Here is a 144,179-nt window from a genome sequence, read left to right on the forward strand (position 1 = left end):
GGATTGCAAAAATATTGTTAAAATTGAAATTAATTTTAAATAGATTGTTCTAAATTTTAAAAATTTCCTATTGAAAAATAAAAATAAATTTAGTTATTATACCAATAAAAATTACTACGGATAAAATTCATATTGTGAATTTTTAATTATTTATTGGATAAATTCCTTCACTATGTCAGCTCATGAATCTTTGAAATTTATAAAATATACAATAAATTTGGGAAGAACTATCAAGTAAAACCAACAATAAACTCAAAACATTAATATGAGATTATATAACCATGATTACTTTTATTTTATTTTATTTACACCATGATTACTTAAGGGCTGTTTGGTTACTTGAGTCTGGAGATTTCAAATATCCATGGTGGAATCATGGTTCATATAATTAAATGTTTGGATAACTTGATTCTGTGGAATGAAATATCCAAATTCATCCTGAAAAACTGTTTGATTATCTTGAATTTGTAGAACCAAATTTGTAGATTCATTTTGAAAAGCTGTTTGGTTATTTGAATCCATAAATCTGACTTTATATTCTTATCCTGACTTATATGAGTTATATCACAGAAGAACTTGTTGGCTTTTGTATTGATTCTTATTATAATTTTTTGTCATTTGAGTCACAAAGGATTGAGTTTTTGCAACAGTATTGAAGGCAATATTTCACAGTACTGTCATTTGAACTTAGTGTTTTACCATGAGCTCACTTGATCAAATAAATCTGCATTTACTTGAGTCTTGAGCTGTGTATTACAAACTCCCATTTTGGTGGGATTTATTTTGTGTTGGCATTCAATGGGTTGTTAATAAGTTGGTCTGGACCACCTATTTCAATCTCCAATCAGTGACATAAGTTGAATCGCCTTTCCTAGCTATATATTTTCTTTTACTTTATTAATAATATTCAAATTCAGAAACTGATTTCCCCCCCTCTCAATTGAATAGCCTATAGCTTGGCTAACAACTCTGCTTGATAATTGATCTAAGAAATCTTTTGTCCAAGGTGTTGTTTTTTGTTAATCGTAGTGGGTGGGTTCCACTATAATTTGCGTCATAGGTGGCAGCAAATGTAGTCTAAGATGACTACCCCTCTATTTAGTTGAGTCTAAGTTGGACTCTAATACCCTAATTAAGGAATTAAGGTTGAAGGAAAATATTATAAATAAAATGATGGATTACCAGACAGTGTACCATTGATATTAAATACTCTCATATGCTCTGCAAAATTTCCAAGCTAATCCTAAACCTCCATCACTATGGTTTGTCGATTTGAAAGCGTGGAAATAACCTATAAAGTACATAAGCTGAAAGAATAGAAAGGGAACACAAATCGGCACCTCCAGTGTTTAGATATATTGTGAACATCACTAAGGTAAAGAATCTGAAACTCTTCCTTTTATGATTTCGATTAACATTTTTGACAAAGAATTATGACTCGTCGTCCCATTGGTTATACGTCGACTAGAAAAGTAATCGATTCCCTCCCCTCCCTATAATACGAAACTTCAGCCAACATATAGAGCCTTTTGAAGTTTGCTTTTCGGTAATATGTGGTGGGTTCTTGAATTAATCTTACATGAAACTGTCTTTTAATGAAAATAAATAATAAATCAACAAGAACAACAGCAAGTCTTTGTCTTAATTAAATGAAGTCAGTTTAATGGATAAATGTCCGATTGGATTCTCACATCCTACATGCATTGTAATAAAGAGAAATGTAACTGGATAAAACCTATTATAAAGAGAACTAAAAACTGCATAACCAAAATTACCATAATTTTTAGATGTTTTGTGGTAGCTCAACACTCGATATAACCTCTAATAAAGAAAACTATAACTGCATCACCAAAATTACCATAATTCTCCAGAAGTTTCCTTTTTTCCAATGACATCACCTCATACCCAGAAATATATAAACATCAAAAGACATATTCTCCAAGTAGAAAATAACAAAGGATAAAACTGCACTGTTCAGCTAAACAAGTTTCGAGGTAAGCTAGATCCATTGCAACCGAGAACACGGTCCTTCAGCATTATGAGCTTCTCTTCATCGTTGTAATTCAATAACTTCTCGGCATTAGTCTTGTTATTAGGTAAATAACTTTTTGCAGCCATTCTCTGATGGACATCAAGACCAAAAAACAATGAACGATTTTTGACACTACTAGTGGTCATCTTGTATGTGCACAAAAATAAGATGGAGTCGAGAACTATTGAGAGATGTCAATAGCTTCAAGACTCAAAACTCCTAAAAGCAATAGACAAGTCGACGAATTTGAAGGTTAATAGCACCTCTTACTGTTATGTATTTTTAAATATAATCTAGAAAACTCAGTTGGAATCTAGCTCAACCAACATCACAGATGGGGTTCAGAACTATTAAGAGATGTCAATAGCTCCAACGATCATGTATGTTGATGTATCTTAAAAAGTAAAGATATCTTCAAGGATACAACTGAACCATCTAAAAAAAAAAGCAAAAGAACATTTAGAACTCATCAACACAACTAAGAGCAAATTCAAATCAAACAGATCATAGATTTTTCAATCAATTCCAAACATCCAAAATCATATAAGATCAATGGTGGTTTGAATCCACTCCATAAGCAATATACTTAATTCCCACCATATCTCAAAACCAAAGAACTTGCAAGACAACCCCTGAGGAAGATTTCACCAAATACATATTCCTAAGAAACTGGCCCCAAATGGCAGGGACTAATAAGAGACAATCCCCATAATAGAGGGGTTATCTCTATTGCCTAATTAAGAGAAAAAGAGACAAATAATGAAATAGGCAGGGAACTTCCATTAACACCAGTTGTTCAAATAGATACATCCTCTAATTTTTCTGGTTCCTTTGATAACATAGTGGAAACTTGTACTGCTAGCAGATCAGAGGAGTTTAACAGACAAGAACCATATTGGATTTACATATTTATAATCACTTGTAGTCAAAACAAAGAATCTATATGTAGCCAAGCATTCCAGGCCATCAGCTTTTAGAGTATGTGTTCAGAAAAAGAACCAAACTGATTTAATTAAATGCATTAAAAAATATATATACACAAACAAATCACAAAATATGATACTGTAAAGCCCAAGCTCAAGCTCGCATATCTTATTGTGATAGTCGAAGATTGAAGAAAGAAGCAAAAGGGTCAAAACTAAAATCTTTAAGACTCGTCTTTTGACCTTTTAGGGCTTAACAACCAAACTATATTGGAAAGGAGTTTTGGTAGTTGATATTCTTTGTTCCCAATAAATCATCAAGAAGAAGAAGAACGAGAGCAAGGTTACGAAAGGCAGAAAGAAGAAGCACAGATTGTCCCGGGATTTGTTTTATGAAAAATATTCATTTTGAACCTGTGATGCGCTCAAAGAAAAAATTCGTTTTGTCGCTCCAAAACCCTACCGTGCGAAGAAGACATCAGCGGAAGTAGAAGAAAAATGAAATATAAGATGAAGAACAAGATCCTACCTTCGAGCAGAGACTGTTAGTTGACATAACCTTAAGGCAGGACTCTTAAGAAAAAGATGAAGAAGAAGAAGGAAAACCCAATTGATGTTATTTTCGTTCAAATCACCCTAGAGCTCCTCGTTCGAAGTCTCTGTCATTCCGTCGAAGTTTGTAGAGTTCAGTCAAGGCAAGTTTCATGAATGCGCATTGTTAGCGGTTTTATAGTGACGGTGCATACCTATAAATCTACAAATTTACAGTTTTGGTTAAAAGGTGAATCTCTAGATTTCATGAATCCAGAGATTCAGAGCAACCAAACAGGTATAAATCTCTCATTCATGTAACCATTTTATCTAAATATAAGAAACATTTTGAAATGTCTTTGCCAATTTGATATTTTGGGGGTGTGTGGACTTTTCCCTATTCACATATTTTTGGGTGTTCTTGAAATTTTCCCAAATACATAATGATTATGGCATTCTAACATGAAGTAAAATGTATGGTACATGTTGGGTGAGGAGATGCTTCGCTCACCGTGGATGAATTGAAACTGGCTTGCCTACCCATCATGGATTTATAGTGAAATTCGAATTTTTCCTTCAAAATTGGCGTCTCCAACAAGATGCTAAACTTTGAAAGTGAATTGAAACCAATAGTACCATAATTTATTGGATTCCAATCTAACATTTCCCATTAGCCAACCTTAGTATTACTACTACATAGGAAAGAAGCACGTAAAGAGATTAAATGGTTGAAATGCGAAACACAGCCAACTTAAGGAAGTCCCTTTCCAGCTCCTCCACCAAATCCAGCTCCCGCGCCACCACCTAGTCCACCACCTGCACCCCCACCGCCACCTCCGCCAAACCCTCCACCACCTCCAGCACCTCCTCCGAGTCCAGCTCCACCGCCTGCACCTCCACCAGCTCCACCTCCGAATCCAGCTCCAGCACCACCGCCAACTCCACCACCACCTCCTCCACCAAACCCTCCACCGCCACCACCACCAAGTCCACCACCACTCCCTATACCAGCTCCCCCACCAAACCCAGCTCCTCCTCCAGCACCCGCACCTCCACCCAAACCACCACCTCCCCCACCACCAAAACCACCCCCACCCCCACCACCAAGCCCACCATGGTGATGAAACAAATTCTTCTCCTCCTCAAATTTGCTCACAAGCTTCCTACCATGACTGGTGTAAACAAGAACACCAAGAAGAAAAAGAAGAACAAACCTCCCAGTCATCCTTCCTCTGCTGTCTCAACCCACTGATAGCAACAGAACTGTGAGTTTGTAATGAGAAATGGCGAATCGAAGGAGGGATTAAATAGAATTCCCTGAGAGATGGAAAGTAAACTGGAGAACTGGACAGTTGAGAAGACCTTAATGCCAATCTACCCTTTTCTTCATCTTCAGCCCTCGTTGGAAAAACAATGGGACCGTGTAGTTAATACACCCCAACTGCCCTCGCTCTCTCTCTCTCTACCCATCTTTTCATCTTCAACTCCTGGGTTTGGTTAGGATCTGCAAACCCAGTTCAGATCTACTATTTAAGTATTTACAATAATAGAAACTCTTAGCTGTTCGCATCAAGGTTTTCCACCTCCACTTGCTTTCTAGGGTTTTAGAATGTGACCAGAAGATCATGCATGGCTGGTGCTAATGTGAACGTATTAATGTCATATACTAATCTTTTCTACATCATAGGTGGCAACAACTTGCAAGAGAGACAAATTGAATGAGTGGTTGTCAGAAAAGTAAGTCTTAAACTCTTGAATCCTATGAGCATCGTTTTGTTTATCTTCTCTCCATTCTATTATCATAATTTGCTTCTTGCATCTACTTCCCAAATTTATCATGAACTTTGCAAGAAATGACATTTATTAAATTGGTTTGAATTTTAAGTAGTTTTGATTTTTATTCGTGGAGGGAAAACCTCTGCTGATTGCCTAAGTAGAAAATTTGGGTTTTCAAAAAACGATAAGTGATGATGATGTTAGGGTTAGGGTTAGGGTTTAAGCACAAAATTGCTTAAAGCATTATTACCTGAGTATCTAGATTTGAACACCTAGATTGTTGCTTCCAGATAGTATTTATAGACCAAAACTAGGTTCTACGGTTAGTTGGACTCTGTGAGCTCAACATCACCCAGAACGCAGGATTAGACTCTATGACCCTGTGTTCTCCCACTTCTCATTGGTCTCGAAGGGTTATACTCTCTATAGAGCAGATCATCTCTACGTAGTCGAGCTGTTCACACATCCTTAATTCCACCCTCACAGAGGTTCTATCCATGGTACCTCTCACTCACTTTGTGTTGTGATACAGTCATTACTACCACCTCCACTACTCTCACCTTTGCCCATGAAGAACTAGTGCTAACGATTTAACGCTGCTTTTATGATCTAAACCACGGATCCTACTTTTATGATCCTCTTTTCCTCTCACCTTACTATGTAATGTGATATAGTCATCAACTCATCACTGTCGTCTCTTCCCACAGGAAAAACCATAGGTGGCTGATCCAAACTCGTGCTAATGATTTAATGCTGCTTTTATTAGATTTATCTAAAATGCCATTTACTTGATGCAATTTCCTTGGTACGGCTGAGGAATTGTATTCTCATAAATGCTTGTTAGACTGTGTGGTCTCGTTTATTTGGTAAGTTTGACTTTTAAGTGATTTATCAAATAAAAAGTTTTCTACGTCCTTCTCGACTAATAAATTTGGAACCTCTCCCTCTAGGTGCAGTGCTCGATCAAAAATTTTGTTTCACAGCTTATCTGACAATAAGTGGCCAAGAATGCCTGTGTCATACGGGTGTAAGACATAAGTTAGAATAAAAGAAATCCAAATCCATAAATTTAAGGCTAAAGAAAATTTATTTTAAAAGAAAGCATATAAAAACCTTCTTCGAATTGATGTTCATTGAAGCTCAGTGTGATTATTCTCACAATTATGGGCCAAATGGATTGAGTTAGGAGGGTAAAAGATTGAGGTTACCTTTCACTTTTTCACTGGATATTTAATAGGGGTGCCTACCTATGCATCTTAATATGGTGGTGGATCAAAAACGGGTTTTCCCTTGCAAATGTATGATAGAGCAGTATGAGGGGAGCTCGATCATCTATTATTACAGATAAAGGATCTCATATGATCATAGTTGCATGTAGACAATTCATGATGTCAATTGAATAAATTTCCCTCATAGCATTGCCATACCAGAGTCCAAACAGTATAATATGTCAAATCATTACCGTACCATATTTTTTCGATACAAAAGGTTTTAATTTTTCATACAATATCTGTGTTGTATGGTTTGTTTATGTTATTTTATATGTATCATTTGTACTATTTATTAAACGGTACAACTATATAAAAAAAATTGTTTATCATATTTATTTGGTACGATATAAGCACTATCAATTTGTTTTCAATAAATAGCGTATAATATGAATTGAAACCTTATAAACAACCTTCAAATTGTATTTCAATTAATTTAATGCATTTTTGTTGATAAAATACAAGTAAATTGTGTACAGATTTTTTTTCTTTTACGGAGAGAATTTTATCATAACCATGTTTGCCTACTCAACTCTCTCAATATGTTGTAGAAGAGCGACAGGGTCGTAGGTTCTTTAGAACCTAATCCTGTATTATTGTTTGTATTTTATTTATTTCTATTAATATAAAGTCTCCTTTTCTCCAAAAAAAAAAAAAAAAAAAAAAAAATTGTATGCTTTCCCAAGTGAAAACTGATTTATGTTATCATACCCTTTAGATAAAAGGCTTATTCAATATTATTATCATTATTTTTATTTATTTTTGGTAACTTTTGACATAAGAACATAGAGAGGAAATAATGGCATATATTCACTTGAGGTTGTTTCACGCATCTTCACTAGCCAAGTGGTTTGTGGAAGGCTGGCTAGGCTAGTCGATGATGTTAGAGCCGTATTGAGTTCATTTGGGCATATTAAATTCAATCACATCCGTAGAGACATGAATATTGCCATTGATCATTGGATTGGATCGAAGATGCCACTGGATAGGTGCTGCTGCTTAGTATTCTTTCTAGATTCCCCACCAGAGTTAGAGGAGATCCTTCTGGATGAGATTGTTTTAGCCTAGGTCTTTAATCCCATTTTCGTACCCAAAAGAAAAAGGGAGAATTTCTTTGATGTATAAATTTTAAAATAATTACTTGACAAGATGTTTTTAAAAAAGTTCTACGCTAAGGCTGCCTATTTCTCTCGCTCAACAAATATTTTGACTTAAATTAGTAAAATTATCATTCTAGTAAAGATTATTATTATTATTTTTACGCGTGGATCTTCTTAGTAGAGCCTAAACTAATGTTGAATCCACTTATTACAATATATTACACTATTGGGTAGCAAACTACTCGGCTTTGAATTTGAAATTCAAAATCGTGCAAGGAAGGAAAATCAAGGAGCTGATGCTCTCTCACAAATGCCCCAGCTTTGCGCTCTTGCAACAATTGTTCCCTCAGCTATCTTTTTGGGGGCTCTTCAAATAGAGACACTGAATTCTATAGAATTAAAACACACACTGGAAGGAATTCGTCTCAATTCTGAGGACTTTTGTGATTATGAAGAGCAAAATGGACTTATACTATATAAGCATAGACTTCTTCTACCAGCAACCTCTATCCTATGCCACCAATTCCTTAAGGAATGCCATGACTCACTTGCACGAGGTCATGCTGGATATATGAGAACACTAAAATGCCTGAAAACTAACATCTAGTGGTCAAGGATAGGCAGAGAAGTTCGGCAATATGTCGCCGAATGCCAAACATGTCACAATTCAAATCTCCTACACAATCTCCAGCAGGACTGCTTCAACCACTCCTGTGCCAGACCGGGTTTGGGAACACGTCTCCATGGATTTTATTGTTGGACTTCCTCCCTCTCAGGTCAAACCGCCGTCATGGTTGTAATTGATCGTTTGTCAAAATATGGTCATTTCAGCTCACTTCCAACTAGGGGTGTAAACGGATCGAATAGTGGTAATACCATATCCACATTCTATTATATTCGGACGGATTCGGATGATATCCTATCGGTTATTGGACGAATGATAGTCGGATAATTATTTTATCAAGTACATTCTTCTAGATTGGTATGAATACAAACTGAACACAAGCTTTCGACTAACTATTGACATCTCTAGCACTTTATTTGTGAGGGCTAAGTCTGAAATTTTAAGAATTTAGCAACTTTGGTAGTTATTTTAGTGGAAAATCTAAAAAAATAGTCACATATCTCAAGTAAAAATTTTTTTTAAAAAAATGAGAAAATAAATTCAAGTAACTTAATCAGATAATTTAATTGGACGGATAATAATCAGTAAGAAAGGGGTATACCATACCCGCATCTTATTAGTAATTGGACGGATGGATGCAAATGCGAATTCGGAGGCGGATTTTGATTATCCATTTACACCCCTATTTCTGACTAGATTTACAAGTATGCAAGTCGCTAAAGCATTCACTTCCGATGTGGTTGGCCATCATGGCATACCCTGCTCAATAGTTGTAATATCCAGCCCTATTCTAACCTTGACCCTGACCCGGATCCACTGTTGTATTTAGGTCCCAAGACCCGAAGCGGTGGAAAGAGATTTATGGACCATTCTGATTGATGATCATGATTCGGAGACTGAGCCCATGGACATTGACAATGATACCCCTTGCTTAAATGCATTGTCAGTGTTTAAGGAAAGTCTGCGCATCGAAGAATATTAATATAGTTGATGTACCAAATGACCTCCTGTGCACAATCCGAAGGTATTCCCCGAAACTAGACTCCTTGATTGAATTGTGGAAGAAAACCTCACTCAATTTGACCTTGTATAGCCTTTCAAATCCCTACTTGAAGTTGTTGTTCTAAACCTTAGTTTTCTGCTGGAAATATTTTGGTCGATCCTTTTGGTCAATACCATCGACCAAGGACCATCGACCAAAATATCCCAGTCTGCCAAGTTAATGATTCCATGGAATATTCCTTTTCTATTTATTATAACCTCGAGCCTTGAGCCCTTTTGCAATCATTTGCTCACCTGGAAATGTGGGGAGAGCTTCCCAAAGCAGTTCCTTGGCTAGTGTGAAGGGCACCTCATCAAAAACTCTTTGTTTATCATTGATTCTTGTCTTCATCTTCCACACTAAGGTATGAAATCATCATTCCACTTTCTACCCTACCATTTTCTACTCTTTTCTATTGCCACCTTGCTGATGAGACATTGGGAATGGTGCTGCAACCTTGCAACCACCACTCCAAGTGTCTACTCATGTTCAATCCATGATTTTATTAACTATTCATTGATGCTATGCTTCTATCTCATGCCTAGCATATGTATTCTATGATTTATCTATTAGCATCATGCCATTTGGTACCAAACTGAGTTATAGAATGTATTATGTTCATGTTTAACAGTGCTATATGATTCCAATCGAATTTCTATTAGTTCCTCTAACTATTACATGCCATTCCTCATCAATGCAATCAATTCTAACTCATGGCATGATGTTTATCACTTTAACTTGATAGCTCAAATTGGGGCTTTTTGTTTAGACCATTGGATTGGGTAAATTTCTTGATTTAAGTGTCCTACTACTATTGTTAAGTATGTCTCCAAGTTTCAGATTGATCCGAACACCGGAAAACTCATTTCGGATGAAAATCCCCAAAATCCACATTTCTGTCTCGAAGAAAATTTTGGTCGATCCTTTTGGTCGATACCATCGACCAAAGACCATCGACCAAAATGTTGGCAGACAGCAACCTTGGCCAATTTTGATCCAATTAACATCCGATCTTCCCGACTTCTTTTCTAACTTATTATTGATGTTTGTTTAGGGTCTTAAAAATTCTATTGGACTATTTTTGGTATTCTCAATTCATCATCAATTCATCCAAGGTAAGGATGGTTATCTCTATAAACATATAAGTCATCAAATATTGAATTATGCTTTATTTAAAGAATGAAATCTTTTAATTTTCTTTCAATCATTATAAGACTGTTACCTATGTGTTAGAACAATAGCATTTAAATCTTTATACCCTTGTTGTGTTACTTTATCATTTTGGTTTGCTTATGTTTATAATGATTCGTTTCAATATCATGATTCGATTACTATTATGGATATACATTGGATGCATGAGAAATGATGAGATTGGATATGTGATTGCTTACGTATGACTTGGGATTGGGGGGTGTCCTACTGACACTTCTGTCCTTAGGACATCGGAGGGAATAGTATGGGATGTTCTCCGATGGTGCCTATCGACACTCTCCCGGGTTATTGGATGACATACATAGGACTGTCTAGTTGGGTGGCTAGGTTTATCCTTGTCGTGTCAGACCCGAATCGGAAGGGCATTGAGACCGAACAACCCGTGGTAGTGTATGGTTGGATGGGCGCTCTAGGCCGGTAACCAATCCGGTAGGGGACATAAACCATGCTACGGATACCTGAAAGGGGCCATTTATTGGTAGAGTTGCATATGGATAGACTTGGGCTCACGGGCGCTCAAGACCGGTAACCAATCCGTGAGAGGACGTGAGAGCTTCCCGTTTACTATATGTGGATGACCAATAGGGTTGATGAGTCCGAAATCCGGGATTTCGCTGACTCTAGTGTGAAGGATATCGGAAAGGATCGCCGGGGGCGAGGAATGGACGTATCTGAATCTAACTTGATCGACTGAGTAGATGACTTCATTGGGCTAGGCTTTACTGTGACATGCGCCAGTACTTGACCAAATGGTGATGTGAGAGAGCGGTGACCGATCCCCTTACCACGGTTTTTTGACGACTTTACCGATCTTCCCCGGGCATTCCCAAGATATGGAAATGGGAGAGTGACTGACGACCCAGAGAAGTACGGTGCTATGACTTAAAGCATGTCTAACCTAGAGACCAGCATACATAGAGTTAGACTCATATTTGCATCATATGTTCCATATCGCACTGCATTATTATATGTTCTAAATGTGTATGATTTCTAAATATAGAATAACTTCCTTGCTGAGTTCTTCGAACTCATTCCTTTTTGTGCAAATGTTTTAGATTATATTCCAGGTACCGAAGACTACTATGGCACCTCCTTTGAGGCGGACTATGATTCCACATACTACCCTCCGGGTAGTGGCGTCCGTGAGGATCCTTATATTGGAGCTGAGGAGGATTACTATCCTCACCAGGGTTAGCCCCACAGTTGTGCGGGAGCAGCATCGTTGGGTTTACTTCATCCGTACTATTGAGGAGACTACCATTAGTATAGAAGAAACCCTAGCATAGTGCCCCATTCCCCTAGTGTATTTATGGAACCTTTGGTCTTGTAACTAACTTATCTTTGAGATTATCTTTTGACACTTGGACATGTAATTGACGTTATTACACTTCTTTTCCGATGCTCTGAGAGAGTGGTTATCATACCTTCTCTCACCCTTATGATTATGCTTATACTTTAATGTTATTGTCTTCCACACTTTGATTTATTTAATCTTATCTTATTCATGATACTTAGTATTAACTGTTTTTACCATTGATTATTACTGTTCATGATTATGTTACCATGTATGTGGGAGGCATGGACCTCAAATCATTGATCCTTGGACTGTGGATCACATCCCGGGTATCCAAATGGGGTACCGGCTGGGTGGATGTGACAATAGTTACTGACAGAGATTATATCTTCCTCAGCAATTTCTAGAAGGAACTCCATCATCTCCAAGGCACTACATTGACATATAGTACCGCCTACCACCCTTAAACTGACGGCCAAACTGAGGTACTTAATAGAACTCTTGAGATGTATCTCTGCCAATTTGTTTCCGATGCACTGCAGTGATGTAACAAGCACTTAGGATGGGTAGAGCTCTGGTACAACACTGCTCATCACTCCGCCATCAATACAACACCTTACCAAGCACTATACGGCAGACCACCACCCAGTGTTGAGGATGAATTGTAGAGTCGAGAAGCTATCTTAGTCACTTTGAAGGCCAATTTAAATCGAGCTCAGACTCGCATGAAATCCCAGGCTGATCAACATCGAAGGGATAAGGATTACCGGGTGGGAGATTGGGGTTTTGTATGCTTGCGACTATATGGCCAATCCTCTGTTGCACATCGCTTGAATTCTAAGCTTGGCCGACACTACTATGGTCCTTACCAAATCACAACAAAAATTGGGAAGGTTGCATATAAGGTAGCATTACCCGAAGGCTAGCATATACACCCTATGTTCCATGTTTTGATCCTTAAACCCTGCACAGGTGATCCTCCACCATTTGCTTCTAAGCCTCCCTTGCCACCTAAGAAGCTCCAACCTATCTCAATTCTCCAAACATGACAAGTGCTCACTGCTGGAAAATCTTTCACACAATTGTTGGTTTAGTGGGAAGGTCTTCCTTTAGAAGATGCCACCTAGGTTGACCATCTAGCTTTTCAACAACACTTTTCTAATTTCAACCTTGAGTACAAGGTTGTTTTTGATGGGGAAAGGAATGTTGCACATCAGCACCCTATCGAGCCACCTGTCCTTGTCCTTGTTCCACCACGCAGGGGCGGAGCCAGGATTGAATATGGGAGGGGGGGGGCGAATAATGAGTCTAGATCATCTCTCTATCGGACAAGCACTAATGTCTTTTCACCATACATATTATGTGGGCCAATGTGGGACCCATTGTGAGTGCCACCTCTGAATTATTTTATTATATTTAGACATGGGATCCACATTAAAATTTAGGTAAATTAATAAGAGGACTAAAATATAGATAACACAATTATAAATTATAACTAATATGAGAGTCATACCAAAAAAAAAAAAAAAACTAATATGAGAAAAATAGTCAATTTCCATAAATCAAATAAAAAAATTTCAATGATTTTGATTAACTGTTATAAAATAAAGGAGATATTGAAACAAAGAAGAAAGACAAGATGAGTTCAACTCATCTATTGAGTTATTCATTACATATTTATAATTAAACTAGCATATTCTCTGATATGGAAATATCAGAGTCTACAAATAAATACAATATATGATTCTCGTACACAAAAAGATATTCTTGATATGGAATAATAGATTGCCGCCCCAAGATAGAAGGCACATAGAATGGAAATATTGATTACCAATATTGTGTAATGAGATAGCTGTAATCATCAATTAATATAGGAATGTGAATCACTAAGATCGCATCTTGAGGTAGTTGAAATCTTCAATTGGAAGTATAAGGGGTAATGGACATTCATAAATAAATATTATTTATAACACTCCCCCTTGGATGTCCATTAATAGGTAATGTACCTTGTTAAAACCTTACTAATAAAAAATCATGTGGGAAAAAATCTTAGTGAAGGAAAAAAAAATATATATATATCTAAATACTATGTATTGGTAGCTGCCTCATTAAAAACCTTACCAGGAAAATCCGGTGGGACAAAACCTTGATGAAGGGAAAAAGAGTACAACATGTATTTTACTCCCCCTGATGATAATATCATTGAGTATCTTTGAATACACACATTCCAATATCATATACCAACTTTTCAAAATTTGAAGTATGCATTTTCTCAGTAGATAAATCTACCAAATTATCACTTGAACGAATTTGTTGAACATCGATTTCACCATTTCATTAAAGACCATGAATAAAGAAGAATTTTGGTGAAATATGCTTCATTCTATCTCCTTCGATGTTTCCTCCTTTTAGTTGAGCTATGTACGCAGCATTATCTTCATATAATATTGTTAAAACCCATTCTTCTAGTAGAAGACCTCATGTTTCTTGAACGTGTTGTATTATTGATCTTAACCAAATATATTGCAGATTTACTTCATGAATCACTATTATCTCTACATGATTTGAAGAAGTGACTGCTATAGTTTTTGAATGCTATAAAATAGCTAACATTCAATTGAAAATAAATAACATGTTTGAGATATAGTTTTATGTAGATCAGATAAATATCCTGCATCTAAAAAACTAGTAAGTTGATATCCACATTCTTAAAATAACATCATATCAATAATTCATCGAATGTACTGAAATATATATATATATTTAATAGCATTCCAGTGTCTTTGTATTAGAGAAGAGATAAATCTTGCTAATACACTTATAGAAAATGCTATATCCGATTGTGTACTATTAGCAAAATACATTGGTGCCCCAATTGCCCTTAGATATGGTGCTTCAAAACCAATAAGTTCTTCATTGTTTTCATGGGGTTGAAATGAATATTTTCTTTATGTTAAGTGATCTCACAACCATTGGGGTATTCAATGGATGTGCTATATTCATGTATCATTGCTTCAAAACCTTTTTTATAGAAGTTGATTGATGAATGAATATTCTATTCATCAAATTACCAATTTGCATGTTTAAACAAAACTGTCTTTCCAATATTGTTCATTTCAACTTTCTTCCAATAATCTATTGCTTTTAAAAGTCTTTCAGGAATTCCAATGATATTTAAGTCATCATCATATACACTTATTAAAATCAGATCCATATCCTTTAATAAAGATATAATAATAAATTGGATTATTTTTATAATTTTCATTTAATAAATATCCACTAAGGAAATTATATCATATATGCTATGATTATCTCTGAAGTCTTATTGAACAAACTTCCCAGGAAATTTTATGTGCTTCAGACATTTTGAATCCTTCAGGGATTTTCATATAAATTTCACACTCGAGTGAGTCATATAAATAGGCTGTAATAATATCCAATAGACGCATGTCAAAATTTTCATATACTGCTAGACTAATAAGATATTTGAAGATGATTGCATCCATTACAAGAGAACATGTTTCCATATAATCAATGTCAGGCCTTTGTAAAAATTCTTGTGCCATAATTCATGCTTTATATATATAGATTGCAAACATGGGAAGGTCAATTGTCATTTACCTTGGAATAGAAAGCATAGCGGTATATAGTCTATCGTCTTTGTTCTCAAAATACAATTATTTTAAGCGCATTTGAGCGAAGTCGTGTTGATAAAATATTATAAAATAGAGAAGATATATTAAAGACAAGGAAGAAAATGAAGACAATAAGAATCCAACTCCCTTAATTGAATTGTGTGCATCACATATTATAGTAAAAATAACGTCTTTTCTAATATGAAAGTATCAATCTACTAGGAAATACAATATACGATTTTTGCACAGAATAAGATGTTTTTGATATGGAAGGATAGATTGTTGTGATCTTCAGTTAATATAGAAATGTAGATCACCAAGACTGCACACTAAGGTGATTGAGATCTTCATTTAGAAGTTACATATTTTAGTATTATCTCATTGGGGGTGATAGACATTCACAATTAATATTATTTATAATAGTACAATATTTATATTGATATAGTTGTACACTTGTACCGTTTAACAAATAGTACGGTAATGGTATATTGTATAAAATAATACAAACAAATTAACCATTCCATATAAATACCATACCAAATGTCAAAATGATTTTGTACTGAATAAATCAGTACAATAATGGCTTCATGTATTGTAGTATATGGAATTCAGTATGGTAATGATATATATGAGGTAAATTTGTTCGAAAAGTACCATACAGTTCTATACTGAATTGACATCCTTAATTGCCTATTGTCAACTATCATGTTGGATTTTTTATCCGCGAGAGAATTGTACTCCCCTTACACTCATCTATTATATGTTTAGGAGGGGATTCCAACTTCTAGTATATATTGTTAGTACACATAGGTTTGAATTGTGACCATGATCGTGGATATAATTACCGAGAAGGCGAGAACCTTCAACAAACATTAATTGGGGGACATAGTTTTATTTGCTTTCCTCTGCTTCTTGGTCAAGTAATATCTCCTAGTTAAAAAATAAAAAATAAAACAAAATCCCTCACCCAAAAATTTATTTGTTGATAAGGACTTAAAAGTCTTTTTACTTGGTATAGGACATAAAAGTCAAACCTAGCTTCCAAATAAACCAAGCCTCACCCTCTGAAAAAACATTTAGGAAAATACCAATTCCTTAGCCGTACCAAGGAAATGGAATCAAATGACATTTAGGATATTGTGGTAGATTCCTTGCTTAGGTAGGCGCTTTTGCTCGGGCTCCCGAAAGTATGGCCTCTTACCCAATTCGAAGCTTTTGAGACTTTGTAAATCAGATGTTACTGCTTGTAGGAGCTCTTCTTCTCAATAGATTTGCTTTTTTTGAAAAAGACTGACATTTAGGATAAATTGAGATGAACACAGCTGGAGTAACAACTGGGCAGGGATAGGCCAGCAAGGAAGGACACGCTGGAGCTGAAGATGACCACAACTCTGGGTTTCCATGTTGCTGTCAGAGGTTGCGAAGGAAGCCATCGTACATGGAGGATTATGCTCATCTTTGAGGAATATGGAATATGTGTTGTTGCCTTGTTTGCTGCTGTTTGTTGCCATTTGTTTTTTTTTGCCATGTTTAAAGGGTTGTTAAGAATTGTATAAAGGTGATATGAGAAACCCTAAGAGACAATGAAAGCTGATGTTTCCTCAGTCCCTTGTTTCCCTTCTCTCTAAGGCTCTCTTTTCTCACCTTCATCCCCATTCTGTGTTTCAATTTCTGAAAGTCACAACATAATTAAACCTAATAAAAGCAGCATTATATCATTAGCACGAGTTTGGATCACACCCACCATGGCCTTTTTTTTTTTTTTTTTAGTTTATATAATAAAAACAGCATTAAACATTAGTTTTTTTTTTTTTGGGCGGTGCCTAAGTGCCAGCGCAACATAAAGTAGGATCCATAGTTTATATAATAAAAACATCATTAAATCATTAGCATGGCTTATTTTTAAGGGAATAAGTAACCTTACTGCCAGTGCACCAATAGTGGTATTTATTTGTCTTTTCTTTTCCTGCAATCACTATTATCACACTGACGTTCACCTAGAGAGACTCCACACCCTTTGGCCCCTGTATTTGTTAGTTTTTTAAAGAAATAAGAAAATATTTGGTCCCTGACTCTAGATCCTAAGAGAATTCAAACTCTGACATTTTATTTGGAGATAATGATTTTTTATGAAATGAACCAACACTACGAATTCAAAATCTAAATTTTAAATTAAGCAATCGGAGAATTTCCTTTCGTCAATAAAAATAAAAAAAAAATTCAAAATTGAAATGCAGTTAATAAGATGTAATTTCTGGGAAAGTTCATAATAAATTAGGTGTAGGGAAGTAGATGAAAGGAGCAAATAAGGAGAATGGATAAACAAAACGATGCTCATGGTATTCAATGAGTATGAAACTACTTTTTTGATCATCACACTCACGTTGCCTCTCTTGCAAGTTGAAACAACTGAAAGCCACATACGATATAGAAAGGAATAGTATTTGACATTAATATCATAATATGTTTGCATCAGCACCAGCCATGCATGATCTCCTGGTCATTATCAAACCCTAGAAAGCAATTGGAAGCAAGAATTTAAGTTCAGTTGTGGGGAAAGCAAATGGGAATGGAAAACCTTAGAGTTTCTATTATTGTAATGCTTAAACTGTAGATCTGAACTGGGTTTGCAGAGCTTGACCAAACCCAAAAGTTGAAGATGAAGAGATGGAGAGAGAGAGGGGGGGGGGGGGGGGCAGTTGGCGCGTATTAACTACACGGGTTGAAGATGAACAGATGGGTAGGGTAGGATTGGCATTAAGGTCTTCTCAACTGTCCACTTCTCCCGTTTACTTTCCAGCTCTCAGAGAATTCTATTTAATCCCTCCTTCGATCCCCCGCTTCTCATTACAAACTCACAGTTCTGTTGTAATCATTGAGTTGAGATTGAGAAGGAAGGATGACTGGTAAGCTTGTTCTCCTTTTTCTTCTTGGTGTTCTTGTTTGTACCAGTCATGGTAGGAAGCTTGTGAACAAATTTGAGGAGGAGAAGAACTTGTTTCATCACCATCACGGTGGGCTTGGTGGTGGGGGTGGGGGTGGTTTTGGTGGTGGGGGAGGTGGTGGTTTGGGTGGAGGTGCTGGCGCTGGAGGTGGAGCTGGGCTTGGTGGTGGAGCTGGTTTAGGGAGTGGAGGTGGACTTGGTGGTGGTGGCGGTGGAGGGTTTGGTGGTGGAGGTGGTGGAGGAATTGGTGGTGGTGCTGGAGCTGGATTCGGAGGTGGAGCTGGTGGAGGTGCAGGAGGTGGAGCTGGACTCGGAGGAGGCGCCGGAGGCGGAGGAGGGTTTGGCGGTGGTGGCGGTGGTGGACTTGGTGGTGGCGCAGGAGCTGGATTTGGTGGTGGAGCTGGTGGAGGAGCTGGAGGTGGACTTCCTTAAGCAAAACCAAGTCTTGCTGTGTTTAGCATTACAACCATTTTAACTGTTTACGTACTTTCTTTCCTATGTAGTGGAAATTCTGATGTTGTCCTCAATGTAGTTTGTGTGTCTTCCCGTCGTTTAATGTATTTCTGATGAACTCCAAATCTCATGTTTGTGTTGATCTAATGGAAAGAAAATTTTCCTTCGTTGTTTAATATATTTCTGAACTCCAAATCTCATGTTTGTGTTGTGTTGATCTAATGCGAAGAAAAATTTCCAATTGATAATTTCAATTTTGGTGTCCCTCCTAGGGAAGAAAACTTTGCACTTAATGCACTTGCAAAGTTGGTGCAACTAGTCAAGGGTCCTACTTTTACTTCAATTATTTCCTTTTTCTCTCATCTCCTTGTTAGCATTATATAGGGGTATCAAATTAACCCACAATCAAACTGATAAAACCAGTTCGGTCTAATATTATTCAATCCAAAGAGAATCAAATCCTTATTGGGTTGTCTTCGATCTGGTTTTATCTGTATTTGGGTTCAAAATTTGGTCTGGGCCAAATAAGATGGACAAGCAATCCAATGATCGGTAAGATCCGATTCATTAGCCAAAACCAATGAAAATCGAATGTCCTATAAAACCCCAAGAGCCAAAAAAATGCTAGAACTTCTCTTTTTTCCATTTCCTTTGTTTTTCGGGCCGCAGGCCCCCAAAATGGCCAGCTCCCGCCCCTTGTTGTCCCGTTTTCCCGCCGGCGTGCGCAACAAAGGAAGTGGGTAGGTTTTCGAAATCAAAGACCCAAGTACTGCAATAAATATATCGAAGTGGGTTCTATAGTGTCACTACTCAAAAAAAGAGAGTTCTTTAGTGTTCATGTTGAGCCACTAATCTTTATTGCATTTGTGATATTTTTGTGCTGTTAGGTTCTTGGTTCAGAAAGTGGCTTAAAGCTCTGCCAAGGATACGGCAAGATCATCAGGTTCAATCCTGTCTACTACATGGTGACCTTTCCAGGGCATCTTTCATTGTTCGTAAGTTGTCAAACCCACATTTTGAGTTATATATATATCATTTAGGGTTGCAAGTTGCAATATGTTCAGATTGGGCTGGCGTTTTAGAACCCTGACCTTGAGCCTATAGGGTTTGGCTGGGTTGAGTCAGGCTGAGTAAGACATTTAATCCTGGCTCTGCCCTGACCATTGTTATAAAATAATAAAAAAACATATCATTAATCTATATTATTGTCTATTACATGTTATAATAATCTACAAGATGGTAGGGTTCAGCTAGACTGGCTCTATTAGCTTGGATCAAGATCCCTGCTGCACCATAGAGGTGCATCTTTTATCCATAATAAATCTTGAGAGATGCAACAATACACATTGTATGGAAGGAAAAGTAAATTACAAAACATAACAAAGGTGCCACCAAAGGAAATATCAATTGTCAAGATTGTGAACTGAAGTGGCTTAAATCTTTTGAAATAATAGAAAGTGGATATCACGCCATCTGTAGAGGGTTTGTAAGATATAGTATGAGAATATGCTATCTATAGAGGATCATGCTAAGGAGGTGAGGATCTTGATAGACTATGCCATCTATAGAGGATTGTGTTGAGATGACGAGGATCTTGGTTGATACACCCCCTTCAAGTGGAAGATTTAGAACTCCGAATCTTCAACTTCTCCCGAATGAAGACAAAACATGAAGTGAGTACTATTCCTTTGTTCAAGATATCAGTGAGTTGGTCTTTCGTAGAAATAAACCGGACTGTAATTTCCTTCTTGGCAACTTTATCACATACAAAATAGAAGTCTATTTCTACATGCTTGGTCCAAGCATGAAATACCAGATTCACATACAGATAAGTTGCTCCAATGTTATCACACCATAAAATGGATGTTGTAGAGATGCCAATTTTGAGTTCATTGAGTATAGACTGTAACCAAGTCAATTCTAAGCAAGCATTTTGAATGACATTATATTCAGCCTCAGTGGATGAGCGAGCTACTATGCATTGCTTCTTTCAAGTCCAAGAAATGAGATTTGGGCTGAGAAAACATATTCTCCTGTAGATTTCTGATCATCACTACCATCAGCCCAATCAACATCACTGAATGTTCACAATGTTATATCCATAGATTTTTCAATGAATAAACCATGGGAGTAGTGCCCTTAGATAACGTAATATCCATTTGACCAAGGACCAATGGTTATCAGTTGGAACATGCATACATTGACAGACCTTGTTCACAGAGTAGACAATATCTAGGTGAGTGAAAGTAACATATTGGAGACCTAAATCAAATATTTAATCTTAACCGAATGAATCTTGAACTCAAACCTTGTTCTAATTTGGGGCAGCCAAGGTCCACCAGCACTCCCAAAACTAGCTCCTCGGAGAAGTGATTTTCTTTTTTAAAACTAATGAATTAAAATATTTTTAACAAAATAAGTTTATCTTAAATTTAAGGGCATTTTGATCAACAAATTTTAACTCTAACAGCTTTGGACTAGGGAGAACGTGTAATTTCCAAAGTTTGATGCATGAAAACAGAATTACATCATTCCTCTAGGGAAGATATGTGTACCTCAATCAACATTACTAAAAAATATTTGAATATAGGGATATCCCCGGTTTGATTTATACAATAAAACCGTCCTTTGAATTACTATTGCCCCCGGCCCCTTCCTTATAACGGTGTTAGGTAGCCTTAAGTTTAAATATGTAATGTCTAATTTGCCCTTCATTAAAATTAAGAAATCAAAAGACGATGCTACCCCATTTATAAAAACCGTTAATGACAATTTTACCCTAAACTTCATTTATTTTGAATTAATGAAATGGGAAAAATCCAAATCCTATTTGGTTTCCCCCATTCACTCATTTTCATTTATTTTGAATTAAAGAAATGGGCAAAATCCAAATCCAATTTGGTTTCCGCCTTCCTTGCTTCATTTATTTTGATTGTGAGAAATCCAATCGTTTGGTTTCCCACCTTCCTAACTTCATTTATTTTGTATTTTAGGTGATCTTCAACTTCCGTTGGTTGTTGCTTTCCTTCCTCTTCGGTTTCTATTTGAGTTTTATTCAATCATTATTTCTTTATTTGGTGCTTATTTTTTTGAGAATAAAGGGTTTACTTATTTTTTCTCCCGTTAATTAGGGTCTCCCTTGACAAGGGTATGTAAGGATTAGTATGGTTTTTGGGGTTTTTGAGAAATATAAAGATGCCACATCATCGGGATTTGGCTTCGGTGGGGGCTGTATTGTAGCGTTTGTTGGTTGGTATTTTGAGTACGGGGTGCATTAGTAATAATCAGTCGGGGTCATGTATTTCCTTTGAATATATCTTTAGGTGATTCATGCCCAAACACATAAACCCATAGATTTGTCAAATTGGCCTTGAAAATGGAAGCAAATTTTTTTTTTTTTTGGGTGAATAACTGAATTCATTTAAAAAAAAAGCCCCTGGGATACAAAGTAACAATAACATCAAAATGCAAATGCCAAAGAACAACGGAGGGGGGGGGGTGAGGGAAAGACTGATGATATCATGGATGTAATGACTGATCATCCAAGGTGGAGTCTTTGATTTGTTGTTTATCAGGCTAACAATAGCTTCATTGTCACTTTCAATAATTACTTTCTTTAGATTATGGGAGATAGCTAGCTTCATTCCTTCTCTAATTGCAGCAGCTTCCATTTGTATGGCTTGTGAATTTCCTCCTTTACAGTAGAAGTTGAAGAGAGAGTGACCCAAGTGATCACGAGCAATACCACCAAGTCCAACTTGGAAGTTGTTGGAACCCTTTTTGATTGTAGCTCCATGAACATTGATTTTAATGAAATGCAAAGGAGGTGCTCTTCATTTGATGCTTTTGAACTCTTTTTTTGATCTGCTATGCTGATGAAGAGCTAAATGCTCTGCAGCTATTGATCGAGTAGATCTCCACATATGATATGGATTGCTAGGCTGGTCTAGAGTGAACAACATTATTGAGAGCTAGCCAAATGTGCCATAGCATAAGTAAGTGTTGTATGAGTTCTTCCATTTCTGAACTGTTTCTTCTTGCTGATTTTAACCAATGAGAAATCTAATCTATAAGGTTTGTGGATCGATTCCACCAACAAATTTTGAGCTTTGACCATACTTGTTTGGAAAAGTGACAATGAAGGAAGATATGGTTTATAGTTGCTCTTTCTTGTGAACAGAGTGAGCAAATTTCGTTGATTCTACACCTTCTTTTAGATAAAAGAAGCAGGTGTGGCGAGCTTTCCATGCAGCAGTTTCCAAACAAAGTGAATAACTTTGGGGGGGGGGGCGAGGGGTGGGAGGTGCCATAAGACAAGCCATGGTATTGAAGTACTTTGATTATGATTTTTCGAAAAAAAAATCTATAAGCTGAAGTTGTGAAAATGCCAGTTGATGTTTTCTCCAACATAATTTTGTCTTGACAATTTGATAGTGATAATGGGATGCTAAGAATTTTTTCTGCCAAATCATTTGGCCATTAATCTCTAACCTTGATCTCATTCCATTTAGCTACTTCAGTATCTATAAAGAAAGATACTAAGTTTGGGGACTCACCTTGAAGTGGCAGTGAAGCTTGAAGAGCAGGAGTATCCGGGATCCATCTATCCATCAATGGATTGACACTATTGCCATTGCCTACCATATTAATAATGCCAGGTAGCATCAAGTCTTTTGATTTGATAATGGATTTCCATCCCCATGAAGCATTAATAGGGGTAGTGGCTTGCAGAAAGTTGCAATTTCTGAAGTATTTTTCCTTCATTAATTTGTACCAAATTGACTGCTTACCAATGGTAAGTTCCCAAGCTCTTTTAGCTATAAGAGCAAGATTCCACATTTTCATGTTTTTTATGTTAAGACCTCCCAATCTCTTAGGTTTACAAATTGTTTTCCAGTTGATGGAGTGAAAGTGGGATTTTTCTCCATTTGACCAAAAGAAATTTCTATTGGAAGAGTCCAACTCATTGAGGGTTTTCTGGGTAAGATGAAGCATGACATATAATGAAAGGGAAGAGCTTGTGTGATTGATTGAATAAGAACAGTTTTTCTAGTTGAGCTTAAGAACAATTGGATTTCTCTATCTCAGGTTAGTTCTTATTGATTCCTCCCAACTAGCTCTTAATTAGTTCACAACACTAAATAACCAAACAATTAATGAACTACGATTCTATAGATGTTCCTTTTTCTCAACTCCGATTTGGGAGTTGAACCTTTTTGCATAAAAAGCAAGGCAAGCAAAGACCTCTTGCTTTAAGCGGGCTCCCAATCCAAGGAGACGATTCCATTCCACGATGGAATCGGAATTAATGCAACCATTAATAGAATTATGTTGATATTTTAGCTCAGGAGGCTCTTTACTAAAGAGTCAAAATGGCGGCATTTTTGCATCTTACTATAGCTTGTGTTATGTCCTACTACTTGTAATGGGATCTATTACCCTGGGGAGCTCACCAAGGCTGCACCTCACATTAGATTTAGGCCCCAAACCTCATGGCCGGCATGGGTATTTGAGGTGTTGTGTGTAGTCCATCCCTGTGAACCATTAGATGCGTTGAAATCATCTTTCCTCAGGATAGTATATAGAACAGAGTCGGGATTTTTTTTTATCCCAATAGGTAGAGGATTGAGTTCATGTTTCTTTACCACACATTTAAGAGAAGTGCCTAACTCTAAGTATTTATGGTCCACTTTATTGATACTCAAAGGTGGGTCCTCTTTCCTAAATGTGTGATAAAGGGGCATGGAAGACACACATTCTTCTACCTCGATGAATAAAGGATCCCAACTTCATAGCACTACCCATCCTACCTGTGGAATCCCCAACTCTAAAAACTATTAAGATGAGAAACCCCCTACTTGTACAATGGTGAAAATGGGAAAGTAGAACATGACGGAAGTTAAGGTCCACATAGATAATGTGTCCAAACTCTTTACTCTAAGCTTACAAATGAGTCCAAATAAGGGTAGAGGAATGTATTATCCTCACATTCTCCACCATACATTCAGAAGCCGAGGCCCACCTCCAAATATTGACAAAGTGAGTTAGAGGTGGACTCCCTTCTTAAACGAACATAGTATAAAGATGTAAAGAAAATATAATCCTTTACTCAGGAGTCAAGATCCTTTCCACCCATCCACCCACACACACATGAATGTGGAACCAACATTGCTCTTGCTTGACACATGAAGATCTTATGAGTGTGGGTCCCACTCTTATGTGAGTGTAGGTGGGTAGGTGGAGGGACAAGCTAGGTGGAAAGGATATTCACTATTTACCCAGTCAAAACTCCTTAGGGCGCGTTTGGTAATGGGCCAAGTAATAGTTTTTGGCATTCTTTCGCTCCTAGAAAGCCAAAAAAATGTTTAGTAAAATGGTTATCCTTTCATTTTTAGGAAACAAATAGGTCCAATTTTCGTGTTTAAGAAGGTTTTTTGCAAAAAAACTTTGATTTGCTTAGTTGTTTTCAAAAACAAAAAGCCTGTCTCAAAATGGTGCACAAAGAGGGACACTCGACCCAAATTTCATTCACACACAACTTTTAACTCCTTTTTGACTTCATGGGTGAGTCTCTCTTCCTGTAAGTCATGTTACAAATTAAGAAAGCATACCTAAAATCGTTCTCAAGAACAAGATTTACCAAACATCAATTGTCACTACCCCAATTCCTAAAGCTTGGTGGGGCCCACATTATGGACATTCAACTGGGCACATGACAATTCCTCTCTTTATCAACCTGTTTAAAACCATTAAAAACAATACCAAACTAAATACCTCCAAGGACTAAGATAGATAACCTATTTGACAATTTTGTCTCATATAATATGTATACAGTCCAAAGTTCTCTTCTGATTTTATTCAAATTTTCAAAGCACCTAGTAAAAATACACTCGGAAAATCATTCACAATCTCAGGGTTCTATCCGTTCATTCAAATTTTCAATAGCACCTAGTTAAATATATACAATCTCAAAGGAAATATATACATTCACAATCTAGTTAAGCAAACATCAGTTGCAACAAAAAGAAAAAGGTTTTCCATCTTCTACTTTAAAGGCGTTGTTGGGTGGTAACACCCTTGCCCTTATCATGTATTTGGGGACCTATCAACATTTACAATAATAAGCTTTGCGACCCAATAAGCAATATAGACAACCATGTAAGTAAGTCAGGCAATTCCTTACGCATCAATTATCACATCAAAGACATATAGTATTATGCATTCCAATTTTTTTTTTCACACATTTTTATCTTTGTTCTTTGGCATTATAGTTTTGAGCCTAAGCAAATTGAGAGGATGCACATTTCTTTTCACCACTAAAATGGCTCTATCTCTTCACCACCGAAGTGGCTTCTATCCCTTTACCACCGAAGTAGCTTCTAGGCATAAGGCCTTATACAGACTTAATCTTTCCCCTTTTCATTCTTGCTTCATGGCCTCCCATTTGGATACACTAATTACCAGGACTTTCAAAAGCCATTAAATTTTTTTTTATTCTTATTATTTTATCCATTTTCTTTTCTCTGTTTACATTCAATTTGAGTCTTGCATTACATTATCCTATCCATTTCAATGTACCATTTGCATTTCAATTATCACTTAGCCTTATCTAAATAAGACTTGATACAATTTATATAATCCCATCATTTAAATAAGAAAACATGCATGATAATTTTGAATTTAACAAACATAAACATCATTTCAAATTCCTAATTAACATTTCAAGAATACTATTATCATTTCAATTCAAGCATTTCAATCAAGTTCTTAAGCTGTCATTCAATTCCATGCAATTTTATTCTATTCACAAAGCAATATATCATGCACTTCCCATTGATTGCATAAGTGAATAAATGAGATAGATTTTATATCAACATGTGAGTGCTACTTGTCTACTAAGTGGAATCATCCACTTATAACATACATAGGTTAGTCAATATCACTTACTTGTTCTTGTTCTATGTTTTTCTCTTGATCTTGGCTCAGTTAAAAATATGTCTTCTCTCTTGTATTTCAAATAATCCTTGTTATTTCAGTTCATGCGGAAACTAAGGTTTCCCCTTTACTTTCTCTCTCTATCCTCTCCTTGTTCAGAATGACAGAAACTTTCCAAGGGTGGTTGCCCCTTCTGAGATTGAGAATTATTTTCTCATTATAGAGTGATTCATTGCTACCAACAACCCTTCTCTCTCTCTTCTCTTTAAATTTCTCCACTTTCTCTCTCTTCATAAATTCTCTTCTCTTGCTGTTGTCCCTTTCTTCTTTCTCTCTTTCTCCTTTCTTGCTTCCACGCACAAAGTAGTATTTCCACTTTCTACTCTCTCCTCTCTTCTCTTTCTCTTCTCTCTCCTCTCCACTTCTCCTCTTTATGTTCTCTCTCTTCTCTCTCCACTCCACTTCTCTCTGTACTCTCTCTCTACTCTCCATTCCACTTCCACGCACAAAACCACAAGCAAGACCAATTTCTATTCTCTCTCTCTCTCCTTATCTCTTTCACTTCCAGCTAGTCTCTATCAACTCTCTCTTTCTACTCTTAATTCCTCTTCTCTCTTTCTATATTCTCTCTATCACTATAAGAAAAGGGTTCAACGGTGGCACTTTGGGTAAGGATATAGCGGCATTTTTAAAAAACACCATTGTATGTTAACATATATAGGCGTGCTGTTGTATGTTAATGACATAGCGGTGTTTTTATAAAGTGCCATTGTAAATAAAATTTTTGTGGCGTTTATATATCAAGCGCCGTTATATGTTCAATGTAATATGTCACTTTTCTCGTTAAATGTTAATAATATAGCGCCATTTTTGTAAAGTGTTGGCGCATATCAAATTTTTGCGTCTTTTTTTATAAAGCGCCATTGTATGTTCAATGTAATATATCATGTTTCTTGTTAAATGTTTATAATAAAGAGGTGTTTTTATGAAGTGTTGGCGTATATCAAATTTTTGCAGCTTTTTTTATAAAGCGCCATTGTATGTCCAATGTAATGTTAAATGTTAATAATATAGTGGGTTAATAATATAGCGGCATTTTTATAAAGTGTTGTCGTATATCAATTTGTTGCGGCATTTTTTTATAAAGTGCCATTGTATATTCAATTTTTAGTGGCATTTTTTATTAAACACTGTCGAATGTCAATTTTTAGCGACATTTATTCATGTAGTGGCAGTTTGATAAAATGCTGTGAATTTACCCAAAATTTCTCCCACCAAAATAAACCCGCCCTTTTTTGGTTACCAAAACAAAACTGAGCTATTTTTGGTTTGGAAGACGAAGGGGGTTTTTCTTCTCTTTGTTACAAATCTCATCTTAGTCATCTCTCTCACTCTATCTAGGGTTTATGCGCTCTGCCTCTGCTTGCTATAGAGCTATCCTCCATTTTGTTCAAAGCTGCTCGACTCTCCACCTTCCGTCAAGTTGTTAGGATATTCTCAGTTGATCTTCTCTTATTGGCGATTGATTGATCGTTATTCATTAGGTGTGATCTGCGGAGTTGTTTTTAGAAAAAAGTCGCCTTTTGTTGGCTTGGTCTTGTGATCGACAAGGTCTTTCCAATTTTTGTGGTTGTGTTATTTGATCTTCTCTGGATATTTAGCTTCTGTAGCAGTTCTATTGAAGAATCTGTTCTGTAAACGGTTCAAATCATTCTCCTTCAACGAGGTCTTCCAATTTCTGCAGTTGTGTTATTTGATCTTGCTCATACTGTCGAATAAATTAGAGCAGGTGAGGTTCTGGTAGAATGAAAACGGTTTATGTATATGCTTCATTTGATCTTCATGTTAATTGTCATTAATCTTGGTGGTGGTAACTTGTCCATTTTACCGGACAATCAAGAGATTAAGAATGCAATTTTCTCATTGGGTTCTCATAAAGCACTAGGAATGGATGGATTTAAAGCTTTTTTCTTTCAGAAGTTCTGAAACGTCATATGTGAGGATGTCTTAAGGTTTGTCAACTCTTTCTTCTTGGATGAGGTTCTCCCCGATGGGGTTAATCACACTCTACTCTGCTTCATCCCGAAAAAGGAAAATGCCAAATCAATCTCTGATTTTTGTCCCATCAGTTTGTGCAATGTTTTCTATAAAATTATTGCTAAAATCCTAGCAAAAACACTGAAATCCTTTCTCCCTGAAATCATTTCACCAAACCAAGGTGCGTTTGTGGCACAAAGACAAATCACAGATAATATCATTGTGGCCCATGAGATATTTCATTTCATGCAAAAAACCCGATGCAAAAAAGGGTTCATTGCTTTGAAATTAGATATGTCAAAAACCTATGATAAGGCTAATTGGGGCATCTTAATCAAGTTGTTTCATTTCCTTGGGTTTGATAACAAATGGTGTAGATTAATTGACATTTTAATCTCATCTCCCACTTTCTCGATTAAGATGAATGGATCCCGTTACTCATGGTTTTTAGGATCTAGAGGTCTTAGACAAGGGTGTCCCCTTAGTCCATACCTCTTTCTTTTAATCATGGAAGTCTTGTCTTGGCTCCTTGAGAAATATAAATCCATAAACCTAATCAATGGTATTAAAATAGGGAGAGGGGCACCAGATATTACTCATTTGTTTTTTGCAAATGATACATTCTTGTTCTATAAAGCAGACACTATAGAAGTGATGGCCTTGAAGGCAATAATGGAACTTTTCTCGGATTTGACAGGACATGAGATTAACCTTGATAAAAGTGGAGTGCACTTCAACCGAAATATGCCTAGAGATGACAGAAATGCGATACTATCTATTTTATGGGTACCATAATTAAGAGGCGAAACAACATATCTGGGAACAAAATTGATGGCTAGGAAAGGAAAAGCAAAAACTTTGTAATATGTGTTCGAGCGTATGACCAAGAAGATGGCTTGCTAGAAGGCAACAAATCTCTCATTCGCAGGAAGAGGAGTGCTGATGCAAGCAGCACTGCAATCTATGGCGCAATACCAAATGTAATGTTTGAAATTCCCAAAGACACTATGTACAAAGATAGATGCCATCTGTCAAAGATTTTGGAATGGTCAGCTAAACAAGAAGAAACAACTGAACTTAATTGCTTGGGGGCAAATACTGCCAGCCAAAAGCCTTGGGAGGTATGGGGTTTAAGAGGATGGAGGACTACAATTCAACATTGTTACTAAAACAAGGATGGAGGATACTAGCTCAACATGATGTGTTGTGGATTTGTATCCTAAAAGCAAGATATTTCAGAAATCAATCTCTTTTTTACCCTAAAGTTAGTGCAAAGAAAGGATCATGGATCTGGAATAGCCTTATGACTATAATTCCTCAATTAAAAAAGATAGTGAAGTGAGAGATCGAAATAGGAACACAAACCTCTTTCTGGTTTGATCCATGGTTACCAATACAAGTGCCAGATCCAACATCCACACAAGATTTCTCCATGTGGCCACATCAAGCAATGGTCGTAGAAGTCTTCAACAATACCCAAAGCATCAACAAGGAGATATTTCTAACTCATCCTAACATTATCTCTTTTATTTCAACACCAATAACCTTGTCAAACCGTGACGACTCATGGTCCTCTTTGCTTTTTGCTTTTTGCTTTTTGCTTTCTCCAAAATGGAGAATTCACAGTTAAAAAAACCTTTTATGAGATAATCAAAAGGCGCTTCTTTTATTTTGGGAACCTTTCTTTTGAGTGGTGGAAATTCTACTGGGAATTACCTATACACCCAAATTTTAAGGTTTTTTTTTTCCTTTTCTAGCGGTTATTGCATGACAATCTACCAATCAGATAAAAAAAATAGCCCAGTGGTCTAACTGTTCATCTGAGTGTGCTCTCTGTGAAGCTGCGAGTGAAACCAACTGGCATGTTTTTATATCATGTGATTGGGCCAAAAGAATACATGATGTTGGACCATTGGGCTTACGAACTGAAAATTGGAGAGACTTGTCAATTTTGAGTTGGTGTCAAAACCTAGAATCCCTTTTGGATAAATCCAAATCCAAATGGTTTCTTCCCGTTTTTATTATCTCTTGTTATTTTATTTGGTAGGAAAGAAATCTGAAAGCTTTTCAACAAAAAACACCTAACCCCCTTAAGGTGTTAAAAAGCCTTAACCACTGGATTGGAAATCTTAAACTACATGAAAATGAAACTACAATTCATAATTCTCCAACACCAAATGCAGATAATAATCTAATATTTCAGAAAATAAATTTGTGCAATGTCATCCCAATAACTAATAATATGTCTTAATATGTGCATGAGTAATTAACCAGCACCTAGGAAAGGCAAGATGGAGCATTGGGATGCATAGGAATGGACATATATAGTCCATCGATTTTGGAACCGTGCAGATACCGGACACTCTAGAAGCAATCCTTTTTGGAATACAATAGGGGATGGATAAGGTAGCAACACAAGGGTTTGGGATATAGGAAATATGGAGCAACTCTAAAGAATTGCCAAATCTGTTACCAAAACCAAATTTTAGAACTTGGCCTTTATACCATATAGCTATGTTAATGAAGGTTGCTAAGACAACCAAACATGTAACCTTTGACAATTTCCCATCCCCAATGCTCCAATTTTGGTTTGAAAAGTTAGCTTTATCTGATTCCAAACTAATGGGAATAGGTAATGCAACTCAAACTTATGGCTGTAAGTGTTTTTAGTTTTTATGAAGCTCTTTTTTCTTATAAAAAAAATGTTAATTTTCATTGAAACTTGTACTTTTTTGTGCTCATTTTTTACCTTATTTTGCTTCATTCCAATTCATGTTTATGTTTTTTTTGAATTTTGAATCTCTTCTGCCTCTTCAGGTTGCTAGTACTTTGACATTGTATTGCTCTGCTTTGAGATCAGTACATATGCCTGTTGTACACCTAAGTTTTTACTTTGAAATTATAGTGACTATTTAAAAGCATAGCTAAGAAGGCATAGAGAGCTCAGCTTTTAATCCCATTGGGACTGTATATCCCCAATCGTAGGAAGAGAGTGCTAGAGGTTCTGAGCGTTTCCCCTTGCTTGATTCCATTGATTTTCAGCTCTTTGTAAAGAGAATATCATCAGAATTAAGAAAACCTTGTCAACAAGAGATTTTAGAAGCAGAAATAGTTCTGACTTCTTAGGGGTTAACATAATCCAAGAATTACAGTTCCTGATCACCATCAGATCTATAGGATCCGGTTCCTAGTTGTAGTTTAAGCATGTATGTCGTGGAATCCTTTTTATCCATTCCCTCAGCATTCCCTGTTGCAATGGTTTTTGTTCTCTGGTTTTTCTTGTAATAGTAGATGGAAAAAAAGGATCTCAAAGAAGGAATGTGGGTGCTTGATCTTCAGCAGGACCTTTCTCTAGCTTTGATGATGATTCTAGTGCTGTTATTTTTGTTTTGCTACCACGCATTCACCTGCTCTGATAAATGAGAGCCTTTTAAGCTATTGCAAGGTTGTTTGGCTAGAATTTGCCTCTCCTGATTGGATTCCTAGCTTCCCAATTCAGTCTTTCAAAAAGCACTAGCTATTGAATCCAACCACACCTTATTTTTCTATCATCCGAACTTTCTACACGATCTTTTGTCCCAAATCCCAATACCCAAATCAGAAAGCTATTTCATTTTCAAGAAAGCCTGGTTCAGATAGCCAGTTTTGCTAGCTACTGATCCTCAATTTGGTAATCTCTTTTCTCCGATCCCTTTGTCTCCAAATTTGCTGCCCTTACCAGATGCTTTCGATTTTGAAGTAAACGAGTCTTTTGTAACATTAACCAGATCATTGACTCCAAAATCTTTAATTATGAGATGTTTTGTTACCTACTGAATCCATATCTTTTTGTCATAAGCTAGGAGGATCCCATCCTTTTATCTTCTCTAAGATGAACAAGAAAAACATTTACGAACCAAGACCAAGAAAGAAATTTCCTTTCCATCTTTATCAAGCTTCAAATTCATTAATTCATGCCTCATTATTGCCTCTTTTTTTTCATTCTTTTCTTTCCATCTCTTTTCTTAGCTCCTTTTGACTTCCTTACAGTTGTGGGTTATTGTGGAAGAGTAGAAGTTAGAACTGAATTTAAAATACTCATAAAAATGGAATGATGAAGGTGACATTGGGAACTAGAGTCAGAAAAGGGAAAAGGACGGACAAGGAGAGGCAACCAATCTATCATTCTTTCATCCATCCATCCATTCATTAATTCATGACTGAGGTTGGTGCCCTGTTTCAGAGATCAGAAAAGGGTTTGGAATTTTGGATTGAATAGTCTCTCTCAAGCTTAGCTCATTACTACCCAGAATTAAAAATTGCAGAGGTATGGTTTACGGCTTCGTGGATTTATATTTCTAGTATCTATCATACCAGGTGAAGTCTATCTACCAGAACCTCATTTTTGCTGGGCGGAATTAGATTTGAGTGTTATCTTGTTCTGATGAACTCACACCAAATAAGACCCAAGAACAGGTCAAACACAAAGAGATCAAAGAAACTCACTTCAATCTTTGCTGAAGGGGAAAGTTGAGTACCCCTCCCAAATCTTTTCCTTCAAAGCTCATTAAAGGTGACATACTGAAGGAAATTGAACCACTTGAAACCGAGTTGGTACAACTATAAATACATTTGTGAGTTCATTCCTTCAGGAGTCCAAAGGAAGGCCTTACTGTAGTGGTCCTTGGGTTGTCTACTTTCCATATTATCTGGTCCTTGTCAAGCACTGTCTTTATGCGACAGCAGAAAAGCTTCAGTAAAAGACCTAAACTACTGTTTGTAGGCCTTCCAACATGTTTCACTTGTTCTATGCATAAACACATATAAAGGAACCTTGAATAATTTTAACTATTGAGATAAGTTAAACTTATCTTCTTTAGTACAGAAGCAAAGCAGGATAAAGTCAGATTTAATTGTAGAAAGGGTGGGGTTAGGGGTTGGGGTAAATAACACCAACTCTTATATAAATCATATGATATGCTGGAATATATATATTTCCTATGTTTGCTTGCTGCCTGGAGGTAATGTCATGGCATTATCACTATTAGAACTATCAGCTTTTTAGTCTCTCTCTCTTTTTTTTTTTTTTTGCAGTCATTTCCTTTACCACTGGGTGGATAGAAATCAAATCCTATGTAACTGTGGATGATCATGTTCTTTTGTTATTGATTATTGTTTAATAAAGCTCTCTCTCAAATTTTTAGAACATAATGATCATCACCATTCAAGAAATATTGTTGAATGTTTGTTTTGACTCGATGGGAATTTAGTACTTTTAAGTAATATGAACAATAAAATATTATCTCAACTCCACAACTTGTCAAAGGAAACACAAATTCGAATGCACCTGGCTCCTTAGAAACGAAGTCAATTAAGGCACTTCAATTGGAACATTTTTTCTGAGATCCTCATTTTCAGTTGGGGCATTGTTTGCTTCTTGAACTAAATCTTTGACCACTGGGTTGTCTTCTTGTTCAAGATGTTCACCAATGATTTGCAAATAAGTGTTATTTACTTGAAGTTGCCTAAGTAAAGATATCTTGTATGGATTTGATTTCCAATAACACCAACTCTAATATTAAAAGTAAAAGTAAAAGAAGAAAAGAAGAAAACTTCTTATTATAAAACCATCAGGGATCTATCCTTGCTCTTTGGATGTCACAGCTCACATTTCTTGACTAAAAGAACTAATTCTTATTGACTATTGATTTTTACTCAATACTGTTTGAAGTCATACTTGATGCAAAACCTGAGTTATGCATATCTATTTCCACTATTCATTGAAAGTTATTTTGAATGTCTCAAATTCTTTTTACTTCTTTCAATTCAAATCCAACAATTTTTTTATGATGGAGTATTCAGATAAATATGATTATATCATGCCCATTGATTTTCTTGTAGTTTATCATGTACTAAAGCTACTATAGGCTTGAACGATCAGTCGAAAGGATTTTAAACATAATGTCTTTTTATTGTTAACACTTATATAGTTGGCTTAACACTTATATCTATTTGTTCTTAATTATTCCCAAAAAATAGAGCTGTAAAATTTTCAATTTTATGATTGAAAAATAGGGCTGTAAAATTGGTTTTCCATGTATGTTTCATATATTCCCTTCATGGCTATGGTGTATTAGAACGAAGTTTAATTGATCTTTTGATATGTTATTCAGATGAGTTGATCTACCATTTAATGGATAGAAGTTGGATTCGAAAATCACGGGATCGTGGATTCCGTGCAAACGATACATATGAAGGTGGTGTAAATGGATTCCTTGATTTTGCGTTTTCTAAAGTAACCTTAGGAGAGAAGATTCCATGCCCATGTGTAAACTGCACCAACCACCGACTAGGAACACAAAATGAAGTGTTTGAGCACTTGATAGTTGATGGAATTATGGCTGTTACATGTTTTGGAGTTCCCATGGGGAAGTTAGATCTTCATTTACCACAACAACAGTGAATAATGTGATTAGTGAAGTAGATCAAGGCATTTTTAACATGAATGGCATACTTCATGATGCATTTCCTAGTCAAACTCTTACAGAACATGGTGTTAATACCACAAACGAACACATGGATGGAGTAAGACATGAATCAGAAAAATGGGAGAGATTGGTAGAATTAGTAGAGATGGCATTGTATCAAGACTGCAAGGAGTTCATGAGATTGTTATTCACTGTTGCACTATACCATATAAAGTGTTTATGCGGTTCGAGTGACAAGTCTTTCTCTATGTTGTTGGATTTATTGAATAAAGCATTACCACAACACAATACTTTGCCAAAATCTTTATATGAAACAAAGAAGATGGTTAAGGACTTGGGACTCAGTTACAGTAAGATTGATGCATGTCCTAATGATTGCATATTATATTGGAAAAATGCATCTAATGAACAATCCTGTCTTAAGTGTGGTACATCTAGGTATGAAGGTAAGAAGAATGCTCCGACACAAGTATTATGTCACTTTTTTTTAATACCAAGACTTCAAAGGTTGTATAGGTCATCTATAACTTCATCTGAAATGAGATGGCATAAAGATTAGCATACAGATGATGGGAAAATATGTCATCCTGCAGAAGGAGAAGCGTACGTGGAAGAATTTTGATAGATAACATCAATCTTTCAATGTTGATTTGCAAAATATAAGGTTAGGGCTTGAAAATGATGGATTTAATCAAAATAGTATGAATCGTTCACATAGCACTTGGCCAGTTGTTTTGGTGCCTTATAATCTACCACCATCGAAGTGTATGAAATAACCTTAATTCATATTAACATTATTGATTCCAGGGCCAAATCAACCTGGAAACAATATGATGTTTTTATAGCCTTTGATAGATGAATCGAAGTTATTGTGGGATGGTGTTGACACATATGATTCGTTGAAGAAAGAATCATTTAAGTTACGTGCATGCCTCTTATGGATGATCAATGACTTTCCAGCATATGTTAATCTTTCAGGTTGGAGCACAAAGGGAGCATTGGCATGCCCTTGTTACAACAAGGACACTAGTTCAACATGACTAACACATAGTCGCAAGCATTGCTACTTATGACATCATCGATTCCTCAAGGAAAATCATAAATTTCGATGGGATAAGAGAGACTTTAATAGTCATGTTGAGTTTGGGCAAGCACCACAGCTCCTTTCAGACACTGCTTTACTAGGTCAAATGGAAGGTGTGGAATTCCCGCCATTTGGGAAAGAACTTGATAAGAATAGTGGTAGTAAACGGAAGAAAGTTGTCGGCATAAGTCACATATGACAGCGTTTATAAAAAATGCCAGCAAATAAACTTAACTCTTATCTCTAAGGCAACGTTTCGAAAACGCTGAAAAAGCACTAAAACGACGTTTCTTGAAAATGCCAGCAATGGAATGGCACTTTGCTTTCCACCAACGATGTTTAGTAAATGCCATAAATATAATATATCACGACCTTTTGTATAAATGCCGGCATTTTAGAAAACTATAACAACGTCTCCTAAACAACGGTAAATGTGCCATTGTAAGTCACCATCACCGGCGTTTGCTTTTAGTGCCACTATTGCAATACAGCAACACTTTTGCTGGCATTTTTGAAGGGCCGGGAAAAGTTTACAGCGGTATTTTTAAGCTTATGGCGGCGTTTCTAAAACCCCACCATAGGCCCGTTTTCATGTAAATATATTCCTTCTCTTTCTCTCACATCTTTTCAATTTTTCTCTTATGTATACGCGGAGAACTGCCCACTGATTTCTATATTTTCACTTCTCTTTCTTTACCTTATCAAAATTTCCTATATAAAATAATAATATAAAAGAATGCACCACTTGTCACTTCCTCTCTTTTTTATAAACCTCACATGTATGTGATAGAAAACACTTTATTGCCTCCCATGTGAGGAGGTGGGAGAGAGAGGGAGAGGTGTCATCTCCTCCTTATCTCTTTCTTAACTTTTTCTATTTTGTGTAATAATGATAATATAATATAGGGTAATTTTCATTTGGACCCCCTGAGGTTTGGTCTATGTCATTTTTAGTCCAAAAAAATCGAGACTTTGCATCTGCCTCCCCTGTACTATAAAAAAAATCAATAGAAAGACAAATTAATACTTTTATGACTAATTTGCCCTTTTATTTTTTATTTAAGTAGAATTTTAACTAGATGGATGAAGAGATTCTTCCTTCACCCATCTTGTTCATTGATTGAATTGAACAAACGGCATTGCAAACGGTTTGACAAATAACATGTTGGAAAACATACACCCATCGAGAGTGCTTGGCTAGAGGTGGGGTATGATTTTGGAGAAGAGATTGACATTGCTATAGCAGGTTGAGTCTGGATTCTTCCACGATCTGACGAGCAACGGAAGCGACGATCAGATAACAGAGGCGCCCCTAGTTTTGCAAAGTCAAAATTAACATCAATTCACCCCAAATTTGTTGGAGATTGTCCCAAACCACCGATGATCCTACTCTATATCAAGTGTTGCAGAGCCGATCGGCCATAGAGAGCTCGAAGGTGATTACAATGCATAGAACCCCATCAGATTCGTATCTGGGCCAAGAAGTAGCCCCCAGTTTCCCCATTCTGAATTATACAAATCAGTGACGCTGCACCGAAATTGGTAGTGAGAGAGATTCATAACTCAACGTGCCCTTGGATAAGTGAGACAAAGAGCGAGCCAATGAGGCTTTTTAAATAGTGATCGAGAGAGAGAGAAGAAGAATGCTCTCTTCCTTGAGGACTCTCGATCATCCATGCCGTTTTTCTTTTTTTGCTTGTCTATTATCGTTGCGATAATCAAAAGAGCAAAAACAAAGATTTGAGCCTTTTCAATTGCAACCAAAACAAACTTTAGATATTTAGTTCCTCCACTGGGGTTTTACCTCTTGCTATCTCCCATTGAACAAAGAACTTGAATGATGAAGGAAGCAATCCACGGCCTCTCTCTCGTAAAATTAGAAATCCCTTGAGATAATTTAGTAGATAATGTTTGATTCTTCTCCACTAATTACAATGCATAGAACCCCATCTTTAAAAGAATCATTCGTTGCTTCCGTTCATTACTCGGTCGTATAGTCACCGTTGTTGCTCGTCAAATCGTGGGAGAATCCAGACTCAACATGCTACAGCGCGATCTCTTCTCCAAAATCATACCCCATCTCGCCAAGCACTCTCAATGGGTGTATGTTTTCCAACATGTTATTTCCCAAACCATTTCTGTCTGCAAGGCCGTTTGCTTTCAATCAATGAAGAAGATGGGTGGAGGGGAATCTCTTCATCCATCTTGCTAAAATTCTACTTAAATAAAAAGTAAAAAATAAAAAGGGCAAATTAGTCATAAAAGTATTAATTTGTCCTTATATTGACTTTTTCTATAGTACAAGGGAGGCAGATGTAAAGTCTCAATTTTTTTGGACTAAAACTGACATAGACCAAACCTCAGGGGGTCTAGATGAAAATTACCCTATAATATACCATAACTTATTTATATATATATAACTAAATAATTAGTGGGCTTTTTTATGGGCTTGTGGGCCCACTCTATTTCCTTACACAGAGCCCACATAAGGATGCAAATATTAATACCTCCAATTTTAGAAAATTATGCTGATCATTTTCTTACTTCCAGTTCAATCTAATTCCACCGTTGTGGGACCCACAATTGATGTCGGATTTGACCAAAATATTAATTTGAATCCAGTTCCATTTAAGCTATCATTTAATTACATTCTAACAATTTGGTTGAACCATCAAGCCATCCCTTTTGACACATGATCCAACCACCATGATCCTTTAATAATCTTGAAGATTGAAACATTCAAACAAAATGGTAAAATAATAATATAAAAAGATGTGGGGATCACATAAATTTGTTCCACAAGCATTCTCAGCATACAAATTTTATTAAATGGTCAAAATTATTCTTAGACCATCATTCGTTGATAAAAATGTTGAAAAATAATTTTCACAAAGAACGCTATTCTCAAAAAATGTTGTTGTCAAACGGGCAATTAAAAACCAACAAATGGAGTTGGTAACTTACCTACTTTCTATTTTTGTCTCAGTGATTCTGAAGACTTTTGAACGGAAGGCAATAAGAACAAGAAGTAGCTCCGATAGATAATGTATCCAAACTCTTTACTTTACTCTAGATAATGTATCCAAACTCTTTACTTTTACTTTAGATAACGTATCCAAACTCTTTACTCTAAACTTACACACGAGTCCAAATAAGGGTAGAGGAATGTGTTTCCCTCACATTCTCCACCATAAATTTAGAAGCCGAGACCCACCTCCAAATATTGACAAAGTGAGTTAGAGGTGGACCCCCTTCTTAAACGATCATAGTATAAAGATGTAAAGGAAATACAATCACTTACATGGGAGTCGAGATCCTTTCACCCATCCGCCTACACACACATGAATGTGGAACCAACATGGCTCCTGCCTGACATAGGCAAATCTTATGAGTGTGGGTGGGTAGGTGGAGGGACAAGCTGGGTGGAAAGGATCTCCACTATTTACCCGATCAAAACTCCTTAGATAATGGGCCAAGTAATAGTTTTTGGTGTTCTTTTGCTCTTAGAAAGCCAAAATACTTTTAGTAAAATGGTTATCCTTTCATTTTTAGGAAACAAACATGTCCAATTTTCGTGTCTAAGAAGGGTTTTTGCAAAACTACTTTGATTTGTTTCGTTGTTTTCAAAAACAAAAAGCCTATCTCAAAATTGCGCACAAAGAGGAACATTTGACCCAAATTTCATTCACACACAACTTCAAACTCCTTTCTGACTTCATGGGTGAGTCTCTCTTCCTATAAGTCACGATATAAATCAAGAGAACATAGCTAAAATCGTTCTTAAGAACAAAATTTACCAACCATCAATTTGTTCCACAGACATTCTCAGTACAAATTTTACTAAATGGTCAAAATTGTTGTCAGACTATCATTCGTTGATAAAAATATTGAACAATAATTTTCACAAAGAACAACATTCTCAGAAAATAACTGTTGTGACCTTCAGAAATTGAGATATAGAAAGGGAAGATTGAGAAAAGAAGAGAGCCTTAGAGAGAGGGGAAAACAGGGATTGAGGAAATAACATTTTTCATTACCTTTTAGGGTTCCTCTTACCAACTTTATACAGCTCCTTACCACCATTGGACGTAGGGATCAAAATTGATCCGACAATCATTGCAATGAAACCAAACACAAAACCAAACAGTGAAATAACTAACCAAACACAAAAAGCAAAAGCAAATGAGTAACAAACAACAGGGGTTTGTTCAACAGAACAGATATTCCCTTATTCTCAATGAGCATAACTCTCCAGGTACGCTGGCTTCTTTCCCCTTCTATCAGACCGACGTGGAAGCTCAAAATTATGGTCCTCTTCAGCTCCAACTTGTCTTTGTGTGCTGACCTGTCCTTGTCAAGATGGCACTCCCACTGTGTTCATATCATTGCCGCCCCCTAATGCAGCAACCTTGCCCTCAAGGTTGAAATTTGGGAAGCACCTTTGCAATTCTCTGAGGTCTACCCAGGATGTATCTTCAAGAGGCATGTCTTCCCATTGCACTAACACTTTGGTAACATCATAACCACGGCGAAGAACATTACAGCTTTGTATAATGGCCAAGGGCTTCGGCTCCATTGAAGAGGGAAAGGGTGCTGACTGAGATTCAGGGTTGCTCCAAAGTGCTGTTTTATTAAGGACACATGAAAAATAGGGTGGATATGAGACTTAGCTTGAAAAGCTAGACGATAGGAAACCTTTCCTATCCGCTCTTCCACCTAAAATGGCCCCAAAAAAACGTTTGGACAACTTCTAATTAAGTCGCTGCGCTATTGAGCCTTGCCTATATCGCTGTAATTTGACATATACCCAGTACCCTACTGAGAATTCTCTGTCAATTCGCTTCGTGTCCGCATAAGTCTTCATTCTAGCTTGGGCACAAGCTAGATTATTCTTTAGTGCTACCAATGCTTGATCGCGGCTGAGAAGTTCTTCTTCAACTCCTGCATTGGAAGTTTTCTGAGACAAATAACGCACCAAGGTAGGAGGAGGTCGCCCATAGACTATTTGAAATGGAGTAGTTCCTGCTGCAGTGTGGTAAGACGTGTTATACCAATACTCCGCCCATGCCAAGTACTTAGTCCACTGCTTCAGTTTGTCAAATACAAAACTTCAAAGATACATCTCAAGACACCTGTTGAGTACTTCGGTCTACCCATCTGATTGAGGGTGATATGCAGTACTGAAGGCCAAAGCCGTGCTCTGTAACTTGTGCAATCTCTCCAAAAATTGCTAAGGAAGAGAGGGTCTCTGTCCGAGATAATTACCTTTGGTATGCTATGCAATTTAACAATATCAACAATGAAAATTTCCGCAACCTTGAGACTGGTCACTCCATGAGGAAGGGGACTAAAGTGAGCATATTTTGAAAGTCTATCCACCACTACCATGATTGCCTCTTTCCCATTTGAACTTGGTAGCCCCGTGATGAAATCCATAGAGATTTCCTCCCAAATTTGTTGAGGAATTGGTAAGGGTTGAAGTAACCTGCTTGGCCGAGTATGGAGATACTTGGTTTGCTGGCATATGTTGCATTGTTCAACATATTTCTTGACTTCCTTGCGCATTCCCGTCCATGTGAGATTTGCCCCTATGCGCTTAAGTATTCTCAAATATCCTGAGTGCCCACAAACTTGACTGCTATGGAACTCATCCAGGAATACTAATCGCTGCTTGTGAAATAGCAAGCCATTATCATGTCGATAGCCTGGAAATTTTTGAGGATCACTCTCCAATTCCTTAAGTATTCTTTGCAGCTCTAATGAATTTGCCACCTCCGTTTGCAAGTTGGTAAGAAATTCTGGTGTAGGAGTGGTGATGGAAACCGACATGGTTGCCAAAATTACCTCCGGGCTTCGAGATAGAGCATTAGCTGCTTGATTCTCCTTCCCAGGTTTGTAGATTATATCAAAATCAAATCCTAGCAATTTTGCCAGCCATTCTTGCTGATCCGGGGTTTGAATTACCTATGATGTCAATTCCTTTAAACTTCTTTGATCTGTCAAGACATAACACTTTCTTCCCCAGAGGTACTGCCGCCATCGAGCAATAGCCATGGTGATTGCAAGCATTTCCCGATTATAAGTGGAGGTTGCTTGAGCCCTAGGTGATAATTTTCTATTGAAGTAGGCGATAGGATGACCTTCTTGCGACAATACAGCTCCCACCCCTGTCCCTGATGCATCTGTTTACACCATGAAAGGTTTACCAAAATCAGGTAATGCCAACACCGGTGCTCGAGTTAAGCGTTGTTGTAACGCATGGAATGCTTTTTTTGCATCTTCACTCCATTGAAACTCTCCTTTTTTGAGCAAATTTGAGAGTGGTGTTGCAACCTGTGCATACCCCTTCACGAACCTCCTGTAATAGACGGTTAGCCCTAGGAAACCTCGGACCTCCTTGATGTTTCTTGGAATGGGCCACTCTAAGACTGCTTGTATTTTATGCTGGTCCACTTCCAGCCCTCGGCCTGATACAACATGGCCTAGATACTCCACTTCCTTTTGCCCAAAAAAACATTTACCTTTCTTTGCATAAAGGTAATGGGCCTTGAGAAAGTCCAACACAATTTTTAGGTGCTCCAGATGCGAAGCCCAAGTAGGGCTATAAATTAGTAGGTCATCAAAAAACACCAATATAAATTTCCTTAAATGGGCCTTGAAGACTGAATTCATCATGGCTTGGAATGTACTAGGAGCATTAGTGAGCCCAAAAGGCATCACCAAGAACTCATAATGCCCTTCATGCGTCCTAAAGGCTGTCTTTGGCACATCCTCAACCTGTACCCGAACTTGGTGATATCTGGACGGTAGATCAAGCTTTGAAAAAAAAGGGGCCCCATGCAACTCATCAAAGAGTTCATCAATTGTGGGTATAGGGAAACGATCCTTGATCGTAATGGCATTTAGGGCCCTATAATCCACACAAAATCTCCATGTTCCGTCCCGTTTTTTAACAAGTAGCACGGGAGATGAAAATGGACTCACACTTGGACGAATTACACCACTAGCCAACATCGACTCAACTTGTCTTTCAATTTCCCCTTTTTGAAAATGTGGATAGCAATAGGGGCTCACATTCACCCGGTTGGATCCGGGAATGAGATGGATCGCATGATCCTGCTCTCGCCGAGGGGGAAGGCCGATGGGTTCTTCAAATATGGGTTTATACTGCTCTAGTAAAAAAAGCAATCCTGGGTCCTCAACATTTTTTGGGCCACTGATGTTCCAATTCAGGTCTAATTTGTAAAGACACACGTAGGCTTGGGCCTCAGTCACTCTTTTTACTACATGAAAGTCTACTTGGGCTGGCCCATGTTGGGCTTCACCAACCCATGTGACTTCTTGGCCCTTAGTCCCAAATTGTAATGTGAGCCTACCATAGTCAAATATTATTGGCCCAAGAGTTGAAAGCCATTGCACACCCAGTATTACATCGGCCCCAAAAACAGGTAAAGTGTATGCATCAATATATATAGAGTAATTTTGTACCTTTAGATGCAGATTCCGAATCAAGCCTTCACAGAGAAGCTTATTGCCATCTCCGACCAAGACCTTCACAGAATTCGCCGGCTCCACCGTTAACCCAAGATGTTGAGCTATTTTTCCTTGAACAAAATTATGTGTACTCCCTCCGTCCACCAGCACTTGTACTAATCGACCATTGATGCTTCCTGTGAATCTCAAGGTTGTAGTTGAATGTGTTCCCACTAGAGATTGGTATGATAGCTCTGTTGTAATTACTTCCTCTACGCTTGGGTCCATCAATTCTTCTACAGTTGCCGACAAGCTTCCCTCGTCTGGTGGATCCCCTTCCCCGAACTCCAGCAATAACAATTGCCGATGCTTGCATTTATGACCTGGAGTGTATTTCTCTTCACAATTGAAACACAAGCCCTTCTCTCTCCTCTGTTGCATTTCTATGGGCGTCAGACGTTTAACTGGAGGTGATGTCGGTGACGCTAATGTCAGCGGCTTGTTGAATGGCGTTGGAAGTAAGGGTGGTCGGGATGATATGGGAAGAGCACGAATGGGGCCTCGCCTCTGCTCCAGAAGTTTGCTCTCAATTAGACGAGCCATACCTACTGCCGTTGCCATATCCGTCGGACGAGATGCTAATACTTCATGGCGAATCTCCGATTTGAGTCCTGAGATAAAGAAACTGATTAAGAACGAAGGGGGTAATCCAAAGATTTGGTTGGCTAATGCTTCAAATTGAGCCTGGTAATCATTCACCGTCATCGTCTACATCAACTTGGCGATGGATCCTTGCGGGTCATCGAAAGGCGATGGTCCAAACCGAGAAACTAGTGCTCTAGAAAATGCATCCCAGGTAGGAATCATCCCAGCCTTCTTGATGCACCGAAACGACTGGAGTGCCTCTCCATCCATGTGAAATTGTGTAACCAGCAATTTCTGGTCATTCCTTGTAGAATGGTATTCAAAAAAACCTTCAGCCTTGAACAACCATCCATCGGGGTCAGTACCGTCAAACCGAGGGAACTCCACCTTCACCGATCGTGCCTGAATGTTGCCGAATGTGACCGAGGAAGATGAGGTTGGATCCTGGGCAGTGGACGCCACCGGAGTTACAGCCACAAGAGTTGCAGCAGGAGAAAGAGATGGTGGTTGGGGTTGCCGCATGTAGTTATCCAACCTACCGGCAAGTGCTGCAAGCTCCAACGCAACTGCTGTAAGAGCATGTAGTTGCAGCAGGAGAAAGAGATGGTGGTTGGGGTTGCCGCATGTAGTTATCCAACCTACCGGCAAGTGCTGCAAGCTCCAACGCAACTGCTGTAAGAGCATTCTTCTGTTCGTCCATTGAAGTTTTCTACTCTCCTACAGATCTCTGTATCTCTGTTAAAGTTTCTCCCTGAGTGGCTGTGGTGCTGTTCAAACCCTTAACCGCCTCATCTAATTGTCTCAGGCGAGTATTTTCCGCCATTCTCGAGATCTGGTAGGTCGGACCAATTATAGAACCTCGGTTCCACACCACCTAGAAAACCGGCTTACCAAGTGGGGGTTTGCCAAGGTTTATCAGCCCACATCAGTGCTTGTAAGGCACCGATGTGGGACTAACCGTAACATTACCCCACCCTTACAAGACGACGTCCTCGTCGGCCCACTCTAGGTAGCTCCACTCCGGCGGTGGGGTTTTTTATCTACTCCGGGCAGCCCTTCTCCTAGGTCGCCCCTCTTGAGTAAGCCATCCAGTAGGTCGGACCAATTGTTGTGACCTTCAGAAATTGAGATATAGAAAGGGAAGATTGAGAAAAGAAGAGAGCCTTAGAGAGAGGGGAAAACAGGGAATTGAGGAAATAACATTTTTCATTACCTTTTAGGGTTCCTCTTACCAACTTTATACAGCTCCTTGCCACCGTTAGACGTAGGGATCGAAATTGATCCGAGAATCATTGCAATGAAACCAAACACAAAATCAAACAGTGAAATAACTAACCAAACACAAAAAGCAAAAGCAAATGAGTAACAAACAGCAGGGGTTTGTTCAGCAACAGATATTCCCTTATTCTCAATGAGCATAACTCTCCAGGTACGCTGGCTTCTTTCTCCTTCTATCAGACCGACGTGGAAGCTCAGAATTATGGTCCTCTTCCGCTCCAACTTGTCTTTGTGTGCTGACCTGTCCTTGTCCAGATGGCACTCCCACTGTGTTCATATCAATAACATTATCAAAAAACACTTAGAAACCAACAAAAATGGAGTTGGTAACGTACGTACTTTCTATTTTTGACTTGTTAACCTTAAGGTGATAAGAACAAGAAGACTTCACCAAAAAAAGAATATAAGAAGAAGAAGCCGCCCCACTTTTACTATTAAAAACAATTAATGGTGTAGGTCAATTCAAGCAACATTATGATAAAAGATTAAATATCAAGGCCCAAACATTTACACCAGGAAAATTATTAAGACCCAAACTAGAATATAAGGCAGCCAAAGCATTTTGGATGAATTAAGCCAAAACTCCTAAACCAATAGATCTAAAGAATAGTCAAGCAATGGCTCTGCAACTTCATGCTTCGGGCTCACTCTCGCCTATTTCAATATGTTGTCTTCGATATGTTAAACCAAGAGTTCTGTGCATTGTCAAACCAAATTTGTCAATCAGATGCGTTAATGGCATCCATTCCCAACCAGAAGCCATTGATAAACCATCAGCAGTAGTCTACCAACCTACCATTTGGAACTATGATTTCGTTGAGTCTTTACGCAGTAATTATGAGGTAATTATTTTCTTTGCAAGAATCTTTTTCAGGGGCTAAAACGGGTTCACATCCCTGCTTTTCGATGTCAACCACCGCTAGTCATGTATAGAATTTTTCGAGCTTTTCAAAATGACTGGCTATGGACCTCAACTGTTTGGCAATCTTGATTTGCTATTTTGGGTACATAAGCATTTTGGTCTTTTTCGTTGAAGTAGAGTTTTTATCAATATTTATATATAGTCTCCCAACATCATTGAAGTAGGGTTGTTTATGTTATTGATAGTGAACCCCCTCTCTCTCGGGTATGGATATAACCTCTGGGTGAACCAATTATGTCTTCTTTGTGTGTTGTTGTACAGAAAAAAGAACTCGATAAATTATCTTTACTAGCTCATATATTTATAAATCATAGTTTGTTAATGATTCTATACTTACATGGAAGTTTAACCCATTTGTATAGGATGACATATTCAAAACAAGGGCCAAGGAACTTGCAGAAGATGTCAGGGTTCTGCTCAACAAAGAGACTGAACCAAAAGCTCAGTTCAAGCAAATTGATGTCTTGCAAAGGTTAGGTTTGGAACATCTTTTCCATGAAGAGATTCACCAGATCTTGCAATCAGTTTACAGTGATAGCAATACCGATAAGTTTAACATTAAGGATGATTTATCTGCAATTGCACTCCATTTTAGGCTCCTCAGGCAACATGGATATCTGGTCTCTGAAGGTAGCAGTTGGCTATGGTAGCACTGAGGTTTTAATTTTAATGCTTTAAATGTATGGGAAACTAAAGAGATTGATCTTATGGTTGCAGATGTGTTCAGTGGCTTCTTGGATGGGAATGGAAAATTCAAGGAGTCACTCCGTGCTGACATTACAGGAATACTAAGCTTGTATGAATCCTCATCTCTCAGTGTAGAAGGTGAGAGTATCTTAGATGAGGCTAGAGACTTTACTAGAAGATATCTTGAAGACATAATGGGATACAAAGACTCAAGTGTTGAGGCCCATCAGGTAGTGAAGCATTCCTTGGAAGTTCCTCTACACTGGAGGATGCTTAGGCCAGAGACAAGGTGGTATATTGACGCATACCAGGAAGAAGAAGATATGAACCCTAAAATTCTTGAATTGGCCAAGCTGGACTTTAACATGGTGCAAGCACTGCATCAAAGAGATCTTAGACATGCATCGAGGTTTGGCTTAGTAAAAGATTTTGAAAATTTGTGTTATGTGTGGTTTGAATTCTTGGACCAGGTTCAATGATTGCCCCCACTCCAACGTCTTCATTGGCAACCTTAACAGAAATCAGGTCAAATCTATAATAGTACAAGAAGGCTTGAACCAGCAAGTCTAAGCGTACACCCAACCCAATGGATCAACCCAACTTTGAGGAGTACTTATTTGTTTTGCTATCTTATATAATAGAGGACTGGGATTTTGAGGTTTTTTGAGTTAAGGTATTCTAGGGAGAGCTCTCGATTTGGCCTTCCGTATTCTTAAGAGTTCTTCATTTTTTTAATTTTTTTTTCATTATATGGGCAGACCTTGATGCTATAGTCGGTGGACTATAGTTGTACCCTGAGGTCAAGGTATTAAATAGCTCTTAGCAAAAATTGCTAGTAAGGTTTCAGCAAGAAAATTGCACCCCTTGTAGACTTTGTTTGTTTGGAAGTCTTCAACGCCGGGTTTGCCTTTTTGGGGCAGGCCTCGGTGCGGTGGTCAGTGGACCATAGTTGTAGCCTAAGGTCAAGCACCAAAATCGCATTGCAACAAAAATTATTAGAGTTAAGGCTGCGTAGGAAAACTCTCGTGGGGGAGAGGGAAGCATCGGGTTCACCCTAAGATGAATTGTTTGTTTCATTTTAACACATCACATTTTCTTTGTTTTGAAACTGCGGATTTTTTTATGTATATTGATGTGGGGTTATTATATATAACATGAGGAAAAGTTAAATCTTGACCTCTTGAATAAGAGGCATTAGTCATTTGTCAATTGAACCAACTCTTATGGTCTGTAACCATAAAATGCTTTCTATTGTTATGAACCTCCTTATGCCTCTTTGACCTATATTTTGTTTGTTTATGTTCCTAGTTGTTTCTATTAAAATCTTCTCTAACTCATTTTGTCACCTTGAAAATGTAAGAATCCTTTGTCAATTTGTATCTCTTCAATAGTACCATGAAATTTACTAATTAAATAATTTGACTTGCTATTTAGGTGGTGGCGAAATATTGGTTTAGCAGCAAGATTGAGCTTTGCAAGAGATCGGCTTGTGGAGAGTTTTTTTTGGAGTCTTGGGCTTACGTGTGAGCCTCAATATGAACGTTGTAGAAACTGGCTTACAAAAGTCATGAAATTTGTTATGATAATAGATGACATTTATGATGTCCATGGCTCTATCGAGGAACTCCAGCTTTTTACCGATGCTGTTGAAAGGTTATTGTTAGCATCTCTTACATTTGTTTATCTTTCATTTGAGTTCAGATTTTGTATCTCCACGAGTAGAGAATTGTGTTTTCTTCAGATCTCTTCATTGCACATTTAGGAGGGCCCATCTTTGAGCGTATGGTCCACAATATTAATGTTTAGAAATGGGTCCCCACCTAAATGTGTAGCGAAAAGGTATGCAAGGGGAGCAAAATCATTTCACACAATGGGTAGAGGATCCCAACACAAACCAATTGTTATACTAGTTTTGGAGTTTCCTTTCATTGATATACATTTTTGGAATCAAGCTGATGAGGAACTCTTATAAGGTCTATGACAGGAATAGAGGAACCAATTCTGTAGAGGGTACCACTATCTTGGCATCTTCTCCACTACACATTTAAGAGGGGATCCACATCCACTACTGAACACTAACAAATTAAACCCTTCTCACCCCCTTAAATGTATGGTGAACAAGATTTGACGGCTTCAACTAGACTTGAAATAGATGATGTGGGATTATTAAAGCTCATATACTAATATCTTATTGTGGTCAGCTCTCCATGGTTTGCCATGACCTAAGTTGGAGAAATTATTTCTTTTTATTTTATTTTATTTTGTCTTCTTAAATACACAAGTTATAAAATGGATTGGGCATCTTTGCCAGGTTATTCTAAGGAAAGTTTTGCATTTTGAAGCTAATTACTAAAGGAATTATCATTTCAAGATTAAGTTGTTCTTTGCTTTATTAGGTGATTAATCACTATAATATGACCATAAAATAAAATAAATAAATAAAAATTCTATATGAATTGCAATGAAATTTTGCCTATTTATGTTCTTACAGATGGGATGTGGAGGCAATGAAAGAACTTCCAAGCTACATGAAGATTGCTTTCTTAGCTCTATTCAATACCACTAATGAGATGGCCTATGACATTCTTTGTGAACAGGGTTGGGATATCTTACCATACTTGCAGAAAACGGTATTATATCGTTCTTCCAAGAACTATATTTCATTATCTACCTATAGAACTTGAAACAGGTATACAAAAACTTGTAATTTCTTTATCTTTTTTTCATTTGATCTCAGTGGGCAGATTTCATCAAGGCAATGTTTGTTGAGGCAAAGTGGTATCAAACGAGAACAACCCCATCAACTAAAGATTACTTGAAGAATGGATGGGTTTCATCTTCAGGAACTATATTTCTTGTCCATGCCTTTTTTGCAACAGGAGAAGAGATCAATGAGGAAATACTTGAATGCCTGAAGAGCAACCCAGATCTAATATTTGGCCCCTCCATGATCTTTCGGCTCTCCAATGATCTCGCGACTTCATTAGTATAAATCTCTTCAATATCTTCACTGTAGTGATATTTTTATAAGACAAAATCAACATAATCTAAGGATCTATTTTGGGTTCATTTTGCAGGCTGAACTAGAGAGAGGTGATGTTTCATCATCAATCCATTGTTACATGCATGAACATAAAGTTTCCGAACAAATTGCTCGAGAATACATTAAAGAAAAGATCATGGAGACATGGAAATTGATGAACAAATGCATCACCAACTCTCCTTTCTCTAGAAAATTTGTGCAGATTTGTCTAAATCTCGCTCGAACATCACTTTGTGTATACCAATATGGAGATGGACTTGGTTCTGAGAGCTACAAAAGCAAGGATCATGTATTGTCCTTGATAGTCAAGCCCATTGAGATTGGGAGCACTGTGACTCACTAAAAGCTTGTTTATGGTTTATTTTCAGTTTCATAAGAGCCAAGATTATGTAACAGCTGCTCCTATTTCAATTACCCATACTTAGCTGATGAATAACTTTTCCAACAAAAGTAATGTGTTCAATGCCAATAAGCAAGAGTTTTAACTAGGGGCTTGTTTAGCTATAGAATTCTAGATTTTGGTCCTTAGACCTGAGAGGTCCTTAGCATTGCAGTCAGATGCTGTGCGTTTTAATGGTTAAGTGATGCCTCCTTGATCATGTATTTGATTAAAACTCTAGATAAGTCAGCTCTTGGTTCACAAAGCATTGCAGTCAGATTAGGATTTGATGTTGTATTATTTTTAATATAATAAAATAATATATGTTCCATTTTATTGGATTTGTAAGTACGGAAAATTTTCCTTAATTTATTTTAGGAAAGTGTTTTTTATATAGTCCCACATTGGAAACCGAGGTGTCGGAATCCAAGTTAATTAATAGGTACCACCTATTAACTTTGATTTATAATAATGAGACACGCCAATGCGTGTGCAGTGTTTGAGCGAGGACGGTGTACCATCTGGGAGCGCTCGCGTACACGCGGCGTGGGCTATGGGCGTTTATGGCGCACGCACTTAGCACTTCGAGCAAGATTAGATCTGAACCGTGTATTTTGATCAACGGTAGATCTAGGGCGATGGAAGTAGATCCATAAATATCCTTTTGAGTTCAATATGGACCGTTAGATCATGCGACCAAACGATCCGACGGCTCATATTTGAACGTCAGCATTCGTATCCCTATAGAGAGGTGCACACATACGAACAGAGTCATGAACTATTCAGAAGAGGCACCTCAATGCCTATAAATACCTTCTAGCTTCACAACAGCAGTATATACGAAAATTTCTCTGTTCTTGAGTTTTGTCTATGCTTAGCAAAACTTGGGAGATTCAACTCAAAGTTGGGCTTCTTTGTATCCTGGGAGACGGTTCGCAGTACCTCCTAGCACCTTGATGTGAGGGTGAATTACGTCTTAAGGAAAGTGATGTTGTAACGCGCCTAGAAGTTCCAACTTCCATACTGTGATCTCTTGTTCATTTCTTTTACAATCTTAAGACGTGATTCCTTTTTTGAGATGGCACAATCACTAAAGCAACTTGCAATGGACATCATCAAGTTGGATCATTTTGATGAGACTAACTTCAAGCGCTAGCAGAAGAAGATGCATTTCCTGTTGAGTCAATTAAGTGTGGTGTATGTACTGACGACACCCAAGCCAGAAGAGAAGGAGAATGAAATAGTCACAGAGACGCGAAATAGGCAGAAGTGGGAGACTGATGACTACTGCTGCAAAGGTCAGATTTGCAATTCTTTGTCTGACACTCTATTCGACATGCACCATGAGAAGCAGTCTGCAAAAGAGATATGAGATGCTTTGCAGAACACCTATCTAGTGGAAGATACGACGAGCAAGAAGTTCCTTGCAAGTAAGTTTTTCCGATACACCATGGTAGATAATAGAAAAGTGATGGAACAATTTTTTGAAACAAAACAAATTCTCAATCAATTCTCCCAACATGGTATGAAAATGGATGAAAGCATTGTTGTTTTAGCCATTTTAGATAAGTTGCCTCCCTCCTGGAAAGATTATAAGAAAAGTCTGAAACACAAGAAGGAAGATGTCACTCTTGCAGAACTAGAGAGTGATATGCAAATTGAAAGAAGAGGATAGAACCCGTGATGGTACTGATACCTCTAAAGTTCTTGTAGTGGAGGAAGGCAAAGACCCTAAAGAGAAGAAAGATTCTGACAAAGGTAAAATGAAGAGGAAGGGGAGCTCGAGTTCTAATTCCAACAAGAAGCAGAAGTTTGATCCGAAGAAAAAGGGTCCCTGTTATCACTGTGGCAAAATGGGTCATATCAAGAAGGAATGTGAACTTCTAAAAAAGAAATCAGATAAATCAGACGACAAGAACAACCATAAGGAGAACCTAGTGGCTATGATTTTTGAAGCTAATGATCTTGGTGTTGATACTTCCTGGTGGATCGACTCTGGTGCTACCAGACATGTCTGTAATGACAGAAGTTTCTTTTCTGAGTATAAGTCAGAAGAAGATGGGAGTATTCTCTATATGGGAAATGCTTCCACCGCTACAATGAAAGGAAAAGGGAAAGTGCAACTTGAGTTCACTTCTGGAAAAACCCTCACTCTAACAGATGTTTACCATGCCCCAGAAGTTAGGAAGAACCTTGTGTCTGCAAGTCTTTTAAGTAAATTTGGGTTCAAACTTGTATTTGAGTCAGATAAATTTATTCTGACCAAAGGTGGTTTCTTTGTGAGGAAAGGATATGTGTATGAGGGTATGTTTAAGTTAAACATTGTTCCTGTTTCAATGAATAATATGAATAATTCTGCTTACATGCTTGGTTCATTTCTTTATGGCATGGTCGATTAGGACATGTGAATTTTCATAAAATGAATGATATGATTAAACTAGACTTACTTCCTAAAGTTAACCATGATGTAGATAATTGCAAAACATGCATGCTGACTAAGATTACTAGAAAGCATTTTCTTAATGTGAATAGAGATTCTAACATTCTAGATTTGGTACATAGTGACGTTTGTGATCTCCACAATTCCCTTACTCGAGGAGGAAAGAAATACTTTGTAACATTTATTGATGATTGTTCCAAATTTTGTTATGTATATATCTTGAATGCCAAAGATGTAGTTTTGAAATATTTTAAAATATTTAAAAGTGAGTCTGAGAATTTTTGTAAGACAACCATCAAATGTCTTAGGAGTGATAGGGGTGGGGAATACTATGACCCTGAATACTTTGATACTATGAGCATAGTACATGAGGTTATAACACCTTATTCTCTTCAGCAAAATGGCGTGGCAGAAAAGAAAAATAGGACTTTAATGGAAATGATGAATGCTATGATGTCCTATTCTAGTTTAAGTAGTGGTTTTTGGGGTGAAGCGTTATTAACAACCTGTCATATACTAAACAGAGTTCCTTTCAAGAAGAGCCCAAAGACCCCATATGAACTTTGGAAGAAACGAAAACCAAATTTGGTGTACCTTAGGATTTGGTGCTATAGAGCTATTGTGAAAATTCCATAACCAAAAAGGAAGAAACTAGGTGAAAGAGGTGTTGAGTGCATTTTCTTAGGATAGCAAAGCATATCGGTTCATGGTTATTGAACCTAATGACTCAATAGAGTTGAACACTATTATTGAGTCAAGAGATGCCATTTTTTATGAAACCAGATTCCCTTTCATCCCTAGGACCACAAGTTCTTTAACTGTGAGAGATATAAATGAAGAGTCTCAAACACCTAGTGTAGAACCAAGGAGTAGCAAAAGGAAAAGGACTGGAAAGTCTTTTGGCCTAGATTTCTTTATATCTAGTTGAAGGTACTAGAGAAACTTAGAGTAATCAAACCTTATTATATTTAAATGTAGAGAAAGATCCTAAACATATGAGGAAGCTATGAAGTCTCAGGAAAGATGCCATAAATGATGAAATGGACTCCATCATGGGAAATAACACTTGGAAATTAGTTGATTTACCCCCTGGCTCTAAAACAATAGTGTGTAAGTGGATTTTCAAAAGAAAATTAAGGATTGATGGAACCATTGATAAATTTAAGGCAATGGTAGTGGCAAAAGGTTTCACAAAAAAGGAAGGCATAGATTATTTTGATACTTATGCTCTAGTGGCTAGGATTGCTACTATTCGAGTTTTAGTTGCATTGGCATCTATATATAAATTTGTCATTTACCAAATGGATGTCAAAACAACATTTCTAAATGGTGAATTAGATGAAGAAATTTATATGCAACAACCTGAAAGGTTTGTTGTGAAGGGATAGGAGCACAAAGCCTGTAAGTTAGTGAAATCATTATATGGACTCAAACAAGCACCGAAACAGTGGCATGAGAAGTTTGACAAAGTAATTCTGTCAAATGGGTTTAAAATACATGAGTCCGACAAATGTGTGTATAGCAAGTTTTCTAGAGGAAAAGGTGTGATAATTTGCTTATATGTTGATGACATGCTTATATTTGGTACTGATTTAGAACAAGTAGAAATTACTAAAAAGTATTTGTTTGCTAGTTTCAATATGAAAGACATGGGTGAAGCTAATGTCATTTGGGCATTAGAATAATCAAACATGGTGATGGGTTAATGCTGACACAATCTCATTACATTGAGAAAGTGTTGAAGAAATTCAACCATTTAGATTGTTCACCTGTTAGTACACCTTTTGACTCTAGTGTCAAATTAGTACCAAATGATGGAAGATTGTGTCTCAAACAGACTATGCTAGTGCTATTGGTTGTCTAATGTATGCAATGACCAGTACAAGACCAGACATAGCATATGCTGTAGGAAAACTTAGTAGGTACACTAGTAACCCTAGTAACCTACACTAGAAAGTTGTCTTTAGGATTTTTAGATACCTAAAGGGAACAACTAGTTATGGCTTAAGATACACTGGGTATCCGACTATTCTTGAAGGGTTCACAGATGCTAGTTGGATAACAGACAGTGAAGACCACTCATCCACAAGTGGTTGGGTATTCACTCTTAGCAATATCTTGGGGTTCAAAGAAGCAAACATGTATTGTTGATTCTACTATGGCAACAAAGTTCGTGGCATTAGCTTCTGGTAGTAAAGAAGCAGAATGGCTAGGAATTTATTGATAGAAATTCCAATATAGCCAAAACCCATGACACCAATATCGCTTCATTGCGATAGTGAAGCAACCTTGGCTAGAGCATATAGCCAGATTTACAATGGAAAGTCAAGACATATTGAACTTAGACACGGTTTTGTGAGGCACTTGATAGTTGATGGAGTAATTACCATCGATTTTGTAAGATCGAGTCAAAATTTGGCAAATCCATTAACAAAAGGTCTTATAAAGAATTTGGTCAAAAATACTGCAAGAGGATGGGTCTTAAGCCCATTTCCTAAGATCACCAACAGAGGAAACTCGTCTCAATACATGAGATATCAAATTTGAGTTCAATAAGTAAAGTACTTTGTATGGAGTGGTCTGCAAGCATTAATTATATGCCATCCCATAGAGGAGTGCTTGGTTCCTGTAATATAGATGGAGGATGAGCTATATGCTCTTAATAGATCTAGAACAGTTCTTGTTGAGGTGTTTATTACAGGACACTTGTGATAGATCTACCTAAGTGAGTGCATGAAGTGAGGCCATGAGGCCACTTCAGTTGAGTTTGTGCTTAGACTCTAAGGCACTCATGATACCGGGATAGAGACACATGGCCTTATTAGTGTCCGCTTATTGGAGAATATTTGGAGAAGAATTCAAGTGTGTGAGATACGTCTAGCTTGTCATCATAGAATTATCAGTTCAAAGACTTGTCTACTGTATACTTCTGATTAGCCTTGATGGATTTCACTAAGTGGAGGTTCAAGTCTGAGTACACCTACCATTTAAGCATTGGTTCCCATTTGTTGTTGTGTACTTATTTTCATTATATTGAAAATAGTGGGAGAATGTTGTATTATTTTAATATAATAAAATAATATATGTTTCATTTTATTGGATTTGTAAGAGCGGAAAACTTTCCTTAATTTATTTTAGGAAAGTGTTTTTTATATAGTCCACATTGGAAACCAAGGTGTCGGAATCCAAGTTAATTAATAGGTACTACCTATTAAATTTTGATTTATAATAATGAGACATGCCAATGCGTGTGCAGTGTATGAGCGAGGACGTATACCATCCGAGCGCGCACGCGCAGTGTGGGCTGTGGGCTGTTAAGGCGTGTATTTTGATCAATGACAGATCTAGGGCGATGGAAGTAGATCCATAAATATCCTTTTGATGGTTCAATATGGACTGTTAGATCGTGCAGCCGAACGATCCCACGGCTCATATTTGAACGTCAGTATTCGTATCCCTACAGAGAGGTGCACCCATACAAACAGAGTCATGAACTGTTCAGAAGAGGCACCTCAATGCCTATAAATACCTTCTAGCTTTACAACAGCAGTATATACGAAAATTTCTCTGTTCTTGAGTTTTGTCTGTGCTTAGCAAAACTTGGGAGATTCAACTCAAAGTTGGACTTCTTTGTATCCTAGGAGACGGTTCGTAGTACCTCATAGCACCTTGATGTGAGGGCAAATTACGTCTTAAGGAAAGCGACGTTGTTACACGCCTAGAAGTTCCAACTTCCATACTATGATCTCTTGTTCATTTCTTTTACATTTGAAGCTCTATACTCGATGCTTTCAACATACTTTTAGTACTTGATATTAACCAAAAACAAACATACATAATTATATTGAGAAATACAAAAGATACTCAACCTCGATCACCATCTCCCTCACAGTTCATATTAAGAAGCCAATGTAGTAAGTGGGCAACTGTCAAAAGTACAAGCTACAGTGGCCGAATAGTTACGGTGGATGGTGAAGGTATCATAAACCAACCCATCTCTACTCTTCTTGTATTCAAAGAGCAGAGTTGTATGGTTGAAGGCTGTAAGCTTAACAAATCCCCAATCATAGTCCTTATAAACACTCCATACAGTGTTAACTGGTGAAAATTCATCAAGACCCTGGCCTCCACCCCCTGCAACTACATGAATGGTCCCATTCAAGGTGCCCTCATAGAAATTCGACCCCGGCATTGTGCACACGCTCTCATACACCGGACATGTTCTTTCATAGTTATGGATATGGCCATACATTGCCAAATCTACCTTATATTTCTGCCAAAGCTGTTGAAGGCTATCCCTTCCCATTGGTTCATCAGAGGTCCCTTCTAAGGCATATGGCAAACCTGAAGAGTAACCCAACACTCGGTGTGCAAGAAAGATTAGCCATGGCTGCCTTTGCCTATCAGCAGATGCTAGGCAATTCTCTAGGAACTGATATTGTGGGGTGCCTGGTCTCCAGTCATGTTCAGTATCAGCTATGCAGAAGTGGAACATACCAAAATCAGTTGAGTACCTGAGACAGGAAAGATAAAATTTCAGGGTAACACTCCATTACAGCACCTTAAATTTACATTCATAGGCAGATATGTGCACATAGATACCAGAAGTTATCCTTGTTGGTTGTAGGAACAGTGAACATGGTCTCTGTTACTACACCACATTCTCCTCCAGAGTCGGTTCCGGTATAGAAAGACCCTGAATTGGGATAGTCACGCTCATGGTTTCCACTGTAATGAGAGATCATCTAGTGTTATTCAATATGTATATTAAAAAGAATGCACAGATTGAAAAAAGTAATGGAACTGAACAGGATCACAGACCTTGATATCATATATGGTTTGGTTGATGCAATGGGCTCAATTTGCGCGGTGAATTGATCCCATTCTGAAAGGTACCCATTCGCATATGTTATATCTCCGTTGTGGAAGACTATATCATAATTGTTTAGGTCATTAAGAAGCTGCTTTGTGGTGTTAAGAGCACCAGGTTGGGGGCCATATTCATTGGAACCATCAGCCTCAGCCTGAAAAGAGGAAAGCAAGAGTAGATTAGTCTCTATGCAACTAGAAACTACAAAATGTTGTATGCATATCAAGTGTGACCTTGTAATGCAATGGAATGCTGATTCTACTATGGATTTAGAGCATTTTTCGTCTACAGATTGATATTGTATCTGTTTCTCTGTAAAAATGTGAGGTTATCAATTACTACTTATGCTGAGTTTGCCAAAGATGATTCTAACCTTTCCCATATCACCGAAAATTATCACACGCTGTAGTGAATCTTGGCCAGGAAAAGGAGATCCTTTGAAGCTGTAAATTGGACTCCATACATATGAACCATTGAGCACTTTATGTCCAAGCCTGTATGTGTACCTGCATCATTCATGTTTCAACATTTCTTGTGAGCTACAGTGTAAGATTATAAGATATACACATCTAGTGGCAGTTTTTCTGAATAACAAATTGTAGATTGATCTAGGAGTTTTAAGGAGGGAATGCACACAGATTGGTGTGGAGAAAAGCTAAATAATTTACATTGCATTAGGCCACAACTCCTTCAAAAAGCTTGTATGTATGAAACCAGGATCACGCCATCCCACAGTAGTTGCTGGTGGACCTGAACATGGAAACAAGAAAATCTTTAGACATCATAGCTTGTGAGAAGAGCATAAAGACTTGGATGGTTGAAGCTATACTTCTTTGGCTGTAAGCCAATACTTATTTTTGATCATATATTTGGATTGATCATGAGTATGACTTTCAAGGCAGAAGTCATAAACAGGATTCATTTACAACCTTGTATCACAATTATGCAGGGCTTATTTAGCAAATCTTATGAACAGACTAGTACAAGACTTATCAAGCAAACCCGGTTCAGACAAGCAGACTCCCCCGTAAAAGGGGGGGGGGGGGGGGGGGGAGACAATTTTTGCTGAGAGGCTGTTTCGATACTTATCAAGAAGAGTAGGAGAGAAATTACACACCACACAAGCTTTCGCGAGTGAAGGTCAAGGTCGCAGCTGGGGAGCGCATTTGAGTTTCTCCTTGTCGACCCCATTCCACGAAAGGCTCTGCTTCATTGAGTCCATATCCACTTGTCCAAGTTACAGTCATCTGAGTATCATCAATAGAAGAGCATGAATCACCAGTAGATAACTAAATCACCATTAGTTTCATATTGAGTTTATGATAAGAAAGTGCTGGCTTACTTCATTCCATGTCTGTCCTTGTGCTAAGCGTGGGTAAAGAGGTGCCTTTGGGTATGCGAAAGCTACTTTGTTTGACACTGCAATCAGCATTGGCTATTGTTTCAAGAAGACAAACCTAACATGGTTAGTCTATCAAATAATATAACACCAGATAGGCTAGAAACACACTCAATACGAAAGAAGGTAAGCTAGATCAATAACACAACAGAACTGGAACATATAAAGATTAGTATCTAAAACAAATTCATAGGTAAGATAAAAACATATGGTTTAGGTCATTTGATTTATCAGAAATTAAGAATGGATTGAATTTTGAGATCACTGAGTGTTTTGAGTCATACACTGGAAATTCCACCAGAAAATAGTCCAAAAGCGAAATCTGCTCTCTGGTTGATGAGTAGAAATGACACAGTTCCTTTTCCTGTTTTGGTGTAGTCTGCAGAGGAGTAATTTGCATATTTGTACTGCAGAAGAACAAAAGAATTTCATAAGTTCTTCAAATTTTAAGCAATGGGTAGCTTTGCATTGGAACCATACTTTAAGAACAAGATTAAGCCAAGGCAAGGAAAGAAAAGAAAACCTTAATGGGAGCTGAACACAGAAGAGGTGCAAGTTTCCCATATGGTGGAGGACATGTGGAACCACTGCAAATTTCAGTAGCAGGAACTTTCTATCAGTTCATGAACATTAAAATTTTAATCTATGTGACACAGAAAATGAGTTCTTCTGCATCATTAAAAAACCTTGACATTTCCAAGGAAAGCTAGATTCAATATTGAAGATGTATCTTGTATGACTTACTTTAAAGAACTTGCAGGAGAAAACACTGCAATCCAATCACTATTTGATGCATTTTGAGAGCTGAATGTTACAGTCACCCATTCACTACTTTCACCCTGAAAAGAAAAGAAAAAAAATAAAATAAAATCCAGCACTAGTCTCTAAGATCTTCATTAAAATTATCAAATCAACTGAGAAGAGATTATAGTTAAAAGCTGCAGTCAAGAAAGGTTACCTGTAATCCAAGGAGAGTAGGTGATGCTGTTACATTAGCAGATTTCTCAAAAGCAATTCTTGCTTTATGAATTGCAACTTTTGCAAGAGGTTGACTGTTTTCACTTGGTTTTGCTAATCCACAGATCACCAGACCCAACAAAGTTACCAGAAAAAACACTTCTCTGATCCTCCTCATAGTGCCCATCTTCTGCAATCAATCAAACCATTGGAGTCAAGGGTCGAACCACATGGCCGAACCGTTTCAACCAACCAGTTTGTCCTTGGGTTAAATTTTATAGTAAAATTCAACTTAAAATAATTTTTTTGGGTAAAGAAAATTTTATTCAAAATGCCATGAAAATGTAAAATTTAAGCAAAATGGATGCCTAATAAGAAACAAAGTGGAGATAAAGCCCTCGATCGGAGATTAAATGTCCCTAGATTTGGTATGATTTCTATTTTAGTTTCGAATTCATTTCATGAAATAGTTAAGCAAATAAGTTTTTGATCGCATCGATCTAAATTCTTTCAAGAATGAAAAATCTATTGATAGTTCAATGTCTAAGAATCAATGCTGAAAAATTCCTATAGAAAAGTATAGTGACCACAGCTCTAATGAAGATGATAGTGGTCATTTGAACTACTCCCTAATTATTTAGAACTTCTGTTTCATTTTATTCTATTTGAATGAAATAAGGTTCAAAAACTAAATCAAACAATTCTCATAATAAAAATCATATCAAATCAAACTGAGCTCATAAATTTTTTAAATTGTGGATTAAAAATGCAAATCATACCCATACTTGTCAAAAACCAAATGATATAAGAAGTTGCCCTTCAAATTTATTAAAGGTTGCAACAAAAATTGAGATTTTAGGAGGATTTCAACATAAATAAACTTATGAACTTATTATTTCAACAACAACAAAATATGAACACCAAAATTAAGACAAAAGGAGCTTACCTTAACTCTTAACTACCACCAGAAATGCTGGGATATTGAGTTCTCTTGTTAGTAGACTTCACCTTTATATACTTAGTTTCATGAGTATGTAGTTCTAAACTAAATATAAAATATTTCGAAGGAAGAATACTGATTTTCTTTTTTGGGATAATAGCATACTAGTAAAAATGTTTGATTAAACAAACTAAGTAAAGTAAATTATATCATAATCGAATATTCATTGAACACTCATTGATAGTTCAAAGAAACAAGAAGCAGGGACCATTTCTAGCTCTCTCTCTTTTTTTTCACTTGTTATAGTAAGTCTTCAAATCTACAAATATTTTATTGTTCTCTACAATTATTTAAGGATATAGGGATGCCACTAATGATGTAGGAGAGCAATGCCACGTCTTCATTAATATCTAAAATAATAATGAAAACATATGTCAATATTAGTGTTCAAATTTAAGTCAATGTTTTAAAAACACAGTCTACTAAAGAGCTTATGAGCGAAGTTTTGTTGTATATTTAAATTATGGATAAATTACATATAGACCCAAGGGCGGAGCCAGGATTGAACATGGAGGGGGCCGAATGTATGTGGGCTAATGTGGGACCCACTGTAGGTCCCATCTCAGAATATATTATTATATTTTAATGTAGAGTCTACATTAAAAATTAGGTAAATTAATAGAAAATTTGTGAGTGTGAGAGTGAATAATTTTAGAAAGAGAGAGTGAATACCTGATGTGAAGAAGATTTAGGAAAATTCCAAAGTTTGCTAACAACTTCAATATTTTGTGAGACGTGTGAGAAAAAAAAAGAGAAAAAATAGGAATAAAAGAGGAGGTTCATGAGAGAATAAATAGAAATGAAAATAGGAGAGAATATATAAGGAGAAATTCATGGATCGTGAGTTAGTTTTTAATTAGAATTTAACCTTTTATTCCTTAAAACTAGGGATTTAATGATAACCATTAGATAGAGATTATGAATGACATTTGCACCCATCATCTTTATTTTAAATTTTTATTTTTAATTTTTGGAGGGGGCCAAAATAGTGGTATTTCACATTTAAAGATAGAGAAATAAGGAAAAAAACAAGGATCTTTACAATTTCAAAAAATCCGGGGGGGCCATGGCCCCCTCCGGTCCCAACGTGGCTCCGCCACTGTTAATAGACCCCTTGTGTTCGTAATCAATTACATCTACTATCCCTTAAAAAAATCAATTACAGATATCCCCAACCATTAAGAATTGAAAGCTATAAATGGGTAGCTCTGCTGAAACAATAAAAGGCATCTGAAATTTTTTTTTTTCAAAAAATAGTCGATTTATTAATTGTAAACACGGGGTTCCATATGTAATTTATCCTTAAATTATATATAACAATTTCCTTGATCATGTAATTGAGGTGTACATAAACTAACCCAAAAGAGCCTCGGATTTTTATAAAAAATAAAATAAAATAAAAAATGTTGAAGAAAAGAATTAAAAACTTCCCTTTGTGACACCAATAGGGGATTATATAAGTATAGCCGGCCTCCAATATATTTTAAGGTGTTCCTTTCCACTCAAAAAGAAAATTAAATATATTTTCATACCCAATGAATTAGGATATTGCATGGATATTGCATTTAAGAAGATTTGGGAAGATCGTACGTAACCTAACCCATGTTTCCATTTCTCTTATCCGTGGCATCTTCTTGTATATACCAACTTCAATAATAAAAATAAAAATAAAAAAATTAATGGCCTCCCATGATGTCTATTGTTTCACTCCATTATCTTTGAGATTTTTCTTTTATCAATTTCTCATAAATTAAAAAAAAAAAAAAAAAAAAAAAACATGTTTGTCATAGAAAATACAAAAACTTTGATACGTAAATATATAAGTAATCTTCTTTTAAATGAATTAGTTGAGATTGACCCAAAAAAAATGAATTTTTTCTAAGTCAACTTCAGGAGAAAAGTCTTTGCATACGGAGATCTAGTATACGGAGAGCATAATCGTGTACTTATGTAATACAAAGAACTCAAAATTTTAATACGATTAAATATACAATTAGTCAAACCCTATTTCATGAAGCAAAGCCTAAATACGGAGAGCATATTCTCATACTTATGCAGCACAAGGGACTGACCTCAAAAAAACAAGTGCGAACTTAGTGCCGAAGACTTCTACAAAAACAGTCCCAATTAAATATCGACCTAAATAATTATATTGGCTTTGAATAAAAACTTTATCAAAACTAAAATCCAATTAGAAAACCTTTTCGGAATTTGGATCACCTCTTCCAACCAGGGGGAGGGGGATGCAAGTGCTCCCCAACAATTTGTGACCACAGAAATAGAGAGACCTTTACAAAAAAAAAAATTTATAAAAAAAATCTTAAATGTGGGACTTACTGTGGGTGTGTGTGATCGCCACTATTTTTATATTAAAAAAATGGTAAATATCACTTACCTCCTCTCTTAACTGGACAAATAGCACTTACACCCCCTCTATAATATCACTTACCTCCCATTTTACCTAGCAAATATATCAAACGCCTCCCCTCTGTTAACTTTCTCGATTAAATTTAATTTTTATCGTTAAATATTTTTCTATTTTTCTAAACCCCAAAATACCCTTGGTTGAAAACATTTTTTTAATTTAAACCCTAAATTACCTTAATCATCCTAGCAGCTAAAATACTAAATTATCTTCAATTAAAATAATTATTAAAAACCAAAATACCATACTTAAAACTCAAATTATCTTTAATTATTAAAAACCAAAATACCATACTTAAAACTCAAATTATCTTTAATTATTAAAAACCAAAATACCATACTTAAAACTCAAATTATCTTTAATTATTAAAACCCCTACCTCCTTTTTTTTTTTTTTAATTTTATCAAGCAACTAAAAAAACACGAATTGCTTGATATCAAAATGCAATTTCAATACTGAATTATCAAAAGGATATGTTGGGCTTTTAATAATTAAAAATAGTTTGAATTTTAACTATGGTATTTTGATTTTTAACAATTATTTTAATTGAGGGTAATTTAGTATTTTAACTGCTAGGGTGATTACCATAATTTAGGGTTTAAACTTAAAAAATATTTTTAGCTAAGGGTAGTTTGGGGTTTTAAAAAAATATTTAATGGCAAAAGTTAAATTTAACCGAAAAAATTAATAGAGGAGAGGTGTTTGATATATTTGCTAGGTAAGAGGAGAGGTATGTGATATTATCTAAGTAAGAGGGGGTGTAAGTGCTATTTGTTCAGCTACGAGGGGAGGTAAGTGATATTTACCCTAAAAAAAATTGTCGAATTTGTATTTCCTGTCAAGAAGGTGATCCAGACTCACCTTTTTAGTCTTAAAAAGCTTATGTTAGTTTTTTTTTTTTTTTTTTTCATTTATTTTTCGGGTGATCACTCAAATATACACACTCAAATATACACCAGCACCCAAAAGGCTAACCAACTTTAATTTAGAACCATAAAATTGACAATGAGATATACACAACAACATAGCCGCGTAATATATTTACTTTTGGGAATCACACAAAACCACATGCAAAAAGTTAATGAAGTTTTGGGAAAGAGTAAGCTTATTGAGCATTGGAATTTGGAAGTCAAGTCACCCCCAACAAGGGTGCTTAAGTATCTCGCAATTGAATATGATATGACTATACATTTTTATGTCTCTTTGTTGTATTACACTACATTATATCGGGCATTGTGATACAATGATACATGATCGATATGATACTTGATATTGATACTTTAAACCTTAATCCCACATAAGTTTTCAATCTAAAAGAGAACTAGATGGTTTGAGATTATTTACTTCCTAAAGTGGTGCATCACATCAACAAGGATGCCCGTCCTGCGTTAAAAGAGACTTCCAATTTTGGATGCTGAAATTTGAATTTCTTAATTGGCCATTAATCACATGATCCGTATATTTGCTAAGGTGGTGCACCCACAAAACATAGAGCAGAACATAGGGCACAATGCTTCAAGAAGGAGATGAAGTGGATGCAAACAAATAATCAAAGTCAGATTGACCAACATTTTTCTGAAGAGTGCTTAAAATGTGACTAAGCTCAAATGGAACCCAAATTTAATCATGTATAATCCAAACACTGTGGTAACTACTAACAATTATACTTGTAAATGTCCTATGGTTATTTTCATTATTTGGTTTTTGAGTGATAAGAGACAAAGATGTCCAACACCATATCTACATCCATGATCCAACAGAGACAACCAAGAGATCCTCACCACTATGGTAGATAACAAATTGTATTCATTGTCCATCTCACAATATCAATTTGATCTCTTTAACTTGTATACACTGTTCTCCCTCGAAAGGTAATATATTGAAAATTCTTAAACTCTTTGATTTTATGAACCCAAAGCTTGACTTAAACATATACCACTCTCAAGAACAAGTATGTAGACTAAGATCGAATACAAAGACATCAATATCCAGTAATCTTCACTTTGGTTTGGAGTCTACCAGTTAATGTATCTCAAGGAAGACTAATATAGTTGTCCATTCTATAAACTGTCATTGCCTCTATTCTTGTGTCTTTAAGTCTTTTTTGTATCAATTATCATTCTCAATTATCAGAATTTTTTATTACTTTAAAATTTTTGGCATCTATTATCAGTTTTATTTTTATTTAAATACTAGAAAAACCTCTAAAACTCATAATAAACTTTTTGTCTGGATTATAGTAAAAATTTCACTATCTTTCATTTATGTGCTGATTTATTTAAAATTTTAAGATGAAAGTATATATTAATAAAAATCATACTTTTTCCCTCTTTTCTCAATTGTTCACTATCATTTCTTAATATCTTTTTTATTTTGACACAAACTTATTTTTCTTTCCATAACTTATTTTTGACAAAATTCACCAAATCATTTTGCATTGTTGACCAATAATGAATTCTTGTACTTATTTCTTTTAAATAGACATAATAGAGAATGAGAATTCACACAAAAAAGTGCATTAGTTTATAGGCCCGAATCCGTTACACCAAATTACTAAGAAGACACGATATGAATATCTATCTCTCCCTTGCTACAGCCTTAGCCTCCTTGAGGAATCACCACAAACTATTTGCATTCTGTTACCATCTTCTTCAGCTAATCACCAAAGTCTTGAATGAGGCTATTTCTCTCGATGGCAAAGGGAAAAAAACAACTGTATGATTTAATACGACCATAAATTCCTTTAAATATTTTTGTGAGGCACCGTTTGTTGTTTGTAGAAATGGAATGAGAATAAAAAGATGGGCAAAATAAACATATAAAACCCTGTATGTTCAAAGAAAACTTGTGAATAATGTTTACCAAATTCCACTAAATATGTACTTTAAAAAAAAAATAGGGTGAAAGAAAAAAAAAAACATGCCCCATCAACAGACAAAATGCCAATTTTTGCCCAGTTTTGTACCCCATTGAACCACACGAGCAACATTAAAATTTTATGAAAAAGTTGATTTTTTTTCACCCTCTTTTTTCCCACGCTACTTCAAACTCAATAAACAAACGATGCCTTAGCCTCAGATTAAAGCTAATTAGACCACACTAAATTTGGAAATAAATTTTTTTTTTTCATATGCCCATTGAATTTGTGGCCCATTATATTATTAGGGCGGCTGAGGAGATTCAATCTGGCGATTGAACGCGTTGGGAAAATCCGACGAATCGAATTCCCTACACAACGTGATCGGTTTAGGTGGGTGAAACATTCAAAACTTCTTTACCGTCCAATCCGTCGACAATATTTTTGGTGACCGTTTCTTCCCCCCTCATTTATAATTATACTCCTGTTTGATCTCTGTATTTGCTCGTGCGGCCGAAAATTAACATTTTCCACAATCAAAGAAGAAAACCAAATCTCATGAGCTGATTTAAAAAAAAAAAAAAAAAAAAAGAATTCTATCGTAAGATGCATCATAAGTTTCTACATATGATAACAATCTACCATTCTGGTACTCTCAACAAAGCAAAGAACCCGACCTGTGCATGAGAGATTCTTACCACCTCAAACCCAGATCCTCCTCCCCAGCAACCATTAAAGAAAAAAAAATCAAGTACGCAAGGAACTAATTAAGATTAGCTGACAACAAATGATTCTTTTGAATCCTCAATCCTGATGTATTACAGAAGCACTTCCTTCAACCCAGACAATAGAAAAAGCAGGGCTATTCTCCTTCAGCCCTCAGTGGCTCTCTTTTGCAGTCACTTGCTCAGAATATATGCACAATATCATAAGCAAATCTAGTTAGGTCAAGAATTAAAATTTTTGAATAAAGATGGATACAAAAACAAATATGAATAGCAAGATGGAGAATAATGAGATCAATCTAAATTGTTCTTATGACCCACCCCTACCAATACGATGAAAGGCTGGTCTGATTTAACATTTTCACTTAAGTAAGTTCTAACCTAGTTAAGAAACTGTTACGGTTAGTCCCATATCGGTACCTTCCAAGCATTGATGTGGGCTGATATACCTTGGCAAACCCCCACTTGGTAAACCGGTTTTCCAGGTGGTGTGGTATATCAGTGGGGCCAAGGTATATCCATCCACATCAGTGCTTGTCCGATGTGGGACTAACCGTAACATTACCCCATTCTTACAAGACGACGTCCTCGTCGGCCCACTCTAGGCAGCTCTGCTCCGGCGGTGGGGTTTTTCCCCACTCCGGGCAGCCCTTCTCCTAGGTTGCCCCTCCCGAGTAAGCCATCCGGCAGGTCGGACCAATGATACAACCTCGGTTCCACATCACCTGGAAAACTGGCTTACCAAGTGGGGGTTTGCCAAGGTATATCAGCCCACATCAGTGCTTGTAAGGTACCGATGTTGGAATAATCATAACAGAAACCCTCACAATGCCAATGCCAGTGAACATAGTCATCTCTCATGCCACCAATGGCAGTGGGGAAGCTGTGTCCTTCACATGGTACCCAAATGGCCAAGACAGGAGGAGATAAGATAACTCTAAAAAATAAAATAAAAAAATAATTCAAAAAATGAAAGAAAGAAAGAAAGAAAGATCATGTGAGAAAGTAACAGCACAATGGTGTTGTGGAGAGAACTTTTCCTATTGATACTACTTCAAAATGAGCCATTATTAAGTCTATGACAAGCATACTGAACTACAGAAAGGATACGTCCAGAACAACACGAATGACTGCAAAAACAAAAAGAAAAAAAAAAAAAAGGACAACATTAGCACCAGGTTGGATCAATGAAGGAAAAAATTATCAACATTTCCCAAAAAATATCAATAATTTTTAGTTATTACATGTGAATTTCAGAAATCAAAACTAGTTTAAGCAAAAAACCAATGAATGTTCGTGACTCTACATGATGCACGCATGGAAAAAGATAATGAAATATAAATGCCCTCTCTGGATGGGATTGGGAAGAAGAAAGACATAGAAATCATTGCATATAAAAGTTCATTCCCTAAAGAACCATAATTCCTTAATTGGACCTGTCAATGACATGACATCCACCAATTAAAAAAATCAAATTCTGAACTATTTAAGTAATTAAACCAAGAACATCTTAATAACCTTGATTCATCTATCAATCAACCTGAGACAAAGTAGTAGGCTTGGCAATGCAGCAGACAAGAAACAGTAACTTCCAAGTTGGAGTGCAGGTTATGCAACATATGGCATACAAGAGCCTATTGAAATTCCACCTGCAATAATCCATGATTTGCTTTTGCTTCTTGTGCTATAAGACCTTCGCCTTCATCCCTCGGTATTTTGGAAAATGAATAAATAAATAAAAAACCCGATATCTTTGACAATTGTTTGATTATTTCCAACACTACATTTGGTCAAAAGGAAGAAGAAAAAAACCATTCAATTTTATTGCAATTATCTCCGTAAAACTGGGGGCGGAACCTGGGTTTTCCGTACTGAGCCTGTTGGTTCTGAATCTGCATCCTCCCACATAATTTAATCTAGTTGTCCTCCAGAAAATCCTGCGAGAATCCCATCTTGGATTCCCCATCACTTGGTGACAATGGAACAACCCTAATTTTTCACTAAGGCACCATAGGGTTCTTATTTTAGTAATTTCTTACTAATTTCTGTAAGTAACTTATATCTCTTAATTCAACCATCTGTTAAGGTTGACTTTCTCAAGTAGTTACAAGTAATTTTTCCCACTTAAGTGAGGCAACAAGAGTTTCAGCAGAGTTACAAAGTAAAAACACTCTATTAATAATAACATTAGTATTACTTTATTTTAAGTATTATAATTATTTGAGTAGATTACGCAAAATATCAGATAAGTTGTTTCCCTTTCTCAGCATTACCATACTATGATAGTATTTCTGCGAGTTTCTGTCCCAAAGAAGCTTCTATTTTTTAAGCAAGGCATATTGCCTATTTATTATGTAATTGCATGATGATTCTCAAAGTTGATTATGAATTTGAATATTGAAGTTCAGTAGAGAAATTCCAGAATGAGTATGTTTATTCTCCTAATCCTCTCGGTGCAACCCACCTTAGCAGGCCCATCAAACTCTGCATTACTTACAACCATCCAATTTCAAGATATAGATATTTTCTTGAATTCTTCACATACTTCCTAAGACCCCCAAAACACGAACCCTTATATCTTCCAATTTAACCATCCAAACCCAACCAAACTTGAGGGATCATATCTTTCTATTATTACTTACATTCCTGCCAAGTTTGATCCCATTCCCATAACTTTTCCTCCCAGAGCTCAAGAACCTACCCCCATCCCACCATATACTCCACCATTCTAAATCTCTGCAAAATTAACACCCAATCATTGCACCCTAATTCATTTAATTAACCCAACCAGGGAATTCAGAGGACACTAGTTCAAACCCAGTCAAGGTTATCCCCCATAATCTATCCCATGTTCCATGACCAAAATTTAAAATTTCAAGAAACCCTTTCTTTGTCCCATATGAGTTGGTGCTCTTAAAAGGTCTTGGAAGAAGTCACCCTCACAATTGGGGTTGCATCACTAGGGGGATCCATTACCATTGTTAATTTGGAGGTGGAAGTTTGGTGCTGGTGGCCCTAAGCCACCCTGAGCTTGAATAGGGTCTGGGCTCAAGATTTTGACCTCAAGGGCAGATTGGTGTAAAATTTTCTCCAACAGTGGATCTGGAATTAGTGTTCATCCCTATTTTTTTTTTTATCTTGACTCTGGCCTCGATTCCAAACAAACATGAAATGAACATGCAAAGAGATTGAGAAAGGACCATTGCCAAAATGCTACTTTATTTTAGGTTTAATGCTATATACATTTGTATTTTCTTCTATGTACAAACAAATGATATTTTATACCAAATTTATTAGGGCCAAGACCAAGGTTAGGAACAGTTTCAAGCTTTCAATTAAGGATAGGGACAAAACCAATGAGGGACAAGGACAGGGCCAACCCATCTTGAGCTGGTACAATCATGTACAATCAAGGCAGTTTGGCTTGAGTTGGCCAGTTAGGCTTCAGGGTCAAGGAATGAATTTTAGGCCCTAAGTCAAGGTCAGGGGTGATGCTTAGCTCAGAGCATTCAGGGCCGGGATTGAGGCTTGAAAGCCTGACCTAGCCCATCACAGTTGCAGGCTTGCAGCCCTACATCTAGAACAATAAAAGGGTTGCTCACCCATGACAAAGTGGTAATTAGGTCCATGCTTGAAAGCAGACTCTCTGCCAAAGTGAAGGTAAGGTTTCATACATACAATTAATCCATTGTTTATGTTACTTAAAATGAAATCTTTCCCCTTTGAACATTTTTGTTCTTCTTCTACTACAACCGGCAGCCTACCAAACATGCAGACAATCCAGCAAAGGTAGAACATTTTCAACTTGTTACAGTTAACAAAATTATTATCACATAACTAATAAAATAACAATATAATATATGAAAATACCTAATAAGTTTCATAATGCATGAAAGAACATCATCGGAACAAACAAAAAGTGAATCTGAACTGATGAACATAAACAATGGAGAAATCATGTGTTATATAAAATCCATAAATGGATCAAAATATGGAACTAATTAAATTTTTTTTAAAAAAATAAGGGCACAACAAAGAAAAGACATGAGAAAATATGGGTAGCATACCATTAGCCCACCCAAAAAGCCATCAAGTATGATTCGATTCCAGGAATCAAAATATGCATGAACTGAGAACTTTGCCTTGGCTGCAAGTCCAAGCGAAGTGATCGCCATGATGAGAAAATAAAAGACAAAGCCAGTCAATCCAGTGAATCCCATAATTCCAGCAATCACTCCACCAATGATGGACAAGAATGTTCGACTGTTGAAATAAATAACACAAAGGTTTTAGCATCAGCTGTAAGGTGATTCTTTTACCACACTAAAGAGGAAATAGCAACTTGGATGACATGAAATAATAAATAAAAGATGGCCAAATTAAAATTTGAAAAACTATGCACAGACAGCAATGCAACCTACTACACAAAGTAAATGTATCATAGCCTCATCCTGCAAATAAGTTGCATGATGACATATTTTATTGGTAATAAGAGTTGGGTGCGTTCACCATTGACATCTGATTTAACCTGTTTTCTTTCTAGTGGGCCTAAAATGGAGGTACATGGAAGGCATACAGGAGTAGGCTAAGTAGTAGCTTAAGGTTCACTTACAGTAGTTCCCAGGTAGTATTGATTAATAGTTCTCTAGCTAGGTACTTACTAGTTACTACCTTTGCAAGCATCCACTTCAACCCCTCCCCCATAAAAAAATATAAAAAAGGAGAAACACCACCACAGAAAAGGAATTGAAAAAGAAAAACTAAACACTCCATGTCTTGGGAATTCCAAAAGTCCTCAAATTTCCAGGTGTTCATGTCACCAGTTTTTGGAATTCTTCCCTTTGTTTAGGAATTACAAATGCTGACTAGGATGGAAACAATATAGGTTCAGCCTCCATCATTAAATTCAAATCACGGATGAACTCTCAATCATCCAAGAAAAATCTGAAACATGACTAGTCCTTTAGTGAGTCTTTTCCTTAAACAGCAAGAAGCTTCATCACCGTCATCCTAATGCAGAAGTCAACCTTGAACATAGGAAAACCAGCAAGGCATCGATTGCAACATAACAAGGATGAAAAAATTGAATAACTGAAGCTTCTATTTTTCTTCTTTTCCCTCTTAACATATTAAATTAAAGAAGATAAAAAGGGAGATATATATATATATATATATATATATATATATATATATATATATATATATATATTTCTTTTTAAGGAGGATAAGCTCCCTTTTTAGCAGTTTAACTTCACTCTTGAGGTCATTAGTTGTTTGCAAAGTTTGATCTTTCCCGAAGCATGTCTTCATCAACCGTGAGCCAGCAGGAGGCCAATTTGGCTACCAATATCTTAAACCAAGAAGAATTGAACAATGACTTTGACCAATCTTTGGCAGAATGGAGTACGTAGAATTGCTTTACATCGTTGGATGCAGGAATGATAGATGATGAACCATTCCAGGGCATTCCATGTGTCATGACACCTTTTTCCCCTGTTGGTCTGGTTCAAAATGATTAACCCAATTTGGCTAAGCCGGGTTTTGGCTGGTTTGTTTATCCTATTTGACCAAGCCAGATATTGGCTGGACCATTCTTAAACTAGAATGAATCAGGATAGAGAAGGATCTTTCGTGGTGAAAGACGTTACAAAGCATAATACAAGAGGAAACAGAGAGGGGAAGGGATGAAATCACCTAATCCTAGAGGAGCACTCCTCTGAGCTCTCTATTCTTGCAAAGAAAACCAACTCCCTTCCTTTGAGAGCACTCTTCAATTTATAGAAGAAGGAGGGTCCTTGTTGAAGAAGGACGTCTGTCGGATTCCAAGAAATCTTGATCGACGACCAAGATTATTTCTTAGAGATTTGCTACCAATCTTCAAGGATAAGGATAAGATAAGGTTGGTGGGGATAAGATTACTATTTTAAGAATAGTATCTTGTCAGGAATCTTTAATCTTGTCCGTTAGATTGGTAGCCTGAATCTTGACCTTTGATATTGCATTTGGGGTAGTAATTGATTTGCACCGTTGGATGTAGAATTGCTTTACACCGTTGGATGTAGAATTGTTTTATATTGTTGGATGCAGGAATGATAGATTATGAACCATTTCAGGGTTATCACACCACTGTTATCATTCTAAAGGTTATCACACCTGAAGAATGGGGTGCAACACCACTTCGATGTCGGACTTTCTCCAACTCCGAATACCAACCCAACCAATATCACTATTTTGATAATATTGATGCATGGCACCATGCATTCTTCTTTCAAAATAAAGCAAATCGCCACTCTTGGTTCCTTTGCTTTGCACACAAATTCCCTGTCAACACAACATTTCCATACTGGTTCAACCAGTGGTGGGCAACTATGGGACCCCTTGAAGCAATTATGCCAAGTTCCATGTTAGAAGCCTTCACTATCTTTTGCCGGCATACAACGTCTGGCCCAACAACACTGGATATGCTCAGGTTCTTTGTCCATTGCAAACTTGCATGGATAATGTATTGGGACTATTTGATTGCTGAACAATCTAGTGCAGCCACCAAAACTACACCTGATAATGAATGGACAATACCGTGTCTAGCACGGTCTTATCAGATCAAATGGTGGGACAGTTGTGACATATCCAAGTGTAGCATTCCGGCCCTCATCAAGTCCCTCACAGGCCTTGAACCAATACCAACAATATCTCAAGCCTCATCTACCAGCGGCAGAAAAGCTAAGCTCTTGGCTAAACAGGCTCTACTCGAAGCCCAAATTGCGGCTCTTGACAAAGAAGACGAAGAAGAAGAATATGACCAATCCATCAGTGATTCTCTGATGCACCATTGCCACATTGGACAACATGCTCAGGATCCCCTGGATGACGACGAAGATGATGAAGATGATCTTCTCGTGTCGTGGCTTCCTCCCCCTTTGTTCGTGACTAGCAAACGCGGGCGAGGACGTGGACGTCCCAAGAATACTACCAATGTCACCGACAAAGGCAAAAGGCTTTCTGCCAATAACCAATCCTTCCAGTTCTCAGGATGCGAAGTTGGGAAACCGTTAGCCATAACGGCATCAAAGAATGGTCCGTAAGCCGTGACGGTAATATCGGCACCCTTTTACCAAGGTAAAATATGGGTTACCATTACTATTCCGGCCCTGAATAGTCTGATATGTCCTGTCAGTAAAAGGACAACCAGTTCATCATTCTAGTTTAAGAATGGTCCAGCCAATATCCGGCTTGGTCAAATAGGATAAACAAACTAGCCGAAACCTGGCTCAGCCAAATTGGGTTAATCATTTTGAACCAGACCAATAGGAAAAACAGTGTCTGTGACACATGGAATGCCCTGGAATGGTTCACCATCTATCATTCCTGCATCCAACGATGTAAAGCAATTCTACTTCCAACTCTACATCTAACGGTGTAAAGCAATTCTACATCCAATGATGCAAATCAATTACTACCTCGAATGCAATATCAAAGGTCAAGATTCAGGCTACCATTCTAACAGACAAGATTAAAGATTCCTGACAAGATATTATTCTTAAATAGTAATCTTATCCCCACCAACCTTATCTTATCCTTATCCTTGAAGATTGCTAGCAAATCTCTAAAAAAAAATCTTAGCCATTGATCAAGATTTCTTGGAATCCAACGGACATCCTTCTTCAACAAGGACCCTCCTTCTATAAATTGAAGAGTGCTCTCAAAGGAAGAGAGTTGGTTTTCTTTGCAAGAATAGAGAGCTCTTCCCCTCTCTAGGATTAGGAGATTTCATCTCTTCCCCTCTCTGTATCATCTTGTATTATGCTTTGTAACGTCTTTCACCATGAAAGATCCTTCTCTATCCTGGTATTAGAGCTCCAAAGGGGTGATTGGGATGCAGGTAGGGTATCTACGCCTTGGCCACTCGCCCAAAGCTATCTCAGCTGTTAAACAGAACTCTTTCTAAGATAAGATATCGAAGTTGGCGGGGGGGGGGGGGGGGGCAGTTTTATCAGCAAAATGTTGTCATCTCCACTACTGTGAGAGTGTGATATACTGTTTAAAGTCTAGATTCGGGTTTCTTGGTGGTTAAAGTATTCGAAGTCTTCGTGCTTCAAGTCCAAGTTGGTTTCAGATTTTTGTTAATGTCCAAGAACCCTGTTGCAACTGTGGATTCAGTCTTCTTACCCATCAATCAAGCCTCTTCACTGAAAAACAATATCAACAGCAAGGTTACTTCCAAAACAAGTTCATCCACCTATCCCATTCTTTCCCCTTTGCTTAGTTTCTTGATCATCCAAAATGATGCAAGACTCAAGTCCACACCAAGTGTGAGGCTGATAAGACAATGTTTTACTGTAGGAGGGTTGTGGGAATCACCCCCCCCCCCAAAACATGTGAGGGACAGGATCAAAGAACAGGGAACGTGGCAGGGACATTGGGGAGTAGCAACTTGCTGTTAGGAACATTCAGAGGGTATGGCTGAGGTGGAAAGGTGTTAGCAAGGGCCTGTTTTGGGGATATATTAAGGGAAAGTAGATAGAAAGATGGAGAACTGACTTGGTGTATTTTTGGTGCAAGCCTGCTTGCAGGAAGGCAAAGACCCTTGGTTGGGGCATTTTGAGGGGTAATCACAGATCTGGGAAAGTCAGTAATGGAGTTTAGTGCAATTTGCCATTTACATTTCTTTCACAGATCGTGTGTGCGTAATTCAAGTGCCATGTGTGTGAGTGAATTGAGTCAATCAGGGAGCTGCCGAGAGTTGGTTCCAGTGGTTGATCGATTGGAATTGCAGGGTCTTATCAACTGGTATCAAAGCAGTCACGACCAGGGAGGCAATATGGCACTGTTTTTATTTTCCAGTGAAGGAGAATTGCAGCAGTGGTTGGCAGAGTTCCTGCTGTTTTGCTGGAAAAAACAAGTCAAGAAGGAGAGAAGGTTGGGAGTGGCTCTCCAGCATTTGGAGGGAGACGCATCAGATTGGACCTACAGGAGGTGTTGGCCAGAGTTTACTTGGGCAAGATTAAAGGAAGCCATGAAAAGTGAGTTTGGCGGATGGGATAGACACAAAATCAAGCTCAGCAATGGATCTCTATCGCACGGGAATTGAAGCGAGTCGTAATGACACCAACTTGAATGGCCACAATGAGGAAAGCGTGGTTGAATTGAGAGACCAAGTGGAACCAGATACCGGAAGAAGGCAAGGAGCAAAGGGCAGAGGCAAGCAGCAGACTGCTAGCCTACATACCTACCCCTAGGCCTTAGTCCTACTGTTATTCCCCCAATTAAATCTTGTTTCCCTAGTTCTAAAAAACTACTGCACTTCATATTCTTCCTTTGAATTTTCTGCAACTTTTTTCAAACTTCTGAAATCCTAAAACTACTGCAATTCAAACCTTCCCTATGTTCCAGAATCATTGAACAAGGTCTGAACAGTCGAGGCAGCAAGCACAGCCCCTCTCCCACCCTAGCCAACCCCAACCCCCTCCAAATAAAAAAAAAACCGATTTCAGTTTTTTGTTAAAATTCAGACCAGATTTAAGTATTACAGCAGGGTCTTTAGAGCTTTAGAACATCCTATTCACTATAGAATATCCTTTCTCCTGGGCAGCCCTTAGTTATAGCGAAATTCCACTACTACCCCTAACCCTAAAACTGTGTTTACATCAGCAGATCTGAATAAATGAAAAAAGAAATCTTGTTTGAGCACTTAGGTGTGTGTACTTTGTTCAGTCAAATAGGTTGAATATGCTCTCCTCCTCAATTAGTTTGAAGACTCAAACCCTCAAAAGGTTAGAAGTTTTTGTTTATTAACTAGTTTGAAGATCCAACCCCTAGGAAGGTTCTAGGTGAAATCAAACCTACACCACCTGCGACTGCTTCAAGATTAGAGTTCAACCTTCATTCTCTATCTAAGTTTATTCCATCTTCAAGGCTCAACTGAAGAACTATCGGCAGCCTACATCAATCCCCTTCTCCTATCACATCTTTTTCTATTTTTCTTGTATGCTTGGAGTTCCCACGACACCAAAAAATCAAGGTCAGATCTACACCAATCTAATCATTAGATATTTCCCAAACTTTAGGTATATCATCCCCCCCAAATCCTAATTTGACCCATTTTGACCATCGGATCTAAATACATAAATATTTTCTTAATTAGTATTCCCTCAACCCTAGGAAAAAAAAAGAATAAAATAACAAAAGACCAAACCTTGGGGATCATACCTTTATATTATTAACTATACTCTCTCCAAATCTCAACCCATTCTAACACCTATAGAACCCAATTCCCATCTCTAGGAATTTATCAACCTCCCATTGGATGGATTAAATATCCTTGATATCCAAAATATTGTTTAAGAAAGTATGATCTTTAACCATCCCAAATTTAACCTTTTCCCTTGGAAATCATCCCATCGGCCATCACAACCCATATCCTAAAGAACCCTCCATATCCCGCAACCAAAACTTCAAGAAACCCTTTTTTTGGTCGCATATGAGTTGGGTCTATTAAAAGAAAAGATCTTGGAAGAAGTGGCCCTCATTAAATTAAGGCTGCACCACCATCATAACTTCACAATAAACCATCACATTCCATCCAAGCTCCAGCCAAAATACCATGACTATAACCCTCACCTTTGATCCTCATTGCAACTTTGAAGACTCAACAAAACCCTAGATCTGCCCTTTTTTTATTCTGACACCCCTTTTTCCCTCCAAAATCAAGATTCATTATAACCTCAGATCAAACTTGAAGAAACTTAGCATCTCCAAGACAATTAGCTTAGACTCAATCCAAGTTCCATTACATTCCACAGAAATTAGTTCCCTGATGTAAGCAATAATCCTTCCCCTGGCAGAAAACCTAGAATGGCCCTAAGGCCCACCAAAGTGACACACCTAGGCTGGCTGAACCTACTAGGAGCATAATGGCCATTTTCTCACTTATTTTGTTAATTATTTTGTTCCATTAATTTTTGTGAATCCAAATCTGATTTTATTTCCTTGTTTGAGTTAGTCAAGTGATCCTACTTAGAGTTGGAATGCCATTAGGAATTTATTCTAAAAGAGCAAATTTCTATTGCATGATTGCATCCTTATACGTAAGGCTATACTTACTAAAACTCCCCCACTCAAACTTTCACATCGGATTCCCCCAAAAATCTGAATTGTCACCTCTTCTTCTCCATTGATGATTTTTAATAACAATTACTTCTCCATTTTTTTTAACCAGTTAGTTCCTTGCTTTTGATTTGAGATGGTTCACATTAATTGGTTCAAACTTACTACTTGAACCACCAAACTAAACCTGTTTTTTCTCTTTACAATTCAACTAGAAATATGACCTCTTTCTGGTTGTTATTTTTTTTCTCCTAGGTCTTCTGAACTCCACTCTGCTCTTCTCCTCTTCTTCGATTAAAGGAAATCATTGTCCATCAAAACAATGCTCAATGAATATTACATGCTGTACTGCAATGCTGTTATGTAATGCCTTTTAATTTCTTCAATTATTACCTTCTGCCTTCAGTAACTAGCAAATGAAACCAAATGGTGAGCAAAAGGTGCTATATCAGATCTGTTTTTACAATTCTCTAACAGATAACGAAATGCCTCCTTTCTTCTGCAGCCTTAACGTCACCCCTTCCCCCTTTTCCCTTCAGTTTCACACCCATTAACTACCCCCCCTAATTGCTGATGTCCTATTCTTTTTCTCTGCTTTTTGGTTCGTTTTATCTCTCTCAGACCTGGGGGTGATGTGTTGTAATTAGCTGCTTGCACGACTTGGTGACATGAAACCTTCTCAATTGCAAAACAATACATGGTTACCTCGGCTTCTCTTCTCCTTTGTTCTATCAGCTTTCCCCCTCATCCACCAAGTTCTTTTTTGTTGGTTTTGTTCTCTGTTCTTGTCTGTGAATGGGATATTTCTGATCTGCCTTCCCATGTTTTGGGTTGCTGACCTGGTCTGGCTTACTGTGTTTGGGTTGCTGGTTTTAGTGGTCCGCCAACCTTCCGTTGTTGGTTGCTCTAAGCTGTCCCCTCTTTTTAAGATGAAGGTTGATGTTTGCAGACAGATTAGCTTCCTTTGGTTGCTGCTGTTATCAATTTCTCTTCGATCAACCCAAAACACAGCCAGAGGGGAGAGAGAGAAAAGCTCAAATGCCATGTGGTTTCCAGAGAAAGAAAGAAGAACGATTGGACGGAAGGGTGTCAATGTTTTCAGTTCAGATTAACAGTTTCGGCTGAAAACATCAAAGCCCAAACACAGACCAGTTGCAACATATCGGTTTTTGTTTGGTGTGGTTTATCAAACCACCATTAAAGTTAAAAATTATATCAGCAGATCTTGCCTCTCGAGCTTAATGTCCAAACAAAACATAATTTTAATAACACATAGGATATCAATATAGAATCGTTGATACATACAAAAAATTATATTAATTGAAAAAAAGAAGTCATTAATTTGATCCAAAAAGGTGAAAATGAAATCTATACATTTTAGCATAAAACATACTCAAAATAAAAGCCAAATCCCAAAGAATAGGCAAGCACCGTTTTTGTGGCTGATCAGCTGGGTCTTGCGCTGAGAGACGTAACAAATGGTCCCGGTTGATGAGAATTGCTTGTCCAGTGATCATTAACACAATAGTTATAACTTGTTCACATATTTATCTCACATTTGAGGTTTTGGAAAAAAAAGGGTATTCAAGTCAACAGGAGGAGAAACTGAGAAAGGGATAGTGTAATTGTAAAGGTAAAATTATAAAGGGTAAAAGCTAAAAACTAAAAACTAAAAACTAAAAACCAGCATAATTATAACGGTTGTTGGTTGCATTTATCGGTTCTTTGGGTTGTTTGGTGTATTCGTTCGCTCTCCACTAACGGGTTGCCTGAACCAGCTCAAAACCTAAATGTTTTTCACCCTCAGCCCATACCCCGTCCAATAAGCTTCAGTTTGGGGTGGTTCGGGCTATAACAAGCTGGTACGCTTCAGTCTGAACAATTCTGGCTACAATTTGACATTGATTTCAGTGTTTGAGAAGATACAAGATTTTACCCCACCAAAAAAATAAAATATCAGATTAGTTCGGTGGTTCAATTAATAAAGTTTGAGCAAGTTAATCTAAACCATTTCAATTTGAAAGAGAGAAACTAAGTAGGTTAAAAGAATAAAGGGGTAATTTGGGTACTTAAAAACATCAGGGGAGAATGAGAGGTGAGAGTTTGGATTTTTGCAGGAATCAGATGCAAAAGTTTAATAGAACCTAAGTATAGGGGAGTGAAAATTTTTGTCTATTTTAAGTTAAGGTTCCTTTTGGATAATTAACTATCTTTATGCAAGTTTGTTTATTTTATTTGTGGTTGTTATTTACTTAGTTGTAAAGTGTATCCTAGTCTATAAAGGTTTCCCTATTTGAGTCAACTTTTATTTTCTAGATAGAGTCTAAGTCTTCCCCTCCAATTGTAAGGCTATATATAGCCCATCCATATCATTGCAAAGACATGTTGAATTGAATACAAATCTGAACTCAAGGGAATTGGGTCATGGTCTTCTTGGGAGGGCCACGGCAGGTTTTGAGAGCATCTTTTTCAAAGTTCCAGCAAGTTCTTCCAATCCCTAGCATCAGTTCAACAAACCACCAGCACCTACGAGTAACTTCAGCAGCCCAGCCACCATCCTCTTCCTCTCTCACTCAATACCTTCCCCTACCAATCCCCTTTCTTGCACAACCTCCCCCACCCCCTTCCAACCCTGCGGCAACCCCTCAACAACCCCCTCCCACCCCTGCGATCACCCCTAGACACTTTCTCCACCCCTGCAGCAACCCTAGACAATCCCCCTCCCTCCCCCATACCCTGCAGCACCCCCTCCACCTTCTTTCTCCTATTCGGCCCTCTCCTTCCCCCTCCTACTTCTTGTGGCAGATCTGAAAACCAGAAAAGAAAAGAGAAAAATGAAAGAGAGCAGAAAGAAGAGATCATGAAAGTGCCCAATGATCAACCAAGATCCCAAGAACCCTTTAACAGCCCATCTCTTTATACATCCATAGGAATTGGTTAAAACCCTAACTATCCCAAACCAACACATACCAAATTTGCCCATCCCTAGCTATCTCAAACCATACCCATATAGACCCTCATTCATCCGAGTCCTTTCCTACCAACTTTTGGTTATTCCATACCTCTCAACAAAACCTTAACCTTATCCCACTTTTATCTACTAACCAAATTCTATAGCCCATTAGATATTGTTAACCCAATCTTTACCCTAAATTCTACTTTTCCCAACTTTTAACCATCCTTTTTTGGTTGGTTAAATCTACCATTCCCAAATTTGTTAATTATTTTGTTGGTCCACAAGCGAAAAGGATTATAGGCTAACACCAATTCTGGGGAAACCATCACAAAATCCTAAGCCCTAGAATCTTTGTTACATCAGCCCCCCTATGCGATCTCAAGAAACTTCACTCAAATTCCCCCTGATGTAACCCAGGGTATGGGTTAGCCTTCAGGATCTTTCTTTATTTAGAACCAGCTAATAATTGGGCTATCTATAACGTTAGGACCAACTATGGGATGATTTGGGTATGGTTTTGGGATGACTCTAGAGAAAGTAATGGATGACTTGAAAAAAGAAAGACCCCTAGGTGAGATGGATTTGTTCGGGAATTATACCTTGGGTACGAGGGCTCGGGAGGTTCAGGGTTTTAACAAGTCTAGATGGGAAGGGTTTGATGGTAAAATTTGGGAAGGTTAGGGTTTTAGGGAAAGTTATGGGAAAAGCCCAGTAAACAAAATTTAAATGGGTTGGAGATAAATTGGAAGGATGACTTTAGAGTTTTAACAAATTAACATGGGCTGGGTTCAAGATACCTAGACTTACTAATGTAAACCTGATTTTAGGGTTAGGGTCTTGGGAAGATTCCCTAAAATTTGGGGTTTACCCAAAATTTTCCAGCAACTAATCTCCAAAGATCAATGGGATGATATAAGCGCCAAGGATGTTCAATATTATTATAGGAATGTCTGGGTAATAATAGGATTAACAAAACTAAATGGGTTGAAGAATTTGGTTAACACAGAAATATGGCATGAATTAGGGTTTTAACAAAACCCGATATGGAATAGTTTATTTGATAATAGAATTTGTAGGATGTAACAAAGAGATATGGGGTGCATCAGAACTTCCAAGGAAGCCCGCAGTTGGCTGTGGGAAGGTTTTAGGGATGATTTTGGGATGATTTAGGTTGTGGGATTTGGGTAATAGAAAGGGAAAGGATGCTTTGGGAAAATCTAGGGTTTTAACAAACCCTAAGGCTGCGTTTGTTTGCTGGAATAAAGGTGGGATGGGAAAAAAGGGGTGGGCAAATTCTTGAAAAGAGTGTAGATTTTTTACTTTTCCTTTAAATCCCAAAATGGTAGATTGTTTGGTTGCTTGGGGTGGGAAAGTGAGAGATAAGTTTCCTTGATTGGTGATGTGGCAGCCCAACTTTCCCACCCCAAGCCATTTTAAAACCCCACATATTTGGTGGGACTTTGTGGGAAAGTTGGGAAAAGTAAAAAGTGGGACCCACCACTATCACTTTTCCACTAAACCCTTTCCTTTCCTTTCCTTCTCCCTCACCCCACTACACATGGGACCCACATGTTTATTTTTCACACCCCACCTTTGCAAACAAACGCAGCCTAATGGGGAGGGAAACTTTGAAGGGAAAAACAGTACAACCTATGGGATGGGATGAAGATCTAAGGCAACTTGCTGTCTTGTTTTCTTTTCTTTTGTTTCTTCTATCTTTTTCTGTATTCTTTCATTCTTTTTTCTGCCGCAAGTCAGTGGGGAAGGGAGAGGGGGCCGAAAGGGTTAGAAAGGGCAAGGGAGGGCATCATAGGGTAAGGGCAGGGCAGTTGTGGGGGCCTGGGAAGGTGCAGCCAGCTGTGCAGCAGCAAGGGTAGGGGAAGAAGGGAAGAAAAAGTGGGGCTGAGGGTGGGGAAGGGGTTAGCCACTGGTTTGCAGAATTTTCTTGATGAAGGCTTGCTGGAATTTGTTGCTGAATGGCAGGAAGAAGAGAGAGACTTCAGAAATCTAAACAACTGCAAGGTCCTACCCAAACAGGACTCTCCTGCAGTTTCTTGGCTCCAATTCTCTGATATATTTATTAATCCAGACTTAAGAAAATACATAGAAAAAATAGACCTATTTATGGCCTGCTAAAAGACTCCAATCCTAAGTGTAACTGTGTAAGAGGGTTTCGTATATAGATTAGGATCCCCTTACAAATAATCTCAACTGTCCAAATAACTAATTGAAGTCTAATGGAATCTCCTTAAATAGATTCCCCCTAAGACTCAACCACAAATAAAAGAAACCATCTTGGAAAATACACATAATTATCCAAAAGGAATCTTAATTTAAAACAGATTCCAACTGGGGCTCTCTAAATTTGACTACGTATTTTGACCCCAAAAAACTCAAAAACTAATCCTAGAGGACTCCAAATAAAAAACTGAAAACAGATCCAAGACCAGTGGATTGAGGGGTTCCAACCAGGCCCTTCTTAAGCCCCAAAAGGGCAGGAAAATGAAAAATACCCCTTTGGGCTTTCAGCCAGCTTTTGATTAGGCCTTCTAGGTCTTGGTTCTGGGCCCAATTATTGGGGTGGTCAACTTGGTTCACATCACTTACCCTAGGATGAGGCGGGAATGACTAGGGGTCTTGGTATGTAGCTGGAGGATGGTGCTAGATGGTTTCATGGCAAAGAAAGGGGATAAGGGTCTTGTGGCACAAAGGAAGTATGGATAGGGACTTGCGGTTAGGTTTGAGAGGGGTTGGGAATGAATCCTGAACTTTTCTTTTCTTCTTTTTCTTCTTTCTTTTCTTTCTTCTTTTTTACTGCATACCATAGAGAAGAAGAAAGAGGGGATGGAAATTGGAATGGGAGGGGAGAGGAGCTGGGATGCACTTACAGATTTAGGGGGATGCTGGCTTCTGTAACTCTGTTAATTCACTGGACGAAGATAAAGATGGAAGCTGTAAATCCCAGAAAACTGAATAACCTTTCAGCCCAGGTCATGTGGTATCTTCCCACAACTCCAAGCCTTAATTTTTATTCATCTTCAATTGTTTCTTTAAAAGGAGGTGGGGGGCTACAAGTAGCCTTACATCAAAGAAGTTGGACTTAGACTCAATGTTGGAAATCTACTTGGACTCGATTACTTGTAAGTTGTTACCACAAAAAAAGAATATTCAAAGACAGTTGCAAAACTAATAACTAATTGCCAATTAAGTGACATTTAGGACCACAGAAATCAACAAAATAAAATAAATTATCTAGAAGGAATCTTGCAAATAAATACCAAGTAGGAGTCTCACATAGACTAGGACTCCTAATTATAACTGACAAAATACTAATCCAAATAAAATAAAAAAAGAGGATAGATCCATGACCTTTGGTCCGAGGGGTTCTAACCAGACCCCTTTTGAGCCCCAAAAGGGCTGGGAAAAAGATCAAACTACCTCTGGAGTATTCGGCCAGCTTTGTATTGGGCCTTTCAGGTCTGAGTTTTGGGCCCAGTTATAGGGGGGCCAACCCTGGTTACATCATCATGCCCCCTTTTCTACCCTATCTTTGAGACTCCTTGAAAGATCCCCTATTCCCTCCAAACCCATCCATATCTACCCCATCCATTTTGAATACTATTTATCGCTCTAACCATGGTTTAGAAGATGCTAGTTCAAACCCCATAGAGGTCTCCATTCAAAGGCCATCCCACAAGCCATACCAAATCAAACCTGCCCTACAGATCTTGGAAGTTTGGCCCTCATTCAATCACCATCTGAGCATCTAGCAATCCAAACCTCATCTCCTTCTCCTTTCCCCCTTTTCTATTTTATTCCCCTACTCTTAGTTCAACCCTTTTTCCCCTCCATGCTAAAGAAAGCAAGATTCTACAGCCACAACGCCTCCCACGTTAACCCTACATATGATCCAATTTGTAGCCTATTCTGACCAGCCAGCCATGGATCTACCATTTTTAATTTGAAACCCTAGCTTGAGGTCCTACAATCAAGAATCTGCTGATGCAGATTCATCACCAAGTTTTTTCCCCCAACTTGAGGCTTCAACACGAGGGTATTAGGGGTCACTTCGGGCTGAAACTAGCTTTTTAACCTGATTGGCCCTTCTAAATACACTGATGACCTCAGATTTACAAAAATATTAGTGTAAATGTGAGTTTCACTTCAGATCCCAAGATATCTCCCAAATTCCATCCAATCCAAAATTCCAAATACTACCAAACACTAGGGACAACACCTCTACCTACCCATCTAGGTTAGATCCTAGTGGGGTCCCAATCCATTAGCAAAAGCCATATTTCTTCATCCCAGGAAAATCACCCATCTCAACAAAACCACCTCATTTCACAACCAATAAGTCAAGAAGGCCTATCAGGACCCAAAGTTGACTTCTCATAACTTTAAAGCCCATCCCATCACACCCTAAACTTACATCTGAACCAAAACCAAAGGAGCCCATTTGAGGTCTATGATACACCTAGCTTAAAATCCCAAGCAACCCTAAGTTTAACCTACATTAATGGTTTTCTGCTCAAAGCAAAACAAAGATAATCTCACTACCCTTCACATTACATGATCACTAAGAAGTTTTTCCTTGTAGCCATAGCCGATGTGCAAAGCTAAGAAAAAGGATATACCACCATGTGTGCGCAAAGAATGATAATAGACAGTTTATTCTAGTGTTCCAAGTTCTTCACAGACTATGGACTATCCACTATAAAAACTGATCTCTTTCAGATCTTTTTTTGCAAGTAATGGGCAGCACACAAGATCTTTGAAGGTATCTTCTTCTATACACAAGAACTCTAGGTGGAAATTGGGGGACACCTCCTCCATCAGATCCATTTGTCCTAATAACAGTAACAAAGGCAATCCCAATTGCACAGAGGACAATGGATGTGCATACTTTCTTGGATTGGCATGCTGAAAAACTCAATTGCCAGACAAATTTTTTTTGTATACCAATCAAGAAATGAGAGGAATACAACATGGTGGAAGTCTTTGGAAGCTCCCAATTCATTCAAAGTTCTTCTTCTTCTTTTTTTTTTTTTGGGGGGGGGGGGGGGGGGGCATCTTAGAAGAAGGTATTCCAGTTGAGGCACTCATTTCCAAATGGCTCCCGATCCATACAAGCTGTGTTTATCATTAACATCTTTCAATTCCTGTCTCACATCTTCATGTCTGTGTCTTGGAAACCTACTGCACTGATCCTTTCTTTTCAAGAACATTTGATAAGAAACTGTTAAAATGGTTGTTCTCAGTTCTTATTATCTCTTGTCACACTAAAAGTCTGAGAAATCAGACATATTAATTATTGGCCTCAAGATCTTATTAATCTGTTTAAATCAAGACAGGTCCAGAATTAATTTTGATGATCAGTATGATTTAACATGTCTATATAACCTACCTGCTTAAACAAATGCATTTTGATCTGTGCAGGGTACAACATTCCCTCCATAGGAAACGGATGGATGACTGCTTTTTTGGAAGGAGAAACCATAATGGACTTGAAAGCAAGTTCTTTTCACTACTAACAATTTTATAGAAGCAGAAATTCAAGCTTTTCTTTAAGGGATGCAGCAAGGCTGAAAAGTAGAAGAGATCTGGTGTCTGGATCATCAAACTGATCTGTAAATGTTCTCTCTTGAATGTATAACCTTCTATTTAATCCAGAAGAGAGAAATAAATAAATAAATAAATAAATAAAAAAAAAAAACAACTTCAAAGGTAACCAAACTTCAATAATCACTCAATAGATTGGCCAATTGGGAAGATCTAACTCAGTTGTTCAACCCAAGCAATAAGCAGGTTGGGTCTGGGTCCGTATATTTGTACTTCATAAGTAATTAGATCATCTAGCTCCAACAGCTGATGACCAACAGACATGGTTATTAAAATTCAAATCCTAAAAAATTTCAAAAATAAAAAACTTAATATGATAATTAATTCTTCACATTTTCATTAATTTCTCAGATTTCTTTTTTAAACTTTTGGTACATTTTTAAGAAATTTAAGTAAGTATTAGATATAATTCAAAAATCAGAATCTGATTGGCCAAGCTAGCCACTAGCTATTCCCCACCCAGGCATGGGTTTTCATGGATCCAGTGCTCATCTTTGGTTTACATTAATTGTGACAGCACAGACAGACAAACAAAATACCGATTGAGGCCCTAACAAGCCACGAAAACCAATACACTCAATCTGTTCAAATTAAGGTAAGTCAATACAATTAATGCCAGAAAATCAATTAACAGAATGAAAGACACTTCCCTGTTCTAAAAAAAATTATAGATATGACCTAGTATGCTTAATATTGAGGAATCAAGACGAACCTGTAGTAGATTATCTTCATGTTACTTTGCAGGTTCTCAGCATGGAAAGTTGGCATATCATCCGTTGCATCACTTGACTTCTTATCAGAAGCCACTGAATCATCACGTCCCGCCATTAATTGCAATTTGTTAATATCTAAGAAAACAAAGACTGCCCAACATTAGTTAAACATGGACTAAAAAAAAACTACGCAGTGGATAACGAATTAACTTAAACCCAACGTAGAATTGTAAAAATAATTTTGAGAAGAAGATACTAAGGTACAAGGATGATCCCACCACTGAGAAGATATGAACCGCTACAGTTGTTTGGCGAGTGGACTGGATCACAACTTGTGACTACGAAGTCAAATGGCAAGATAAGAACGAAATCTGTGATTACATTAGAGGTAAAGAAGGAAACAAAATCTCCAGAGAGAACACAAATTCGAAACAGATGAGAAACCCTACTCAATGAATCAGGAATCCAACCCCAGAGACTAGTGAGATCTTCTCTCTTCTCTCTGCACCTTGTGTGTTGCCGTTGCGTATAATGGAGGGTGGTAATGCTAACGATAGTACACAATCAGGGTAATCGAACGGCTGTTATTATGGGTAAAATGGTAAATTGAAGTCATGAGGTTGGAAATTAGAATTGTTCAATTTACATCTTGAAGTCCCTTTAATCTATCATATTTACCTCTATAATCCTGTTTTCAAAATCAAAAAGTCGGGGAGGACACTCGATGCCCTAGCCTTCAACTAGCAAACTGGTATTGGCGCAAACTTCCTCTCCGGCGACGGCGAGCAAATACGTTCTTAACTCACCATTCAAGATCGGCGTCTCTTGGTGGTTCGATTGCGAGAAGCAGAACCGTCAAGTGAGTGAAATAAGATCGATTTTTTCTCCTATTGATTTTTGGTTGCTTTTTCGGATTTTAAATTTTTTGAGTGCTGGTTGCTTTATTTGATGGACGCCATGTTGCCAAGTAAGTCGTTGATCTTTCTGTAATGATTTCTGCAAAAATAATGGTGTAGCTTGTGTTTCTTTTCAGCTGGGATTGTCAATTCTGCATACTTGAGATTCTACTGTGCTGTGTATTTTTCCCAACATTGGAAAGCCAGCTCCTAATCCCAGAAGTTCTTTCAATCAATCTTCACTGGGAAGAGTTCACTTGGCAGCAGACGGTTTGAATCCCAACATTAGTTCTTCTCAGCTTCTGAATGTTCTGTAGAAACAGCAAAAACAAACTCAAATCTTCTTCTAGCAATTAAAAATGGCGGAAGTTGTTCAGTATAGACTCGAGAGCACTGTCGATGAGTTGGAAAACTTGAAGCGCAGTGGACTTTTCACGGACGCTGAAATTGCAGAGATAGTAAAGAAGAGAAGGAAGTTCGAGTACCGATTGAAGCGTCCAAGTCCACTCAAGCAGGATTACTTGGCATATATCGAGTATGAGAAGCAACTTGATTCGCTTCGTCGACTGCGCAAGAAGTCCGTGGTTCCGCAGTTGAATCAGAAGGGGAAGAAGAGGTCGAGGAAATCTGATTCTGATCCTACCGGCGAGTCCAGGATAATGGGTATTTACCATCTCGCTGTGATGAGATTTAAAGGCGATATCAATCTTTGGTTGCAGTATCTTGATTATTGCCGTGAACGAGGTCAGCGGAAGAGGATGAGGAAGGTATTGGAATTTGTTATAATGTACATGTCATTGTGATAATATTTCACTGGATTTGCAAATTTTTTTGTTACCTGCTAAACTAATGGGAGTTTGTAAGGGAATCATCTTTTTCTTTTTCGTTTATGGGTAGTGGGATTAGATTACCATGCTCCGGATGAACTGAAATGCATTCTGCCTTTTTTCTTGTGCCCCGTTCAGTTTCTGTATTTTCATGGTTTTGAATCCATGACTTATTTTTGGCTAATTGATGTTTAAGACAAATTGAGCCTTAGAGCAACACATCTCTCAAATGAATCAGCAGTTAGGCATTCAGTTTTCAAGCAGTGTATGATTTTTCTATATTCTGCTGAAATTCAATCTAATTAATGCGTAGCATAATCAACAGTAACTTTCTACTTGGAGAGCTCATGATGGTATGTTGAAACAATTTCCTTAATGTTTTTCATTGAATTATATTGTATATAATTGTACATGTATAATTGTACACAGGGGACATGTTTGCAAGTTTTATTATCTTTTTGTTGTTATTTATGCCCAAGTTTGTTCATAAACTAAATTATGATGTGGTTTAATGTGTTGGAAATGTTTTGAAATTTCTTTGCAGGTTCTGGCTCAGGCAATTAGGTTCCACCCAAAGGTTCCTGGACTACGGATATATGCAGCAGCTTGGGAGTTTCACCAGAACTTAAACATTTTGGCTGCTCGTGCTCTCATGCTTAAAAGTTTGAGAGATTGTCCAACTTCAGAAGATCTTTGGGTTGAGTATCTTCGCATGGAGCTTGCCTATCTTGATAAGTTGATGGCTCGAAAGGTTGCTTTAGGAGAAGAAAAGGGTACCTTGGCTCGATATCATGAAGATGCTGATGAAAAACAGTGGAGAGATGAAAACAAGGATTTGTATATGGCCTTTAATGAAGAAAGGGACATTACCAATGGATCAGATGTCCAGAAAGGTGAAGCTGAAAAGAAAGAAGATCTATTTCGTGAGAAAGGTTCAGTTTTGCTTCAGACTATCTACAGTGAGGCAATTGAGGCTATTCCATCTAGTATCAATCTGCGAAAGACATTTTTTGAGATAGTGGATGCAACAGATTTGCAATGTTCTGAAGAACTGAAGGAAGAGATAATAAGCAGCATGAAGAAAGATTTCTCAAATGAACCTGAATATTGGGACTGGATTGCAAGGCTTCAAATTAGTTACCCTGCAAATGTAAGAGGCATGAGCGAAGAATCTATGATTTGTCAGTGGAATAAGGCGGTTGAGGTATGTATCTTTTGTACTGGTGAACCTTCTCTTTGAAGATTGTAGACTCGTGCAGTTGCCAATGGCATTTTATTATAATCAGTTGCTTGTGTTCTCCTTCTCCTTTTCCTTTTCCTTTTATATTTGTTCTGGGGCTTCCCCAGTCTTGTCCTGAGGCTACTTAGCAACCACTCGTGAAGACATCTGGAAAATTTTCCTATAACTTTGCATAACAAGTGCTTCTATCTGTTGGTAGTAATTGGTGGATAAAAAACAGGGAGAATAATTCTGTTTTTATCATCGTGTGGATGAGAAGTTCCAATAAAACAACTGTATTTAGTAGTTAATATGCTGTAGTAAAATGAAAGTACATCTGAAGAATAGGTAAAATACTTAATTATATTTCTTTTACTGGAATAAATAGTATAATTTGTAATGATGTAACAAGAGTTACAAGACCAGACAATTTATCAGAAGACAATGTGCCAAGAAGGGCTTGAAGTGATTTCAGAAGTAAATCAGTAATATTACCACAAAAAGTTGCATGCTTGCCTTACCGATAGATGTAGGAGGGAGATATTCTAGATTTAACATTTTAAGCTAGCAAAGGTGATCAGAATCTGCCATCAGTATTTTTGTACCTACTAAGATGCTTCTGAAGAGTGGTTTCTCTTACCAGCCTTGATTGTCATTTGATTTTTCACTGCCTTCAGATCATAAAATATCAACATGGACTGAAATGAGATAAATTCTGATCCAACTATCACTATACCAGATTTTACTTAGGTTGCTTTTCTTCATCTTGAAGGAGAAAAATGAAGAAAAAGAAAAATAAACAAGTTATGCATGGACCATGGTCCATGGTACATTAATGTGTTTATTCCAAAAGTCTGGCAGGAACTGAACATTTAAGTGATTATGTTGAGCCAATTGGGAAGCCGCCTTCAGAAGAGATGCACATTCAGTGGTTTATTATGTCCTTGAACTTTTGTTATTGCAAAACCATGAGAAGGAGAACTGATTTGGCAGGAAGACTATAAAAGAGAAGGCACCCTTTGGCCATCCGGATGAAAAACTGTTAAACTAGAATAGAGCAGAGTGATGATAAAGACAGAAGAAAAGAGGTATTATCCTGAACTTATTGAGTCAAAACTGCAGAGAGGATGATACTCTTTATGATTCTTCATGTCCTGGGTGTGTTCAACGCTAGTGATAGTTCAATTTAATCTTATGTAGGTTTTTATCCTAAAATGAAAATTTTCATCTTATATATAAATTGAAGTCTCTTGTACATTAAATTAATATTTTCCTGTATCCTCAGCAGTTTGATTGAAAAGCAATGGTTGTTACTGGTCATGTTTTTGCACTGTTTGCAATTTTTTGACTTTCAGATTCTTTTTTTACTCAAAGATCTAATAATGAACATAGCCCTGTGAATGTTAAATTTCTTTAACTCATGGAAGCATCCTGTCAGATACATCCCTTGTTTATATTATGATTTGAGATGGGAAAGAAATTCATTCTTGGAGATTCACCATGCTACATCCATGAAGGAAACCTAATTTTATGTGCACTAGAAGGTGTGGATCAATTGGTTATCTGAAAGAATTTGCATCTGATTGCTGATTCTCCATATTTTGTATTTCTGCTCATGGGCAAAAACCCTCTTATGTTACCTGATGGTCATATGGATTATGGATGGGTATATATTTTTTATAACCTTCCATTTCCTGTGAATAAATAAGATGCTTTTCTTTTTTAATTGATAATTGAAATAATGGATCTCAGCTTCCAAGATTGCAATTGTTGCATGTTTGCTTAATCCCAATATTGATAGAGTTGCTTTTGTGTTACATTATCTGCATGTTTGAGATAATGACATAAAAGAATATGATTAAAGTTAATTCAGGACTTAGTTTAGGTACTACGATTTTGATGACTAATTTGATGCTTTATATGGAATCTCATTGTATCTATGTGGTCTTGTCTATTTGATTTGCGCCTCCTAACAGCCTCTGAAAACCTTGCTTAATCCACATGCAGGCTAAACTATGTAGGAGAAGTGAAGGGCAAATTTTCATTTCCATATTCTTCTAATTCTGGCTTTACGTGCTTTGTCTTTGTATAGATTTATGAGGAAGCTTTAAAGGTTGTGCCTTCTGCAAAGATGGTTTCCCTGTATGCAAATTATTTAATGGATACAATATCTTCTGGAAGAACAGATTCCCAAGATTCATGGTTTTCCAGTACTTCTGCTCACAAGGAAGCACTCATACCACATTTGTTGAAGGCATATGAAAGAGCTGAAACAATGGGACTAATTACAGAAGATCTTGGATACCAATACATCTCATTCTATCTGCAACTTGGGAGATTAGAAGAAGCTAGGAAGTTGACAAAAAAGCTTTGCGATGGAAATCTTTCTGGGGCAGTAAAATTGTGGGTTTTAAGGATTTCAATAGAGATGAAATGTGTTGCAAGGAAATCTGCTTCTCCGAGTAGTGATGACTTGTGCTTTATCTTTGAAATGCTGAGCAAAGTTTTGACAAAATTTTCTATTTCAGAAGCTGAGAGCTTGTGGATTATGGTAGGCTGTCCATGCTTTTCCTTATTTTCTTTCTTTCTTTCTTTCTTTCTTTCTTTCTTCCCTTTTTTTTTTTATTTTTATATATATATACACACACTGATTACAGTAATTCTAAGTGTGTGTTAATGTGGATGATTACCATTATCTTTTTCCTGTTACTTGCTAACTGAATCTTGTCCAGTTTTGCATTGTTCTATCCGGCTTTTGTCAAAAGCCATATCCAGTGCTTGAGGCTCCTGTGTTTAACTTATAGGCCTGACAAGATCTGTATATTTATGCTCCAACATACATTGTCGGTCATTTGCTTCTCTGATGGGGATAATGTGGTTTTCGGACACCTAAATGATAGATGATGTAGCCCAGTTTTAGGGTTAGGGGTAGTAGTGGAATTTCCCTGAATCGAAGGGCTGCCCAACCAATTCCAGCTAAGAGAAAAGTACTCTAGAATGTATAGGATGTTTTGAGCTCTACCTGTTGTAATGCTTAACTGATATCCGAATTTTAACAAAAACTGGAAAAACTAGCTTTTTTTTGGCTGGGGGGGGGGGGGGATTGAACTTGCTGTCTTGAATGTTCAGACCTTATTTTAATGATTCTGGAACATAGGGGAGGGTCTGAATTGCAGTAGATTTAGGTTTCAGAAGTTTGAGGTAAGTTGCAGAAACTTAGAGGAAGAAGATGAAGTGCGGGAAATTCTTAAAGCTAGGAAAACATGGTTTAATTGGGGGAATAGCTGTAGGACTGATCTCAAGGGGGTGGTGTGTTCCTAAGGGAAGCAGAAAAGGACATTAAGGTGGGATAGGGAGATGTGAGTATAGAGGTTCTAAGGCTGCTGTAGGAAAGAAGAAGAGGAGGAGAGGCCTACGGATGCTAAGGGAGGTGAAGATTGGGTTGGGAAGGATTGTAGGGATGATGGGAGGGGCTAAGGGTGCTGCTAGGGGGGCTTGGGGCTGCTGCTGTGTTGGGGCAGCAATGGGGAGGGGGGCAGGGGTAGGGGGGGAGGGGTGGGGATGGGGCTTGGTTGTTTTCTTACTTGATAGGAGCTTCTATAGATGACTGATGGCTGCTGTGAATTGAGAATAGCTGCTAGTTGTAATTGATAACTCTTCAAAAATCTGCCATACCCCTCCCAAACAGAACCCTGACCCTATGTTCCACAAAGAGAGAAATTTTATTCAATCAAACTTGAAGAATTATAAAGAATACTAGGCTACTTATAGCCTTCAAAAGACTAGGACTAAGTGGGATTCCTCAACAGACAAGGATCCCACAACATAATTTGCACTCTTGACGTGGAATCTGAACAACTAAGGATGTGCTGAAAATAAAAGAATAAATAACTCAAGACTCTTTCTAAAGGAATTCCACTTGAAAAAGATTCCCTAGGACATCAACCACCAAGTACTAAAAGACAACTTTTAGGTAAAAGTAAACTCTTAAGAGATAAGATCCCTCCTAGAAGATAGGAACCCCCTTTGTGCAAAAGTCTTATCTAACCCACAACCTAACCAAATTAAACACAACACAAATTAAGAAGTAAAACTCAAATAAATCTCTAGAAATAATTCCAGCACTAATAAGAGGGCTAAAATGCCCTAAATACCCCTAATAGGGGATATGGTAGCTCATGGGGTCTCATTCTTTGTTTAAATCCAAAGCCTTCTCTAGACTTCTTGGAAGAAAGCACTATTCTGAAAATTGGTGCAAAGATCCGCCAAGATATCAGTGGCATCCCTCTTGGAGCCATCTTGTGGGTCTCACCAAGGGTTTTGGCCAGGGTTTTTGTGTTCACATCAATAGGTTTCACAAATCAATATGAAATCAATACAGCAAGCTTAGAAACCCAAGAAAACATGCTCAGAAACTAAGATAAGGGTGAAATCCTGGTTGAAGGCTTCTTTTACTAGGTAAAACTGGACATTGTAAATTCAGATTAATCTGGTAGTCAAATGTTGGATAAAATCCTAGTTGATTATGGAAACTGAGATTTCAAGGCAGACCCAGTATTCAATAACCATAAATTAAACCAAGAAGATTATGTTTTGAGAATAGGAAAGTCCTTGGTGCAATGGTAAGGTTTCTCCATTGTGGTGGAATAGTTACAGGTTCAGATCTGGAAATAGCCTCTTTGCCAAAGGAGGTAAGGCTGTGACACTTGCAGTGGGCGGGAGACTTGCGAACTAGGTACTTGTACATTAGCATTTTAATTTGGCTTTGATTGGCATCTTCTCTTCCTTCTTCTAATAAAAATTTTGAGAGTTGTTGATACGTGTCAGTTAACTATTCTCCAAGTACCTTGATTAGCTTACAGATGAGTGCTACTTGGCAGGCATACAATTTATGCATCTGATTCATTCAGCTCCATATTTGTTTATCTTTAGTTATAGGAGAAAGGGCCAGTCAATGAGAAAAAGGACCTTCACTCTCTTTTTCTGTCTTCAAGCGACAGTTCAGTTTGTTCCTCAATAGCCAGAACCTACACTGAAAATTAGAAATCCAAATGGATATACCCCTTCAATGAAATTAATGGATCAGACTTCATATTGAAGCTTTTGGTTCTGCTTATTCTGTGTGCTCTATAAAAACCAATGCTTGGATTCTCACTTGATTCATATCTGGCATAGTAGTTAGATCAGAACCTACCTTTGGCTCACTGAAAATTAGAAATCCAAATGGATATGACACTATGATTAAATTAATGGATCAGATTTCACATTGAAGCTGTCGGTTCTGCCTATTATTTGTGCTCTATAACAAGTGATGCTTGGATCCTGACTAGATATTCATATCTGATATAACCAACCAATGTTTCCCACTCTGTGCGAATTTTTAAGCCATTAGAAATCTCAGGTCCTTTCAGCTTCTTTTCACCCTTCACTTCTTGGCAACTTTCTTGATTCTATATTTGCTTGCTGCCTTGCTCCAATAAAATGCATAATTTCTGTTTTGAGGAGTCCTGCACAGCATTAACAGTCTCAGTTTGTAAAGTGGTGTGTACCTAGCATTGCAATTCTATGTGAGCAATTCTGTAACCATTTTTATCTCCTGTCTTTTTATGTAGGCCCTCAAATATTTTTCACGACAAAAAGATTATTTTAACAAGCTGGTGCTTATTTCTCTAAATTTACTGGCTGGAGGTGGTGAAAGTTGTAGCCAATTTTCTCTTTCTTCTGCTATTGTCAACTGGTTTCTTGAGAAGGAAGGTATTCAAAGAGCAAGGGAGATGTATAAACAGTAAGTTACTATAATTTGATTGTATGATTTTTTAATTATTAATACATATAAAATCTTTGCCTATAAATCATTGTGGCAAAAACCTACGTCTTTTTCTGTATTCATCAAAACTAGTTTCAGGGTCGTCCTAGTTACTCATCTTCATCTGTGTGGGTCAAAATAGTCTTTATAATGGAATCATACATGCCTAGAAAATTGAGAGGAATTTTAGTGGGTATTGATTTGTATACAAGGTGGAGTACATGCATGAAATGAACAAAAAGGAAAAGGTGGTGAGGGGGTGTGTACTGTCCCCTATATTGGCATCATGCTTGCTTAGAAGGATGGTGGAGTTCAGTTGGTATTTAATCCTTTGTGATTAAATGAGGAAACAAGAGAGAGAGACTGTGTGAGGTGGCATGTATCAGTTGTTTGCCCGCATTGTTCTCGTAAATTATTTTATATACATTTTGTTAGTTATTCACATGCTATGCTGGTGATGTTTGCCCTAAAATATTACTGCAAGGATTTGATTAGCATGAATGTCTTATATACACAATAATAGTCTGCCATTCACATGCTTCAGTTTATATATGTGAGTTGTAATTGCTGCACCTTTCAGTTGGTCCATTACTTTGGAAACTGAGTGCCAAAGATCAATTTGATCAAATTATTACAACCATGCAGTTTACCATACTGTTCTTTTACCTTTTGAGTGGAACCTTGTCTTTGGTGTAAGTTTATCATATTCAGACTGGACAACATCTGTGCTTGTGCCTGTGTATTTGTTGTATTACAGCCATATATGAAATGTAAAATTGGATCTTCTAAGATGCATTGATCAAGGGTCAGAGTCTTCAGACCTAAAATGTGTTTTGGAATTTATGGCTATTCAATCTTTCTTTTTAAAGTGATGATTGAGGTTGTAATTTATTGCATTGTGATTAAGAAAGGGGAGCAAATTTTAGATGAGATTTGTATTTACTACTGGTTTACAATGATGAAATTAACCAAAAAATTCTTTCAACCAAGAGGGTAAACGAGCATCCAAAGGTAATACAGCCTAGGTGTTTCTCTTTTCCCTATTTGCATTTTCTATTGGGAAGTATAATGTTGTGAGAGATATAGAAAGTAAGCTGTGGAAATAAATTATGCCAATGTCCATGTGGTTGGAGCAATTTTTCTTGTCTGGAGATAAAATGACTTCTTTATCTGTTCCAAAATAATCTCTACCATCTGCCATGAGATAGCCGGTGAATGCTCAAAAAATATATTTTTTTTGGTGGAAGTATGTCATTGTTAGGACCCCAATGTTGAGGGGTACTGTGGGGGCAGGTGAGTTAGTAGCGGATCATTTCCATCCAACCATGTGAAGGGCAGATTTGAAGGAGAAGGTCACATGGCAGGGACATATTGGGGAGCAGCTAGATGCTTTTAAGAATGTTCAGAGGGTATGGCTGAGGTGAAAAGGAGTTAGTTAGGATTTGCTTTGGGGTATTGGTATTAGGGTATACTAGGGGAAGTGGGGGAAATAAAGGAGGCAGGAGAATTTTGTATTAGTGTTGGGGCGAGCATGACATGTAGGGGAGGGAAAGACCCTCTGGTTTTGGGGCAAGTAGAATAGGATTTTCTGGATTTCTGTAAGAAAGATATTGTATCCATTTTGGCCTTAATTGAGATTTAATTGTAGTATTTTCCTTGTTTAGATCTCTGTCCATCCATTTATTTGCAGTGTGTGGAGTCGAGTGTGGATTGTGAGGTAACTGCAGGTTTATCTCAGCAAGAGAGTAGCTTGGTTGCAGGGTTTTGATTGAGGGATTAGCTGGGTTCTTATCAGTCATCATCTAAATATGGATGGATTTGGTTGATGACATACATGGCTTCAAACACAGTCAAATTGCAAGATAGGACCTGTGCACCTGACTCTATTCACTTGGGAAGAGACTTTGTTGAGTTGAGTTATGGTCCATGTACTGGTAAATTTCTGACCTCTGCCCAAAGCCATCACACTACTTCACTCAACTACCAACTCAGTTGTGTTGAAGATTTGGATATATAGAAAAAGATGTTTAAGACATTGAGTGTCATATGATTGACATGGTAAATAGCTAATTCACATGTTTTTCTATCCATTCAACAATTTGAATTCCGCGCCAGCATCGTTGTTGCTGAAAGTTATATTGGGAAGCCCTCTAGATGGTGGACCTTATCATTGAGGATTGCTCTTCATCTATTCAACAGTTAGATGGACCATATCAGCCACTCACATGGCTGAAGAAAATACCATTAGATGAAAGACTGACAGCCTTTTTATAACAAAATGATAATGGCAATCTAAATCTGATATGCTCAATATGGTTGTTAGATGGTCAAGTTATTCTCTCAATGGGCCACATGTTAAGTTTAGCAGTCAACACCATAAGGCCAACTTTTCTCTTGCAAAGTTTTGGCTATTTAATTGATTGGCAAGTTGCAACCCTTTTTTCCTGCTAATGGTGATATTGAATTGACCAGAGACTTGACAGTTATGTAGAAGATGAAGTGGACAGGGGATGTCACGGTGAATTCCCAACAGGCAAACAGGTACACGTTAATAGTAATAATGATTCTCTCTACTTGTCAAAAGAAATCATTTTGATAAGCTGTGAGAAAGTTGTTTGAGGAGGCATGGCCAGGTTCAGCAAAGGCCTTAGGATGCTCCAGCATGCACTAGTGATTTAATTCAAATTGAAGGAACCAAAAACCTGGGGCTGACCTGAAATCACCTTAGGAGCAGTGGTGAGGAAAGACATATATGCCTTGTTTGGAGGTGAGGATCTGAGGTGTATTTTGGGTATTTGAATGGTTGGATTTAAATAAGACTTTTAAGGAATTGGTATGCAGGTCCTAAAGAGGGTATTGTTTGAAGATTGGCTAAATCTGATGGCTGATTTGAGATCCCTAAATTTGATAGGAGTCTGAATCCTAGTTGGACTTCTATGGTTAATTGGTCTAGAGGATTTGAATGGAGGTGTCACTTGGGTGGAATGTAGACCTAATACGGGGGAAAATTTTCTCCATGTTTGAGTCAATTTGAATGGTTAGGTTGGTATAGATCTTACTTGGAAATTTTGGTGTTTAAGGGAATCTGAAAATACAAGAAATATAATACAAAGTTGAGATGGAAGAGGGATGGGACGTGCTGGCTGCCACTTACCTGGATGCTGGAGCCTGTCTTGAACTGTGGAGGATATGGAATGACTTTAGTGAAGGCTGAATCCATTGCCATAGAGAAATCCCTGCTTAGCTTAACAAGAGACCCTAATCTCATGCACTTCGAGGTTCCTTACCAATAGTGAGACCATTATTCTCGATGGCAACAAAACAGACACAAGCTTGAGCTTAAAAACTGAATTTTATTAATCTGAATCTTAACTATTACAAGCATAGGGGCTTATTTAAAGTCTTAAAATTGTATTCCTACTTCTTGATGTAAATCCAATTCTAGGGTTAAGGTTTCTTGAGAAGATTCCCTAGAATTACCCAGAATCATCCAGCAAATAGTTCTATAATTATATGGGATGCCTAAGGGATGCTCTTATATAGATGGGAGTTGGATGGAAACACTAGGGAAGAATAGATGGGTTATTAGGAGATGATACAAAAAACCTTTAAAAAACTGAATGGATTGGGATCAATTGGAAAAGGATAAAATTAGGGTTCCAAAATAGAATTGAATTGGGGAAAAGACGGATATGGGTTGTTGGGAAAAGAAAAATTAGGGAATGATCAGTTTGTGATGGATCTTTAAAAAAAATTCCTTGGATCTTTCCTTCTTTTTCTTTTACTCCCTCTTCTTTTCTTTTCTGTTTCAGATCTGCCGCAAGGGAGAGGGGAGGGAACGAGAGTCCGTGAGAGAGAGGAGGGGGTGGTTGCTATTGCATGGGGCAGGGTAGGGTGAGGGATGGGCTGGGAGGGATCAAAGGGGTAGTGGCAGGGGCCAGGGGAGTTGCTGGGGGTGGGGAAGCTGCTGCTGTGCTGCGGCAGCAAGGGGGAAGGGGCTTAATTGGTGCACAGAAAAGGGGGGGGGCTGCCTAGGGAAGTGAGGGAAGGGGTGGGTTGCTGTACTTAATTCTTGACTGCTGTTGCCATTAATGTTTGCTGGAATTTGTGAAAGCTGTAGAGAATTGGAAGACTTGAAGTAGCTTGAAGAAAAATGCTGAATATTGAAGAACTTTCTAAAAAGTCCACCGAGCCCCCTCAAACAGGAGAACCAGTCCTCAACTCAATATCTTTTCATTCAATAATCATACTTAAAACTTACAAAGAAAGAATAAGGTCTTATTTATAGCCTACTAAAAGACTCTAACACTAAGTGGGATTCCTGTATAGATTAGGATCCTGTTGCATAATCTCAACCAAGGAAATAGAATCCAAAATATCTAATTGACTTGCTGATTAAAAGATTAAATATCTTAAAAATCTATAGGAAGTTCACTTGAAAAAGAACTCCTTTGGATACTCAGCTACTAACTACTAACTCAAGAAGTATTAACCACGTTGGACTACCATCTAGTCGGCCCACTTAGGTTTTTTGCCAGGGTGAGACTTGTGGTCACATCACTTCTACATGAAATGCTAATCTGAATTGAAATTGAATTGTACTAAAATGAACTGTCCTTAACAGATTAATTATTTAACATGTATCAACCATGATAAGGATCATTTAATTAGTGTGCATGGCTCTTAATAGACTGGTGCTTAACAGGGACTAATTAGGTAATATGTTTCAGCCCTTATAAAGATTATTTAATTGATGTGGATGATTTTTACTAGACCTGACCTAATGTGAACAATTAAATAACGTGTTTTCATACCTGGCCTAGACAAGACTTACTGGCTGATAGAATAAATCCCTCACCTGATAATCATATGAAACAATGGCTGAACCTCCATATTTATCAACCCAGTACTGGAGCTGCAGGATCAGTATAGTTGACCCTGTAGTTTAGATGAAGCTGTGTTGTTTTTCTAGTATAAGATCGAATTTGTGTGATTTTCCTTCCAATTTATTCTTTTCCTTTTGCTTTTTAAGATTCTATCTATTTGACTTGTCTTATGTTCATCATTTTTAGTTTAGAACTTCTGAACTTACGATCTTTGTGATTAGCATTGTGTTCTTTGACACTAATGGTTGACACAATCTTCTTGTTTTCCCTCTCCAAAGATTCTTGGCTTCACCTCATCCGAGTCTTGCCTTCTATAAGAACTGCATCGAGTTGGAAAAAAACCTTGCACTTGTTGGTGATAATGATGGCCTTAAAAATTCTCGCAAGTTGTATGAATCTGCCCTTACAACTTACGGCCAAGATTTGAGATTGTGGCAAGATTATTACTCGATGGAGACTAAGGTGATTTTCATTCTGCTGTAGCCATATGGAATTTTGTTCATGAGGATAGGTTAACAGAAGAGAACACTTTCTATTCTCCTTTGTATGTATTGACTAAATGAAAGGCTCATCTCATTTAATGAACCTCCCAAAGGACTCCGACGCCCCTGGCTTTTTGCATTTTGGCCGGGCGGTTGTCTGGACTGCAGGTAGCTTGACCTAGGGCTACTAGGTGCAACCTTCTGAATTGTAGTCTGCACTTACCCCTACATTAAACTATGTAATGGAAAGAGCGGCAGGACATAGCCTTTGTTGGTGTCCTCTTTTTTGTATAGCATTTTGGTAGGTGGGGTGGAATTCTTTTGCAGGTTAGGACATTCATAGATAACTAATACTGTCTATAGGATGGGGATCTGATAGTGTTTTGTTAAATTTTCAGGTGGGAACTCCAGAATCTGCCAATGCTGTCTCATGGCGAGCTCAAAAGACATTTGGCGATGCTGCCAGCTTGCTGGCTCATGATTTGTAATGAATTTGCTATCTTATTACCCCAATTTTGACTGTTTTGTTCAGCTAATGTTAATTTTGGCCTTTTGATTTTCCGTATCTATTCATAATAGAAAAAGAAAAAGAAAAAGAGGGAAAAAAAAGAAGAAAAAAAGATGAAGAATGTGTGATGCCATTTTAACTGTAGCTGAGCTGAGAAAGTTTTTGCTTTGTATGTGTCTGGCACTTAGAATCAGATATTTTTCATGACTTTGGACTGGTGTTTTGCTGTGGACTTCATGTAGAGTTTTGAGGTCTATGGATGCTAGCTCTTCTTTGAAGCACTAGCTTGAATGATGCTGACTGCTAACTGATAAGGAACTCCAAAAAGTGGAATAAAATTGAAGTTATAATCTAAAATCAATTGGGACAAGCAAAATAGGAAGTAGCTGGGCCCTTTCTATAATATTTTGTTTCTAAAGAACTTTCTTAAATATAGGGCATGCACTAGTTACCCGTGCTAATCTTGTCTCTACAGGAACCATTCTGGGCTGTTAGTGTCTTTGTGATGATACTGATCATTCTTATGTTTTTTACTATAATTTTTGTACTTGATTTGGAAAATGGCTTTGCACCTGACATATTTTGGTGGGCAATCTAAATGACACATTTTGTAGAGATTTGTGGTAGAAGCTATCGGCCCAAACTAGAGCCCGCCATTGATTTGGGTCTGTGGAGGGGGTGTGGGGGCGGAGCCACTGTGGTACGGTATGACCCAATCCAATGGGTTAACCCATTTACCCGAATGAAGTTCATATATATGTATCTAATGTTTGTCTACCACATCATTGAGAGGTTTGAGACTTTCAATTAGGGTTTTGGATGAGTGTTTTTGTAACATTGTCTGTTGCTATTGGTTGTGAGATCTTCTGTTTTTCTATAGAGTGGGGAAAAAAATCCTCCTGTAGGGTATGCACTAGTTACCCGTGCTAATCTTGTCTCTACAGGAACCATTCTGGGCTGTTAGTGTCTTTGTGATGATCCTGATCATTGTTATGTTTTTTACTAGAATTTTTGTACTTGATTTGGAGGATGGCTTTGCACCCGACATATTTTGGTGGGCAATCTAAATGACACATTTTGCAGAGATTTGTGGTAGAAGCGGAGGGTTTGGGCTAATAGTCCTAAATCTATCGGCCCAAACTAGAGCCCGCCATTGATCTGGGTCTGGGGGGGGGGGGGGGGGCGCCCATGGGTGGGGGGGTGGGCAACCCATTTACCTGAATGAAGTTCATATACATGTATCTAATGTTCGTCTACCACATCATTGAGAGGTTCGAGACTTTCAATTAGGGTTTTGGATGAGTGTTTTTGTTACACCGTCTATTGCTATTGGTTGTGAGATCTTCTGTTTTTCTATAGAGTGGGGGAAAAAAATCCTCCTGTAGATCTAGCATACCATATTGGTGGGTGAATCATGTTAAATTTTCGTTATTTTTTATTTTGTTTCATTTCAGTTCACTATTTCGTGGTGTTTGTTTTAACAACCATGAATCAAAGGAGCTCAAATGAACAAGTGGAAGATTCTAATCAAATGCTTTGGCTAATCTCATGCTAGAAATTTAGCTTCTTGCATTTTATGTAAGGATGTAAATGGATAATTCTACCAAAAAAAAAATGGATAATCAAAATTTAAATCTGGAAGTTGTGTTTGTATCTGTTTAGGAGAATTCAATTTCTAGTTTGGTTTGAAATTGGAAAAAGCCACAGCATGATTGATCATCATATGATTCTTTTGTTATATGATTTTAGTGTTATTTTAAAAACAGAAAAAAAAATTATAAAATTGTCACATGACCAGCTATGATATATATGTTAGAATGTTGGGATGTGAAGAAGTGTCATGTAAGCAACCTGATGTTGCAAAGAAAACGAAAAAAAGGAGTGGGTGAGCAATGAAAGCACCATCATGGTCCCATAACACGCATCCTCTCCCACCAATGAGTGACTTGTCCTCCCATGAACCATCTACAAATAATTGAAGCAAATCTCTGCCATCCACCAGCTAAGATTTACATTTGAAACAACTTGCCTATCTTCAGAAATTGTTGAATTTTGAGCATGGATTTAAATTTCTGCAAGCAAAGATTTGTAAATGTTCATGGAATCATGGTATGAATAACAGAAAGAATTCAAATTCCTATACAAAGCCGCATTTCTAGATTTTCAGATGCACCAAGCTGAAGCACTCACATTTGATCACTACATGCATGTTATCTATATTCCAGAAAATAATATGAGATGTAGTTCATCAAATCATGTAAGGAGTCTCCCATGAAACTTGATATGTTGATGCAAAGAGGAACATTCCCCAATGTTCCTTCGAATGATCACAAAAAAATAGAGCATGACCCACAAATTCATAACCGTTGCCACAAATTAGGCAAATAGGATTTGGGTGCCTTAGAGAATAGGGAGTTTTCAATGACTAATGCTTCATGAGAAGTGCGCCACAAAAAGTGTTTAATCTTAAGGATGGTATCAATATTCCAAATCCGATTCCAACAAGAAGAAAAAAAAATATAAGAAGAGGCAATATTACCTTGGGAATTAGCCATGACGAAACATTGGTAGTAAACAGATTTAACTGTGAATTTACCATGCTTTTTCTACCAAACCCTGAAATCACTAGTTTTTAGGAGAAAGAATAGGCAAAGATATATTGGCCTTAACACTTTTAATGGGGAGAAAAGGGATTATAATAAAGTCTTATTCCATTGTAAGTCCTGCCCCAAGATAAGATCATGTAACAAACTAGGACCCCCAAGGTTGTGGACAGTTGCCATTACACTTAAAGAGTAGCTGAAGGTAGCCAAGGACCCTCATAGATATCCACACTCAACCCATTTCCCACTTGCTTCACAAGGCCCTGTCTTGAAATATCTCCATCCATGAGCACACTCCTTCAACCCTATGAACAATTGCTTGGGGGTTCCACATCCTAGAAAGACTTATGTTTTATGTATTTGGCTATCATAACTCTAACCCATAATGAATAAGTAGATTGCAATAATCTCCAACTCTGTTTAGCAAGAAGGGCTTTATTAAAGCAGCTGACATCATGCAAACGCCCTTACTCTAGTCATTCTTCCACCAAAACTATCTAGTCTTCTAAGTCATTTATTGTAGAGATCATTGGAAATCATGAAACAAGACATGGCATATACTAGAAGGGCAACAACCACTGCTTTAATTAGAACCTCTTTCTCAGGTAGTGAGAGGAGCTTTCCCCACCAGGTTAGAGGCTAGCCTATCCAAAATGAAGGAGAAAGTTTGAGTCTTTAACTTACCAATGGAGGATGGTAACCCTAGATATGTGCCATAAGCATCATAGTCCGACATTTCGGACCTTGTTTACATCCTAATTACTAACACTTTCACACTAGCCCCTCATTAAAAGCAAATTCTTGCATCACTTTCTCTTCTACTAATTTAGAAGGAGAAAGAACTCTACTTGGTCCTGTAGGTAATACACGTAGTTATAATAAGGGTCATTGGACTAGAAATCTTAAATCTAAATCTATTATTTATTTTAAAATCAATTTATACAGTTCAATAGAAGTTTATTTAGAAAGTATCATAACCTAGGATTTAGAAGAATTTTGTAATTAGCTATAGTTTAGGATTCTAAAAGAGGTCTTATTTATTTATTTTTTTTTTCTCAGCATTTCGGGTTTTCATTGGAGTTTGGATTAGTTCTTTATAAGGGAAGAACTATGTGCTGTCTCAATGCTTTTGAACTACACAGTAGGGGGTGAGGCCGTGAGGCCCACATGCAATCCATTAAGATTTTTACATTTGATTTTTTTCTAATATTTATAGGTGAGTTATATCATTATTGTGTGGTAGAGAAACGTATAGAAAGACATTCAAGCTCTTTTCTTTGGATGAAAGTAGCTCCAAACTGGGGTGGAACCAAGATTCAATATTAGAGGGCAAAAAGAATGAAAATTCAAATAACCTTTTTGTTGAGGAAGTACTAATGTTTTTTTGCCACATACATTGTGTGGCCCCTTATAAGAGTCACCGGGATCTCACCTCTAAATTATTTTATTATATTAAGGAATAGACCGAAATATATTTTGTGGCGCCCACACATTTGAAAAAAAAATGTCAATTATTTATGATATTTAATTTTCTTTGGCTAGAGATGCAAACCATTTTTTTTAAGGTAAGAGATGCAAATCAATGGTTTAGTTAGCTTACTAACTATAGACATTTTATTCACAATATAAAATCAAATAATAAAAATTGCAAAAGAAATAAAGAAACAGAAAATAGAAAATCAAATACAATGAATAGCACCAAATAAAAAAAAGAAAAATAAAAAAATAAAAAAATAAAAAAATAAAAAAAAAAAAAAAATAAAAAAATAAGAAGAAAAAAAGAAGAAGAAAGAAAGAGAAAAGAAAAGAAAGAAAGAAAGAAGGAGAAACAATATACAAATTGAGAAAGGGAAGAAATACCTAATAGGAAGAAAGAAAAGAAAGAGAATAAATAGAAAGAAAAGAGGAGAGAGGAGATAAGAGAGACTAAACAAGGATTGAGGAATTAGTTTCAAATTAGGAATAACATTTTGAATACCTAATAAGATTTTTTTTCTAAAATTTCCTTTAACTCATGTTTATAAAAAGAGAAGATAATAAATAGGAAGAAAAGACGAAAGAAAAGAGAGAGGAGAATAAATAAGGATTGACGAGTTAATTTTTAATTAAGAATGACATTTATACCCATTATTTTACCTTTAAAAATTGTTCTCAAGATTGAGGGGCCAAATAGTGATATTACACATGTGAAAAAAGAAAAAACTAAACAAATTACGAGAAATAATATAAAAACTGAAAAAATAAGGATATTAATATAATTTTTTTTAAAATGGGGGCGATGGCCCCGCTCAACCCCACTGTGGTTCCGCCCCGCTCAACCCCACTGTGGTTCCGCCCCTAGCTCCAAAGTTGCTCTTTACTAATAATTGAAGGGTGTAATTTACATTCTATAGTCCTTTCCAATAGCATTAGTTGGAACAATGGCCGATGCAGGGGAAAACATGATGGATTGGAAAAAAATCATATGCTATGCACATCTCTTCTTGGGGCTTTTACACTTAAAAATTATCAATTTTGATCTCAACCATTAAATTGGTATTTTACACGTGTCGCAATGTAGTGTCGCACTGCTGTGCACCGCAGAGAGATGTGCACAATAGACACTTTTTCTCGTAGCGGAAGACATCGGACTACTTAAAATCTAACGATCTATATTAGTCCTAAATAATCTTAAATTAAATTTGCTAAATCTAATCTATCCCTAAAATTTCTCCACTATTCTCTTTCCCTCTCCGTGCACTGCTGCAAATCAAATTGTATAATCCAAAGTGGAGATTCTCTTCACCCTGCCAACTAGACAGACCATCTTTCCATTCTCCCACACTCACATAAAGTCTGACACAACACTTGCCCGTAATACATCGACAACCCATATGTAACAGTGGGAGGATGAAGGATGGGCAGTTGAGGTTGAGCGAAGAGGATCTCCACCTGTATAATCCATCCATTCAGCAACTCAAAATAGTCTTGCTGCCCTAGACATCCAATCCCAACAAAGAAGTGGTACTCAAGATGTTTACAGTTACAAGTTTGGGGCAACAGGTTCCTGCTGTCAGATGTGTGCTAGATGCCCAACCATGCTACAGGAAGAGCTTTGCATGTGAATTCATTAGATCAGGTGCAGATAATTTGAAACAAGACCCTGCAACCTTCACAAAAATAAAATTCCTCACAGAAAAATCACTAATTTGTCGGAGACAAACTAGGATTCATGTGGGTAGGTAATCAAAAGAAGAAAGGGAAAAGCTATAATTCAACGATAGAGAAATACATAAAAGAGTAAAGTAGCCATTCCTCTTTAAGTAAAGATCACAAAAAGGAATTGAAAATAAATTTTTTTTTTTTTTTTTTTTTTTTTGCTAATAGAACTGCATTCATAAAAAAACTACCGAGAGGAACAACGTGGAGGTAAGAAATCCACCAGCTAGGGAGAGGAAACAGGCCAAAAAGTCAAACTCGGCGCTAACCGGGCCCTCCTAGCCAAAGTGTCTGCTAAAGCATTAGACACTCTTGAAATAAAAAGAAAATTACAAACATCAATATCCTGACATAGCCTTAAAATATCTCCTAAAATAAGACTAACATCCCAATCTAAAAACAAATTGATGCCATTTAAGAAATGGATAATCGATTGATTATCATAACTTATCTGGATGCATCTATATCCACTTCGAATTGCATCCTGAAGAGCATCACGAACGCACAAAGCTTCACCCATTAAAGAAGATGAAATCTTTTTTGGATCCGAAACAACATGCAGCAGACTTCCACTTGGAGAAAGAAAAGCATAACCAATCCCATTTTGCTCTTCAAATGTTGTAAAACTAGCATCACATAATACAGTAAGAACTATAGATATAGATTGGGAAGAAAGAAGAAGAGAAGACACATGATTTGAGTTGTTATCTTCTTGTAGAGAATCCACCGTATGACCATCATTTCCTTTATTTTTGTGCAATACTGTCAAGAATTCATCAGCAGCCTTCTGTGCTTGTTGAATCACCACAATCACATTTGTGACTTTTTGTCGAAAGATCAACAAATTACGGGCAAGCCATATATGCCATAATATGAAACCAAATCTTGTATAGATTGCACGAAACTCCTCCTTCACAATTGCTTGAAACTCAACCATTTAAAAATAAAATCAGATAAAGAATGAGAGGAACCTGGCATTGGTGAGTAACCAGTTGAGCTGCCATACCAAATGGCTCTCGCAAAACTACATCCTAGAAAAAATTATGGTATTTTGGATTCTGGAGTACTAAAGAACCAAAGATAAAAGATATTTAACATATGACAGCAGAAGAATTAATGCCAGAGTTATTGTAATTGGGCTTACACCCTCCTTCTTTCTGTGTATTGCTTATATATCAACTCCATACCTCAGCTATTGTGAAGATGAATCTTGACTGTAGGATCTCTCCCATTAAGATGAAGAGTTGAGATTGTTAATGGTGGATAACTTAATCACCAAGTTATGAACTCAATCTTCCTGAAGAAGTTTCAAGCCAGCTGCACCTTCTCCCAAATTGATCATTAGTTCAAAGTCTTGTGGGCCTAGATATGATAGCTATCCCTTGAATCACCAAACAAAACGTAAGGGAACAACACTCTAAAAGACATGAACGAATGGGAGGCTTCCTAATGAGCGCTGGTATTTAATGCACTTAAAAAGCATTTAATGCTGAATAATGCTTTGATTGACGTTTGGATAAAGATGCCCTCACAGCGTTACTTTTGCCGGGAAGTGACATCCTAAGTGCCATGTAAAGTACATGCCGAGAAGTGGCTTACTTAAAAGTACTTGAGCAGCTTCTTCAAACAAGGTTAATTTATGAGATTTCCTTCTACTTTAGCAAACCTATGCAAAGTTTCCATCTTCTCAAAACTTAGTAAGTTCTATCGGACCTCTGTAACCATGGGTAGAAAACTAGTGAAGAAGTACGATTCCTTCGGCAACCCTAGAGTCCGCAGCGAACCCTAGAACATGTTGGAATAAGAGGGGACCCCTTCGAGGGTAGATTCCCTCCATCCTTTCTAGAATTAGCCTCTGATTCAGGTAGTGAACAGAAAAGACCTCTGTGTGAAGATAAACCTTCAACAATCTCAATCCACTATTAGCAACCTCAACCCTTCATCTTAATGGGAGAGATCCTGCGGTTAAGATTCTTCTTCACAATAGTTGAGGTATGGAGTTGATATATAAGCAATACACATACAAAGAAGGAGGGTAAACCCAATTAATAACTCTGGCATTAATTCTCCTGCAAGTTCCAAAGAAGATATTCCTTCTTGGAGCATTTACTCCTCAATATGAGGATCTGTGTTTTCCTAAATCTGCCTTAATCATTGAAGGTGGCTTCCGTCCCTAGAGGCGTCCCACTGTCACATCTCTTTGATTCACAGGAACTTGGTTCAAGCTAGAAGTGGACCAAGTTGCACGCAAGCAAATTTTAGAACAACAAATATGATTCTTGCCTTGACCCAAAACACCAAGCTATTCATAAGAATCTTGGAGATCGCACCTTAACTAACTCATATAGATACTTGGAGGGGGGGGGGTGGATTGTTGCCTTGTAAATAAGGGATCATGCCATTCGATCCAGATGGGAAGAATGGAGTTGTAGCATTAGTTGGATGTTTCGATCTTAGCAATGTTTTTTTATTTTTTTTGGTAACTATTCTTAGCACCATGTCGAGGACTTGAGATGGTGGCAAACTTGTACCTTGACATTCATTTTGTTGTGTTGGATTTCTCACATTGGATCAATTTCTTCCCATAAAAGAAATTGGTGTAATTATCTTATAGCAATGTCATACCGAATTTGCTTGATGACTGTTTGTTGTTCTTGTAGCTAAACTTGAAGAATATATGAAACATGAAGGCATGTCTAAATGTGAATTGCAAGACAAGTGAACAAGCAATTAACTTAAAAGATATCCAATCTCTTCTTCAGCCCTAATACTCACATCAAATTTTGTATTTATTTGATATTATTGGATATTTATAATTTAAGATTAAGACAATTTTGATATTCATCCTTAGATGTATATTAATACCCTTGAATTATAGACTAGTACATGAGTTTGATTGATAGAAAGATCCAATAAGATCTTTTTTGGCATTGTACTGGTGATATGGAGAGTTTATGATCAGACCGGGTTCATACCTGGTCCGACCCCCGACCCGAGAAGGAGAAAACCGACGCTCCCGGCGACCGGATCCGAAGATGGCTTCTGAAGAAGAAAGATTATTCTGCAGCGTGCCTAATCTTACTTATGGATTAGGGTACGATGACGAACTCAAACGGGCGCGGATAATCATCATCAAAGGGATAACTATCGCATAACCTAACGGTTATCTCAGAGTCCTCACTAGCCCAAACTAGTAGAAGTCTATCGCTCAACGGATCTTACTAATGAGATCCAATGACTACCCGAAGAAGGCTCGAGTGCATCCAACGAAGGAGATTCGAAGGTACACTCTATATAAACCTCACTACCATACAGGGTGAGGGACGGATCAATCGATCAAGGAGAATACTATCTGAGACTCAGGTTCAGATACATATTGATAGACCTAAACTATCAGCGTCCTGCTATCTAGGTCACCTTTCCCGTTTCTTCATTCATTAGCTCTGCGCTTCTAGCAAAGCCGTTTGTAATTAAGTTCATCAACTGACTTAGCCTTCGGAGGTGGACTCCCGACCCCAGCGGTCGGGCCACATCTGACGCTTTCGTTTTGCAGGACATCACGTGGAGATCCAAGGGCTGAGCAGATTTTGGACGGCCTCATCGGGAGTTTTTTTTTTCAGGAGATTTTGTTTTTTTGTTTTAATCAAAATATCTTTATTTAGGCATTTCTTTTGATGGTGCAGAGAATTAGTGGGGATTTCGGTACAAAACAATAAGGTTAATGATAATACCTATATATATGAAACCTATGATATTCCTTCGTCAATACAAGCATTTGACAAAGAGGTTCACGATAAAAGCTTTCAACAAAGAAATGGCTTCACTCAAGCTTCGATTAGTTTGTCTCTTCATCCTCTCTCTTATCTTCTTTGTTGGATCTAATGGTTAGTATCTTCTCTTTCACTAGATTTCATATAAATGTAGAAATAGAGAACTAAAAACATGATTGATTCTTGTATTTTCTTTTCTTTATGCAGCTAGAGAAGTGAAGGAAATAGATGGAATTGATGAGAAAGCAGGAGGACAGTGTCTGCCCTGCTTTAAAAAGCGAGAAGAATGTCAACTTATATGCTCTGGAGGGAGGTGCAAATTGAAGTCTGAAGACGCAAAACTTCATGCCAAATGTTGCTGCTAAGATGATGAGATTCTCATGTAATATTCTACAATTAATAATAAATAAATTTCACAAAATAAATAAATAAATAAAATTCTCTATTACTCTCCCTACTTACTTCTTAATTACTAATACTCTCACACTAAAACTTTTACATCAGCCCCCCTCATGAAAAACAAATCCTTGCCTCTCTTTCTCTTCTACCATTAAGGATCATTGGACTAGAATCTTTCAATCTTAAATCTAAATCTATTATTTATTTTAAAATCAATTTATACGGTTCTTAATTCAGAAAGTTTCATAACCTAGGATTTAGAAGAATTTTGTAATTAGTATAATTTAGGATTCTAAAAAAGGTCGTTTTTGTTTTATTTTCTCAACATTTCGGGTTTTCTTTGGAGTTTGGATTAGTTGGATGTCAGAGAAGAACTATGTGCTTTGTCTTGATGCTTTTGAACCACACAATAGGTGGTGAGGCTCACATGCAATCCATTAAGACTTTTACCTTGATTTTTTCTAATATTTATAGGTGGGTTACACCACTATTGTGTGGTGGAGTAACGTATGAAAAGACATTTCAAGTTCTTTTCTTTGATGAAAGTAGCTCCAAACAGGGGCGGAAGTAGGATTCAACATTGGGGGGGTCAAATAATGAAAGTCTAAATGACCTTTTGTTGAGGAAGCAATAATGTGTTTTCGCCACATATATTATGTGGCTCCTTATATATAAGACCCACTGGAGGTCCCATCTTTGAATTATTTTTTTATATTAAGTAATAGGCCCACATATATTTTGTGGGGCCCATACATTTGAAAAAAAATACGTAAATCATTGGTGATATTTAATTTTCTTTGGCTAGAGATGCAAACCATTTTTTTTTAGGATAAGAGATGCAAACCAATGATTTAGTTATTTTACTAACTACTACTAATGTACACGTGCATATGCACGTGTAGTGTGTTGATGAGCACATTTATGTGTGAAATCTTAGGGCATAAAGCATGCATTTTATACACTAAAGTGGAGTTACCTTGGGTTTTATGTTGTTTTTGCAGATTTTAGGACTTTTCAAGATTTAAGCAAATATTTGGAGTTTTGGGCTTGAATCATACTATTTTACACGTCAAGAAGTCCATTCAAATTCTCAAATGCGAAAATGGGCCTGATTTGGAGCATGATGGGCTAGAGATGTGTGATTATGGGCCAACTCCGAAATATTGAAGAGATAAAGAAGGCAAATTTGATCTACGGCTGAGATTTTAAATCAAATCTACAGAGATATTATTGAGAGAGTCCAAATGGAAAAGAGTCCTTGCATACCTCAATATCTTATCTCCTATCTTGGATTTAATTAATGAATGAAAGAGAGGAAAAATAATTATATTCAGAAAGAAAAAGAGGAAAAATCCCGTTTTTGAATGCCTCTGTCCAGTTTTGATCAAACCCTTCATCGAACGGTCATCCGATGTCCGATCGTGCTGATTTTTGGAGGAGAGCTTTATAACTACTTAAAACACAAATCCAACGGTGGAATTATGCATCTAATCTCTCTAAGTCGGCGCGATTAGTACGTCAAAACCCTAATTGGTTGAGTCAGATAGAAACCCTGAGTTTTATTCAAATTCAGCCGTGCTTCATATTTCATGTAAACTCTATAAAAGGAGAGCATACTCCATCAAAGGAGAACATGTTTTAGAGCTTATATAAGTAGAAACATTCTTTCTTCTCTCTTCAGTTTATTTAGGTTTTCTCTAGTTTTCTTTGCTTGCATTTGTGAGACTTATGTTTAGGTTTAATTTTTTTATGTAATGCAATTCAAGTTCAAGTTTCAAGTTTTTAGATTCGTTTTTCTCTGGGTCTAGCAATTGCAGATTTAGATCATTCTAGATCAAGATCTGGTTGTTAGGGTTGGTTGAGATTCAAATCATTTGTTCAATTAGCAAGTAACCTTATTTATTAATCTTCTCTCCTCCCTCCATTCCCGCTTCTATCTACCCCTCCATATTCTTAATTTAGGATTTACTTTCAGCATTATTTATTGTTCTCCCTTCCCCTGGATCCTTGATCGAGATGCCTACAATCGTGCCTCTCTTTGGTTTAGGCTTCCTTTTCCTTTTATTGATTTGTTTATTGCTTTGTTATTTATTTTCTGTTATTTACTTTTTGCCTATTCATTCATCATCTCGGACCACATAACCGGAGCAAGCCTACAGGCGTGCCTCTGCTTCTGGTGACAGGTGGTGTTGCATATGCATTTTAGCTATTAACTAAATTCTACTGACTACTTTAACATACTAACTGGTTTTACTTTTTTTTCCTTTTTATTTTTATTGTTCGCATTTTTTTCCTGTCTTTTATTTATGCATTGATTGTGTTTAATTTATTTTTCGTTTCAATTCGATTGCATTAGACGTATAGATTAGGATCGTTTGTTTAATTAATTAGTTAACAAAAATTGAATCATTCCACTCTCGCATTACTATTAAGAAGTTGAATTATAAGTGGCATATCTCCTTGAGATCGACCCGTTAGCTACACGATACCGTAAGCTTGCGGTTACTTTTAAATTTCACAAACAAGTGTCCTGGAATATGATTTTTTTTTTTTCTTTTTTCTTTATTTGTAAAAGTTAAAATTTATATGTTCTTTTCTTTTAGTTGAATTCAAGTCTAAAACCTATATGTTTCCATAGCAATGACGCAAATAATTTTTCTATTAAAAAAACTACACAAATAGTTTATTCGATTTTATAACTCCCTGGGTTTGTTGTTTGGCAAATTACATTTTTGTATATTATTTTTTGATGACTTAAAGGTTTAGTAGTTTTAGAAAGTAGGGGTGTTTTGGGAAGTGAAATGTATACTGCTTTCAGTGGAGTAGTGTAACTGTAGATATATGTTAATTTACGATTATAGAATTTCAACTATCAATGGAAATTTAAATCTCGTTTAGAATTTCAACAATCAATTTTATTATATCTAATCATAATCATTTTATTTTATTTTTGAATCCCTAAACTTTTTAATAAAGTTTCAATTCCTATAGCAACGGGGGTTGGTCTAAGTGGTAAGCAAGTTGATCCGCTTAAGCAAGGTTCCGGTATCGAAACCTTGTGGATGCAAAAAATCCCCGCTGGAAGACTCACCCACCACAGCCAGGTGTGCGACCCTGGTCGAACACCGGATTAGTCAGGGCAAAGCCTTGGAACTGGGGTTGGCAACCAAAAAAAAAAAAAAAGTTTCAATTCCTATTAATAGAAATTTTAATTTTAAGTTTTATTAATTGGATGTTTAAATTTTTGTCATTAATATTATTATTTCTAATCATGATCATTGATTTTTTTACAATTAATTTATGATAAATCATGATTTGGGATTTTGTCATTTAGTTAAATGTTTGGAAATTTAAATTTCGTTTAATTATTTGGCAAATTACATTTTTGGAAATATCCCCATGTGCTTGGGGGAGCCGTTTGATCAGGGAGTGAATAGGAATAACGGCTGGCATAGAAGTCTCTCGCACGCAAGGAGATGCTGCTGTTGGATGTCACGGTTTTGGGGCGCCAATAGGGCTGGCTCTCGAAAGGCTACAATCGGGAAGAAGACCCTCATTCACTCTCTCGAAATGACGGCATTGGAAGTGATTGTTGACCGTCCACGGGGCGAGAAAACAAGCGGATAGTAAACTAGTCGTCGTAGAAAAAGTACTTTCGCTAGTACCGTTCCAGCTTTAGGGCGGCAAGAATACGATCGACGAGAATTTGTGCTCTCTGCTTAAAAGAAAAGGCCCCAACGTATTATTTTTTGATGACTTAAAAGTTTAGTAGTTTCAAAAGGTAGGAGCGTTTTGGGAAGTGAAATGTAGCCATCCTCCCTCAGTTCGTGTTTTTATAATAGTAGTATGATAGTATGATAGACATTTTATTCACAATATAAAATCAAATAACAAAAATTGCAGAAAAAAAGAAAGAAAAAGAAATAGATAATATAAAATTAAATAATAAAAAAATGAGAAAAAGAGAAACGATAAATAAATTGAGAAAGATAAAGAATACCTAGTAGGAAGAAAGAAAATAAAGAGAATAAATAGGAAGAAAAAAGGAGAGCGGAGAAATGAGAGAATAAATAGAGATTGAGGAATTAGTTTCTAATTAAGAATGACATTTGAATAACTAATAAGAATTTTTTCTCAAAAATTTCCTTTAACCCATGTTTATAAAAAGAGAAGACTTTAAATAGAAAGAAAATATGAGAGAGGAGAATAAATAGAGATTGAGGAATTAATTTTTAATTAAGAATTACATTTATATTCATTATTTACATTTAAAAATTGTTCTCAATATTGAAGGGCCCAAAATAGTGATATTTCACAAGTAAGAAAAGAAAAAACTGAACAAATTAAGAGAATTAATATAAAAACTTAAAAAAATTAAAGAAATTAATATAATATTTTTTAACGTGGGGGCGATGGCGCCCGGCCCCACTGTGGTTCCCCTAGCTCCAAAAGTAGCTATTTACTAATTATTAAAGGGTTTCTAATTTACATTCAGTAGTCATTTTCAATAGCATTAGTTGGAACAATGGCTGATGCAAAGGAAAACAGGATGGACTTCATGGGTGGATTGAAAAATCCAACCAAAAAATTAGAATAATAATTCAACTATTCGCTGTTGTTTCTAATTTGAAGTGTGTGTAACTGATGACATCGGACTACTTAAAATCTAAGGATCTGTATTAATCCTAAATAATCTTAAATTAAATTTGCTAAATCTAATATGTCCCTAAAATCTCTCTACCTGTCTCCTTCCTTCTCCATGCACTGCTGCAAGTCAAATTGTATAATCTAAAGTGGAGATTCTCTCCTCCCAGACAGACTGTCTTTCCATTCTTCTGCACTCACATAAAGTACTCACATAAAGTTTGAAACTGAACTTACTCGTGATACGTTGGCAGAACCCATGTGTAACATTGGTGGACAAAGGATGGGCAGTTGAGCGAGGAGGATCTCCACCAACATAATCCATCTATCCAGCAACTCAAAACCGACAGTCCTGCTGCCCCAGACATCCAATCCCAACATAGAAGTGGTACTCAAGATTCTTACATGTTTCATGTTTAGGGCAGCAGGTTCCTGCTTTTAGATGTCTGCTAAATGCCCAACCATGATACAGGAAGAGCTTTGCATGTGAATTCATTAGATCAGGTGCAGATAATTTGTAACAGGACCCTATAATCTTCACTAAAATAAAATTCCTCACAGTGAAATCACTAATTTGTCAGAGACAACTAAGATTCATGTGGGTAGGGAATCAAAAGAAGAAAGGGAAAAGCTATAATTCAATGATAGAGAAATACATAAAAGAGTAAAGTAGCCATTCCTCTTTAAGTAAAGATCACAAAAAGGAATTGAAAAAAAAAAGTTGAAAGGAGGTTTTATCTAACTCGAAAAAATTATGGTATTTTGGATTCTGGGTGTTGTTGCAGAATTCGGTCTCTCCTGGTCAACCGTTCAAACCTACAAAAATGTGCCTTTTGGCCCTAATGTCAGTTGGGTTCCTAATGCTAAACAAGACTACTAACTTGTCTAGATTAATGTGTAGACTTGACAACTATTCATAATCCTACAAATTAGTATTTATTAGGGATGCACAAGGAATAGAAGCATGCCCAAATAATATAAAATCATCAACCATCCCCCCCCACCCCCCCAAAAAAAAAAAAAGAAAAAGAAAAAGAAAAAGAAAAGTCAAGCTTCTTAGATTGAGATTTCTGGAAAAGCAGGTATTCATGGGCGAAATAAATGTTATCTGAAATAGCTTACCTGGGACAAAATCATTTTGGGTTTGACTAACAACGGTGACCAGGATGGATTTTAGTCCATTAGCCAAACACTTAGCAATCACAATGTAAGGGGTGGTGCACAAACTAATAGGTAAAAAATGAGATACCTCTGTTAGAACCAGAAGACCAGAGGCACAGTACAGACAAACCAATTACAGAATCAAAAGAAATAAATATATAACGTATTCTTTATGTCAGAATCACTTACCCGAATGTAGTAGAATGAGCGAAAGGAAAACAACACGAACTTTCACAGGGTGAGTTGAGGTGTACGAACCGTACTTTTCCTTAAGGTATTTGAACGCCCCCTTTTCTCTGTTGGGTTTGACCTTGACGTTCTTACCTCCAAGATACAACAACTCCTAGATCCGAAGGCAGCACTCCAACAGAGTCTACTTGCAGAGGAGATCCGAAGGTAATACACAGCACCGAATGAAGAAAACAAAAGAAGGAATTTTCTAACACTAGATTTTCGAATTTCTGTTTTTCACCAAAAAACGGAATGGAATCTTGTTCAAAGCTTAACATCTATTTACTGACTCGTATGGACACCTTCATAGGGCTGCACATGTACGTAAGGTCACCTGCAGAGGGTTGTGACTGTATGATCAGTCACCTCCCTACTGCAAAACCCAAAATCGGGTTTTTCTAGATCCATGACCCACGACCCACGTCCCCAAGTCCCAAGTCCCATCATAGACAACTTAATATTATTTATATAATATTACAGTGCCCCATGGCTAAGTTAGACTAGGGTCTACGAACCACTACCGCAACCACGCCCGACTTGGTCCAGCTCGTTGCATGCGCGTGATCCACACATAGCTCTCTACCAGCATACACCCCACTTAGGAGCTATATATGATTATATAATCATATAATCATTAGCTCCATCCGATGTGGGACTAAACATATAGGGTAAATTAAATTACCTAATATACATCCAGAAGAGTCATATAGAAACAAGAGTCCTAAAACAAAACTAGGGAGATAGACCGTATTTATATGATTTTGAAACTTATCTAAATAGTATATTATATTATATTATATATTTTTAAAACAAAATCCAACAATCCCCCACAAGTTTCAAAATATCAGTAAAATGAAGAAAGTGCTGTATAAATTTTGACTTAGTAGGACACATCGTTGGAGGTGTCTTCTGGACTTGAACCTACACTAGGTCTGATGAACTACGCTACAGAGTATGGGTGAAGTCAGACTTCTTGAACCCTTCCTCTTCATCATAGCTGGCTAGCTCACCATCCATGTCCCACTAGTCGACGTCCGTATCTCCTGAAATATATCAATGGGACATTCTAGGCCCTATCCCCTATCTTGGTCTCATGAGTGTTTAAAGAGTTCGCCTTAAAACTCTTATCGAGGGCCATACCCTCTACACTCACTTAGGTTAGCCCGATGTGCACCACAGTTAACACACCCCCACATTTCGTAGGATTTGGCTAATTAAGAGCCCACTGCTCAACCTCTTACATTGTGGTGGTACTACTTTACCATCTAACCAGAATGAGCAAAACAATAGTAGTACTAAACAGGTCCCCTCGTGACTTCGTTTTTACCCTTTGAACCTAATTCAGGGTTAAAACCTCTTCACATAGGTTGGGTGTCCATCACAAGACCTTCGACACAGGCCTCACGCTCATTCCTTTAGATGCTTCATTAATTAATGAAGTTGGCAATGCCTTTGTGAACATGTCCGCTAAGTTCTTTTCAGACTTTATGAAATCGATAGCTATCGTTCCTTCACTTATGTATTGCCTAATCAAATTGTGTCTCAGCCGAATATGTCTCCTTTTTCCGTTATATACACGATTTTTAGCCTTAGCTATTGCTGCCATGTTATCACAGTGAAGTGATATCGAGGGCATTGGTTTGTGCCATAACGGAATATCAGCCATAAAACTCCAAAGCCATTCTGCTTTGGTCCCTGCCTTCTCTAAGGCAACGAATTCAGCTTCCATTGTGGAGCTAGTTCCACAAGATTGCTTAACAGATTTCTAGGATATTGCTCCACCGCCAAGTGTGAATACATATCCACTTGTTGCTAATGACTCATTGGTATCGGAGATCCAATTTGCATCTCAATATCCTTCTAGTACAGCAGGATTCCCACTGTAACATAGACTATAAGTCACTGTTCCCTTTAGATACCGTAATAATCTATTAATGGCAGTCCAATGCTGTAATCCGGGATTGTGAGTGTATTGACTCAACTTCCCAACTGCTAAAGCAACATCCGGTCTAGTACAGTTCATCAAGTACGAAACTGAACCGATAATCTGGGAGTAACGTTTCTGGTTAACTAGGATCTCCCAAATTCTTTTTAAGATGACAAGCTGTTTCAAATGGTGTCTTGACCGCTTTTTCATCCCAGTAATTATACTTCTTGAGCAAGTTCTCAACATAGTGTGCTTGAGATAATATTATCTCCTCATTCTTTCGGATAATCTTGATTCCAAGAATAACATCCGCTTCACCCATGTCTTTTGTGTCAAATTTTGACATTAAAAGATTCTTAGTTTGTTGCACTATGTCCAAATTTGTTTCCATTATGAGCATGTCATCTACATATACCAAGATAAACACACCTTTACCTTGATGGAACCTACTGTATAAACATCTTTCCACATCGTTTACCAGAAAGCCACTAGCTAGAAGTACCGTATCTAGTTTTTCATGCCACTGTTTGGGCGCTTGTTTCAAACCATATAATGATTTTTTGAGCTTACATACCTTCTGCTCTTGGCCAAGTACTACACAACCTTCAGGTTGTCTTATATAGATTTCTTCCTCTAAGTCACCATTTAGGAAAGCTGTCTTTACATCCATTTGGTGGATAACCAACTTGTAAATGGATGCAAGAGCTATCATTATCCTTACAGCAGTGATCCTTGCTACTGGAGCAAAAGTGTCAAAGTAATCAATGTTTTGCTTCTGTTTAAAACCTTTAACTACTAGTCTTGCCTTATACTTATCAAGTGATCCATCCGCCTTTAATTTCTTGCGGAATATCCACTTAGTGTCTAAGATTTTAGAACCTCGAGGGAGTTCAACCAACTCCCAAGTGTGATTGGAAATGATTGAGTCCAACTCACTTTTGATGTCTTCTTTCCAGAAAACAGCATCTGTTGATGTCACTGCTTCCCTATACAAAAAAGGATCCTTATCTATTAGATAAGCCAGCCAAGTTGGATTATCATCTATTGAGTAGACTATCCAATCATTTCCAAAGTGTTTAGAAGTCCTTTGTCTTTTACCTCTACGAAGGTTGCTCAAACCTTCACCACTTGATAAGTGATCATCATTTTCTATTTGATCACTAGCAACTTCAGTTGCCAATTCCTTTCTTTGACCAGACACAGACTCACCACTAACTCCCTTTTCTTGTATTGAAGGCAACTTAAAAGGTAAGATACTCTCAAAAAATTCTGCATCCCTAGATTCTGTTATGTCCCCTTCTTCACATATGCCATCTAAGGTCTTAAGGACCATAAATCTATATGCTGAACTATGTTTTGCATACCCAATAAATACACAATCGAAAGTCTTTGGTCCTACTTTCCTTTTCTTTGGTTCAGGTATTGCTACCTTACCCAAACAGCCCCAGATTCTTAAATATTTAAGATTGGGTTTTCTATTAAACCATAGTTCATAGGGAATCATACCAAGACTTTTGTGAGGTATACGATTTAGAATGAAACAAGTCGTTAGCATAGCTTCCCCCACATATCAAAAGACAAACCAGAACTAATAAGTAATGAATTCATCATTTCCTTTAAAGTTCTGTTTTTTCTTTCAGCTATTCCATTGGATTCTGGTTGATATGGTGCTGTTGTCTCATGTATAATTCCATTACTCTCAAGAAAACTAGACAGATTAAAATACTCTGAACCTCTATCAGTTCTAAGTCTTTTAATCCTCTTACTTAGTTGGTTCTCAACTTCTGTTTTGTATGAAATAAAAGCATTAGATGCTTCATCCTTAGAGTGAATTAAATATACTATAGTATACCGTGAAAAATCATCAATAAAAGTCACCATATATTTTTTTTCACCTCTAGACTCAAAAGATTTAAAATCACATAGATCACTGTGTATCAAACCAAGTAATTCACTTTGTCTATTTACTGACTTATGAGGCTTCTTAGTAAATTTAGCCTCAACGCATGTCTGACACTTATTTAAAGAAGGTTTTAGATTTCCTTCAATTAAGCCAATCTTACACATTTTCTTAATGTAAGGAGTACTACAATGACCTAATCTAGCATGCCATAAGTCATACAACTCAACAAAGTAAACATAATCAGGCTTATCATTTATTGAATCATGAATACTGAGTACAAATAGCCCCTCATTCAAATATCCCTTGCCCACAAATACATTATTTTTAGTAATAATTAATTTATCAGAATCAAAAGACAATTTCATCCCAGCCTTGTTCAAAAGAGGCCCTGACATCAAATTCCTCCTAATTTCTGGCACATGAAGCACGTTGTCCAACACCAAAGTCTTCCCAGATGTAAGCTTCAAAGTCACTTGGCCCTTGCCAACTACAAAAGAGGAATCCGAATTTCCCATGAAGACCTTATCTCCAGAAATAACTGGAGTGTACTTTGAGAACATGTTCGGATCATTGCAAATATGTCTCATTGCCCCAGTATCGATGACCCAGTTTCTTGGTTTTTCAACTGAATTAATTTTTGTGATCATCGTTGTAAAGATGTCTTCCTCAATGAGATTAATCTTGGTTTTTTCAACCTTCCTCTTAACGCGACAGTCCTTCTTGTAGTGACCCGGTTTACCACATGTAAAGCAACTCCTATTCTTCTTCTTGAAGTCTTTATCCTTCCTCACTTGAAGACCTCTCTTGAAGCTTGAATGCTTTCCGGTTTCCACAAGATTTGCCTTGACTTTCTGAACTCCACTGCCCTTTTCTTTCTTGTTCCTTGCTCTGTTCCTCTCTTCAATTTTTATTCGAACAACAACTTGCTCAAATGTCCACTCCTTCCTCTTGTGTTTCATATTCAACTTAAAAATATTCCAAGAGTTAGGAAGCTTCTCAATCAGAGAGTGAGTAACAAAAGCATCCGGCGAGAATCATCCTTTCCTTGGCTAACTTGCCAATCAGAACCTGATATTGGTCAATCTGTGGGGAAATTTCCTCATCATCGTTCATTATGAAATTTAGGAAATTTGCCACCACATATTTACCACTGCCTGCATCCTCCAATGTGTATTTCTTCGAGAGAGCATCCCAAATCATATAGGCATACTCAAACGTACAATACACATTATACAGGTTCAGAGAAAGAGCATTCAGAATCCGGTTCTTACACTGATAATCAGCTTGAACCCATGCCATTCTCTTTGCCTCAAGTTCTGGGTTCTCTGTTTGTGCAGGCTTTGGCTCTATCAAAGGAAAAACGACCCCTATGTGGGTCAGAGCGAACAACATCATCTGTTTCCACCTTTTAAAATTCTGACCAACGAATTGGTCTATTTTGTCAAACTCTGACATAATCCGCATGTGGTCTATAGAAGACCTCAATACATGCACTGGTGGGATAACATTGGTTGGAACAGAATCATTGGTTTGAGGGCTTTCTCTCTTAGGGACAAGGGGAATAATAGTTTTGTTCAAACTCCTCAACATGAAACTCCCATTAAAAAAATGTTGTACTCCCTTCATTAGGTCTAAGCCATCAATATCCCAGTGCTTCTGGAAAAATCTGTTAGGAAGGTCATCCATTCGAGAAGCCTTGGTCCCCTTCATCTAAAGTAGAGTCTTTTTAATCTACTTTGGGGTGAAAGGGCTACATAGAGTAGTCTGAAGTTATAATGCATAAAGGAGAGCTAATGAGGAAATCATGAGGTGATTGGGGAGAAGCAGTTGTGAAGAGAGATGAAAATAGTCTAGAAATTTTAGTGTAAATCTTGTGATCCTCCTTCAGCCAGTGCCTAGAGCTATCCTAAAATCTATGAATGAAGATTTTTTGGCCTTCTATTGGTGGTAAAAGCATGGAAGAAATTTGTGTTTTGATCCATTTTTTTTAACCATAATACTCTAATTTTCTGACATCAATAATTTTCTATTGCCAATAGTTAGATCTCTAATTGCTTCTTGAGCTCTAGCTCTTCCTTGGCTGAGCTTTTAGAAAGGGGTTGTTGTTGACAAACTTCAAACAAGTGGATCAATCTGGTGACTTCACGAGACCCATCCTGAAGGGTAACTTTTCTCTAGTCTTATAAGGATTTAGTGCAATGTTTAATGTTTTATTGAAGTTGGAAAGTAGGGGATCCTAAGCTAGGGTAGGTCCAACCTTGACTCACCTGGTTTGAAAGATCCAGACGGTCCACCCACTTAGTCTCATAATAAAACATTATGGGTCTGCGTTTCATGGATATAAAGTGATTTCCCCTAGGTGGTGATATGAACCCACCATAGCATACATGTGTCCTTGGATTCTCTCGTATAGGCTAAGAAAATCCATATGAACAAAAGCCTTGTCCAAACATTCTTTGACCAACCCCATCACTTGTCTTTTATTGGACCATGAAAATTTAGGCCTACCACATTTGACTTCCGAAATATTACAACAGTGTATTGTCCTTCTAGAGCTATCCATTTCGCCTAATGGTGTAGGTCTCCCACCTAACTTGTCCTCATTACATACAATCTCATTAAAATTGCCTAAGACAAGCCAATGACTACTCAAAGGTACCCAAGTGTGATAGCTCACTCCAAACTTGATCTCTGTACTCCACCTATGGGTATCCATACACAAGAGTGTCTAAAAATTTCACCAGAGGAAGACGCATTAATGGGCATATCTACAATATTAGAAGAACTTGAAAGGATGGTGAGAGAAATATTATCATTCCACAAGATACCAATAGCCTTTGGGTTGCCAACCAAATCCACTGAAACTAGTCATTCAATTTTACTTTCATATAAAACATACAAATTTCAACATCCATGTTTTTTGTTTCCCTTAAGCGCATTATGTTGGGCTTACCTTTTCTACATAATTTATGTAGATATTGTTGAGTCAATGGTGGACCAAGTCCTTGATAGTAATAGAATAAGATCTTCATGATGATTGTGGGGGCTAATACAGAGTAGCCAGCCTGACCCTTTCAAAAGAAGATAAAAACATATCATGGTAGCTCACAATAGCTCAAAGCCTACCCGTGGACCTACACTTTACCCTTCGGGCCATCCTATTAACTCTACTAGAACTACTTGCTTTATGTGTACTACAGTCCTCATACTCCTCCAGTCTCATCTTCTTAAACATCCTTGTTACTTGCTTGAGATAAGTGCCCCTCCTTTTTGTGTTCTGTTGGATAACTTCACTTGAAGTTCCCTCGTGATGATTGCGGGGGTTGATACAAAGTAGCCTGCCTGACCCTTCAAGAAGAAGATAAAAACATATCATGGTACCTCACAATAGCTTGAAGCCTACTCGTGGATCTACCCTTTGTCCTTCTGGCCATCCTATTAACTCTGCTGGAACTGCTTGCTTTATGTGTACCAAAATCCTCATACTCCTCCAGTCTCATCTTCTTAAGCATCCTTGTTACTTGCTTGAGAGAAGTGGCCCTCCTTTTGAGTTCTGTGGGATCACTTCACTTGATGTTCCCTCGTGTGATGTCAAGGCCTCTATTTATAATAAAGTGGAAAGAAAACTATTACATAAATACCCTTACTTGGGTAACAAGAAATAAAAAATTACATGAACAAAAACTCTAATAGAGTTGAACTTCTAGAAGGACTCAAACAACACTCTCTCTTAAGTTGAGGCATAGATATTAATCATGCCCAACTGGCCTACAATAGAAAGGAAATCTCCTTACTTCAAATCCTTAGTGAAAATATATGTCACTTGGTCTCTAGACCTCACAAATGGCATGCAGATGAGTCCTTGTTCTAGCTTTCCTTTGAAAAAACACCCTATCAATTTCAATGTGCTTAGTTTGATCATGTTACATAGGATTATTGGTGTTAGAAAAGGATATTTGAATAGAGAAATAGAGAAGAAGAGAGAAACGTTGGAGAAGGAGAGATAGAGAGAGAGGAGAGAGAGAGAGAGAGAGAGAGAGAGAGAGAGAGAGAGAGAGAGAGAGAGAGAGAGAGAGAGAGAGAGTATTATTTCACATCAATTTACAAGGAGTTAGTATAAGGTTTTATATAGAAATATAGAGTCCTTCTTCCTCAATGTTCTAGGACTCTTGAGTTTCTTCCTCAGTGTTCCAAGACTCTTGCAGTTGTGGTTCTAGGACTCTTGAGTTACAGTGTTTTGGTTTACATGAAGGTAGGTGTTTTAGATTACCTAAGATATTGACTAGGATGTTTTACCCATCAGTATCAAACTCTTCTTTGGGTTGACTAGAGTCTTTGTGAGTATCAATTGTAGAGTTCTTCTTGAATGTAGTAACCAGTGTTTGATCAGCTATGGGACTTCTAATGGTAGTGGAACTCTTGGAAGCCTTGAATGTAGTAACTAGTGTTTGATTCAATTGTGGGACTTCTAACTGGGTGAAACTTCTTGGAAGCAACCCTAGCTGCATAAGCTTGAGATGAAGTGGCAACTAGGGATACCTAATAAACTAATGGCAGCTTTGTTGTCACAATATTATAGCATCATAGAGTTTGGAACTTGGCCTCCAATATTTTCTAGCAAGCCTTTCAACCACAGTAGCTCACAAACCATAACTCTATATTCAGCTTTAGTATTGGATAAAAATACCACATTATGTTTCTTACTTCTCCAAGTAACTAGATTACCTCCAACAAAGGTACAGTGACCTAAAATTGACTTCTTGTCAAGAAATCTAGCCCAGTCTGCATCAGTGTATGCTTATGCTCTAAGATTATTAGTAGATGACAAAAGTATTCATTTTCTAGGATTTCCCTTCAAATACTACAATATTCTAGTAACAACCTTCTTATGAGCTAAATATGGATCATGCATGAACTGGCTCACTATCCCCATGACATAAGCAATGTCTAGCCTAGTGTGGACGAGGCGTGAAATGCCTCTGGCAAACAATTCGAAGTTGAGCAGGAAGAGGTTGACTAACTCTGTCAACTTTTTGCTCGAGAGAAGAATCCACAGAGGGCTCAAACTTGACTAAGTCAGGTCCTAAGTCGGAGCATAGGGTTTCTTGGTAAATAGGGTCATCCCTAGCTAAGTTGGCCGCTGCTCTCACAACGTCTTGAGAGTCAGCGTAATCAGGAAGATCTTCTTCACTAGAATAATGCATAGATTGAGTTCGGGAAGAAGCCTCGGGACTTGAAACTTCAGTGGCCGGGACCACCCTTCATGAGGTGGCTCGGGCTAATTCCTTGCCTTTTTTCAACTTATCCATGAATTATAGAAATGGTAAAAGAAATGGAGAAAAGTTAGAAGAAACTTATTGGATGAAGGGTTGAAGAGCAAATCGAAGCTAGCGACGCAGTGAAAAGGACCTCAGAGAGAAAGTGATTGCAAGCAAAAGGATAAAAATCAGGTTAAACCTCTATTTATAGCGAGGAGGAGGAAATGAAAAGACACGATCCAACGACTGATGGTGAATGGACACAACGGTTGAGATTGAGAAGGCTCAGGATCTCAATCAAATGGCCCAAAATCAAATATTTCAACAGCTGGGATTACGTTACCGTTGACATATCAAGAGTTGCAATAAAGGCAAATTAATGCAACGGTTGGAAGTTAAGAACCATAACCTTTAACGAGACTTTGGAAAAAACACGGTCATCGTTCAAGATGACGCCTTGGAATTTCTCCAGAAAGAGAAGACCTTCGAAGAAGTATGAGAAAAGCATTCCATACGTTTGAGAAATCAATCGCACGGAATGGGGGGCTCTGTTGTGGAGAACAAGAATCCCTCGGGACCTCATGAAGGAAGAGATACACACCCCCACTCGGGCTGGTATATCTCTTCCTTCATAAGGTCCCGAGGGACTCTCTCCCGCCCCCACTCGGGCTGGTGTATCTCTTCCTTCATAAAGTCCTAGAGGACCCCCTCGGGAGAGATACTCACCCCCACTCGGATTGGTGTATCTCTTCCTTCATAAGGTCTCAGAGGACCCCCTCGGGAGAGATACACACCCCCACTCGGGAAGGTGTGTACTCTTCCCTAGAGAGCCACGCTTGAAGCAAGTCCCAGAAGACCTTCTTGACTATGTCAAAAGAGTTAGTTACGAATAACTACTCAACATATCCGTTCCGAGAATTGGGGAGATAAATTAGCAAGTAACAGCTCTATCTGGCCCGCCAAAGGAGTCACTATTCCGAATACATCTCACCAACTCTTCAACTAACTATGTGAGATCCGAGGAAGCGTTGCCTCTAGGTATCTTCTATATAAACCCACATCCTACAAGGAGAAAGGTATGAGATTCATCTTACCTGTTATTCATTACGTCTTGAGAACTCTCTTAAGAACTCTTATTGTTGCCTAGGCTGACTTGGGCGTCGGAGGCGGTTCCCCGAGACCAAAACTTGGCTGGTCCGTTCTTGTTTTCTTTGTGAGTGCATGCATCTCAACTATTCCAACTTGGCTGGGGGGCTCTTAAGGTGGTTATCTCAGTATCCGGCCCTTGAAGAAGTTCTAGACGCAACACCAACTAAAGTTGAAATTGAACATTCTACGTTTTTAAAACGTATAGAGGGTGAAATATATGGGCTCATTCATCCCATCATGTTGACTATTCAGATAATATATGATTTTAGTAGATGCATCTATAAAATGGTCACATGTATGTTCATTATGAACTCGCATTTGGTATTTTGCAAAATTGTTTGTTCAAATAATTAGATTAAGAGTACAATTTATGGATTATAAGATAAAGACAGTTTGTCTTGATAATGCGGGTGAATTTACATCTCAAGCTTTATGATTATTGTATAACAATTAAGATCACAGTTAAATAACCTATTGTTCATGTTTATATCCAAAATGGTTTGGCAAAATTATTTATTAAATATCTCTAATTAATAGCTAAACCATTGTTTATGAGAACAAAGCATCATTTGTATGCATCAGGCCAAAATGTTGTCATAAACTCTCCCTATTACAATTGGCTTATGATCAGAAACAAAATATTTATCATCTTAAATTTTTTTGATGTGCTGCTTATGTTCCAATTGCTCCACCATAGCGCACAAAGATGAGTTTCCGAATAAAATTGGGAATATATGTTGGATATGAATCTCCTTATATAATTCAATATCTTGCCAATGCTAGGAGATTTATTTAAAGCAATACTTGCTTAGTATTATTTTAATGAATAAATTTTTCCAACATAAAGGGAGAGAATAAACAGTAAGAAAAAGAGATTGATTGTAATGCATTATCATTATCTCATTTCAGATCTTCGCACTGAGTAATGTGAACTTGAAGTTCAAAGGATAATGCAATAAATATTATGAATCAACAACCAGATTTGCTGACCTGCTAAGAGTTATTAATTCTCATATTCCAGTTGCAAATGCTCCAATTAGAATTGATGTCCTAGCAAGACAATCTATCAGTGCAAATGAAATTAAACCACTTTTAAAACATGGAAGATCAATCGATTCCAATGATAAAATCCTAGAAAAATGAAAGGAGCAAATGATCATGATGGTCATAAAATGGAGACAATTGATTATGAAAATCCTAAAAGCATAAATTTTTGTGAAACCCCAGAAGAGGTTCAGGTACCTGAAAATAATGAAAATATTTCGATTAGTTATGTCGTTGTAGGAAAAAGATGGAACCGAAAATATAAAGTTGTCGACAACATTTTTGCATATTATGTTATTGTTAAAATAATGCAATAAGACGAGGATCTTGAACACTAATTTGTTGATGAATATAAATGAAGAAATGATTGGCCAAAATATAAAGACGCAATTCAAACAGTATTAAATTCGCTTGAAAAATTAAAGTTTTTGGACATGTAGTCCAACATCTGAAGGAATAAACCAAGTGGGGGTACAAATGAGTTTTTGTGTGAAAAATGAAATGAGAAAAATAATGAAATTATGATATATAAAGTATGAATTATGGCACAAGAATTTTCGCAGAGGCCTGACGTTGATTACATGAAAATATGTTCTCTTGTGGTGGATTCAATCACCTTCAGATATCTTATTAGTCTCGCAGTATATGAAAATTTTGGCATGCGTCTAATGGATATTATTAAGCCTATTTATATGGCTCACTCGAGTGTGAAATATATATGAAAATCCCTGAAGGATTCAAAATGCCTGAAGCACATAAAAATTCCTTGGAAGTTTATTCAATGAGGCTTTAGAGATGATTATGGCATATATGGTATAATCTCCTTATGTGGATATTTACTAAATAAAAGGTATAAAAATGATCAAATTTATTATTGCACCTTTATTAAAGGATATAGATCTAATTTTAATAAGTGTATATGGTGATATCATCGAAACTCCAGAAGAGTTTCTAAAAGCAATAGATTATTTGAAGAAAGTTGAAATAAAATTTTTTGAAAAGACAATGTATTGTCTTTCCTTGTAAATTGAGCATTTGAAGGATGAAATATTTGTTCATCAATCAATTTATACAGAGAATATTTTGAAGTGATTTTACATAGATAAAAAGTACATTTATTGAGTACCCCAATGGTTGTGAAATCGCTCAATATAAAGAAATATTCATTTCGACTCCATGAAAATAATAAAGAATTTCTTGGTTTTGGAGTATCATATCTCAATGCAATTAAGGAATTATTGACATTATGTTATTTTATGAATGTGGACATCAAGTTACTTTGTTATGTAGATGCAGGATAATTATCTGATTTACATAAAACTATATTTCAAACATGCTATTTATTCACGAGTGAAGATTAGCTATATATATTTCATGGCATTCAACAAAATAAATTATAGCTGTCACTTCTTCAAATCATGCAGAGATAATAGTGATTCATGAAGTAAGTCGACAATATATGTGGTTAAGATCAATGATACAATACATTCATGAAGAATGCAGTCTTCTACTAGAAGAACGGGTTTCAACAATATTATATGAAGATTTTGTTGCATGCATAGTTCAATTGAAGGGATGATATATAAAAGAAAATATAACAAAACATATTTCACCAAATTTTTTCTTCACTTATGATCTTCAAGAAAATGGTGAAATCGATGTTCATTGAATTCTTTCAAATGATAATTTGACAGATTTATTTACTAAGGCACTGCTTACTTCAAAGTTTGAGAAGTTGGTATATGATATTGGAATGTGCGTACTCAAAGATACTCAATGATGCTATCTTCATGGGGTGTAAAATACATATTACACTCTTTTTTCCCTTAACCAATGTTTTGTCTCATTGGTTTAATTTTCTTGGTAAGGTTTTTAATGATGCAGCTTACCTATACGTTTTACTTAGATATGTATACTCTTTTTTCTTCACTAAGATTTTTTTCCACAAGGTTTTTCTTAGTAAGGTTTTAATGAGGTACATTATCTATTGATGGACATCCAAGTGGGAGTATTATAAATAATATTTATTTATGGATGCCCATTACTCCCAAAGAGATTGCACTTCCAATTGAATGTCTCAACTACCTCAGGATGTAATCTTGGTGATTCACATCCTCATATTATTGAAGATCACAGCCATCTCATTACACAATGTTGGCAATCAATATTTCCATTCTATGCATCTTCTATCTTGGGTGGACAATCTATCATTCCATATGAAGATCATCTTATTGTATGTGAGAATCATATATCGTATTTCTTTGTAGACTCTAATATTACCATATCAGAGAAGATACTAGTTCCATTATAAATATGTAATGACTAGTTCAATAGAAGAGGAGAACTCATCTTGTCTTTCTTCTTTATATTCAATATCTTCTTTATTTTATAACAAAAATAATATTTATCTTGAATTCTTAATTATTTTGCATGGAAACTCATTGAAAATTATTATTTTTCCACGTTACTTCCATTTGTGGAATCTTCTAGTTGGCGTCAGGGTAATCTTTTTGTCCCTTCCAAAATTAGAAACAGAACGGATCAAATATGAAGCTGAAACCCAAAGGTGGTAGTGTTGTTGAAAGATGAAAGACGTCAATTGAGAGAGGTAAGCAATAACATGTTTCCTCTAGTTTGGCGAAATAAAAAAAACATCGTCTTTCAACTTCCGATCCCTCCTTTGTATATATATATAAACATTTAGAGGTATTCTTTTCTCCCAACATGATTCTTCATTTCCACCGACATGTTACTAAAAAACCCCAGAAATCAGGAACATATAATCCATTTCTTTTCATTTCCTACTTTGGTCCCAAAAGCCAAACAATAATAAATTAAAGAAACTTCATCGATCTTGTTGAACTTAAGCAAATGATTTCAAAGAAATTTTGTTCCTGGTAGAAAATAATGGAATTTTGCATGTTAAATCACAAGATCCTCGTGGCTTTATCTGAACGACTGTCACAATATATTCTTTTATTTCCATCCTTCTACCACCATTTGTCCCCCCCCCCTCGTTCTTATGTAATCTTAGCTGGTCACCCTCATGTCTTTATCCTTCATCACCTTTATCCGTAGAATCATTTCTCCCATACTTCAACTCTTCTTTGATTGATGTTGCATTATATGCCTAATTATCTTGTTGTTGCCTAATCCCTCAACCTTGCGCTAAAACAAGATTAATAGATACTGTACAATCCTAATTGGTAAAGTCAACTTCTTTCACTTGGTCATTCCAAATTCTAAACATTACCTACCAAGATAATATTGGACATGAGTTGAGAATACACTAGAAAGAGTTGTAGCATCGGTGGATTAGTGATGATGCATGCAATAACAATATAAATCGAAGGGCGATCAGGTCAATTCATGTGAATGCTTAGTAGACCCTAATTGAACCATAATAGGTAAGAAATCCTTGAAGGACTCTAGAAAACTATTATACTTGCATTATTGTGTCTCTATTGACTATTCTTTTCATTGAGCACTCTCTAGATGTTTTTTATGAATTTAGGGCAAATTACATATAGACCTCCTGTGTTTGCAATCAATTGCATCTATTACTTTTAAAAAAAAAAAAAAAAAAAAAAGTCAATCATAGATGCCATTTATTGCTTCTCAGAGCTGTCTAGATATAACTTTCAATTCTTAAAAATAAAGGAGCATTTATGATTGAGTTTTTTTAAAGGAGTAACATATAAAATTTATCCATGAATTTAAAATAAAATTTTCATATTTTACCAGTCTTCTTGTGTCCATACGTAGTAGCATTGCAGATTTAGAAAGGGGAGCTTGTCTTTTTTCCTGATAAGGAAACCAAGTCGATCAAAGTCAGGTTAACAGTATGAGTTGCACTAAATCAGGAGAGCTTGTCACGGCATGATTCAGACATTGTTTATTATAGAGATATTTTTAAAAATAAACAATGCTTTAGCTATTTTCAGTGATAAATTTGACAAATATATCTAATAAAAATCTAATTTAGGATCTCTATGCTTTTTAAACATAAAATGGGTGTCAGTGCTTTAAGACCTCCATTTTAAGATGCTAGTGCAATTTACTCTTACTTTTTTGACAATGCCATAAGAATGCAAAATAATCGAAATAGCTATTGGAAGCTAGCTAGCTATCATGAGTTTAATATCTCAAGTAATAGTTAAGATGTCTTCAAAGGCTCTATTGGGGGGAGATACATTAGTATATATACAGGATAAGCCTCTGAACAGAATCAAAATTTACTCAGTAATTTCAATATAAATTTTTTTTATTGATCTTCATTTCTAGAAAGCCCCTCCATGAATGAAGAGATAATGATGATACACATTGAAAATGATGGGAACGACTTGCTAAACGAGAAAGAAACAAAGGAAAAATACAAATGATGGGAAGGCATCCCGACCGAGTCATAACACAAACAGGTAGATGTTTTTGTTTGAAAAGAAAGAAAAGAAAAAACCAGAGATGGTGCACAGCGCCATATAGTCATTTTCCCTGATGGTTTACAAAAGACCATCACCAAATAAAGTACATTCACCCTCGGTTCACAGAAAATGTCGTCAAATATATTATATTCGCATTCTATTATATTCAGACAGATTCGGATAATATCCTATCAGTTTTCGAACTGATTCACTTGGATTCGGATGATAACTGAATAATTATTTTCTTAAGTAGATTCTTCTAAATGGGCATAAATACAGATTGAATACAAGTTTTCGACTCCTGTTTACATATTTATCATCTTATTTGTAAGGGCTAAATTTGAAATTTAAGAATTTAACAACTTTGATAGTTATTTTAGTAGAAAATCTAGAAAAATAGTCACATTTCATAGGTAATAAACTTATAAGAATAAGAAAAATAATTCTAAATAAGTAACTTAATCGGATAATTATCGGACGATAATAATAATGGGTAAGAAAAGGGTATATTATATCCACATCTTATTAGTAATCGGACGGATTCAAATACCTCTAAATGGATGGAGAAGCAAATGTCAATTATCCATTTACACCCCTAACTAAAACCCAAAGGGTGTAGCTCTCCTTTGTATATGGCATTCTTTTCTCCCAACAGGATTCTTCATTTCCACTAACACGCTATTAAAAAAACACAAAAATCAGTAAGGTATAATTCATTTATTTTGATTTTCCACGTTGCTCCCCAAAGCCAAACAATAATAAATTAAGGAATCTTCATCGATCTTTTTGAACTTAGGCAAATGGTTCCAAAGAAATTTCGTTCCTGCTAGCAATAATGGAATTTTACATGTTAACTTTTTCTTTTTTTTTTAAAACCAGTTAAATCACAAGATTCCCGTGGCTTTATCTGATCGATTATCGCAATCTATTCTTTTATTTTGGCTGGCGGCCACCCTCATGTCTTAATCCTTCATCACTGTTATCCATAGAATCATTTCTCCATACTTCAATCCTTCTTTGATTGATGTTGCATTAATTGCCTAATTATCTTGTTGTCTAATCTCTCGCCCTTGGGCTAAAACAAGATTAGTGCAAGATTAATAGATACTGTACAATCCTCATTGGTAAGTCAACTTCTTTCACTAACATTATCTACCAAGATAATAATGGACATGCGAATCCAATTCCAAGCGCATACACTAGAAAGAGTTGTAGCATCGGTGGATTAATGATGATGCAATAACAACATAAATCGAAGGCTGACCAAGTCAATTAATGTGATGCTGAGTAGACCATAATTGAACCATAATAGGTAAGAAATCCTCGAAGGACTCTATAATACTATTTTGTTTTTTCTTTTTCTTTCTTTCCCTTTTTTTTAAAAAAAAAAAAAGAAGAAAAGAAAACTAGAATAAAAAAAGACAGCCTGATAGAGAGACCTCAATCGTATATCTTAAGTACGAAGAATGGTTGCTTTAATTAATACACAAGTTTTGAGGAAAACTATCAATACTTGATGCATGTCATATTTGTATAAGAATACGGAACAACCATGCATGACAGTTAGTCCAAACTTCATCTAAACTAATACTAAACTTCCATCAATCAGTGAGACCATTCAAAATAGTTTCTAAGAAATAGTCGAAACATCTCATTCCCCCCACTTGAGATAGACAGCATCCCTACTTGCCAATATATGTCAACTACTTCCATCCTTGAGCTTGTTTCACTTTGTATCATTGTCACATATTATATCTTTACTTTTTGAGCAAAATTTGCACTGGCATCCCAAAATGGAGGCCTTAAAGCACTAACACCCCACTTTATATTTAAAAAGCATAGAAACCTAAATTTGGATTTTCATTGGATATATTTATCTAATTTGTCATTGAAAATCTTTCAGATATTGTTTATTATAGAGATATTTTTTAAAATAAACAATAATTTAACTGTTTTCAGTGCAATTTGTTCATACTTTTTTGACAATGCCAAAAGAATGCAAAAGAATCTAAATAGATATTAGAAGCTAGTCATCCAGAGTTTAATATCTAGAGTAATAGTTGAGATGTCCTCAAAGGCTTTCTTCAGAGAGATACATTAGTATAAAGGATAAGCCTCTGAAGAGAATCAAAATTTATTCAGTCATTTCAATATAATTTTTTCTATTTTTTTTTTAATTGATCTTTAATTTCTAGAAAGCCCCTCCATGAATGAAGAGATAATGAAGATACACACTGAAAATTGATGGGAACGATTTACTAAACGAGAAAGAAACAAAGAAAAAAAACAAATGATGCATGGGAAGGCATCCCGACCAAGTCATAACACAAACAGGTAGACGTCTTTGTTTGAAAAAAGAAAGAAAAGAAAAAACCAGAGATGGTGCACTTTATTGAAGATTCAGGACCAAGACAAAGGGAGAGGTTGGTTGTCCATTTCAGCATATCAATCAAGCATTACATGACGATGCATGCATTTGGGTCCTCACAGGAGCTCCTGCAACTGCGTCTTTCACATCCGCCATAGCAAGGCCCTGGCGGTCCACCGCAGCCATTATAGCACTGCTGCTGTGATCCTCCACAGCCACAATGGCACGGCGGGTCTGGTACGCAACCACTTGATCCACCGCAGCCATCAGAGCACTGCTGCTGTGATCTTCCACAGCCACCACTTGGTCCACCGCAGCCATCAGAGCACTGCTGCGGTGATCTTCCACAGCCACAATGGCACGGAGGATGTGGCACGTAACCACTTGGTCCACAATATAACACTATCTGTTGGACCAGCTGGGGATCAGCTTTAGGTGGCGGTGGAGGTGGAGGCTTTTCGGTCTCGGTCTTGGTCTTGGTCTTGGTCTCGGTCGGTTTGTTTTCAGAATCATTTCCAGGTTTGTCGACGATCTTGTAGCACTTGATGACTTTTCCAGCTTTGCAACACAGCTTTTTCGAGAGCTTATGTGGGCAGAAGGGACCACTAATGGTGACAGTGTTGTTTTTCTCGTCGAATTTCTCGTCTTGGATTTGATATCTCTCTTCAGTTCATACCCACAAAAATGAAATGATGAATACAGGAAGGGAAAAGCTTTAGTGGGAAATAATTAAGGAATATATAAATATCTCACCACGATATTTACAGAGGACTTCCTTGATCTTCTTGTAGCAGCGTGAGCACCCCAGATCGACGTACAGAATTATCTTCGACACCTGCAACATAATCAATAAGTACCCAAAGACTACAGGTCTTACAGCCCAAGTATGTACCAGGAAAATGGCATAAATTAAGCTACATAGGTTCCAACTTCCAGAGAAAGAAGATGAAATAAAAGGAAAGACATTAGATGAGAAAGGAGAGAGAGTTGAGGCTGACCTGCTTGTGCGCCATTGAGAGCTGGAATAAAACTTGTTGCCCCTGAATTACTCGAATGGTTTAGATTCAGGAGGTTGTTTGAGCGGTCCAGATCTATAGTGGTGGTTCTGTTTTGTTTTTGCTTTTATGTTTTTAACGTTTTGTTCCCGTTTTGTTTTTGCTTTTTTTGTTTTTGTGTTTTTTTTCAGTGGTGGTCCTGTTTTGTTTTTGCTGAGCGGTCCAGATTTGTTTTTAATGTTTTTTTTTATGTCTGAGTTTATGGGATTTGTGGCTACGACACCATGATTTGATTCAATAAAGTGTTTGTTGTTTTGGCCATGAGGGATATTAGAAATAAAAAATTATTAGTTGAGTTGCAACACAAGGACAGAGACTTGGATGGCATTTGGGTCATTATATCAACGAAAATCGAGAAGATTGGAAAGAAGAAGAAGAAGAAAAAGGATTTGGAGTTTGGATAAAAATAAAGTCATCTACTGTGCATCTTTCACAGGTTAAGGTAGCTCATATCTACAAGTTCTTGATTTTTATTTTTCAGAGTTATGTTTAGTGGTGAAAAAACTAGATCGTGGATGTAATTTAGGGAACCTGAATGTTGTATTACGTTGTAACTTAGTATTTTAGTGCTTGTCTAGGGTATTGAGATTATTGCCCTTGTTGAGTTGCATTTCAGATTGAAGCAAGGTTGGTGTTCCGAGACTATTGTAGCAGTCAAAATAATGAGTGCATTGAGTAATATACGAAACCCTAGGTAGGGTATTACTTTGTAGACATAAGTAGTTTGGGTAAACCACTTAAAATTTGGTCTATTGTCTTTGGTTTTTTTTTTTTTATTTGTTTCACAAATTGAAGTGTTTGATTGTAGAGTCATGGGACATTGTCTGTTAGACCCAGCCACATTGTGCTGTGTCATAGACGCGTCCATATATGGTCGATAATTACGGGATTATCTTGATCAGCCTTGTCTTGAGATTAAAGAACGTCATATCAAAGAGAAATTTAGAAGACATTGGTTCATCCTCCCCCCCCCCTAGTGTCAACATGGGAATAACAAAGGACTCCTAACACAACGTCTTTGAGTGTCCTACACCTTTACTCAAATTCTACAGCTTATTGGTTTTAAAAAACTCCATCCAAGGAGTCCTATATATATCACCTAAATCTCAAACACACTACACAAAAAAAAACCCATTTTTGGCGACGCTTTACGCTTCTTATGGAAGCATCGCCATATAGGAAGTTTCCCTGACTGTTTTTTTGTAACCGTCGCCAAATAAAACATTTAGCAACGGTTCACTAAAAACGTAACCAAATAAAACATTCCCTGATGGTTTCTCAAAACCGTCGCCAAATAAAGTATATTCACTAACGGTTTACAACAAACCGTCGCCAAATATAGTATCATTAAAAATGTCCATTTTTGGCAACGCCCTTTTTTTGTAACCGTCACATATAGTCATTTTCTCAACGGTTTACAAAAACCGTCGCCCGTACATTCACCCACGATTCACAGAAAACATCGCCAAATATATTATCACTAAAAAAAAGTCATTTTTAGCGACGCTCTTTTTTGTAACTGTCGTCATATAAACATTTTCCCTGACGGTTTAAAAACCCGTCGCCAAATAGAGTACTTTCACCAACGCTTTAAAGATTTCGTTGCCAAATATCTATGCCTTTCCTTTATGGCGACGCTCTTTTCATAACCGTCGCCAAATATAGTATTTTCGGCGACGGTTTATTAAGAGCCATCACCAAATACAATATTTTCAGTGACGGTTATTGAAAACCGTCACCGAATATCAAATATACCATTCACACTCCGCGCCTACACTTTTCACTCTTTCGCTTTCATTTCCCGAGTGGTCTCTCTCTCCCTCTCACTCACGCTCTCTACCTCTGGTTCGCACTATCGCCATCGCCAACTCTCTCGCTCTCTCCCTCTGGTTCGCGCTATCGCCAGCTCTCTCTCTCTTGCTCTCTCCCTCTAGTTTGTGCTATCTCTGCCTTTGGTCGCCAGCTCTCTCTGTCTCTTGCTCACGTTGTCTCTTGCTGCCTCTAGTCGCTCACTCTCGCAGGTCTCTCGCTCGCACTATCTCTCCAATCATCTTAGCTTGCAGGTCTCTCAAACATTTGTCTCATTAATTTTAATCTTGATTTTACTTTGGATTCGTGAGATTTGAGGTTCTCATCTTTGTATCCTTCTAAAATTTGTTCATCAATTGCAGATTGGTTTCTTAATTTTTTTTCGTATAATTTTTATTTTTTACCTGGTATATCCTTGGAAGTTTTCCCTTCCCTTACATTTGTATCTCCATGCTTCCTTTCATCTTAAGCAAGTTTGATTTGGTGGCTGTTAAATTATGGGTGCATTTATTTATTCTTGTTTTCATTTTCCCTTGTTTCCTTGTATGTATTTTCTCTTGGATTCAGGTAGAGTTTGCTTTAGAAATTGTATCATCTTAGTGGTGGAATTGAGGGGGATGTTGCGTTTGATGGATTCTGATTGTGAGGTAAGGGTGAGAGTGAAGGAGATAACAGAGAAGAAAAAGAAAGCTTTAATGGGTTAGGTGCACTAGATTCAGATTAGTTGACGAAAATCACTTTCAATGCAACTAGTCAGAAACATCAGTTGATGACACAAATGATCAATATATTTGAAAGAGTGTAACAGATGAGGACAAGAGTACTCTTCAAACTTCAATCCATATACACCCATATGTTCAATGCTCTCAGTTATCATGAAGCTGTCTACGAAGTAGGTTAACAACAAGACAACTTATCATGACTGATGACCAAATACAAACTGTTCGGCACAACTTCACATCATGGTTTCAATGGGAGCAATTATTTTGAAAAAATCATGATGTAGAGGATGACAGGTCTGCAAATCCAAATAATAGATCAGCTTTAAGGATCTCATTTTCTCTCTTCAACTTTACGCAAAGCCATACTTCTTGTCACCACCTCTGATCCATGTGCTCTTTCTTTTCATTCCCTTTAAAGTCATCTCAATTTTCAGGCCTTCCTTTGCTATCCTCTCATTTTAATCGTACTAGTCAACTGTGCATTTGAAGATATCTGTTGCATAAGTCCACACCACCTCAAATGGCTTTCTGTCAACTTCTATGTGCTAGAGGCTTAGAGCTACTCTTAGATTATCTTTAATCTGTTCATTTTGTATTTCTATCTGTTTTATTTTTACCACTCATTCTCCTCAAATGGCTTTCTCTGGTATGGCCATCTATTGTTTTCTCTACTTTACAATACAAAGAAGTAAAGGAGTAGCTCTAGGAAAGCCATACGTGTGATTGAAAGGAGGAACATCACGGTCACATGCAAGCGTTGGATCCAAAAATTGCTACATTGAATGTGCCTTCCAAGAACCACGGGATATCTTCTGTGTAGCAGCAAATAAAAAAACTCCTTCATACCCTCAAGTATCATGTGGATATTATAGAATTCTTGGTTGCTTAGACGACCAAATCACCCAATGCTACTTTTTCCTATTATTAGGTGCAACTTCATCAGAAGCTTACCCAAATAAAGGCATGTAATGTTTACTGTTTAGTCATTTTCCTGTTTCAGTTCAATAATGGATGCCATTCTATATAAACCCTTCCAGCTGAATATTCAAAACTACAAATTTGTTAGGAAATAGAAGATTGGTTGTTTGATAAGATGGGAGAGAAGAAAGCTTATTTCACAGTGACTCTCATAGAGTTTGTTGGGATTTATTAATTATTAATATAATTATATGCCCAAGAGCAAATCTAAAAAATCATTTTTAGGGCGGTTACAAAATAGAGTGTTATATATTTTGGTAACCACTGCATCTCTCTCTCTCTCTCTCTCTCTCTCTCTCTCTCTCTCTCTCTCTCTCTCTCTCTCTCTCTCTCTCTCTCTCTCTCTCTCTCTCTCTCTCTCCAAGAAACACAGGAAGGAGAAGTTATTCGAGGATTTTCTTCTCCTTGCTTTGGATCTCAATACCATCCTTCCACACAGCATTTGGGTTGTGGAATTCATTCCCTCTCTTCGTGATTGTAGAATCAAGCCGATGACTGGATTATCGAGGAACGAGGATGTGGATCCAAATTATTTCTGCCGCAGATATTCTATATTTGGGAAAGCGAATAATCCAGGTAAGGATCTTTCTCCCTTCTATTTTGAGTATAGAGATATAGAGTATTACCTACATTCGTATCAGAGCCTAGGTTCCCGCGATTCTCAGTTCCTTCCAATTGTTTGTACTTTCTTGAATAGATCCAATGGGAGGTTCAAGGGTTTATAGAAACCCATTTTGGAGAATCCAAAGTTTAATGGAAACACATAGGAGAATTGATAGGGTTTTAAGAAACCCTAATTTTTGTTCGGATCCAAGTGGAAGGATTCTTGTGATTTTCCTTCTGTAAAAACGTTCATGATTGATGATCCATGTGAATGTATTTTCGTTTAATAATTCGGGACTTTTCATGCGGTTTTTTGGGAAATTTTTGGGTGAAAAAAGATTTTTTTCCGTTTTTCCTATTTTATAATTTGTGCATAATTGCAGACGCCGTTTGGTCACTGAGGATCGACGGGACGTCCGTTTGGTCACAGTGGACCAGACGGATTTTCCGTCTGGACGATAGTCATCTGGGAAATGGATTTTTTTTAGACTTTATCCATCCAGTTCAAAATGTGTTTCTAACTTACTGGACACCTGAAGCCCGACACTCTGAGTGATGTTTGGACATTGAGAACCTAATGAGGCATAGTGGGAGCTAGTGAAGTAGAAGTGTTTTGTGTGAACCACCTCATAGCATAAACATGATTGGATGAATTTTATTTTATTAAAACTATTTTAATTATGGGTCTTTTAATCATATTTCTAGCGCAGAATGAAACTAGTATATAAGTCTATGGGGGTTTGCATGAGAATTTAATTGAATGTTTGTTAGCATATATTTTTCTTTAAATGCTTATCTCATAGGTTGATTATGCTAGTGCGATTTGTTGTTGCTTGTCTTGTGTTTTCTGCTAAAATAGTTGAATTCATCCTTATATATATTGTCTCTAGTTTAATGGCTGCTATAAAGAACATAGTTTTTGACCTCACGAAAGGAGATAAACTGAATGAGAGGAATTATGACCTCTAGCACCGAAAGGTGCAGTATCTCTTGGAAGAGCAGGACATGCTGGAAACTATAAACTAGACCATGTCCCCACCTGATGAAGGTACCACTACACAGATTCACAAGGACCTCGAGCTTTACAATGCCTGGAAGAGGAAAGACTAGGTAGCTAGGATTACTATCCTAAGCTCCAGGAGGGATGACATGATGCTTCGGTTTGAGAAACATAGGACTGCAAAGTCTTTGTGGGAGGCTGTGAAGTTCCAATATAGAAAGACTTCCACCACAAGAGGTCGCTAGCTCAGACTCACTTTTGATGGTTATAAGATGCGTCCGGGTCACACCATAAGACAACATATAACCATCATGTCTAACATGATAAGTGAGTTGAGTGCATGTGAGCACCAAAAGACTGATAAGGAGCAAGTCTCTGCAGTCATCAGGTCATTGTCTAAGACTTGTAAGCAAATGAAGATCTTCTTGACTCATGCTGATGAGGTCAAGACTTTTGATCAAGCTGCCAAGCACCTTGAGCTGGAGGAGGATTGAATGTTGGCTGATGCCCTTCACACTGAAGTACTTGCCGCTCAAGCTAGCTCTAGTAAGGGTGCAGGCTCTAAGCCTAAGAGGGAGAAAGCTCAACTTCAGCAGTCCAGGCAAAGTAACCAAGGTGGGAACAGAAACAAGAGTGGCCCCAAGCGTTCAAGGGGGACTAGTGCTGGCAAGAAGAAATCACATTTGATTTGCTTCAACTGCCGAAAGCCTGGTCATTTTGCTCATGATTGCACTGAGCAGGAGGTATAACGCAGGAGGTATATACTGCGTGTTATACCTCATCTTGTTATGTAACAAGTTCTCCTATGCTTGTTGAACTAAATCCTTTGTGGATTGTTGATTCAGATGCGACAAAATACATAACAAGGGAACGCTCGAGCTTTGTGGAATACCGTCGTGTTCCAAGAGGAAGCGAAAGAATAACAATGGGGAACAACTCAAGTGTGGAGGTCCATGGCATTGGCACATGCAAATTAGTTTTGCGAGGTGGTCGGACGTTGTTACTCTATGACATGCTGTATGCTCCAGATATTAGGAGAAATCTTGTTTCTGTTATTTTTCTTATGAAACATGGTTTTAGAGTTGTATTTGAGAACAATTCTTTGATTTTGTATTTAGGTGATACAGTTTATGGTTATAGTTTTCTTCGGAATGATTTTATTGTATTGGATACAATTGATAATTTATCTAATTCTAGTAATGTTTTTGTTTGCCAAAATACTGTTTGTATTGATTCTAATATGTGGCATGCTAGACTATGACATATTGGCTTAAATAGGATGAACAGATTGGCAAGAGAAGGTTTCTTAGGCCAAGGTTCACTATCTAATTTGCCAACCTGTGACTGTGAGTCATGTCTAGCAGGAAAAGTAACTAGAAAACCATTCAAAAAGGCTTTGAGAGCCTCTCTTCCTCTAGAACTTATTCATTTAGATGAATGTGGACACCCAACAAGAGGGC

The 144,179-nt window shown here is 37.2% G+C and overlaps 6 protein-coding genes across 9 annotated transcripts; 3 read left to right on the top strand and 3 right to left on the bottom strand.

Annotated features, from left to right (window-relative positions):
* Positions 1-3,853: 3,853 nt before the first annotated feature.
* LOC149002602 (uncharacterized) lies at positions 3,854-4,896 on the bottom strand. The gene has a single exon (XM_089138577.1). It carries the CDS (start codon positions 4,709-4,711, stop codon positions 4,238-4,240), a length of 474 nt encoding a protein of 157 aa, XP_088994703.1. The 5' UTR covers positions 4,712-4,896; the 3' UTR covers positions 3,854-4,237.
* A 13,406-nt stretch (positions 4,897-18,302) lies between these two features.
* LOC149002603 (uncharacterized) lies at positions 18,303-19,021 on the top strand. The gene has a single exon (XM_089138874.1). The coding sequence runs from the start codon at positions 18,338-18,340 to the stop codon at positions 18,812-18,814; it is 477 nt and encodes a 158-aa protein (XP_088995000.1). The 5' UTR covers positions 18,303-18,337; the 3' UTR covers positions 18,815-19,021.
* Positions 19,022-46,307: 27,286 nt separating this feature from the next.
* LOC149002604 (terpene synthase 10-like) lies at positions 46,308-51,097 on the top strand. The gene is made up of 7 exons (XM_089137470.1): positions 46,308-46,596; positions 47,039-47,306; positions 47,394-47,772; positions 48,798-49,016; positions 49,855-49,993; positions 50,101-50,349; positions 50,441-51,097. The coding sequence occupies exons 1-7, from the start codon at positions 46,372-46,374 to the stop codon at positions 50,747-50,749; spliced, it is 1,788 nt and encodes a 595-aa protein (XP_088993596.1). The 5' UTR covers positions 46,308-46,371; the 3' UTR covers positions 50,750-51,097.
* A 5,851-nt stretch (positions 51,098-56,948) lies between these two features.
* Positions 56,949-60,638, bottom strand: LOC149002605 (putative inactive purple acid phosphatase 1). Its single transcript, XM_089137168.1, has 11 exons — positions 60,453-60,638; positions 60,239-60,333; positions 60,018-60,081; positions 59,779-59,901; positions 59,438-59,530; positions 59,213-59,342; positions 58,764-58,845; positions 58,469-58,601; positions 58,047-58,249; positions 57,828-57,953; positions 56,949-57,739 (listed from the first exon to the last, which is right to left on the bottom strand). Exons 1-11 carry the CDS (start codon positions 60,636-60,638, stop codon positions 57,124-57,126), a joined length of 1,851 nt encoding a protein of 616 aa, XP_088993294.1. The 3' UTR covers positions 56,949-57,123.
* A 6,676-nt stretch (positions 60,639-67,314) lies between these two features.
* Positions 67,315-88,404, bottom strand: LOC149002606 (Rab5-interacting family protein). Of its 4 annotated transcripts, none has more exons than XM_089137557.1 (6): positions 88,302-88,404; positions 88,134-88,190; positions 87,852-87,987; positions 71,526-71,721; positions 68,569-68,588; positions 67,315-67,671 (listed from the first exon to the last, which is right to left on the bottom strand). In XM_089137557.1, exons 3-6 carry the CDS (start codon positions 87,965-87,967, stop codon positions 67,641-67,643), a joined length of 363 nt encoding a protein of 120 aa, XP_088993683.1. In that variant the 5' UTR covers positions 87,968-87,987; positions 88,134-88,190; positions 88,302-88,404; the 3' UTR covers positions 67,315-67,640. The 4 variants fall into 4 exon arrangements, with proteins under 4 accessions (XP_088993683.1, XP_088993679.1, XP_088993681.1 ...); XM_089137553.1 differs by having other exon boundaries at positions 88,131-88,190; XM_089137555.1 differs by having other exon boundaries at positions 88,131-88,223; positions 88,302-88,397.
* Positions 88,405-88,559: 155 nt separating this feature from the next.
* Positions 88,560-102,683, top strand: LOC149002607 (U3 small nucleolar RNA-associated-like protein). Its single transcript, XM_089137289.1, has 7 exons — positions 88,560-88,711; positions 88,886-89,515; positions 90,120-90,779; positions 92,887-93,345; positions 96,407-96,579; positions 101,765-101,948; positions 102,367-102,683. Exons 2-7 carry the CDS (start codon positions 89,108-89,110, stop codon positions 102,454-102,456), a joined length of 1,974 nt encoding a protein of 657 aa, XP_088993415.1. The 5' UTR covers positions 88,560-88,711; positions 88,886-89,107; the 3' UTR covers positions 102,457-102,683.
* The last annotated feature ends 41,496 nt before the right edge of the window (positions 102,684-144,179 follow it).

The sequence above is a fragment of the Hakea prostrata genome, chromosome 10, assembly GCF_041222555.1.
Source record: "Hakea prostrata isolate BN-2017 chromosome 10, UWA_Hpros_2, whole genome shotgun sequence".
Lineage (NCBI taxonomy): Eukaryota > Viridiplantae > Streptophyta > Magnoliopsida > Proteales > Proteaceae > Hakea > Hakea prostrata.

Bases quoted from the DNA above. Each gene is read 5' to 3' on its own strand.
- LOC149002607 (XM_089137289.1), top strand. From the start codon at position 89,108: ATGGCGGAAGTTGTTCAGTATAGACTCGAGAGCACTGTCGATGAGTTG. The intron at 96,580-101,764 runs GTAAGTTACTAT...CCCTCTCCAAAG, and splicing joins GCAAGGGAGATGTATAAACA to ATTCTTGGCTTCACCTCATC. The intron at 101,949-102,366 runs GTGATTTTCATT...TTAAATTTTCAG, and splicing joins ATTACTCGATGGAGACTAAG to GTGGGAACTCCAGAATCTGC.
- LOC149002604 (XM_089137470.1), top strand. From the start codon at position 46,372: ATGGCTCTGCAACTTCATGCTTCGGGCTCACTCTCGCCTATTTCAATA. The intron at 49,017-49,854 runs GTTATTGTTAGC...ATGTTCTTACAG, and splicing joins TTTACCGATGCTGTTGAAAG to ATGGGATGTGGAGGCAATGA. The intron at 49,994-50,100 runs GTATTATATCGT...ATTTGATCTCAG, and splicing joins TACCATACTTGCAGAAAACG to TGGGCAGATTTCATCAAGGC.
- LOC149002606 (XM_089137557.1), bottom strand. From the start codon at position 87,967: ATGGCGGGACGTGATGATTCAGTGGCTTCTGATAAGAAGTCAAGTGAT. The intron at 71,722-87,851 runs GTTCGTCTTGAT...TTATTTCAACAG, and splicing joins ATGAAGATAATCTACTACAG to TCGAACATTCTTGTCCATCA. The intron at 67,672-68,568 runs GTATCCTTTCTG...TGACCTAACTAG, and splicing joins TCATTCGTGTTGTTCTGGAC to ATTTGCTTATGATATTGTGC.
- LOC149002605 (XM_089137168.1), bottom strand. From the start codon at position 60,638: ATGGGCACTATGAGGAGGATCAGAGAAGTGTTTTTTCTGGTAACTTTG. The intron at 60,082-60,238 runs GTAAGTCATACA...TGAAATTTGCAG, and splicing joins TCTCCTGCAAGTTCTTTAAA to TGGTTCCACATGTCCTCCAC. The intron at 59,902-60,017 runs GTTTTCTTTTCT...GTTCTTCTGCAG, and splicing joins TGTGTTCAGCTCCCATTAAG to TACAAATATGCAAATTACTC.
- LOC149002603 (XM_089138874.1), top strand. From the start codon at position 18,338: ATGACTGGTAAGCTTGTTCTCCTTTTTCTTCTTGGTGTTCTTGTTTGT.
- LOC149002602 (XM_089138577.1), bottom strand. From the start codon at position 4,711: ATGACTGGGAGGTTTGTTCTTCTTTTTCTTCTTGGTGTTCTTGTTTAC.